We start from the raw sequence: 111828 nt of genomic DNA, 5'->3' as shown, positions 1-111828 counted from the left end.
TTATGTCCCGCCTATGACCTCTCAGGGCTGTGGTTCACTCTGTAAAAAAAAACACCCCCGCCTGTGCAAACTTTGGATTACTCTCACTAATTAGTCTTTCAAAGTTTGGAGCTGCCATGAAAACTGTGTCGGATCAGTGTTTATTATGTATGTATTTGCCAAGAAACTAACTAAAGATTCGAACACAAAGATTGCATCTCTCTGTCTGCCTATCCGTTTGAACTATCTACCTGTTTACAGTTGTCAAACTTATCCCCAGCTTCTGAATGATTATTACTCTGCGATTCATGTACCTCAGCACACACTGCTCTTTCAACTGTGTTCATTCATCAATTGTCTCTTCTTCAGTTTTGTTGAAACACAGATTCATCCATAGATATCAATGGAAGGAGTGGCAATGGTACACACACACCCACGTGCATACAAACACATACACATGTATGCACACACGCACATACACATGCACACAGACTCACATGCACTGCACACACCCACACGCATGCAAACACACACATGCATGCACACTCACACACATGTATGCACAGACACACATGCACGCACAACTCGCATGCACACGCTCACACTCACACAAATACTCACACACAAACACACGCAAGCATGCACGCTCATGCACAAAAACTCGCATGCACCGCACACACCCACACGCTTGCAAACACACACGCATGCATGCACACTCAAACACAGGCATGCGCACACACTTGCATGCACACGTTCACACAAATACTAACACACAGATACAAACACACGCAAGCATGCACATGCACACAGACTCGGATGCACTGCGCAGACCCACTTGCATGCAAACACACACCTGCATGCATGCACAAACACTCACACACGCACACACTCACACATGCAGGCATTCACACTTGAGCTGTTTCCACGCATTTTTTTTGAGAAATACAAAATGGAGAGATGGAGAAGACATTGCATGAACTTTGGACCCTACCCGGACGCAAACTGTTTAAACACAATTGGCGCAACAAAAACACACACCCACTGGCATAGATAAGCCAGTAGAGCCAGGATGCAAGGCCAGGCACCATAACTGCAGAGTCACTGGTACTATTACTGCTGTTATTGCGACAAGGACAAGGACTCCTATAGCAGATACTGTTACTTCAACTGCTAGGACCGCTAGAGTGCTTTCACCACAACTACTGCCAACTTCTACTACTGTTCAGAATAATAGTTATTATAATAGCAATATGAATACAATTGCAGTGTTGTGGAGAGGCCTGTGTGTGTGTGTGTGTGTAAGAGAGCTTTGGAGTCAGTATTGACTATGCTCACTCTGCTGGCCTGTCTGCCTGTCTGCCTGTCTGCTGGGACCCTGGTCACTGTCACCCCCTGGCTTCAATTGGGAACTCAATTATACTGCAGCCCCTGACACCCAGTCGTCATTCTGCAAGGTCACAGAGAAGGGTGGGGGGGAGGGGAGGGAGGGATGGTGAGGTAGACTAGGGAAAGGTAGGGCAGGTTAGGGGAGAGATAGAGTAAGGGACTGAGAGAGGGAAGGATGGTGAGAAAAAGTTATCAGGGGGAGAGATGGAGCAGGTGTGGTACAGTACAGTGCAGTACAGTGACAGTGTGGTACAGTGCAGTACAGTGACAGTGTGGTACAGCACAGTACAGTGACAATGTGGTACAGTGCAGTACAGTACAGTGACAGTGTGGTACAGTACAGTGACAGTGTGGTACAGCACAGTACAATACAGTGACAGTGTGGTACAGTGCAGTGCAGTACAGTGACAGTGTGGTACAGCACAGTACAGTACAGTGACAGTGTGGTACAGTATAGTACAGTAAAGTGACAGTGTGGTACAGCACAGTACAATACAGTGTGGTACAGTACAGTGCAGTGACAGTGTGGTACAGTACAGTGCAGTGACAGTGTGGTACAGTATAGTACAGTGCAGTGACAGTGTGATGCAGTGACAGTGTGGTACAGCACAGTACAGTACAGTGACAGTGTGGTACAGTATAGTACAGTAAAGTGACAGTGTGGTACAGTGCAGTACAGTGACAGTGTGCTACAGAACAGTACAGTACAGTGACAGTGTGGTACAGTACAGTACAGTGCAGTGACAGTGTGGTGCAGTGAGAGTGTGGTATAGTACAGTACAGTGACAGTGTGGTACAGTACAGTACAGTACAGTGACAGTGTGGTACAGTACAGTACAGTACAGTGACAGTGTGGTACAGTACAGTACAGTGCAGTGACAGTGTGGTGCAGTGAGAGTGTGGTATAGTACAGTACAGTGACAGTGTGGTACAGTACAGTACAGTACAGTGACAGTGTGGTACAGTACAGTACAGTACAGTACAGTGACAGTGTGGTACAGTACAGTACAGTACAGTGACAGTGTGGTACAGCACAGTACAATACAGTGACAGTGTGGTACAGTACAGTGACAGTGTGGTACAGTACAGTACAGTACAGTACAGTACAGTGACAGTGTGGTACAGCACAGTGCAGTACAGTGACAGTGTGGTACAGTATAGTACAGTACAGTGACAGTGTGCTACAGAACAGTACAGTACAGTGACAGTGTGGTACAGTATAGTACAGTACAGTGACAGTGTGCTACAGAACAGTACAGTACAGTGACAGTGTGGTACAGAACAGTACAGTACAGTGACAGTGTGGTACAGTACAGTACAGTACAGTGACAGTGTGGTACAGTACAGTACAGTGCAGTGACAGTGTGGTGCAGTGAGAGTGTGGTACAGTACAGTACAGTACAGTGACAGTGTGGTACAGTACAGTACAGTGCAGTGACAGTGTGGTGCAGTGAGAGTGTGGTATAGTACAGTACAGTGACAGTGTGGTACAGTACAGTACAGTACAGTGACAGTGTGGTACAGTACAGTACAGTACAGTACAGTGACAGTGTGGTACAGTACAGTACAGTACAGTGACAGTGTGGTACAGCACAGTACAATACAGTGACAGTGTGGTACAGTACAGTGACAGTGTGGTACAGTACAGTACAGTACAGTACAGTACAGTGACAGTGTGGTACAGCACAGTGCAGTACAGTGACAGTGTGGTACAGTATAGTACAGTACAGTGACAGTGTGCTACAGAACAGTACAGTACAGTGACAGTGTGGTACAGCACAGTGCAGTACAGTGACAGTGTGGTACAGTATAGTACAGTACAGTGACAGTGTGCTACAGAACAGTACAGTACAGTGACAGTGTGGTACAGCACAGTGCAGTACAGTGACAGTGTGGTACAGTACAGTGACAGTGTGGTACAGTACAGTACAGTACAGTACAGTACAGTGACAGTGTGGTACAGTACAGTACAGTACAGTACAGTGACAGTGTGGTACAGTACAGTGACAGTGTGGTAGAGCACAGTACAATACAGTGACAGTGTGGTACAGTACAGTACAGTACAGTACAGTGACAGTGTGGTAGAGCACAGTACAGTACAGTACAGTGACAGTGTGGTAGAGCACAGTACAGTACAGTACAGTGACAGTGTGGTACAGTGCAGTACAGTGACAGTGTGGTACAGTACAGTACAGTACAGTGACAGTGTGGTACAGCACAGTACAATACAGTGACAGTGTGGTACAGCACAGTACAATACAGTGACAGTGTGGTACAGCACAGTACAGTACAGTGACAGTGTGGTACAGTACAGTGACAGTGTGGTACAGTACAGTACAGTACAGTGACAGTGTGGTACAGTGCAGTACAGTGACAGTGTGGTACAGTACAGCACAGTACAATACAGTGACAGTGTGGTACAGTACAGTGACAGTGTGGTACAGTACAGTACAGTACAGTACAGTGACAGTGTGGTACAGTACAGTGACAGTGTGGTACAGCACAGTACAGTACAGTGACAGTATGGTACAGTACAGTGACAGTGTGGTACAGTACAGTGACAGTGTGGTACAGTACAGTACAGTACAGTGACAGTGTGGTACAGTACAGTACAGTACAGTACAGTGACAGTGTGGTACAGTACAGTGACAGTGTGGTACAGTACAGTACAGTACAGTGACAGTGTGGTACAGTACAGTACAGTACAGTACAGTGACAGTGTGGTACAGTACAGTGACAGTGTGGTACAGTGTTGTACAGTACAGTACAGTGAGGTACAGTACAGTGACAGTGTGGTACAGTGTGGTACAGTGTGGTACAGCACAGTACAGTACAGTGACAGTGTGGTACAGTGTTGTACAGTACAGTACAGTGAGGTACAGTACAGTGACAGTGTGGTACAGCACAGTACAGTACAGTGACAGTGTGGTACAGTGCAGTACAGTGACAGTGTGGTACAGCACAGTACAGTACAGTGACAGTGTGGTACAGTGCAGTACAGTGACAGTGTGGTACAGTACAGTACAGTACAGTGACAGTGTGGTACAGTACAGTGACAGTGTGGTACAGTACAGTACAGTACAGTGACAGTGTGGTAGAGCACAGTACAATACAGTGACAGTGTGGTACAGTACAGTGACAGTGTGGTACAGTACAGTACAGTACAGTGACAGTGTGGTACAGTGCAGTACAGTGACAGTGTGGTACAGTACAGTACAGTACAGTACAGTACAGTACAGTGACAGTGTGGTACAGCACAGTACAGCACAGTGACAGTGTGGTACAGTACAGTACAGTGACAGTGTGGTACAGCACAGTACAATACAGTGACAGTGTGGTACAGTGCAGTACAGTGACAGTGTGGTACAGTACAGTACAGTACAGTGACAGTGTGGTACAGTACAGTACAGTGACAGTGTGGTACAGTACAGTACAGTACAGTGACAGTGTGGTACAGTACAATACAGTGACAGTGTGGTACAGTACAGTACAATACAGTGACAGTGTGGTACAGTACAGTGACAGTGTGGTACAGTACAGTACAGTACAGTGACAGTGTGGTACAGGACAGTACAGTGACAGTGTGGTACAGCACAGTACAATACAGTGACAGTGTGGTACAGTACAGTGACAGTGTGGTACAGTACAGTACAGTACAGTGACAGTGTGGTACAGTGCAGTACAGTGACAGTGTGGTACAGTACAGTACAGTACAGTACAGTACAGTGACAGTGTGGTACAGTACAGTACAGTACAGTACAGTACAGTACAGTGACAGTGTGGTACAGTGCAGTACAGTGCAATACAATGACATTGTGGAACAGTGTGTTGAGTTATTGCTGTGTTTCTAACCTGCTTTGGAAATGTGTGCCATGGACCCATTTCAGTATAAATGTGAGCTGCAGTAAGCCCTTCTGAAAACAGACAATGAGAGAGGGGTGTCATCAAACAAACAAACAAACAAACAAACAAACAAATAAATAAATAAATAAATAAATAATAATAATAATAATAATAATAATAATAATAATAATAATAATAATAATAATAATGACGATGATGATTATTATTATGGACATTTTAGCTGTCTCTGTATGCCAATTGCTTGACTCATCTCTATGCAGTCTGTGTGCTGAAACGCAGTGTCAAACTGGCATCCGACCTCTATGAGACAGGCAGCACAGCACCTAGTCTAGGGATGCCCCCCGTGGCCACAATCAATAATTAAACTGTAGTCTGTCTGATCAGGATGTTGGTTTAATGACCTGTGTGAGTGTGTTTGTGGGCGCAGGGTTACATACCTCAGTATTGATCTGCCTCTGTGTACATGTGTGTGAGTTTGTGTACGCGCCGCACATGTCCTGTATCAGTGATAATCAGAGCTATTGATCTAGTGAGTGCGGAGGGGGGGATCAATATAGAGTTAATTAGTGGGAGAGTGGCCATGTGCTGTGGCTCTGGGTGCTGGGCTGGACTGGGCTGGACTGGCAGTATAAAAACACAGAGCTGTGGACCAGACTGTACACTCCACACACTGCACTACACTACACTGCACTGCAATACACAACACTGCACTATACTGCACTACACTACACATTGCACTGCACTACACTGCATTACACTACACTATACTGCACTATACTACACCACACTGTACTATACTGCACTAGACTAGACTCACTGCACTATACTGCACTACACTATACTACACACACTGAAATATACTGCACTACACTACACTGCAATGAGAGGAATATGGGGAGAGGTAGAGAGGAGGAGAGAAGAAGAGAAGGAGAGAGGCAGCACATGCAAAGAAAGTGGAAAGTTCAAACTTTGGTGAAGATGGAGAGACAACCAGCACCCAGTCTGCACAGTGAGTTACAAGGAGACTGAGAGAGAGAGAGTGTGTGTGATTGTGTAGTGAGTGTGTAGCGGTCTGTGTGTGAGTAAGGTGTTGGTGTGTTGAGTGTGTAGTGAGAGTAGCAGTGTGTTTATACTACTGTTTTGCTATGTTAACTCTCTCTCTGTTTTGCTACTCTTCCCTCCTCTCTCATCCTTCCCCTTCCCCTCTTTCTCTCTCTCCTATTCCCTCTCAACTCTCTCTTTTTCACCCCCTCTCCTCATTCTCTCTCTCTCTCTCTCTGTACAGGACCACTGCTCCGGCTCCACCTCCGTTGTTTGGCCGAGTGCTGTTTGATATGTTTGATATTCGGTTGTTTCACTGGAGAAAATTCAACTAAATATCAGACATATTCCTACAGACCTCTGGCACAGTCTGCAGGGAGACACAGCCACAGCCGCTGCCAGCAGGGGGAGCCTCCCGGTGGCAGCATACGTGAACTGCAGCCAGAACATGAAACCTTGGGAACTGTGATATGTCAGTGTATCAGTCAGTCAGTGTCTGTCAGTCAGTCAGTCAGTCAGTGTCTCAGTCAGTGTCTCAGTCAGTCAGTCAGAGTGTCAGTAAGTCAGTCAGTGTCAGTTAGTCAGTCAGAGTGTCAGTCAGTCAGTCAGTCAATCTATCAGTCAGTCAGTCAGTCAGTCAGTGTCTCAGTCAGTCAATCAGTCAGTCAGTCAGTCAATCAGTCAGTCTATCAGTCAGTGTGTCAGTCAGTCAGTCAGTCAGTCAGTGTTTTATCTCAAGGTATTTTACAGTTTGTGGCAGAAGCACAGACACGCATCTCAGCTCATGTCTTCCTCCAGACCAGGCCAGTGCCAGGGAGCAGGTGGGCAGACTGTGGCAGAAGGGAAAAGCCCCCCCCCACTAAGCTCCAGCACCTGCCAGAACACAAGCCCCCCCGGGCAATCTGAGCTCTCCGATCCTCGGCCAAGCACCACAAAATACACACCGCATAAATTAATAAAAATAAAACATCTGCGTATAAATATAAAGATGAAAATAAATATGAACAAATGTTACGGAGGCTGGCATGCCGCCCGGCCCCCTACTCTGGGGACACAGGGACAGGCGGGCGGGTGAGCAGACAGAAAGACGGCAGCCTGGGTACTGATGCCAGCTATGTAACTATCTCTGGATCTAAATGTGAACGTCCTAGCTGACATTGTCCTGGAATTGGGTCTGGGATATGTGAGGGATTTCTATAGGAATGCTAACTCTCTCTCTCTCTCTCTCTCTCTCTCTCTCTCTCTCTCTCTCTCTCCTCTCTCTCTCTCAAATTCAAATTCAAATTGCTTTATTGGCCAGTGTTGCCAAAGCATTAGTAATAAATGCCAAACACTTTCAGATGCACACTCAAACACACATAGAGAGGCATGCATATATGTGTGACCAACAATTACATATAATAAACAGGTAAACTGATATAAATATAGGCAAATTCATACATTGAACCAAAATAATAACAATTCCTGAGTAGATCAAGTAATAAATGATTCAAAGATATATAATAGCAATCATATTTACATTACAAGAACAAATTAAATATAACAACAGCACTAAGGATGAGAATAATTCGTCTTGTTACTGGACTAAATACTATGAACATTAGTATCATAGACATGGTCTCTCTGCGGGAGTCTCTCCCGTGTGAGTGACTCAGGGGCCACTGTGGCCCTCAGGCTGTGGCAGCCAGCTGGATACTGGGCTTTCTCAGAGTCTGGGAATTTCTCGCAGGGCTCTGTGATTTGGGGGATTTTTTTTTCTTAATTTGTTTTACATTTCAGAAGGCAGTGCAGCTCTGTCTCGGGCTCTCGTAGTGGACAGTGGCAGCTCAGGCGGTCCTGGTGACCAGGGCTGGAGACTAACCCCCCCACCCCACCACCACACACACACACACACACACACACACACACACACACACACACACACACACACACACACACACACCTGCTATGGGAGAGGGGGGTCTGGAGCAGCAGCCTGCGGGGGAATGTGAGCGCGGTGTTATCACTCGCTGTAATTACAGCCGCCGACCAGGGGGATTAGAGACAAGGGGGGGACAGACATGCTTCAGTGCTGACATCTCCCTCCTTCTTCCTTTCTCTCTCCCTTTCCCTATATCTCTGACTGGAGTCAGCACTGTGTGGACTATAGTATAGTATAGTATAGTATGGTATTAAAACAACTGTCAGTAGTAGAAAACAATAACATTTTTGAAAAATCATAGTACAGAAACTGCCCTTCTTATTGCTCTGTTGGTGGTGTTGCTTGATTAAAGTGCAGCATTTGATACACTAGATCATTCCATCCTAATTGATAGACTTACCCCCTATTCACACTGGGGTCATTTAAAAATAACTCAGGTGCTTTGAAACAATGTATAAGTGTGCTGGCAGTTCACACTTGTCCTGTGTACAAACGTGCTGAGTTTGTTTGGAAACAAACGCGGGTTCGTTATCATGGTTCACGTCTCAGGACTCGGATCGCTTGTGTTCACATTGCAATAATCAAGTGAGCTCAGTTCATTTTGTATTGATAAAACAATGGATATTTACATTTTACATGATTAGTGCATACAAGAAATGGCAGCATAAAGCCTACAATAACAAATATATATGAAGGTAATAGAGTAACTACATATAGTAGTCCACCAAACACATGACAAACCAAATAATAGGCCTACATGGGTGCGTGCTAACACACAATGTTGCCACAACATTGTAGCAACCTATTTACATTGCTACAAAGTTATAAAACGTAGCTGGGGTTACGTTGTGCAAAAGGCTGTCATTCTGCGCAGATCTGACCAGCAAAGCAATTCAGTTTCAAACTCTGACAACAGTCTGAATAGTGAACGCATCTAACTGTCTATTTAAACACACTGTATGCAGTTATTGAATACAACAATAGGCTACTTTACTTGTGAATATTATAAACAGTGTTGCAATGCTGCATGTTGATTGTTTTGCCTAAAAATATACAACAGTAGTGCAACGTCTCCTAAATATCCGTCTAGCAGTATTTTACTGCCACTGTCATACCTTTAAAAATATAGTGCTACTTTATGTAATACATTAAACATAATGGGGTGTATTCATCAAGTTCTGTTTACAGCAATTCATTATTTCTGTCACTGACAAACAAAAGTACAAATAAGCCACAAAATGAATGAAAAATGACTCGCTCCCACGTGGCATCTTTAGATCAAATTTTACGTTCTATCTATACATGTTAACTTTACTTGTAGGCCTATTTTATTCCATTTAGAAAAAAATGACAGAAATACCTTAGTGTAACACCCTTGATGAATAAAACCCAATATCCAATTGTGTTAAGATTACTGATGTTACCATTAACAATACGTAGATTAACAGATACATATAAATGTGCGTGTTATTTCCGGCTGGGTGAAATGTGGAGTTCATTTCCTGATTGCTGAAGAACCAAGACCTTCCAGTGTCACATTCTCACAACTCAGATCTTTTCCCAAACGGACCGATACCAGAACTTCCGGTGTCTCAGTTCATTTTGATTCGGTTAGTTTGCCAATCGAAATTTGTTGTTCACACTCTTCCCCAGACGAACCGATCCGCGCTGAATAGGAAACAAATCTTTAGTGTGGACGAGCCCTGAGACACTGGGTGGGGATCTGTCAAATAGAACATTTTCAGTTTCTATTGGCAATCATATATCGTGTGGGGTGGTGTGGTGTGGTGTGGTGTGGTGTGGTGTGGTGTGCCTCAAGGCTCGATACTGGGGCCCATGTTGTTTTCACTATACATGCTACCAATGGGCTGTATCATTCGTCAGCATAATATTAATTTTCATTCTTATGCAAACGATACTCAGCTTTACCTCTGAGTCAACCTAATGACTTTAGAAAAGTTGCTATTTTACATGACTGTATTACAGATGCAAAAAACTGGATGTCCGGTCATTTTCTTCCGCTGAACTCAGACAAAACAAAAGTTTTCATTATCGGCCCTGAGAAGATCTCCAGACAAGTGAATCTTGGGCCGCTATTCTTGGGCCCAGAATATTAAACCAGTTTTCTAGGAGTGATCTTTGACTCCAACTTATTCTTTGAAAATCATATAATAATACTGGTTCAGTCATGTACTAGCCTCTCTACATTGGTTGCCGGTACATTTTAGAGTTGAATTAAAACATTTACTAATAACATACAAAGCATTGCATGGTATGGCACCTTCCTACATTGCTGAGATGCTAAGTCTCTGTAAGACTAAAAGACCATTCAGATCCTCGGACCAGGGATTTTTAGGTGTTCCAAAGTCTAGGTTGAAATCTAAGTGCTTTTGCCATATAGGCCCCTAAACTTTGCTAGTCTGTTTTAAAATCACAAAACTAATTTTTATACACACGCATTTCCACATATATGAAACAGTTATTAACACATTTTTAAATATAGTTTTTATTGTTTTTTATATACTACATTTGTTCTCCTCGACTATTTTCATTAGCTTTATTGTTTTACATTACTGATGTACTTTCCTGATTGCATCTTGTTCTTTTATATCTTTTTATTTCCTTGTTTTAACTTGTTGTTTTTAATGATTGTGCAGCACTTTGTGCTTTGAGCTTGATAAGTGCTATATAAATAAAGTTTTTTTTTAATTATTATTAAAATGATTATTATTATGATTATAGTATAGTGGCCAGACTGGAGCCAGCGCTGTGAGACTATAATAGAGTATAGTATTGTATAGTGTAGGGGCCCAGTGTCAGTGTGTGTGTCAGTGTGTCACAGTGTGTGTATCAGTGTGTCACAGTGTGTCTCAGTGTGTGTCAGTGTGTGTGTCAGTGTGTCACAGTGTGTGTCAGTGTGTGTATCAGTGTGTCACAGTGTGTGTCAGTGTGTGTCAGTGTGTGTGTCAGTGTGTCACAGTGTGTGTCAGTGTGTCACAGTGTGTGTCAGTGTGTGTGTCAGTGTGTCACAGTGTGTGTCAGTGTGTGTCAGTGTGTGTGTCAGTGTGTCACAGTGTGTGTATCAGTGTGTCACAGTGTGTCTCAGTGTGTGTCAGTGTGTGTGTCAGTGTGTCACAGTGTGTGTCAGTGTGTGTGTCAGTGTGTCACAGTGTGTGTCAGTGTGTGTGTCAGTGTGTCACAGTGTGTGTCAGTGTGTGTCAGTGTGTCTCAGTGTGTGTCAGTATGTGTGTCAGTGTGTGTGTCACAGTGTGTGTCAGTGTGTGTGTCAGCGTGTGTGTCAGTGTGTCACAGTGTGTGTGTCAGCGTGTGTGTCAGTGTGCCACAATGTGTGTGTCAGTGTGTCACAGTGTGTGTCAGTGTGTGTCAGTGTGTGTGTCAGTGTGTCTCAGTGTGTGTGTCAGTGTGTGTCAGTGTGTCACAGTGTGTGTCAGTGTGTGTGTCAGTGTGTCTCAGTGTATGTCAGTGTGTGTCAGTGTGTCACAGTGTGTGTGTCAGTGTGTCTCAGTGTATGTCAGTGTGTGTCAGTGTGTCACAGTGTGTGTCAGTGTGTCACAGTGTGTGTCAGTGTGTGTGTCAGTGTGTGTCAGTGTGTCAGTGTGTCAGTGTGTGTCAGTGTGCCACAATGTGTGTGTCAGTGTGTCTCAGTGTATGTCAGTGTGTGTGTCAGTGTGTCTCAGTGTATGTCAGTGTGTGTGTCAGTGTGTGTGTCAGTGTGTGTCAGTGTGTCAGTGTGTGTCAGTGTGCCACAGTGTGTGTGTCAGTGTGTCTCAGTGTATGTCAGTGTGTGTGTCAGTGTGTGTCAGTGTGTGTCAGTGTGTCACAGTGTGTGTCAGTGTGTGTGTCAGTGTGTCACAGTGTGTGTCAGTGTGTGTCAGTGTGTGTGTCAGTGTGTCACAGTGTGTGTCAGTGTGTGTGTCAGTGTGTCACAGTGTGTGTCAGTGTGTGTCAGTGTGTGTGTCAGTGTGTCACAGTGTGTGTATCAGTGTGTCACAGTGTGTCTCAGTGTGTGTCAGTGTGTGTGTCAGTGTGTCACAGTGTGTGTCAGTGTGTGTGTCAGTGTGTCACAGTGTGTGTCAGTGTGTGTCAGTGTGTGTCAGTGTGTGTCAGTGTGTCACAGTGTGTGTCAGTGTGTGTCAGTGTGTGTGTCAGTGTGTCACAGTGTGTGTCAGTGTGTGTGTCAGTGTGTCACAGTGTGTGTCAGTGTGTGTCAGTGTGTCTCAGTGTGTGTCAGTATGTGTGTCAGTGTGTCACAGTGTGTGTCAGTGTGTGTGTCAGTGTGTGTGTCAGTGTGTCACAGTGTGTGTGTCAGCGTGTGTGTCAGTGTGCCACAATGTGTGTGTCAGTGTGTCACAGTGTGTGTCAGTGTGTGTCAGTGTGTGTGTCAGTGTGTCTCAGTGTATGTCAGTGTGTGTGTCAGTGTGTCACAGTGTGTGTCAGTGTGTGTGTCAGTGTGTCACAGTGTGTGTCAGTGTGTGTGTCAGTGTGTGTGTCAGTGTGTCACAGTGTGTGTGTCAGCGTGTGTGTCAGTGTGCCACAATGTGTGTGTCAGTGTGTCACAGTGTGTGTCAGTGTGTGTCAGTGTGTGTGTCAGTGTGTCTCAGTGTATGTCAGTGTGTGTGTCAGTGTGTCACAGTGTGTGTCAGTGTGTGTGTCAGTGTGTCTCAGTGTATGTCAGTGTTTGTCAGTGTGTCACAGTGTGTGTGTCAGTGTATGTCAGTGTGTGTCAGTGTGTCACAGTGTGTGTCAGTGTGTCACAGTGTGTGTCAGTGTGTGTGTCAGTGTGTGTCAGTGTGTCAGTGTGTGTCAGTGTGCCACAATGTGTGTGTCAGTGTGTCTCAGTGTATGTCAGTGTGTGTGTCAGTGTGTCTCAGTGTATGTCAGTGTGTGTGTCAGTGTGTCAGTGTGTGTGTCAGTGTGTGTCAGTGTGTCAGTGTGTGTCAGTGTGCCACAGTGTGTGTGTCAGTGTGTCTCAGTGTGTGTCAGTGTGTGTGTCAGTGTGTGTCAGTGTGTCACAGTGTGTGTCACAGTGTGTGTCAGTGTGTGTGTCAGTGTGTGTCAGTGTGTCTCAGTGTGTGTCAGTATGTGTGTCAGTGTGTCACAGTGTGTGTCAGTGTGTGTGTCAGTGTGTGTGTCAGTGTGTCACAGTGTGTGTGTCAGCGTGTGTGTCAGTGTGCCACAATGTGTGTGTCAGTGTGTCACAGTGTGTGTCAGTGTGTGTCAGTGTGTGTGTCAGTGTGTCTCAGTGTATGTCAGTGTGTGTCAGTGTGTCACAGTGTGTGTGTCAGTGTGTCTCAGTGTATGTCAGTGTGTGTCAGTGTGTCACAGTGTGTGTCAGTGTGTCACAGTGTGTGTCAGTGTGTGTGTCAGTGTGTGTCAGTGTGTCAGTGTGTGTCAGTGTGCCACAATGTGTGTGTCAGTGTGTCTCAGTGTATGTCAGTGTGTGTGTCAGTGTGTCTCAGTGTATGTCAGTGTGTGTGTCAGTGTGTCAGTGTGTGTGTCAGTGTGTGTCAGTGTGTCAGTGTGTGTCAGTGTGCCACAGTGTGTGTGTCAGTGTGTCTCAGTGTATGTCAGTGTGTGTGTCAGTGTGTGTCAGTGTATGTCAGTGTGTGTGTCAGTGTGTGTCAGTGTGTCACAGTGTGTGTCAGTGTGTGTGTCAGTGTGTGTCAGTGTGTCACAGTGTGTGTCAGTGTGTGTGTCAGTGTGTGTCAGTGTATGTCAGTGTGTGTGTCAGTGTGTGTCAGTGTGTCACAGTGTGTGTGTCAGCGTGTGTGTCAGTGTGTGTCAGTGTGTCACAGTGTGTGTCAGTGTGTGTCAGTGTGTCACAGTGTGTGTCAGTGTGTGTCAGTGTGTCAGTGTGTGTCAGTGTGCCACAATGTGTGTGTCAGTGTGTCTCAGTGTATGTCAGTGTGTGTGTCAGTGTGTCTCAGTGTATGTCAGTGTGTGTGTCAGTGTGTGAGTGTGTGTCAGTGTGCCACAATGTGTGTGTCAGTGTGTCTCAGTGTGTGTCAGTGTGTGTGTCAGTGTGTGTGTCAGTGTGTCTCAGTGTATGTCAGTGTGTGTCAGTGTGTCACAGTGTGTGTGTCAGTGTGTCTCAGTGTATGTCAGTGTGTGTGTCAGTGTGTCACAGTGTGTGTCAGTGTGCCACAATGTGTGTGTCAGTGTGTCTCAGTGTATGTCAGTGTGTGTGTCAGTGTGTCTCAGTGTATGTCAGTGTGTGTGTCAGTGTGTCGCAGTGTGTGTCAGTGTGTGTGTCAGTGTGTCTCAGTGTATGTCAGTGTGTGTCAGTGTGTCACAGTGTGTGTGTCAGTGTGTCTCAGTGTATGTCAGTGTGTGTGTCAGTGTGTCACAGTGTGTGTCAGTGTGCCACAATGTGTGTGTCAGTGTGTCTCAGTGTGTGTCAGTGTGTGTGTCAGTGTGTCTCAGTGTGTCACAGTGTGTGTCAGTGTGTGTGTCAGTGTGTCTCAGTGTATGTCAGTGTGTGTCAGTGTGTCACAGTGTGTGTGTCAGTGTGTCTCAGTGTGTCACAGTGTGTGTCAGTGTGCCACAATGTGTGTGTCAGTGTGTCTCAGTGTATGTCAGTGTGTGTGTCAGTGTGTCACAGTGTGTGTCAGTGTGTGTGTCAATGTGTCACAGTGTGTGTCAGCGTGTGTGTCAGTGTGTCACAGTGTGTGTCAGTGTGCCATTAGGATCCCCAATCATCACACAAAGGTCAGACTTTCACTGCAGTCTTTCAGCAGGCCATAAATACAGCCGCACGACCAGGAAGGAGGTGCGGGGGGGCAGAGTGAGAGTGCAGGGCTCTATTTTTGCAGCTGAACGGCCTTGAGCTCCAGTTGTCCACAGCGCAGACAGCTGGGGGGGGGGGAGTGTTCGGAAAGCCTTGGTGGACGGGGTTGGGGGGGATGATGGAGGTCACAACTGCCCTGTCCCTATAGATGACATTACAGGTGTCAATTATTATTGTGTGGCTTAAAGGTGGAGGTGTGTCAGAGTGTCTCCAGAGTGTGTTTAACTGAAGAGCTGTGAGAGAGAGGGGGGGGAGAGGGAGAGGGAGAGAGGGGGAGAAAGAAGGAGAGAGGGGGAGAGAGAGGCGGAGAAAGAGGGAGAGAGACAGGGAGAGAGAGGTGAGATATATGGGGAGAAGGAGAGAAAGGGAAAGAGAGGGAGGGGGAGAGGGGGGGAGAGAGGGGGAAAGATGGGAGAAATGGGGCAGGTGGTGGGGTGAGAGGGGGAAGATGGGAAGCAAAGAGGGGGAGAGACAAAGAGAATGAGGAGCAAAGGAACTGAAGGACAGAGAGAGAGGGAGGAAACATGAGAGTTGTAGGGAGGGAGGGAGAAAGGGTGGGAAACCGGGGACAGGGATACAGAATGGTATGGGGGGGCGGGACCAGGGAGGAGGTATAAAAAGCACATTAAAAAAAGAGAGAATAACCCAAGTGTTGGGGCTGACTCTCGCTCTCTCCCTCCGTCTCTCCTCTCTCTCCCGTCAACCTTCACTCTACGGGTCCTCAGCGTCAGGTGCCGTCTCCCTCTGTCTGTCTCTCTCTCTCTCTCTCTCTCTCTCTCTCTCCTGAGTGTCTGTGTTTCTGTTTCACCCCAAACGCCACCGTTCCTTCGCCAAGATGGAGGCCATAAAGAAGAAGATGCAGATGCTGAAGCTGGACAAGGAGAACGCCTTGGACCGGGCCGAGCAGGCCGAGGCGGACAAGAAAGCAGCCGAGGAGCGGAGCAAACAGGTCAGAGAGAGGGAAGGAGGGAGAGAGATGGAGTGAGGAGACGGGGGACAGAGTGGGTAGAAAGGGGAGAGACATTGTATGTCAAAATTACTGTAAATATATGTTAGAGTCTTAATTTACGTCACTTTGAATTGAATTGAATTGAGGGGGAGAGGGAGAGAGAGGTGTAGAGGAAGAGAGAGGGAGAGAGGGAAAGTGGTGGAGAGGGAGAGGGAGATAGAGAGAGAGGTGGAAAGGGAGAGGGAGAGAAAGGTGGAGAGGGGAAGGGGGATGGAAAAGACGAAGAGAGAGAGAAAGAAGGGGAAAGGGGGGATGGGAGAAGGGAAAGGAGATAGGGGGGACAGGGAGAGTGGTGGGGGGGCAGGGAGGGAGGTGTATTAGTGTGTGAGTTAATCGCCAAGAAAGGTGAAAACGAGATCGAAGGCTGGTAGCTGAGACTGGGCTGAAACCTGAGCGTCACATAGTTCTCACTCTCTTCTGTCTCTGTATCTTTCATCCCTCTGTCCCCCTCTCTTCCCCCATGTGTCTTTCTGTCTCTGTCCCTGTCTGTGTCCTCCTGTGTCTGCGTGTGCCTCTATCCCTTGTCTCCTGTCCCGTGTGTGTGTGTGTGTGCGCGCGTCTGTGCATCTGTCTCCTGCGTGTGTGTGTTTGTCTCCTGTGTGTGTATGTGTCTCTGTCCCGTCTCCTGTCCCCTGTGTGTGTGTGTATCTCTGTCCCTTGTGTGTGTGTATCTGTCCCCTGTGTATGTATATTTGTCTCCTTTGTGTGTGTCTCTGTCCCCTTTGTGTGTGTGTATGTGTGTGTAGTTGGAGGATGAGCTGCTGGCCATGCAGAAGAAGCTGAAGGGGACAGAGGACGAGTTGGACAAATACTCCGAGGCGCTGAAGGACGCGCAGGAGAAGCTGGAGCTGGCGGAGAAGAAAGCTGCCGATGTGAGTCCCAACGCACCCACTCACAACCCTGCTACACAACACACAACTCTCGCTACACTATATAACACCGGCCCCTCCAGCCCTCTACCCAAAACATCCCGGTGACTCCTCCAGTTCTCTGGGGGTGGGGGTTATATAAATAGCACTGAGATCCCCCCTCTGTTCCATTCTCAGGGGGGAAACTATGACAGCATCCCTCCAGTATTAACACACAGCTCTCAGCTGGCCACCTGGGCACTGCCGCCAGGCCTGTGAGAAATGCCTGGCTCTCCGTCCCCCCCGTCTCACGACGCTATCGCGGCCCTCTGCAGTTACCAGCAGCTGGGCTCACAGGCCAGACGTCCCATAGCTGTAGCAGCCCCCCCACTCTCCCAGCTTCCCCCTCCACTCAACTCTGGCTTTTTGGAACTGAAAATCCCAAAACTTCAAATTTATTTTCAAGGAGAAAAAGGCAGTGGCTCACTCAGTCAGTATGTCAGTCGTGTGTCAGTCAGTCAGTGTGTCAGTCAGTGTGTCATTCAGTCAGTCAGTGTGTCAGTCAGTCAATCAGTGTGTCAGTCAGTCAGTTAGTCAGTGTGTCAGTCAGTCAGTCACTGTGTCTATCAGTCAGTCAGTCAGTCAGTGTGTCAGTCAGTCAGTCAGCCTGTGAATCAGTCCGTCTGTCTGGTTTTCGTAATTAGGGCGTCACTGAAATGACTGATGAGCAAAGCTGAAGACACGGGATTAGAGTCATTAAGACAGAAATAATCATCAGCATGGATGTGAGGGATACGAGATGAAGCAGAACTTGGTGACAGAAGGAGCGGTAGAAACTCGGGTTCTGAGTTCGCGAATGCACAGCGCTGACGAGGAGCGCCCTCTGGCGGCAAACTCGGCAAGCGCACAAGGAACAACTTCTAAAGTTGTGCTGACATCTGGCGGCCAGCCTGCAGGAGTTATTTTCAAAGAGAGAACATGGGGCAGGAGATCAAATCAAAACAGCCTCAGTAGCAGACAAACTCTCTGCGCGTCACCTTTTGAATAACAGGTTAAGGGGATAACCATATCAGAATGAAAAACTGTAGAATAAAAAGTGTAGAAATAAAGACTGCCACCCCCTAGTCATTCTCTCCAGAGGGAAGATTTGAGAGCTTTCTGATCTTCTGATCTACACTGCCTTGAGGGGAGGCAACCATTAGGCCTGGGTCTAAAACTGCGGACCCCCGGGCATTTATTTTCTCCTATAAAAATCTGCCATCTTACAGGAGTTTTTATCTCCTCCGTGCTTATATTTTATTAATCGTTTGTGGTATACCTATTTGTTTATTCTTGTTGTCTGAGATTGATCAATCTGTGGCTACCCTGCGAAGGGGCAATACAAAGATCTGTCACGTCCCTCTGGTTTTAGAAACCCCACCTGTCCCAGATCGTGTTCCGCTTTGCTGTAGGCCAAGATGCCACACGGTTTACAAACTGGCCTGGCGGGAAGATGCCACGGGGGCAAATGAATGCAGTTTGATGCCAACTGTTGCCAGTCCAGAAAGGTGACCCGTGTCTTGGTAATGCTGTCACGACACTTTACTGCACTTTACTGCAACTTTACCCAGGTTAGGTTAGTGCTGCAGTAAAGCATGGCACTAATCTCCCAGCCTGGCACTGGGATGGTGCATATAAAAGAGGCAAAGCTAGATTCAAAGCCAGAACCCGCTGGATGGATGGCGTTTTCGCAGGGCTGAGCTCCAGCTGCCCGTCTCTGCAGGCGAGTGTGATTGACTGGAAACGCGCACCTGCATACCTGCCCGCGGTGACGTCAGCCGGGCGTGTGGTGGCGAGGCGGAGGGGCGGGGCGGAAGTACGTCACTTCCCGAGCGGGCCAGGGGCGGAGCAAGCCGGAAGTGGCGGCGAAGCAGGAAGTAGGGAGCGCCTGAGCGAGCAAGCGATTCGGGCTCAAGGGGGGGCGACACTCACACTGCAACCGCCTTCTGCGACCCACGGAGATCCGAGCAGCGAGCGAGCCGGCGACTGGATCAGACCCGGATCGGTAGCGAGGTTGTCGGGAGAGCCGGCGGGGGGGCCTTGTGTAGAGATCGGCGCGACCTGGACTTACTTTGGGCTGTTTTTGTTCGGGCGGGACCTATTGCACCACAGTAGTGATTTAAATACGGTTATTTCAGGGCTAGTTTTTCATATCTGTCTTCACCCCCCCCTACAAGAGCGGCTGATCCACGCGAGAGACACTTTAACCCCCCCTCCCATTACGCGGCTTCACCGAGAGACCCCCACACATCTCCCTCCCCACCCCACACACACACGCAGACATGGCCGGGGTGAACAGCATCGAGGCCGTGAAGCGCAAGATCAAAGTTTTGCAGCAGCAGGCGGACGAGGCGGAGGAGCGGGCCGAGGGGCTGCAGCGGCAGGTGGAGGAGGAGAAGCGAGCCCGGGAGCAGGTAACCAGCCTGGGTGTGTGGGGTGGGGGGGTCCTGGGACGAGCCGGTGGAAGAGGGGCCTCGGATGAGGGAGTGGGAGGGTTAATGCTTTCATTTTTTTTTTGGGGGGGGGGGGGAACCGGGTGCAGCGGCGACGTGCTGCATCCGCGGTGGGGCCGACTCACATGGGTGTGTTAAACTAGTCCCGGGTGAAGTTTTGAACTCCAAAGAAAAGGAGTGGTGGCGCTTTAAGACGCTGGAGGAGCCTTTTATTGGGGGGGGGCTTTTGAGATTTAATGTGTTGTAGTTGATGCACTAGTTTGTCCTTCTCCGGGGTTTTGCGAGTTAATGATTACACTGCAGTGCTGCTGCTGCTGCTTTCTGTGCGGTTTACTGCACAGGCCGGTTGGTGCCAGGAAGTAATGAGATCAGAGATGGGGGTGCTGGGGAGTGCCTGAGCCCCGGGCAGTTTGTGAGCAAAATGGGTCTGAGTAGATCCTAACTGATACTGCTGTGGGGTCTGTTTCAGTCATCACCCATCTGCAAACTGTAGCCCTAGATGTGTAGTTGCATGGCTAACTACTGGGTGTAAAGGTTAGTTTCACTGAACTGATAGTAGATCCTGTCTGATACTATACACCATGTGCTCTTTCACAAGAATAGCCCACTGCAAATTGTAGCCTTAGTAGATGTAGCTACTGGTGGTGTCAGTGGATGTATATGTATATGAGAGATGGCAACCACTATTCGACACTTCCACCACCCCCCACGCCCAAGAGAAATGATTTGTTAAGGAGTCCGCCCACGTTTTTCTCGTTCCGTTTGTGTAGCTGCTGCCTTTGGGTGCGCGTCACTTGGTTGGTCTGAACTGGCACCCTTACAAGGCGCTGGTACAGTTTCTAGAACACGCTCTAATGGGCATTGAGTTAAACCAGAGTTCACTTTTACAGGGACCCCCCCGTGGCACCTTCCCCCGCTCCCCTTGCCGTATTAGGCAGTTTTTGGGATGGTTTGGTGTGCCGTGGTGCGTACCAACGCCCGTACGGATTCCTCCTCAGTCCTGCACCAGCGAGTTACCCGAGAGAGAGAGACCAAGCCCAAGACAAACCCGCCAGTTTCGTTATGTGCTCATTTTAGAAAGCAGAATTCCCCTTGATGTCTGTCTTGGCAGCGGTACAGATTTGGAGACCTAGCAGCGTAGCAGGCACATCCAGGACCTGTAGCCTGGTGTGTGTGTATATAAAAGTTGGCTTTACATGTTTTAGTCTTTCGACACCTCTATCTGGCTGATTTTCGGGGAGCGTGCACAGACACACATGGAGTTATGCAGTGCGCAGTCTTCTACATGTGTCTGCTGTGTCAGAATCTGTCCTCGGCGTGTTTGGGGCTGCAGTGCGGGTCCCTGTGTTTTTTTTCCCCCATTATCCAGCCTCTCTACCAGGTTATTTATCAGTTTCTCTACTGCACATTTATATATTGTGCGAGTGTAGAAAGACTGATCAGTGTCTACCACACAGTCGCCCTGTTCATGGGGAGCTCCGACCAGCTGTGGCGGGCGCTGATTTGCATGTTGTGGTACATGCTTCTGTGAATTTCTCCATCTCTCATTGAATGAGGAACAGGTTGGTTGGTGGGGTGGGGTGGGGTGGGGTGGGGGTGTTTGTGTGTGAAGAATAATGGCCCACTTGTGTTTTGTACACCTAAGGTCTGTTCATAGCGGTTCTGTAGTAATAAACAACAAATGGTTGACGTTCTGAACTACCACCTCAATGGCTGAGAGAAGAATGCATGCTCTCCTTCTTGTTCATTCTGTGCGTTTTCTGTTTGCATCCCCTGTGCAAAATGTATTAGATATCATACCCTCCCTGCATGTCACCCAGCTGTGCAGAGACACAGACACAGACTCTTCCCCCCGCTGGTCCTTCTGCCCTGCGTCACTGGGTTTGAGCTGTGGCACTCCTCTCCCGGCTTGCCAGGACTGGGGCTGAGACCCTACTGGACTGGACTGTGTCTCTGCAGGAGCAGGGCAGAGACCCTGCTGGACTGGACTGGACTGTGTCTCTGCAGGACCAGGGCTAGAGACCCTACTGGACTGGACTGTGTCCCCAGTGAGGCAGTGCAGCCGATCAGTCCCTCCCAGATGCTGTGCTTCAGCGCTGGCGTGTGCAGCTGTGCCCTCGCAGGGTGCCGAGGTAGCAGGCCTTCCTGAAACGTCAGTAGCTTAAACTATCCAATTAAGCCCCTAACGGCCCTCATTAAGGGCTTTGGGGGCAGTGGGTGTAGACACGGTGGGGGGTGTGCTTGGCAGCGGTACCTCAGACCTATGAAAGCGGCTGGTTGACCACATGGCTCTCTAATGACCGTAGGCTTTAGCAACTGACCCGTTTGCTTAGGGGGAAAGAAAACACCATTCTGACCCAGTGCTTTTATATGTTTTGTTTCGTTGTAGTTAAATAATTGGTCTAATTATCTAATGAAGCATGAGGCCACAGCAAAAACCGGAACAGAGAGAGGAAGGGAAGGAGAGTTTTCCATTGTGTACAGTCCATGTAGTGATATCACTGGGATTCGGGCAAAATGACACGGCCGTGTGTGTGAGAGAGAGAGAGAGCGACTGCCAGCGTGTGATGCCTGTAGAATCCTGTCAAAAGCTGAATTAAATAAATTAGTTGGATAAATCCAGTGCAGTGTGGGGATCTCTGTCGCCTTATGACATCATGAACAAAAAGTGGGAGATCCCCTTTCTTCAGGTTACAGATGTCCATTTTAGTTAGCCACTAGAAAATTTGACATGTCAATTAAGCACTTTTCTGAGGGCTGCATCAAAACTACTGCACCCTGGTACTGATCTTAATTAACACGAGTTCAATTTGGAGTCCAAATCTGCAGAGCATCCACAAGTGTTAATTAAAAGAACTAGGGAAGAATAAAATATCTTGGGCATATTCTGGGATGTGATCCAGTGTACGGTGTGGTTTTTGTGGCCGCGATAGGAATGCTTTGGCGCTGTCTTAACTTTTGGACTGTATGTATTTTTGATCAGCGTGTAGCAGTGCGATTACCCTACTGAGGCAGGATGTGAGGGTATCAGTTGGGTGTGTGGTTTAACTTTTTTATTTATATTCTTTCTCTGAATGATTTGGCCTGTTGAGGAAATGACAGCGCTAAACGCTTGCCGTCCTTTCAAAATAAGGAACCAGAGATAGGGCAGATAAGAAGGTGGCACACACACACACACACGCTTTGCTCGCGCACGGTGAAAAAGAAAGTGTGCGCCCACGTGTCTTCGCTCGAGGAGTGTGAGAGAAGAGAGTGAGTGTGAAAGTGATTGTGATGGAGCGACAGAGTGTGGAGGAGAAGTGAGTGGAGGGGGGTGTAGGTGGGCAAAGATGAAACGGAGGAGGGTAGATAGTAGAATGTTTTAGAAGAGATGGGCGGTAGTGATGGAGAGGGGTGAGAAAAGTGCTTTTCAGGACAGAGGGGTGGTGACAGTGATAGGAAGGAGGTGGAGAGCAACAGACAGAGACAGACATAGGAGGAGGGTGGGGAATAGGGATGGAGAGAGACGGATGCATTGAGGGAGAGCCAGGCTGTGGCTGTGTGTGGCTGTGTGTGGCTGTGTGTGGCTGTGTGTGGCTGTGTGTGGCTGTGTGTGGCTGTGTGTGGCTGTGTGTGGCTGTGTGTGGCTGTGTGTGGTAGAGCCAGGCTGTGACTGTGTGTGCTGGTGCCAACTTCCCGTCTGTGCCTGCCACCCTTGCTCTCATGCCGTGGCATCTGCCGGCTCCAGCGTGTGCAAATGTAACCGTGTCCCCTTGTCTCTGTGCCCTAGGCGGAGGCCGAGGTGGCGTCTCTGAACCGCCGCATCCAGCTAGTAGAGGAGGAGCTGGACCGGGCCCAGGAGCGGCTGGCCACAGCGCTGCAGAAGCTGGAGGAGGCTGAGAAGGCAGCGGACGAGAGCGAGAGGTGAGCGCTGAGGCCCATGGGGGGGGTGGGGGTCCGTGTGGTTTGCTTTACACGCCGCTCTGCATAAAGCAAGGAGTGTTAACCCTTTGATCCCTCCTCCCTCAGAGGAATGAAGGTGATTGAGAACAGAGCCCTGAAGGACGAGGAGAAGATGGAGCTACAGGAAATCCAGCTGAAGGAGGCCAAACACATCGCCGAGGAGGCCGACCGCAAGTACGAGGAGGTGAGGCCTGGCACCCGTACTGTCGCGCTGTAGCCGCAGAGACATTGTGCGCTCTGACGCACTGCGCTGTGTCGCTCGTTGACCCCTGTCTGTGTGTCTGTGCAGGTGGCTCGTAAGCTGGTGATCATTGAGGGAGACCTCGAGCGCACAGAGGAGAGAGCTGAGCTTGCAGAATCGTGAGTCACACCATGATGCAGCGCACAAACTACACACTTCACACACCTACACTCACTACACACTTCATGCACACACAGCTACATATGTCACGCACCTACACTCACTACACTTTCTACACACACCTACACCCTCACTACACACTTCATACCCCTACACACTTCAAACTCACACTACACTATCTACACACCCCTACACCCACATACCCACTCACTACACACTTCACACACACACACACACACACACCCCCATAAACTCTCACTACACACTCCTACACCCTCACTACACACCCACATACAGCCTCACTACACACTTCTCACACACACACACACACACACACACACACACACACACTCCCTACACACCCATACACCCTCAGTATACTCATACTACACACCCACATAACCCCTCACTACACACTAGCACAGTATCCAGCCCAGTGACTCATTCCAGTCAGTGCAGCCCTATAGTCAGTCACTGGCCGCTCTCTGCATCTCACCTGTGATTAAAGCATCTGCTGAGTGAGTTCATTATTAATCACCATCACCATTATTAACATCCCTGTGTGTCCTGAAGGGGGCACCGCCTCCCATCCGAGCCCCCTCCTCCATTATAACGGTGTCCGCCTCTCTCTCCCCCACCCTGTCTGTGCCCGCTGCCTGTGCATGCCTTGGTGTGTGTCATCCATGATCCCCCCCCTCCCCCTCTCTGCACGCGCTCGGCCCGCTGTGACCGACTAACAGCAAGGCCAGGGCCCTGGAGGAGCAGCTGCGAGGCTTCGACCAATCTCTGAAGTCGCTGCAGGTGTCCGAAGAAAAGGTACCGCCCTCCCTGCCAGTTCTTCTCTGCTGTTTGACAGAGCCCCAAAGTTTTGTTTTTGTTTTCTTGTTTACTTTCTACTTTAATTTCCTCCACCCAGATATGACTGCAGGCTGTCGTACACTCTCGGTTTTTTTTTTTTTTTTTATCATCATTTTTAATTTTAATGTGTTATTTTGGTGTTCGGTTGGGTCCGGGGAAAGAGAAATGACCGGAATCCTCGGCGCCGGTGTTCTCCTTTCTAACCACCAAATTCCATTCCTCTTCCTCCCGTTTTCCTGCCTGCAGTTTCTTTTTTTCTATTCCTGCCCAGGGTGTCTTGTGCCCCTAAATGCACCGGTCCACAAAAAAATATATAGCGTCTTTTCACTCGTGTGTGTAAAGTTATATAGCGCCTTTTCTCAGTTCGTGCAGCTGCGGTCTCCACCCTCTCTGCTCCCTCTCTCCCATTCGTGTCCCTTGCATGAGTTAACTCCTCCCTCCTGTGGGCTGTCCAATTGAAATCCATCTTATTAATACTTCAATCTCTGGTTCAATCATCCCCCACAAATGTATCCAGGTTCTTTAGGACTGAAGTGACCATCGGTGTCGATCTTTGCCACAGACGTTCAGAATGAGACAGAGTAGAAAAATACACAATCTCAAGTTTCCCTACACAGGATGCAACCTCAATTCTGCCTACATTCCTTAATACATTTAAAAGCATTTGAATCCATCTTTACCTCACTGGCCTTCTGTTTACTCTGATTTTATTCCTAATCTCATTGGATATCTCTCATCTTCTCTTGAATGAGACTATTCTCTGATGCCTCTCCTCTCCTCCCTTCCCCTCCCCTCCCCTCCCCTCCCCTCCCTCTCTACACTGCTGTCTTCTCTTATCTGTTCCCTCGCAAAACCACCAAAACAAAACACACCAAAAAAAAAAACCAAAATGCAGCAAATGTGCGGAACTGGAGGAAGAACTGAAAAATGTCACTAATAACCTTAAGTCCCTGGAGGCGCAGGCAGAGAAGGTAGGAGAGACTTGTCCTGCTATCTGCATGCCTGTCTGCAGTGTGGGGGGGTGGGGGGGCGTTGAATTATGTTTATTTTAATGTGACACTTTTTGTCATGTGGGGTCTCCGCATCGAATCGCCCCCTTAATTAGGTCTAATTGGGACCCCGTCCCTGTTCTCAGGGTCCTCTGTGTTTGTCTGGCATGCCGCGTGTAGCAGGTACGGCACCCTCTCTACTCTCTGTGCCGCAGGACTAAACTGATACTGGGAATACTGGAAACTCCATGTGTCACGTGTAGCTTTTTACTCGTGTGGTGTGTTTGTATGACCAGCGTGTCTGTGTGTGTGTCATGATGTTGCATGTTTATTTTTATGCCCGTGAAAACTTTGCATCTAGCAAAAACTCGTCTCTCTCCGTGTCTCTCTCCGTGTCTCTCTCCGTGTCTCTCTCCGTGTCTCTCTCCGTGTCTCTCTCCGTGTCTCTCTCCGTGTCTCTCTCCTATTTTTAAGCTCTGTAAGTGATGTCATCAGAGGCTAACCTCCCAGCAAAATCGGTCCCACTCCAGCACTGAAACGGCTTAAGTTTGCAGTGAAAATTATTCCGACTGACTTACCCAAAAAACAGACCAATCTGGCCATAAGTGTGAAGCGGTTTGTCCCAGAAACTAGGAAGTTGGGTCCCTTTCTGGGTTTATCTCGTTACCATGGAGCTAACAAAACAAAGGACAAAGAGAAGGAAAAAAAAGCAGAAATGTGAAAGAGAATTTCCACCAAACCCGGGGATGGGGAAATGGAACTTCGGTGGGGGGGGGGGAGGAAGAGCCAGACCCCAAAAATAGATTCTGAATTTCTCTCCTCACTTCCAACAGAAGTGACACTTATACATTTATAAGAGAGAACATTCTCTCTCTCTCCCTCCCCCTCCCTGGCCTCTTTTCCTCCGTCTCTCTCCCTCATTCCCTTTCTGACAGTGATCTGAGTCGGGTTGGGACAGCACAGTCTCTGGCAGGGTGTTGCTCGCGTACTTTGCAGCTGTACAGGCTGGGTGGGGCTCTGAACCAGCAAAGCGTGGGCCAACTTTTTTTGTTTTGTTTTCCCTTTTTCTTTTTTAAAGGTTTCCCCATTTTAGTGCGCGTCTATTGTTTATCTGCGTGTCAAGCTGGTAAAGGTGTTGTCCGCTTCCCTCGCAACGACCCGATCTTCCTAATTCGTGTCTCTTGACTCCTTTTAAAAGCAGAAACTCAGCTGGAACTCAGTCTTGCCCGGGGCCAGAAACGGTTTACAATTGGGCTTTGAGTGCAGCTGTGTGTTCGGAGCCAGGCCTGAATCTTCACGTGTTTGTTTGTGTGTGTGTGTGTGTTGCATTGTGTGTAAAAGCAAGTGGGAGACTTTTTAAGTTTGTTTTTCCTCTCTGACTTTTTGAGTCTGCAGGCCTGGAGAGGGGAGAGGGGAGACAGGGGTCTAATTTGTCGGCGCTGAATTTCCTTACCTGCAAACCTGTTCTGACTGGTTTGGGATTGGGAAGGGGAAAACCTGTCTGTCTTTCTCCCCTCCTTCCTCTTAGCACACCCTCCACTTCTCTCTCTCCCCTTCCCAGTCCAGGGTTCGGGTGGGGTTTCTTCTGTCGACATTTGCAGACGACTGAATCTCTGATTTTCTCTCTCCTCTGCAGTATTCCCAGAAGGAAGACAAGTATGAGGAAGAGATCAAGATCCTGACCGACAAGCTCAAGGAGGTACGGGCTCACATTTTCACATTTTATTGTTTTTGTGCTGCATTGTTGTCCGTCCAGTCCAGTCAGGGACCCTGGTGGCTAATGGTGCTGTTGTCCTTTGTCCTGGCAGGCTGAGACCAGAGCCGAGTTTGCGGAGAGGTCAGTGGCCAAGCTGGAGAAGTCCATCGATGATTTGGAAGGTAGGCCTGTTCCCTCCTTCTCTCTCTCTTCCTTCCTCCCTCCCTCCATCTTTGTGTAGTCTGAATATCTTCCTCCCTCTTACTCTTTCTCTCTCTGCTCCCCAGATGAGCTCTATGCCCAGAAACTGAAGTACAAGGCCATTAGTGAGGAGTTGGATCATGCTCTGAATGACATGACCTCCATGTAAATATAGAGTCTGCATGTGTGTGCGTGTGCGTCAGTGTCTTGACTAACTAGACTGACCCGAGGAACAAACACACACACACACACACACGTTACTGCGTGTTACTTCTCTCTGTGCAATACTACTTCTTCAAAAAAACAACAACTGCAGGGCACTGGCAGGAGTTGCAGCCATGTTATGTTGTGCAGGAGGGACCAACTGTCACTGTAGCATCACACCGATGACGGAATACGCACACACAACACACACACACACACACACACACACACACAAACGCACAAAAGCGAGCAGAGGCACAAACGCACAGCTGCAACACACACATGAAAACTGTGTGCAAATGCATGCAAACGCACCCTCCCTCACTCTCTCAGGATGTCCTTGAAACGAGGAAAATCGTATCTCACCACAAACTTCCCCTAAGACGACAAAGCTCTTCTCCAAAATAACTGACAGTTTCGGCAACCACAGTGACACAGACTCGCCGACAGGAAGTTGAAGCATCACAGCGGAGTTATTTTGTTCTCCATGCTTTCTATAGCTTAGTTTCCCTGTTATATTTCCAGCTATCGAGTTTTTTGTGCTTTTTTGTTCCTGGCCATTTTGCAAATGGCATTTTTCTAGAATTGTAAATAACCGGGTGCAAAGGAATGGTTTCCCTCACTAACCCTGCCTGACTAAAGTGACCGGTCTGAGTGTGTGTTACATCTGAGCCGATTGTAAGCCACGTGTAACGCAGTAGTTTGTATGGTTATGCATGTCTCGTGTGGCGTTAACACCCTGGAGGCTGCCACGCTTCAAATAAGTCAATGACTACCTTCTTGTTTTCAAACAGATAAAGGGTCCGTCCCCAAAAGCCCTCCCCCGCGAAACAATCGTGCCACCTGGGCAGTTCCGCCCTTCGGTTCAGGGAAACACCAGTCATCTCTTTTCTGCCTCTGTCGACCATGTCTGTTTCTCCTCCTCTCCTCCCCCTCCTCCCTTCCTTGTTTCTTTTCTTGTGCATCAGCAATCGCTTCCTCTGGTGTGCTGTGCTGTACTGTACTCCACTTCCCGTCTCTGTACTCCACTTCCTGTCTCTGTACCCTCTCCTGCTGTCACTGTTTTAAGAGCTCTGTCCTGTGGCTGACAGTGTTTCTGAGTAAAAAAAAAAAAAAAAAAAAAAAAAACACACAGACGCATAATATTGAAGGCATACATCACCCTCCCCCCTCTTTCAAAAGAAAAAGAAAAAAAAAAAAAATCAGTGCATTGATGTTTCTGTCTGGTTTATTGGCGTGTGTGGTCATGTGACTAGTCTTGGGGCATGGATTTGGCGGCTGCATCATGGTTTCTCTGGTGGTTTTTTCATCACTGTAATGCATTGGAATGGTGTTGGTGTTATTTTCCCCCTCCCTATTGCGGAGTGGTGATTTGACGGGTTCTGGTCCGGTCGCGGTCCGAGTGACAGGAGGTGGGACGCTTGAAGTACTGTGATAGTCTGTGCTGAGCCGGGCTGCACCGTCTTTGCCATTTGGGGTCCTCTGCACCAGTAAGAGCACCAGATATGCCACTCTCATCCTTATTAGTGTAATTACAGCTACTGGCCACTGTGGGAAAGTCCCATGATGCACTTCTGTAGTCATAGAAAGATCATCGAAACCATCTGTTAAGTTACACATGCACAACTGCCACAGCGAAGGGGTTCAAGTCCTATGAGACCCACAGTTTCTCCACACTACAGCCTAACTGTGCCTTGGTGCCCCAGCGGGTGCATTGACCCCCTAAACCCAACCAGCCCAATAGGGGGCGCCACTGTGTGGTGGTGCACTTGCACAGAAGACAGGGAAAGCCACTGGTGAAGAAATAAACCCAAAACAAACTCCCACCTGGAGGAAACGAGTGTAGGTCCCCACCCTCCAAACAGAAAGTCCCATGAAGCTTCGCTCTTGGCCAGATTCAGCACTGGGTGTCTAAAAAAGAGCTTGTGACGATGGTAGGTCATAATCGGGGTGGAGATCCGTCCCAGTCATCCCAAAGCACCTCACCGCAATAAGAGCTGCACCTTTAAAACAAACCTTGTAGATGTTCCAGGAGGCGGGAGAGCAGGCGATGCACGAACGCCCTGGAATCGGACCGCGAGTGACGGCCGAAGAATAATGTGAATTTAATGGGGGCTCGGATGTAGGGGTTTTATGAAAATTGGTCAGTCTGTAATGAGGGGCGTCCTGATGTTTTTGAGTAACTGATATGGATAGCGGACGTGGTTTCTCAGTCTGAATCAGTCTGGGCAAACTGGATGAACTGTACACAAATGTAATCTAAACATACATACTTACATACATGTATACTTGCATACAGTGGGAGGGAGATATTGCAGTGACTGAAGGGAGAGCGCGGGTCTGTGAAGAAGAGAGGGGGAGGTGGAGAGGATTAAAGGAAGTCCTAGAGACGTAAGGTTGCGATCGCAGCATGGGCCAACTCAGAGTTGGGCAACGTCGGGAGTCGCTTACTGTTTTTACACGCATACACACGCATGCATTGGGGGAGGGGGGAGAGGAATGTCAGTTGTGCCCAAGTCTGGACTTGTTAGTTTTCACACCAGTCTGATCATGCATTTTTCAAACATCCAGTTAAGAGAGACACAATTGACACACATTGTTCATGCCATCAAACACCGTAAACCGTTAAAACGCACAGTTCATGGACTCGAAGCTGTTTATTACCTGGGTGACACACACACTATAGCACACGCTGCCCCAAGCCAAAATGACGTCGCCCTAAAGTTACATATTTAAGGACAATTATGTCATCGTAACGCACAGATCTCAGGATCTCTATATTCGGGTATAGCGAAGGGGATTGGAGCACCGTGGCGCAGCGGGCACCAGTCACAGGGCTCCACTGGGGTGGGGCATTGTGATGCAATGTGGGCGGGGCCTGGCAAGATCAGACAGGTTCAGGGTAAAGTATGCGAGAGAGAGAGAGAGAGGGAGGAAGGAAGGACGCACCCAGTCAGAAATGCTGTGAATGCTGATTACAGAGCAGTTGCCCCACCTTACAGCAAGAGTTCAGTGAGACATGACTGATTGCTGCGCCTGTAAAGACATGAGTGGGGGGGGGGCTCTTATCTCTGTGCTTGTGCTTTTACTTTTATTATTATTATTTCCTGGTCTGCATGACAGTCTAGCTTAGATGTTCTCCACCAGATCATCATAACATTCACTGAGCCCAAACCAGCTTCAGTCCAGCACTGGGATAACTCTGTGCGTTGAGTTAAAGGATTTGATAATTTAATTTAAATATTTTTACACCCTCATTACGGTACATTCAGTGCCAATAAGAGGTTGCAGCACGGCCTCCTGTCTCTCCGTCTCGTCCCCCCACAAATCTGTGCAAATTGTTCAAAAATTCTGCGATTTAAAAAGGTGTTTTCTTTGGAATTCTTTGACCGTAAGATCAGAAAAAATGTGTTTTGTTTAATGAAATTAACAATTAAAAGGCATCAACTGAGACAATGACGGCTGCTTAAGCTTTTCTACAATCCCCAGGTCTCGAATGAACATGTAACACTGTGAATGACAATACGAACATGTTCCTCATGACCAATCAATATGAAAATGAAATAGAATCAGATCTGATTTAAAATGCATACAATTACATGAACTATAAATGCATACACATTCCTTTTAGATGACATTACTGTACATGACAGCTTTAAACATTAAACTGAAACTTGAGTCCTTACACGTCGACATTGTGATGCTTGGAGTCTGAAATCGCATCAACTGTAACACGTCAGAATAATGATTTAGCTCAGTTAAAATAGGAAGCAGTCAGTTTGTATTTGTCAACATGTTAACGTTAGGGGTGTGTGTGTGTGTGCAGGTCACGTTATCTGCCTTTTCTCTTCAGAAACTGGTTGTATGTTCTTGTCAAGGTGCTCTGGTGTTTTAACACGAGTGCAGCAGGAGTTTCACTTTGTTTGCTGATTTGATCCGAGATGATCATCAGCTGTTGATGTCCTTGTGTGGTCGGTCTTTGCTTCACACGGTACAGTATAACTGGCCGCAATCCTCGTGAAGATCTGTGTCCTCTGTTTAGCTGAAACATTTCCCACTTTACGGTTTGATCCAACACTATTTGGTCTCAAAACCAAATTAGACCTGCCTCTATGGGTAACTTGTGTTGGCAACGTGAACCTATTTAGTCTTGTCCCTCCTGTGACAGTAAAAGGAGATGAAATAATACAAAATGAGATGGAAAACGTTGAGGAAAGGTGGTGACAGACGGCCGGATCTAACGGCGCTGTGCTTGTCTCCCTGCAGAGAGACTGGCCGTGGCCAAGGAGGAGAATGTCAAGATCCACGCCACGCTGGACCAGACCCTGCAGGACCTCAACAGCTTCTAGGTCTGCGCCGCTCCCCGTGGGGGGAACCGCCTGGCTGTGGCAACACCACTCCTTCCTCCTCCTCTCCTCCTCCTCCTCCTCCTCCTGGTCTCTCACCTTCCCTCCCCCTCCCTGTCCAACCTCCCTCTCCAGCCTGCATTAAACCCGCCCCCTCTTTCTCCTCTCTGTCTCTCGCCCTGTTTTCGTTCTTTACTCTTCCCCTTCTTCCTCCTCCTCTTCCCCCGATCCCCCATCTCTTGTCTCTGAGGGGAAGACTGGGGGGTGGTTCTCTCCATCTTCCCTGTACTCCTCTGTTGTGTGTCCATCTCAGACACTGCTACAGTGAGGGTGCCAAATTTTTTTCTGCTAGCTAGTGAGTGTTTTTTTTGTGTGCCACAATTTATATTTTTGGTGGAGAATGACTGATGGGTCTCTTCTCTGGACATTACAGGGGATCATGTTTCTTACAATTTTTGTAACTGGAATGGGTGGGGGTGGGGTTTGAGAGGAGGAAGGGGAGAAAAGTGACCTCCATGTTTCTTCAAATGTAAAAATCACTCCTAGCCAATCACGATCTCTGATCATTCTTGATAACTGCCAATCCTTGTGCAAGGATGACTCGGGGGGAGGAGCCAATTGAATTCTATCAAACTGCCAAAAGAGGTCAGAGGTCATCTTATTGCAAGAGATGAAGGGAAAGAGGGATTGGGGTGTTGGGGGCGGTGAAAAAAACCCCATTAAAGTCTTAACAATTTAGCCCGAGAAACGTATCCAAAATTAAATCAAATCTGAAAATAAACTGCAATAATGTTTTAAACTGCGAAACAGGCACACGTTGGAAGGTGTTCACTTTTTGTAACGGTCGTTTGCTTCTTTGTAATAATTATGATGGAAACCATGAATGATTTGAATAAAGAAACAATCTTATTGACATTCCAAACCCCCCCTGTCTCTGGCTGCTTTTTATCTGCTTTTATCATTTATCCACTCATCCATTGTCTGATGGTTTTAGTCCAGGGGCGTCAGACTCCAGTCCTGGGGGGCCGCAGTGTCTGATGGGTTTTGTTCCAGCCCAGCTCCTTGACTCCTTATTTGGTCTAATTAATCAATTAACTGGATTAATAGAACCCTTCTCCAGACTCTGGAATGTTCTGTGGGTTGAGTTTTGAGTCAAACAAATTGTCAGGTATCGGCTATAAAAAATAAAATATGAAAGTTCTAGATAAGCCCACCTGAGTAAATGATGACACTAATTTAGTAATTGGGAGCTTCTGTTGGAGCACTGCGGTCCCCCAAGGCTAGCCTGCCACCCCTGTAATCTAGTTTGTGGGCTCAACGAGTATGGAGACTCCGCTGGCTTTGCGTCCCGGTCTCAACACCAAGTATTTCATCATGACTTCAGCGTTGGTGACGAGAGGAGCTTGAGAAAGTCTTGCGTAACTGCAATTTTGAAACTTCCCCCGTGGCGGTGTAATCTGCACTCGATCGGCACAACGTTAACATCATACGTGTGGATATTGTTTTTTATGTGTAAGTGTAAATGTAGCTCGGTATGGAGTTTTCTACCTCCTGTCATCTGCCATGTCTTCCTTCCTGGCCAAATAAGTAGGCCTGGTTCCATTTTGGTTTGTTTTTGAGGGCGAAGATGGTACGAAAAGATAAGTTGGAGTGGTTTGGTAAAACAAGCAAGGACAAAGCAGTACAGCAAAAATAAAACCGACTGGCTTTGCTCTAGCGTTTTCTCTGTTGAGAGCAGGAAGGAGAAGGACCGTAGCAAAAACTTCATATTCAGAGTCATATTCGGGTTTGCAAGCCTTGTACGCTCTTTGGATTTATAAGTGGTTGAATGTGAGAGAGCGGCCCTGCAGGTGCATGCTGGGAGTTGTGTTCACAGGCTTGTGCATGTGTGAGTGGGTCTGTGTAATGCGGTCTGGCTGCATTTCTCATCTCTGTCAGCTTCGCCCCCGGGCACACGGGAGGGAAGTGCTGCTTTCACTGTGGCAGGGAGACGGCACCACCTGGTGGAATTACAGTGACGCACTCGTCCCCAACGAGGTCTCTGGTGGCGCCGTTCTGTCCTGCAGGTGGGTGTTCCAGCCCGACTCAATTGATCTTGTAATGTGCCTGATCATAGCTGCTTTTATTCTGTATTGTTCATTTAAACAGTTGAGAGATTTCCAGTCCAATGCGTAATCCGAACAATCAGAAAAGGTTCAATTAACAAACTGACAGGTGAGTAGCAGCGCCAGAAACCAGCAGGGCTATAGGGCCCCGGGACCAGGCTGGAGAAGCAATGCACTATGGGCCCCGGCTAGAGAAGCAATGCACTATGGGACCAGGCTGGAGAAGCAATGAATTATGGATGTTTTTGATTTGAAGCACTCTCATACTCATTTACGTGCAGCTGTATAGAGAGCAGTGTGGAGTAGTGGTCAGGGCTCTGGACGGCTGAGTGGAGGGTTGTGGGTTCAATCCCAAGTGGGGGACACTGTGCAAGGTAGTGTACCCAGAATGCAGTACTGTACAAACCCAGCCTGTATAAATGGGTCATGGTATGTAAAAATCATGGGATATGTTGCAATGATTGGAATTCAGGGCGTCTGCTAAGAAATGTATGTAATTTTACGTTGTACGTTTACCACTCTCTAAAGCGCTGTGGCTACCCTGGGAATGGCGCTATACAAATAAAATGGATTGATTGATGTTGTTTATTTAATTGAACTCGGCCAGTGCGTGACCGATACAGACCTCAGAGATGACAAACGATCACCCACCCACACAGGAACTGATATTCAAATGTCTTTATTCACACACTGTATAAACCAGGGTGGAGGCGAGAACTCAAGGTAGTTGGTAGCCAAGGGATGGTAGCCAATTAGACCCATCCCTCCCGGACCTGGGGGGACAGGTATGCCACATTTTCAGAAGTTGAGGGGGGGGGATCGAACCAGAGAGAAAGGCCCAGCAGTCTAGTGAGGGGAATAAAGTTCCCAGTTTCTCCCAGGCTGTGTTGCCTGTCCCCCCACTGCTTCATTCCCACCCCCTCCTCTCCTATGCCTGCGCTCTCTCCCTGGCCAATGAGAGGAGCCCCTTCAGCTGCTCCTCTAATCGCTGCTGGTCCCCATCGTTGTGGATCGTCCAATCGAAGGCCACGCCTTCGTCCAGCCCGCATTCTGACTCGGCGTCGTCCACACCTGAGAGAGAGAGAGAAAGGTGACACTGGGTACAACAATCCTGTGCACCAGGTCTGTAAATGTTCAACGCATCATTTTTGTATTAATTGATCCCATTGCCCTGTTCATGCCAATAAAGTTTAATTGAATTGAATTGAGAAGAGGTAATTGTGTGTGTGTGTGTGTACCTGCAGTGAACTCCCAGCCCCTCTCTCTGCGTTTGTCCTCTGAAGCCTCGACCCGCACAGTCCGGCTGCGCTCCCCAAACCGGTTCCAGAACCACTCCAGGTCCGACCGGCGCCGAGCGTCACTCACGATCTGCACGAGGAAATAGCGCGCGCACGCACACATACGTTTTCAAATCGATCATAAATCAATCATTCCTCCTCGGAACCGTACTAGGGATGAGACCAAATAGTCCAAAATGTTATCGTTCGTTAAAGATGACCACTAACAACAAGTGAATCTAACATTCGATAGTTAACAAAAAGTAGGCCTATATATTGATTTTATTTTAAAGCCTGTACTGTTGATTGACTCTCTATGCAGCTGTAATGAAGACTGATGGGAGGGTGGGATTTGTCATTTCTTGCTAAACTAGAATGTACCTTGACTAACAATGGTTGCATTCATGGAGCATGGATTTCCGCAGTTATGCACAGATCTGCGCAGCTCCACTGTTGGGATCGGTGGGATTCTGCAGATCTGCCCATATCTGCGGAAATCTGCACTACAAGAACGCGAGAAGAGAAGCGAAGTTCTGCATGGAAATACTGTGACAAAGTAAATGAAAACACTGTTAAGTGTATAATATGTGCAGTGCAATTAAACTACCTCAACTCTACAGCTGGTGTGTTAACCCGCCTAAAAGACAAACACACTTCTGCAAAACTAGCAATGACGGAAAAGGAAAGAGGAGCAACAAACATTAATATTATTAAAACACACAGACAGCTGTTGCTATTTATTCTGTATTCACTGCAACTCGAACACACAGGTGTGTTTCTGAACACAGAGCGGGAGTCTGTGTTGAGTGTGGTTTGGAAACGTGGGAAAGCCAATAGTTTAGTGAAGTAGATTGTATAAATTAGCTAGATAAATAGTCTAATGCATTTTATATTATTTCGCTGTTGTGACCGGAACACATTACCACAAATGTTAAGACATTTTTATTTCAGCTCACATTGTTAAACTATTATTGAATGAAAATTAAATTAATAAAAATGGACGAAGAAAAACATTTCGGTCGGTCGGTTACAGCTGTAATTGCAAAATATTCCTTTATCAACAAATAGTCACAACTTTTATAGACAAAAGAAGTTGTGACAATATTGGGAAACAATAATAATACGAGAGTCTGACACAGTTGATGGGTCTGCTTATTGCTGCTGTTATTATGACATTTCCGTACGTCTCCTAACAGGAAGGTATGGCAAGTGCAGCACCCACACCCCCTCTCCCCTGCCTCCTGCTCACCCACACGGGCTGCCTGGCGTCTCCAATGGCCAGCCTGCAGAACAGCCCGGGGTCCGCCTGCCTGCGCCGCTCCCCCCACTGGATCATGTCAGCCCTGTACTGCTCCTTGTAGCCACTGGAGTCCAGCAGCTTGTGGAAGTCCAGCCTCCTCTCCTGCAGACACACACACACACACGTGAGAATCTACGGCACTCAAACAAAAGAGCGAGCGCTCACTGCTCAAAACCCCACAGGACTCTGTGCTTGAACAGTGTGTTTGCTGTGTGCCGTGTGTATACTGTGCTGCGAATACTGTGTGTGTGTGTGTGTGTACAGTGTTTCTGCTGCTTACATATTGTGTGTGTATGCTCTGTACAGCATTTGTATATGTTGTGTATACTTTGTGTGTGTGTACAGTGTATGTGTGTTTGTGATGTATATACGGGTGTGTACAGTGTGTGTATTCTGTGTGTATACTGTCTGTACAGTGTGTGTGTATTCTGTGTGTATACTCTGTATATTGTGTGTATACTGTCTGTACAGTGTGTGTGTTGCTGTGTGTATACTGTCTTTACAGTGTGTGTGTGTATACTGTCTGTACAGTGTGTGTTGCTGTGTGTATACAGTGTGTGTATACAGTGTGTGTATTCTGTGTGTGTACCCTGTGTGTGCTGTGTGTATATATTCTGTGTGTATACTCTGTCTGTACAGTGTGTGTGTGTTGCTGTGTATAGTGTGTGTATTCTGTGTGTATACTGTCTGTACAGTGTGTGTATATACAGTGTGTGTATGTATAATCTGTCTGTACAGTGTGTGTTGCTGTGTGTATACAGTGTGTGTGTGTATTCTGTGTATATACTGTCTGTACAGTGTGTGTCTGTGTATACTGTCTGTACAGTGTGTGTTGCTGTGTGTATACAGTGTGTGTGTATTCTGTGTGTATACTCTGTCTGTACCGTGTGTGTGTGCTGTGTGTATATATTGTGTGTATACTCTGTCTGTACAGTGTGTGTGTGTTGCTGTGTATAGTGTGTGTATTCTGTGTGTATACTGTCTGTACAGTGTGTGTGTGTATATACAGTGTGATTGTATTCTGTGTGTATACTGTCTGTACAGTGTGTGTGTGTATATACAGTGTGATTGTATTCTGTGTGTATTACTGTCTGTACAGTGTGTGTGTGTGTGTGTGTATTGTGTGTATACTGTCTGTACAGTGTGTGTGAATTCTGGGTGTATACTCTGTCTGTACAGTGTGTGTATATACAGTGTGTGTATTCTGTCTGTACAGTGTGTGTGTGTGTGTATATAGTGTGTGTATTCTGTCTGTACAGTGTGTGTGTGTGTATATATAGTGTGTGTATTCTGTCTGTACAGTGTGTGTGTGTGTATATACAGTGTGTGTATTCTGTGTGTATACTCCATCTGTACAGTGTGTGTGTGTTGCTGTTTGTATACAGTGTGTATTTTGTGTGTATACTGTCTGTACAGTGTGTGTGTGTGTAGTGTGTGTATTCTGTGTGTATACTGTCTGTACAGTGTGTATATACAGTGTGTGTATACTGTCTGTACAGTGTGTGTATATACAGTGTGTGTGTATACTGTCTGTACAGTGTGTGTGTATTCTGTGTGTATACTGTCTGTACAGTGTGTGTGTATTCTGTGTGTATACTGTCTGTACAGTGTGTGTGTGTTGCTGTTTGTATACAGTGTATTTTGTGTGTATACTGTCTGTACAGTGTGTGTGTGTGTACAGTGTGTGTATACTCTGTACAGTGTGTGTGTGTGTGTATATACAGTGTGTATTCTGTGTGTATACTGTCTGTACAGTGTGTGTGTTGGTGTGTATACTGTCTGTACAGTGTGTGTGTGTTGCTGTTTGTATACAGTGTATTTTGTGTGTATACTGTCTGTACAGTGTGTGTGTGTGTGTACAGTGTGTGTATACTCTGTACAGTGTGTGTGTGTGTGTGTATATACAGTGTGTATTCTGTGTGTATACTGTCTGTACAGTGTGTGTGTTGGTGTGTATACTGTCTGTACAGTGTGTGTGTGTTGCTGTTTGTATACAGTGTATTTTGTGTGTATACTGTCTGTACAGTGTGTGTGTACAGTGTGTGTATACTGTCTGTACAGTGTGTGTGTGTGTATACTGTCTGTACAGTGTGTGTGTTGGTGTGTATACTGTCTGTACAGTGTGTGTGTGTTGCTGTTTGTATACAGTGTATTCTGTGTGTATACTGTCTGTACAGTGTGTGTGTGTGTGTACAGTGTGTGTATACTCTGTACAGTGTGTGTGTGTGTATATACAGTGTGTATTCTGTGTGTATACTGTCTGTACAGTGTGTGTGTTGGTGTGTATACTGTCTGTACAGTGTGTGTGTGTGTGTACAGTGTGTGTATACTCTGTACAGTGTGTGTGTGTGTATATACAGTGTGTATTCTGTGTGTATACTGTCTGTACAGTGTGTGTGTTGGTGTGTATACTGTCTGTACAGTGTGTGTGTGTGTGTACAGTGTGTGTATACTCTGTACAGTGTGTGTGTGTGTATATACAGTGTGTATTCTGTGTGTATACTGTCTGTACAGTGTGTGTGTTGGTGTGTATACTGTCTGTACAGTGTGTGTGTGTGTGTATACAGTGTGATTGTATTCTGTGTGTATACTGTCTGTACTGTGTGTGTGTATACAGTGTGCTTGTATTCTGTGTATATACTGTCTGTACAGTGTGTGTTGCTGTGTGTATAGTGTGTGTATTCTGTGTGTATACTCTGTTTGTACAGTGTGTGTGTGTATACTGTCTGTACAGTGTGTATGTGTATATATACAGTGTGTGTGTATACTCTGTACAGTGTGTGTGTATACTGTCTGTACAGTGTGTGTATATACAGTGTGTGTACAGTATTTGTGGGTGTGCTGTGTGTATATAGTGTGTGTACAGTATATGTGGGTGTGCTGTGTGTGTGTACAGTATTTGTGTGTGTGCTCTGTGTGTGTATATAGTGTGTGTACAGTATTTGTGGGTGTACTGTGTGTGTGTGTATATAGTGTGTGTACAGTATTTGTGGGTGTGCTGTGTGTGTGTGTATATAGTGTGTGTACAGTATTTGTGGGTGTATATAGTGTGTGTACAGTATTTGTGGGTGTGCTTTGTGTGTGTATATAGTGTGTGTACAGTATTTGTGGGTGTGCTGTGTGTGTGTGTATATAGTGTGTGTACAGTATTTGTGTGTGTATATAGTGTGTGTACAGTATTTGTGGGTGTGCTTTGTGTGTGTATATAGTGTGTGTACAGTATTTGTGTGTGTACAGTATTTGTGGGTGTGCTGTGTGTGTGTGTATATCGTGTGTGTATTGTGTCTATGCAGTGGTTTTGTGTGCAGTGTGTAAGTGCGGTGTGTACTGGTTGTCTGCTCACCTGTGCATACTGCTCCTTCAGAGGGGCGGACAGCCGCAGGACACAGCACGTCTCGCTGCCCAGTCTGAGAGAGGGGCCCCCAGGGGACACACAGCACAACACGGAGAGACACATTAACACACATCGCGGTCTACAGCCTCTAACACTACACTGTCGCGCCGCCCGGCCCTCCGCTCACCTCTCCCGCAGCAGCTCGGCGATGTGGTCCTTCCCCGACTTCCTCTTCCCGCTGAACAGCAGCACCAGCCGGGGCTCCGTCATGGTAGAGCCCGTCTGCCTGCCTCGTCCGGACCGAGGGGACTGACGCGCTGTCACCGGCCGGGACACGGACTCGACTCACAGGCGGACAGAGAGGCCCCATCCGGCCCCATCCTCACAACACGCTACGCCGCGCCACTTCCCTGCACAGCCAGCGCCATACCGTATAAAGCCCAATATGAGCGCACCACATTTGTATTTGCGAAAGTCACGATTCACAATCAGAATGAATCAAGCGGATGACTGTTTAATAGATATATTACGGTAAAGTCAGGCACCCATCATACCATTCAATGGCTGCCAACAGCGAGAGGTGAGCGGGGAGGCATGAATTCCTCAATTGGATCTAATTGAGAATAAAACATTCTACAAACATATTTTAAAGAATATATTAAAGGTTTATTATGTTATATTTAGGTATTATGTATAACTGCTAATACGTGTATTTTCAGTCTTGAAATCTTACGTGCAGTGTAAACCCCTCTAATGTGTTGCTTAATGGATTAACCCAAAAAAGGAGGCGGGAACTTCCTTGTGAGAGTCACATCACATGTCCATAATACCACCTATTGTATGACGTCTTATATTTAAATAGTAATCCTTAAACATGTGGACACGTTTCATATCTATAAACGTAACAACAGAAGATGTACTTTAAATATATGTATACTAGTAATAATCATCATCATCAATTATCATTATATAAACATGCAATTTAAAATATTCAGAGGTTAAAAGTAATCTTATATACTGAGCTATTAAAGAGACAACCCTGATATCTTTATTTTTTAAACATATTTATTGTATTTATTATAATATGCATTACATTGCACGTTAACACAGGTATCACTGTTAAAATTTTCACAAACAACACACGAACATTAACATATTTATATACTTATGTGTGTGTGTGTGTGTGTACATGTTGCATTTGGGGGAGGGAGACTCACTGAACAAATAAATAGCTGGTCTTTTTTGCGTTTACAGATTGTTTCTGCTACGAAATAAATAATTATAATAGTAATAATAATATGGTTTTGTACTGTACTATACTGCACAGTATTGTACTGTATTATACTGGAGTGTATTGTACTGAATTGAATTGTACTGTACTTTGCTGCACTGTACTACACTGTTTTGTACTGTACTGTATGGTATTAAATTATACTATACTTGACTACACTATACTGTACTCCATTGTACTGTACTATACTGTATTTTACTGTACAGTACTATATTATACTGAACTATATTGTAGTGAATTGCATTGCATTACTGTTTATTGTATTATAATGTACTTCAGTGGGTTGTATTGTAGTGTACTGGTCTTACTGTATAACACTAATGTATAGTACTGTATCGCAGTCTGTGTGAGTGTTTGTGTGTGTGTGTGTGTGAGCGTGTGTGTTCAGAACAGCGGGTCATTGCTGGTTTTCCAGGAGGGTCTCTGGTCCCCCCCTCGCAGCCGGCCGCTGCGGCCCACCCCTTCCAGGCAGGGGATCTTGTGATTGGCCCGCATCACTACAGCAACGCTGCAGGACTCTGGCTTGCTGATGACTTCACACCATTCCGGATAATCAACAGGCCTCTGACCACTGGGAAAAAAACGTGTGTGCTTTAAAAAAGTTATAAAAACTAGAATAACTAGAAGTATCTGAAGAACGTTATCTGCATGTGACAGTATTTTGTGCATGTTGTATTACTGACTATATCTTTACGGTAGTATGGAGATTAATACTATCAGTAAGAAATCATGGCAAAAACATAGTAAAATCTTGGTATAAATATTTGTACAAAAAAGTTTATATGTAGTGCAAGAACTGTACGAGATGTTGGTGTTTCAGTGTTGAAACACAAACACAGACACACACACATGCACACGCACATGCACACAGACACACACAAACACACACTCACATGCACACACACAAACACAGACAAACACACACTCACACGCACACACACACACACACAGACAAACACACACTCACTCACACGCACACGCACACACACACACACACACAGACAAACACACACTCACACGCACACGCACACACACACACACACACACACACACACACACACACACTCACTGGTCACAGCAGCCCACTCCAAAGGGGTCCAGGCAGACACACTGGTAGCAGTCAGAGGTCATCCAGGTGTCCCCCATAGAAAACACCTCCCCAGCGTGTTCACAGCTGGCTGCAGGGCAGAGAGAGAGGGAGAGCAAAGATATAGGCATGGAGAAAGGGAAGGAAGGAAGGGAGGAAGACAAGAATATATTTAGATTCTCAGCCCAGGTGCTTGGGAGTCCTGTTCATTTCTCTTCTATCTGACCTCTCAATTATGTCATGAAACATAAATAATTTAAACTAATCAGAGCTAATCAATCATTTTAAGTAGCTGGACATTTCAAGTTAAGGTTAAATGATAGAGAGCACCTGAATTCTTCCAATGTTTTGCAAGCAAAATCATTTAATAGAAAAATGAAGTGCATTATTACTATCACTGGTAATTATCACTGGTGTCAGTGACTGACAGGCGCTGGTATTCAGCAGAAAAACACAGGGTGAGAGAGATACAGAAACACCCAGAAAGACTGACATATACAGAGAAAGAAGATTGATTGACACACTGACAGACTGACTGACACACAGACTGTCAGACACACTGACTGACTTACTGACTGACTGACTGACTGACAGACACACATTGACTGACTGACTGACTGACTGACACACTGACTGACTGACTGACTGACTGACACATTGTAACCATTATCACAGTGATACTATAACTACGGATCACAAAATTGCACAATAAACCTAAACAGACTCGGATCAGTTCATCCACGTTTAACTGTACTAATTACTCATGCAGCTCATTAGTTAATTACCTTTAGCGTTGAAGTAGCATTCCCCAGTGGAGGAGGCAGCAACCCAGGGCAGGGCGGCCCACAGCAGCCCGATTCCCCACAGCCCCCCGGGCCTGTCACTGCGCTCTAGCCACATCACTCTCTCTCTCTCACTAGTGCTGGATGTGCAATACAGAAGCAACTATCTTTATTTTTGTCTATCTTCTTTCCCTCCTGTCTCTATTGCCGTAGCAAAAATCAAAACCAGCTTTTAAAAAATATATATTATTACACTTTGCTTCCCCTGCTCTGATCTCTCTAGGATTTAGGATCCTCTTTCTTGGTTCTCTCTTGCTCTCTCTGTTTTGCTGTACAGATCTTTTTTGTTTTATTTTTTAAAGTCCTTTCTTTCCCTCTCTCTCTCTCTCTCTCTCTCTCTCTCTCTCTCTCTCTCTCTCTCTCTCTCTCTCTCTCTCTCTCTCTGTCACAGTGAGAGCTGTGAGCGCTTGCTGTTCTTTCAGGACTTGGCTATTTATACCTCCTCCACCTTCACAGTAGTTTACTTTCACCTGCCCCCGGCCCGCTGGTGCTCTTTGTGTGACCCTGGGCCGCAGTCAGCGCACACAGAGTGGCCAGGACAGATAACATTGTCACAGCCAGGTCATTGTGTCCCGGGCGACTGCTCAGTTTGTGTCTCTCTGTCTCTATAACACACAACACGCACACACAAACACACATGCAGACACACACTCTTGCACACACACTTATGATCTTTAAATCATGAGAGTTGTTATTATTATTTAGTACTATTAATAGTACCAGCAGTAGCTATAGTAGGGGTAGCAGTAGTTTAATATTGAGCAGTGTGTGTGTGTGTGTGTGTGTTAGATGAGTATACATTCAGTGCCGCACGTGTGTGTTGTGCGTGTTTATGTGTGTGCGCAGCAGTTATCTCCGTGTACACAGTTCTGCGTGTGTGCGTGAATGTGTTTGTGTATGTGCCCTGTGTGTGGGCTGATAACGCACACAACACACAGCTCCCGAGCACACACAAATACGCAGCACTGACATGTTTGTACAGAGATACCCCCCTCTGCCCCCTTCCTAAGCAAACTGCAACATTGACAATAAATGAAATAAAATCCACAATTACAGTACACTGAATTACAAAATAGCACAGCATAGTAAAGCATATTGCAATACAGTACAGTGCAGAAGACTATACTGATGTAAAGTATAGTGTTGTACAGTAATGTAGTGTTGTACTGCACAACACAGTATAGTATAGCGCAGAATGGTACAGTATAGTGTAGTACACTACTATAGTGCAGTACAGTACAGTATAGTGTGTTACACTCCACTATAGCTCAATACAGTAAAGTATAGTGTAGTACATTCCACTATAGCACAGTACAGTATGGTGTAGTTCACTACTGTAGCACAGTACAGTATAGTGTAGTACACTCTACAATAGTAAAGTACAGTACAGTATAGCGCAGTAAACGAAAATAGAAAAAATAGTCATGTGGATAATATAAATCGGAGAAGGTAGATGGGACAATATGGGAAGCACCAGAATGAAACAGACAGACTGAAGGACAGACACACGGACATGGTTTGCTTGGGTATTCTACTTTATTTCTCTGTTGTGATATTATTACACACTTTATAAAAGCAAAGTGTTTAGCACTGCAGCACAAGAGTAGGTTTATATTACATTTATATAGTGTAACATCTGTTGAAAAGCCACTTTGAGGCACAGAGGTAGAGAGCGAGAAAGAGAGAGTGAGAGATTGAGAAGCTTGCACTGCGACTGAGCCCAATGTCTGAATAATTTCCTGAATGGTGCTGAAATTAAATGAGCTCAGAAACATGCAGAGTGCTTCAAAATAGGCAGTATCTTCTATATAAGGCATGCAAAGGACATTGTTCTGGACAGGGAGGGAGGGGTCTGAGATTATGTGTGATTATATATGACTGCATGTGAGTGAGTGTGTGTGTCTGTGTGTGTATCTCTGTGTGTGAGTGTGTGTACCTGTGAGTGTGTGTGTGTATCTGAGAGGGGGTCTCGGTGCGCAACGCTGTCAGAGCTAATGAGTAACACAGTGAGGTCAGGTGGCTCCGGGGCCCTGGGCACCAATGTGAACAGCAGCTGATGCACATGGAGGTGCTGGGGGAGGGGGGCACTGGACTGGAACACCCAGCGCTGGACTGGATCGCATCTGGACCAGGCTGTTCTGGACTATGCTGGGCAGCACTGGTAGACTGTACTGTACTGAGCCAGTGACAGCAGGCAGGGTGAGGGAGGTGTGGGGGGTCTGTAAGGCTGGAGGTGGGGCGGTTGGTAATAGTGGGAGGTCAGGTGCTCCTCCCTTAGTATACCAGGGCTAGTAGCAGCAGCAGCGGCTGGAGCAGCGCCATTATTCCCAGAGCTCCCAGTCTAGAAGATCCTACAAAGTAATACAAAAAGTATAATAATAATATTAAAAGACTAGACTTCACTGCACTGTATATCAAATTACTGCACTACACTATACTGCACTGTATATCGGTTTACTGCACTACCCTGTACTGCACTACACTATACTGCATTGTATATTAATTTACTGTACTACATTGTACTGCACAGCACTTTATATCAATTTATTGTGCTGCACTGCACTATACGGCACTGTATATCAATTTACTGCACTGTTTATCAATTTATTGCACTGCACTATACTACACTGCATATAAATATTCTGCACTACACTGTACTGACATTGAACGTAGCAAGTAAATATTTGTACCATTAGCTCCCTGTATAACTCAACTAACCCTTACAATACCCAAGTGCCCCCCCGCTCACCTGACTTCAGTGCCAGGGGGGTAGCGGTAGTGACAGGGCGGGTGGTGGTAGTGGTGGTGGGGAGAGTCGCGGCCCGGGTGAACTGCACCCCCACCGCCTCCGCCAGCGCCCTCTGCTGCTCCTCCCCCAGGGCTAGCATCTGAGCCTCTGTCACCATGCCAGCATTGGTAGGCCCCAGGGCACGCAGCTGGTTGGCCGAGAGTGCCTGAAGGGAAACAGCGGTCCTTCAGCCTCGACCACACTGTACTACACTGTTCTGGTGCTTTCATCTTAAACATCAAAAAATCTTACACCTTCAACGTCCCATTAACGAAAAAAAAAACAAGTGTCAAAGTTTCAGCAGTTTTTTAATTCAGTGAACTGCCATCGTTGCCATATTCCTCTCTGGCATTTGAAGCAGGCGGCTGCCCAAAACTTCCCACTGAATCTGGGAGTTTGCAAGTCTCACCTGCGTGCCCAAACTGTGGATACATTGACTAAACCACGTTGTATTACTGGTACACTAATTATGAATCACATACAAGACACCAGCCAATCACAGAGCAGCATTTCCAATGGACATCTTCAGCAGGCCCAGTAATACCTGGCCCAAACCACACTGACACATTAACACACTAATGACACAGGTGCCCCGGAGAGCGACTCACTGCCAGCCTGGCGGGGGGGATGAGTGGCACAGCCGTCCTGGACACAAAGGGCATGACAGAGGTGTCCAGATTCTGCAGCTCAGAGGCATTGAGACCGGCTGAATGAGAGAGAGGAGGTGGCAGGAGAGAGAGGGAGAGAGGGACAGAGAGAGATGGGGTGAGAGGGAGAAGGAGGGGAGGGTGGAGAGGGGAGGGAAAGGGAGAGAGATGGGGGGTTATTTGAACCGTTTACAGTTTAATTTTGTAATTTTATTTTATTTTATTTTGACAGAGGGACAGACAGAGACAGAGAGTCGGAGAGACAGACCGACAGACGGAGACAGAGAGAGGGACCGAGAGACAGAGAGACACAGAGAGAGGGATGGAGAGACGGGGAGACAGACAGACAGACCAATGACGTTTCCAATGGTGCTGACGGATGCTTCAGTCCAGGTTTTCACCCCCCCGAAAACCACCAGCGCCAACTTCTTCAGTGCTTCTGTGACCGGCAGGGGGCACTGCACCAAGCCCACTACCCGCGCTGCGTCCCTAGACCCCACACACGCACCACACCCCCGTTAGCACCAAGACATCCGCACCATCATCGGCATCAAAATAACTAACTAGTATCGGTATCCAAATCATAATTAGTATCGGTAACAAAATCATAACTAGTATCGGTATCCAAATCATAATTAGTATCGGTAACAAAATCATGATTAGTATCAAAATCTTAATTCGAATAATGATCAAAATCATAATTAGTATCAAAATCATAATAAGCATAATTATCAAAATCATTATTAGTTTAAAATTCATAATTAGTATCAAAATCATAAGTAGTGTCTATCTGTAGTATCTGTATCATAATTAGTATCAGTTTAATGATCAATAACAATATCAGATCAATATCAGTAGCATAATTGGTATCGGTATCCGAATCAATAATGGGCAGTATCACTCTCAGTATTATGATAACAGTATTAGATCAGTATCACTGCACCACTGGCATCTGATTGCATTACATTACACTGCAGTTCCAGCCTCTGACCTGTAGGAGGTGCTGCTGATCAGAGAGACCTGCTCGGGACTCATCCCACACACGAACTGGCCCAGTCCCACCAGCTCCACAGCTCCCAGCTTCCCCGCCTGTGTTCCACTGTGCTCCAGAAAGCCCTGCATCATCGCCTCTCTCTGTCAGGGGGGAGGCAGAAATATCACAAAAACCTGGTACAGTGTGTTGCAGTGTGTTGCAGTGTATTTTAGTGTGTTACACTGTGTGTGTCATGGAGTGTGTCCATCCTTGTGTCTGACCTGGGCCTGTGTCCAGTTGCAGGCGGCCAGGGGCTCCAGTGTGTCCAGCGAGAGGCTGAGTAGGCGCAGCTCGGGGGCGGTGAAGGCCGGGGTCACACAGCCCAGCTGCAGCACCTGCTCATCCGACAGAGAGGACAGGGGGCCCCAGACCTGTAGGGGGGGGAAGACAGTATTACTCACTGCATCACACACTGACTGACTGACTGACTGACTGACACACTGACACAATGACTGACACACTAACACAGTGACTGACACACTGACTGACACACTGACTGACTGACACAATGACTGACAGATTGACACACCGAGGGGTCAGTCATACCTGCACAGTCTTGTTCCTCAGGGCGGTCAGCTGGTCTGGACTGTAGTTGGTCACTGTGCCCAGTGTGGCCACAGTGGCGTTGAAGACCTGGGGCGTCAGGGCGCTCAGCTGGGCGGGGGACCACAACGCGTTACTCACTCCCAGATCCAGAATCTGCTGTACGGTGGGGGAGGTGGCCACTGTTGGGGTGGGGAAAGGAGGAGAAAGATGGATTATATTATAAGCAAACTGTTAAATGGACTCTCCTCCTCTCCCATATCTTCTCTCTCACCCCCTCGCCCTCCACTCCTTCCTTTTCCTCTTCTCTGGCCTTTCCTCTCCTCTCCTCCACCCCTCTCTCTCCTCTCGTGTGCTCTCCTCAGTCTCTATCTCTGCTCTCTCTCTCTCACCCCACACTTTCTTTTCTCAATCCCTACTCTGTCTCTCTCCTCTCTCTCTGTCCCCACTCTCTCTCTCTCTTCTTTCTATCCCTCTCTATCGCTTACCCTCGCGCTTCCGGCGGTTGCCCGTGGCGGACGCTGTGGTGAGGGAGTACAGTTTCCAGCGCAGGGCGGTGAGGTCTGGGCCCTGCTGGAACTCTGGGGGGTGGGGCACGGCTGAGGGGGCCGGCTGAGCGTCCAGGAGGTCTGTCAATGCTGTCTTCAACCAGGGCTGCAAGAGGGAATATAATTGTTATCATCTGAAGTATGATGATGTATGAGGAAAGGAGAGGAGGTGAGCGCCACAGAGGCAGGGAGGGGGTTAACCTGGCTGGGCAGTGAGCGGAGGGCGGTGTCATTCAGCAACAGGAACGGCCCTAGTGATGTCATCATGTCCAAAGACCAACCAGAGGGCTCCCTGTGGGATCAAAATGAAACCACTTTACTTTGCTCTTACACTAACACACTGACAATAACAAAAACAACACTGACACTGAAGAGAACACTAACACGCTGATACTAAAACTGACACACTGACATTAACTTGACACTAAAATACTACAACACTGACAAGAAAACTGTAACACACTGATACTAAAACACTAACACATTAAACACAGCTCACACTGCCCCCCCTTACCCAAATGATCTCAGTACCCGGCTGTACAGCGCCCCTGCCTGGCTGGGGCGGAGCTGACGGCACTGGGCCAGGCTGGGCAGGCTGGTGTTCAGGATGGTGGCGGGCAGGGCGGACATATCTTGGGGCCCCAGCTCACACAGCAGGGGCCCCAGAACAGAAACATCATCCGCAGTCAGAGTTGACGCGTTTTTACCCTGAGAGAGAGAGAGAGAGAGGGCGGGGGCAGGGGAGGGAGGAGAGAGAGACGAAGAGAGGGGCGGGGGGAGTGTGATCAGTATTTAGTATCGGGGTCCAGACTGGAGCCAGTGCTGTGTGGACTATAGTCTAATGCAGGGGTTTTCAAACCGGTCCTGGAGTACCCCCTGCCCTGCTGGTTTTTGTTCCAACCTAGGTCTTAATTACTTAATTGAATGGTATATTGCTTTGTTAGGTCAATTAAGGATTCAATTAAGCAATTAAGACCTCAGTTGAAACAAAAACCAGTAGGACAGGGGGTACTTAAGGACCGGTTTGAATACCCCTGGTGTAGTGTATACGGGTGAGCATGTGAGTGGGCGAGTGGGTGGAGCTACCAGGCAGGTCAGGGCGTAGCGCAGCAGGACAGGGCGCTGGGGGGAGCTGCGTGGGAGGACGGTCATGTTCCCCCACTCCGATACCTTCTCCAAGAAACTCACACACACTGACACCGGCAGACTGGATATCTGCTCTGGACTGGGAGAGGGGAGATGGACAGAGAGAAGTGAGGGAATAGGGAGAGAGACAGAGAGAGACTTCAGCTGTCTGTCACACACAGACAGACACAGACAGACACACACACACACAGACACAGACACACAGACACAGACACACACACACAAACACACAGACACACACACACAGACACAGACTCACGTGAGCAGGGGCAGCAGTGTGGGGGGGATGGCTCTGAGCTCGGCATCGGTGATGTTGGCGAAGTAGCCCTGCCTCTGGGCCGCCAGGCTGGTGAACAGTTTCCTTGCAGTGCAGCGCAGCTACCACAGAGAGAGAGAGAGAGAGAAAAGGAGAGAGGGATAGAGAGTGATAGGGACTTGTCAGGACAACACTAATAATAATAATGATTCACAATTGTGTTGTGGTGTGTTGTGGTGCGCTGTGGTGCGGTGTGGTACCTGTGTGTTGGACAGCCACTGGCTGTTCTTCAGCAGGGCAGAGGCCATCTCCAGAGCGCTGCCGTTATTCATGCTGTCAATCATCTCACAGGTCACGCCACTCACCGCTGAGCCCAGGGCACTGGAGTACAGAGAGAGAAGGAGGCACAGGGTCAGGGTCGGGGACAGGGTCAGGGACAGGCACAGGGACAGGGAGAGGGACAAGGCTGAGTCTGAGTCAGAGACAGGGACAGGGAGAGGGCTGGGACAGGGACAGGGTCAGGGACAGGGACAGGGACAGGGTCAGGGACAGGGCTGGGTCAAGGACAGGGTCAGGGACAGGGTCAGGGACAGGGTCACGGCTGGGCCAGGGCTGGGTCAGGGACAGGCTTAGGGATAGGGACAGGGCTGTGTCCAGATTGAACAGGAGAGTTAGGATTAGGGGGTCCTGCCTGATCTCCTGAGGACCTATCTTCCCTTTGAAGATGCTCTTCACCAGGTAGGCAGCCTGTGGAGAGATAGGACACTCATTCACTGCAGGCACTGTGCTGTATATCACTGCGCTGCACTGCACTACACTGTGCTGTGTTACACTGTGCTGTGCTGTACCTGTGCTATGGTCCAGTTCTTGCCCTGCAGGTCCTGGGCTGAGCTGAGGTTGGCCGACTGCAGGCAGTGCAGTGACACGCTGGCCAGCAGGGGGCCGGACACACTTTGCAGCAACAGCGCGGCACTGGCATTACTGAGCAGCTGTAGGGGGAGAGAGGGGGAGGGGGTGGGATACAATTATAATTAAAACAACCATAGATAGAAATAGTCACAAAGAGAGGGGTGATAGAAGGGAGAAAGCTAATAGGTAAAAGATGCACACATTATATTTTCAAAGCTGGAAGGCTGTATTGAGGAAACACAGGAAGTGCGTGATATTTTGTGGGGGTTAAAATTATTCCCAACTCACTCCTTCCAGCACCGCAGCCCTCTGCAGGGTGGACATGTCTTTGGCCAGGATGTCCAGGTCTCCGCTCCTCAGCAGGGCGCCCCCTAGTGCCTGGAGGACCTCTCTGTTCATCCCCCGGATCACCGAGCCCATAGCCCTCAACATTGTCACATTCACCTGGGGGAGTCGCAGACAGACAGACAGAGAGAGGGAGGGAATAAGACAGGGTCAGACAGAGACAGACAGACAGACAGTCGGAGGGAAAGAGCGAGAGAGTTTTAGAGGTGCAAAATTAATTATATATATAGAGAGAAGTACACAGAGACAGAGGAAGAGTGAGAGAGAGAGCTGGGGGTAGCAGCCTGACCTGTCCCCCGTTCGTGGTGAGTTTCTTGGCGAGGGTGCGAGCCTGCGCGGGGGTCCAGTGTGCCCCCGCCAGGGTTGACAGGGCGTCCTGCAGCTCATCGAGGGATAGAGAGGCCAGCTGGGAGATGGACAGGGAGGACGCCGCGGTCCCCAGGGAATGCAGGGTCCCGGCAGACATTACCGACCCTGAAGACATCATCTTCTCCACCAGCTGCCTCTTCAACTGAGAGAGAGAGAGAGAGAGAGAGAGATAGAGGGAGAAGGAACAATTGAGTGGGAGGGAGATGTGAGGAATAATAATAGTAATAATAATAATAATAATAATAATAATAATAATAATACTGACCTTTTCCACACCTGAGTTCTTGCAGCCATTGAGCTCCAGTAAAACTTGCTGATAGACTGATGCATTGACTGACTGCAGATCATCCATGAAACACACTAGACTGCCCAGCCTAGAGAGAGAGAGAGGGAGAGGGAGAGAGGGACATAGGGAGGAAAGAGGGACACAGGGAAAGAGGGAGAGGGATGGGGCAGAAGAAGAGGGAGGGGGAGAGGAAGAGGGATAGGGGTGAGGAAGAGGGAGAGGGAGAGGGATGAGGTAGAGGAAGAGCAAGAGGGATAGGAGAGAGGAAGAGGGAGAGGGATGGGATGGGGTATAGGAAGAGGGAGAGGGAGAGGGAGAGCAAGAGGTAGAGGGAGAGGGATGGGGGAGAGGAAGAGGGAAAGGGAAAAGGGATTCATAATTAATAATACATAGCTCCCTCCCCCTAGGTGCTGTTGGGACAGTGCATCCAGTGAACTGCCCCAGCAAGCTGCACCCCACCTCTTAACCTATCTGCCCCTGCCCTCCTCTCCTGCTCACCGCTCTGGGCTCTGAGTGCTGTTGGGGCAGTTCTGTTGGAGTTGCCCCAGGAGCCGGCGTGCCACGGTGTGCTCCAGGGCCTCCCCTGCCCCCGAGAACGTCATCTGGAACTGCGGCTTCTTGGCGAACTCACACATCTGAGAGGGAGAGGGGGAGAGGGGGTGGAGGAAAGGAATGAGAGGGAGAGAGAGGGGGAGGGAGATGGAGAGAGAAAGGAAGAGGGGTCGAAGAGAGGAGGGAAAGGGGTGGAAGAGAGGAGAGGGGGAGGGGGCGATACGGGGGGAAGGGAGGGATGAGGGAGGGAGAGGGGTAGAAGAGAAGGATGAGAGGGAGAGAGAAGGGAAAGGGGGAAAGAAAGAGAGGGCAAGTGGGAGGGAGGGAGAGAGAGAGAGAATTATATTATATGGTCAGATATTCACACAGACACACACACACACACATACACAGCCCCTCCCTCACTGCTCACCTGATTGGGCTGGATGTCTCGGAGGTCCTGGGTGGGCAGGAGCGGCAGGAACGGCCCCAGCATCTCCATCACTGCAGGACTCAGCCACTGCAGCCCAGAAAAGCAGCGTGCTGAGAGAGAGAGAGAGAGAGAGAGAGAGAGAGAGAGAAATCATCAAACAGGGCAGAGATTATTACTATATTACTATCTATCCCTGCTTCCTCCCCTTCTCTCTGACTCTCACTCTCTCTCTACATCCCCTCCTTTCTTCCCTCCTGCGTCTCTCTCTCTCTCTCTCAAATTCAAATTCAAATTCAAAACAAGCTTTATTGGCATGATATGTTTACACACAAGTATTGCCAAAGCAATTGGGTACATTGAAATTATATACAATAACATTGTAAAAGTTAAAAATCTTTACAAATATAACCTCTCTCTCTCTGTCCAGACACTCACCGGGTTTTTCTGGCTTCGTCTGCATCTGCTTCTGCGTACTTCCCGGGATGGTGGCGTTCAGGGGGGCCAGGCTGCAGTTGAAGAGGTTCTGGACGATGAGCGGTTTGACCCACTGCAGGACCTGGGAACGCCACGCCGGAGAGAGAGACCCGAACACAGCCGTGAACACCTGCATCCTGCCGGAGAGAGAGAGAGGAGAGAGAGAGAGAGGACTGAAACACAGGCTGATATCCACACAGAGAAACTGACTGCAGGACACACTGACTGACTGACACACTGATAGCTGGACTCCAGCATTAGCCCACATCTGGGGGAGGGACTCACTTGTGTCCCACATGTTCTTGGGCCAGCTGTGAGGGAAGGGGAGTTAGGGGGCCCTGACTGTCCTGCAGCAGGGGCTGTGACCCCCAGGCCAGCAGATTGAAGTGTGGCCGGGGGAGAGAGGGCCCCCCCTGGAACAGGGCGTCCCAGCACAACGGAGAAAGGAAGGCCTGGAGAACACACTGCAGGTCATTCTGCAGAGAGAGAGAGAGAGAGAGAGGGAGAGAGGGAGGGGGAAAGGATAGGGGAGATAATACTTGTGTAAACATGTCATGCCAATAAAGTTCGTTTTGAATTTGAATTTGAATTATAGGAACAATCATGCAATTCTCCACATGCTCTCACCGAGGAGTTCTTCACCGCTGTCAGCATGTGGATCAGGTCGGTGCAGTTTTGCATTTCCTGAGTAAAATTCTGCACAGGAAGGAGAGGAGGAGAATAATGGGTAAATAATGCTGCTGTGGTCTCTCTTTCTTCCACTCTCTTTCCCCATCTCTATCCCTCACTCTCTCCCCCCTCTCTCAGTCTTCCCCACCTCCATCTCTCTCTCTTTCTGTCTCTTTCTCCATCTCTTCCGCTCCTCTGTCTTCCCCTGTCTCTCCCTCCCTCACTTAAGTGGCTGGTCATGTGCTGGAGTTTACCCAGGCCTGGTCCTGCATGGTGGGGGTTGGGGTGTTATAGTTGTGGCTTTGGTATGGGGAGGGGAGTCCCTGTGTCTTGGTGGGGGGCAGAGAGGACAACACGCTGTAGAACAAGCCCATCAGACTGGAGTCATTCTGCAGCACTGACCTGAGAGAGAGAGAGAGGGAGCAGGAGAGGGGGGGGCAGAGAGAGAGAGGCAATGAAAGTGAGAGAAAGAGGCAGGGAGGAGAGGCAGAGCGGGGGTAGAGAGGGAGAGAGAAAGGAATATTATATGTATTATTATTATTATTATTATTATTATTATTATTGTACACCTTCACCTACACCACATTCAAGTCAATTTTAATCCCACTCCCCAAAATGATAGTGGACTCACGTGGGTACTGGCATCTGCATTTTCATGGAATTTTGGGATCCTTAAGAGAGAGAGATGTGACATGCTGAGAGAGGAGACAGCAAGAGACACAAAGAGGAGACATCGAGAAACACAGACAGAGAGGAAACAGTGAGAGACACAGAGAGGAGACAGCGAGAGACAGACAGAGAGGAGACAGCGAGAGACACAGAGAGGAGACAGCAAGAGACACAGACAGAGAGGAGACAGCGAGAGACACAGACAGAGGAGACAGTGAGAGACACACAGAGAGGAGACAGCGAGGACACAGACAGAGAGGAGACAGTGAGAGACACAGAGAGAGGAGACAGAGAGGAGACAGCGAGAGACAGACAGAGAGGAGACAGCAAGAAACACAGACAGAGAGGAGACAGCGAGAGACACAGACAGAGGAGACAGTGAAAGACACACAGAGAGGAGACAGCGAGAGACACAGACAGAGAGGAGACAGTGAGAGACACAGACAGAGAGGAGACAGTGAGAGACACACAGAGAGAGGAGACACCATAATCAGTATTACATCAGAATGTAGAGACTATGACACACTGACCTCTGGGACACATGGACATCTGTCAGGGCAGAGCAGGACAGCGATGCGTCAGTTGCGTACATTAATAAATCAAACAATCAGATAATTAGTAAATTGACATATTAATTAATTATGATATATATATATATATATATATATATATATATATATGATTATAGTTTATTTATCTGCATGTCATGTGTGTGCCGGTGTAGTGATATATCATTACAGCTATATAGTTACCTACGTGTATATCAGTGAGTGTCTACTGAGGCATCAGTGATTTATAGTGCCCTGTGTGCGTATGTGTGTGTATGTGTGTGTACAGTGCCCTGTGTGTATGTGTGTGTGTGTACAGTGCCCTGTGTGTATGTGTGTGTGTGTGTACAGTGCCCTGTGTGCGTATCTGTGTGTGTGTGTACAGTGCCCTGTGTGTATGTGTGTACAGTGCCCTGTGTGAGTATGTGTGTGTGTGTGTACAGTGCCCTGTGTGTATGTGTGTGTGTGTACAGTGCCCTGTGTGTATGTGTGTGTGTGTGTACAGTGCCCTGTGTGAGTATGTGTGTGTGTGTGTACAGTGCCCTGTGTGAGTATGTGTGTGTGTGTGTACAGTGCCCTGTGTGTATGTGTGTGTGTACAGTGCCCTGTGTGAGTATGTGTGTGTGTGTACAGTGCCCTGTGTGTATGTGTGTGTGTACAGTGCCCTGTGTGTATGTGTGTGTGTGTACAGTGCCCTGTGTGAGTATGTGTGTGTGTGTACAGTGCCCTGTGTATGTGTGTGTATGTGTGTGTGTGTACAGTGCCCTGTGTGTATGTGTGTGTGTACAGTGCCCTGTGTGTATGTGTGTGTGTACAGTGCCCTGTGTGAGTATGTGTGTGTGTGTACAGTGCCCTGTGTGTATGTGTGTGTGTACAGTGCCCTGTGTGTATGTGTGTGTGTGTACAGTGCCCTGTGTGAGTATGTGTGTGTGTGTGTACAGTGCCCTGTGTGTGAGTATGTGTGTGTGTGTACAGTGCCCTGTGTGAGTATGTGTGTGTGTGTGTACAGTGCCCTGTGTGTGAGTATGTGTGTGTGTGTACAGTGCCCTGTGTGAGTATGTGTGTGTGTGTATGTGTGTGTGTGTGTACAGTGCCCTGTGTGTGTGTGTGTATGTGTGTGTGTACAGTGCCCTGTGTGAGTATGTGTGTGTGTGTACAGTGCCCTGTGTGAGTATGTGTGTGTGTGTGTACAGTGCCCTGTGTGAGTATGTGTGTGTGTGTACAGTGCCCTGTGTGTGTATGTGTGTGTGTGTACAGTGCCCTGTGTGTATGTGTGTGTGTGTACAGTGCCCTGTGTGAGTGTGTGTATGTGTGTGTGTACAGTGCCCTGTGTGAGTATGTATGTGTGTGTGTACAGTGCCCTGTGTGTGTGTGTGTGTATGTGTGTGTGTACAGTGCCCTGTGTGTATGTGTGTGTGTGTACAGTGCCCTGTGTGAGTGTGTGTATGTGTGTGTGTACAGTGCCCTGTGTGAGTATGTATGTGTGTGTGTACAGTGCCCTGTGTGAGTATGTGTGTGTGTGTGTACAGTGCCCTGTGTGAGTATGTGTGTGTGTGTACAGTGCCCTGTGTATGTGTGTGTGTGTACAGTGCCCTGTGTATGTGTGTGTGAACAGTGCCATGTGTGTGAATGTGTGTGTGTGTGTACAGTGCCCTGTGTGAGTATGTGTGTGTGTGTACAGTGCCCTGTGTGAGTATGTGTGTGTGTACAGTGCCCTGTGTGAGTATGTGTGTGTGTGTGTACAGTGCCCTGTGTTAGTATGTGTGTGTGTGTGTACAGTGCCCTGTGTAAGTATGTGTGTGTGTGTACAGTGCCCTGTGTATGTGTGTGTGTACAGTGCCCTGTGTGAGTATGTGTGTGTGTGTGTGTACAGTGCCCTGTGTGAGTATGAGTGTGTGTGTACAGTGCCCTGTGTGAGTATGAGTGTGTGTGAACAGTGCCCTGTGTGAGTATGTGTGTGTGTGTGTACAGTGCCCTGTGTGTGTGTGTGTACAGTGCCCTGTGTGAGTATGTGTGTGTGTGTGTACAGTGCCCTGTGTGTATGTGTGTGTGTGTACAGTGCCCTGTGTGAGTATGTGTGTGTGTGTGTACAGTGCCCTGTGTGTGTGTGTGTATGTGTGTGTGTACAGTACCCTGTGTGAGTATGTGTGTGTGTGTGTACAGTGCCCTGTGTGTGTATGTGTGAGTGTGTACAGTGCCCTGTGTGAGTATGTGTGTGTGTGTGTACAGTGCCCTGTGTGAGTATGTGTGTGTGTGTACAGTGCCCTGTGTGAGTATGTGTGTGTGTGTACAGTGCCCTGTGTGAGTATGTGTGTGTGTACAGTGCCCTGTGTGTGTGTGTGTGTGTGTGTGTGTACAGTGCCCTGTGTGAGTATGTGTGTGTGTGTGTATGTGTGTGTGTACAGTGCCTTGTGTGAGTATGTGTGTGTGTGTGTGTACAGTGCCCTGTGTGTGTATGTGTGTGTGTGTACAGTGCCCTGTGTATGTGTGTGTGTACAGTGCCCTGTGTGAGTATGTGTGTGTGTGTGTACAGTGCCCTGTGTATGTGTGTGTGTGTGTACAGTGCCCTGTGTGAGTATGTGTGTGTGTGTACAGTGCCCTATGTGAGTATGTGTGTGTGTGTACAGTGCCCTGTGTGTGTATGTGTGTGTGTGTGTACAGTGCCCTGTGTGAGTATGTGTGTGTGTGTACAGTGCCCTGTGTGTGTGTGTGTGTGTGTGTGTGTACAGTGCCCTGTGTGTGTGTGTGTGTGTACAGTGCCCTGTGTGTATGTGTGTGTGTGTACAGTGCCCTGTGTGAGTATGTGTGTGTGTGTACAGTGCCCTGTGTATGTGTGTGTATGTGTGTGTGTGTACAGTGCCCTGTGTGAGTGTGTGTATGTGTGTGTGTACAGTGCCCTGTGTGAGTATGTATATGTGTGTGTACAGTGCCCTGTGTGTGTGTATGTGTGTGTGTGTGTACAGTGCCCTGTGTGTGTGTGTATGTGTGTGTGTGTGTACAGTGCCCTGTGTGAGTATGTATGTGTGTGTGTACAGTGCCCTGTGTGTGTATGTGTGTGTGTGTACAGTGCCCTGTGTGAGTATGTGTGTGTGTGTGTACAGTGCCCTGTGTGTGTGTGTGTGTGTGTGTGTGTACAGTGCCCTGTGTGTATGTGTGTGTGTGTACAGTGCCCTGTGTGTATGTGTGTGTGTGTACAGTGCCCTGTGTGTGTGTGTGTGTGTGTGTACAGTGCCCTGTGTGTGTGTATGTGTGTGTGTGTGTACAGTGCCCTGTGTGTATGTGTGTGTGTACAGTGCCCTGTGTGTATGTGTGTGTGTGTACAGTGCCCTGTGTGAGTATGTGTGTGTGTGTGTACAGTGCCCTGTGTGTATGTGTGTACAGTGCCCTGTGTGAGTATGTGTGTGTGTGTGTACAGTGCCCTGTGTGTATGTGTGTGTGTGTACAGTGCCCTGTGTGAGTATGTGTGTGTGTGTGTACAGTGCCCTGTGTGAGTATGTGTGTGTGTGTGTACAGTGCCCTGTGTGAGTATGTGTGTGTGTGTGTACAGTGCCCTGTGTGAGTATGTGTGTGTGTGTGTACAGTGCCCTGTGTGTGTGTATGTGTGTGTGTGTGTACAGTGCCTTGTGTGTGTGTGTGTGTGTGTGTACAGTGCCCTGTGTGAGTATGTGTGTGTGTGTGTATGTGTGTGTGTACAGTGCCCTGTGTGAGTATGTGTGTGTGTGTACAGTGCCCTGTGTGAGTATGTGTGTGTGTGTGTACAGTGCCCTGTGTGAGTATGTGTGTGTGTGTGTGTACAGTGCCCTGTGTGAGTATGTGTGTGTGTGTACAGTGCCCTGTGTGAGTATGTGTGTGTGTGTGTACAGTGCCCTGTGTGTGTATGTGTGTGTGTGTGGGTACAGTGCCCTGTGTGAGTATGTGTGTGTGTGTACAGTGCCCTGTGTGAGTATGTGTGTGTGTGTACAGTGCCCTGTGTGAGTATGTGTGTGTGTACAGTGCCCTGTGTGTGTGTGTGTGTGTACAGTGCCCTGTGTACGTGTGTGTGTGTGTGTGTGTGTACAGTGCCCTGTGTGAGTATGTGTGTGTGTGTACAGTGCCCTGTGTATGTGTGTGTGTGTACAGTGCCCTGTGTATGTGTGTGTGAACAGTGCCATGTGTGTGAATGTGTGTGTGTGTGTACAGTGCCCTGTGTGAGTATGTGTGTGTGTGTACAGTGCCCTGTGTGAGTATGTGTGTGTGTACAGTGCCCTGTGTGAGTATGTGTGTGTGTGTGTACAGTGCCCTGTGTTAGTATGTGTGTGTGTGTGTACAGTGCCCTGTGTGTGTGTGTGTACAGTGCCCTGTGTGAGTATGTGTGTGTGTGTGTACAGTGCCCTGTGTGTATGTGTGTGTGTGTACAGTGCCCTGTGTGAGTATGTGTGTGTGTGTGTACAGTGCCCTGTGTGTGTGTGTGTATGTGTGTGTGTACAGTACCCTGTGTGAGTATGTGTGTGTGTGTGTACAGTGCCCTGTGTGTGTATGTGTGTGTGTGTACAGTGCCCTGTGTGTGTATGTGTGTGTGTGTACAGTGCCCTGTGTATGTGTGTGTGTACAGTGCCCTGTGTGAGTATGTGTGTGTGTGTGTACAGTGTCCTGTGTGAGTATGTGTGTGTGTGTACAGTGCCCTGTGTGAGTATGTGTGTGTGTGTACAGTGCCCTGTGTGAGTATGTGTGTGTGTGTGTACAGTGCCCTGTGTGAGTATGTGTGTGTGTGTGTACAGTGCCCTGTGTGTGTGTATGTGTGTGTGTGTGTACAGTGCCTTGTGTGTGTGTGTGTGTGTGTGTACAGTGCCCTGTGTGAGTATGTGTGTGTGTGTGTATGTGTGTGTGTACAGTGCCCTGTGTGAGTATGTGTGTGTGTGTACAGTGCCCTGTGTGAGTATGTGTGTGTGTGTGTACAGTGCCCTGTGTGAGTATGTGTGTGTGTGTGTGTACAGTGCCCTGTGTGAGTATGTGTGTGTGTGTACAGTGCCCTGTGTGAGTATGTGTGTGTGTGTGTACAGTGCCCTGTGTGTGTATGTGTGTGTGTGTGTGTACAGTGCCCTGTGTGAGTATGTGTGTGTGTGTACAGTGCCCTGTGTGAGTATGTGTGTGTGTGTACAGTGCCCTGTGTGAGTATGTGTGTGTGTACAGTGCCCTGTGTGTGTGTGTGTGTGTACAGTGCCCTGTGTACGTGTGTGTGTGTGTGTGTGTGTACAGTGCCCTGTGTGAGTATGTGTGTGTGTGTACAGTGCCCTGTGTATGTGTGTGTGTGTACAGTGCCCTGTGTATGTGTGTGTGAACAGTGCCATGTGTGTGAATGTGTGTGTGTGTGTACAGTGCCCTGTGTGAGTATGTGTGTGTGTGTACAGTGCCCTGTGTGAGTATGTGTGTGTGTACAGTGCCCTGTGTGAGTATGTGTGTGTGTGTGTACAGTGCCCTGTGTTAGTATGTGTGTGTGTGTGTACAGTGCCCTGTGTGTGTGTGTGTACAGTGCCCTGTGTGAGTATGTGTGTGTGTGTGTACAGTGCCCTGTGTGTATGTGTGTGTGTGTACAGTGCCCTGTGTGAGTATGTGTGTGTGTGTGTACAGTGCCCTGTGTGTGTGTGTGTATGTGTGTGTGTACAGTACCCTGTGTGAGTATGTGTGTGTGTGTGTACAGTGCCCTGTGTGTGTATGTGTGTGTGTGTACAGTGCCCTGTGTGTGTATGTGTGTGTGTGTACAGTGCCCTGTGTATGTGTGTGTGTACAGTGCCCTGTGTGAGTATGTGTGTGTGTGTGTACAGTGTCCTGTGTGAGTATGTGTGTGTGTGTACAGTGCCCTGTGTGAGTATGTGTGTGTGTGTACAGTGCCCTGTGTGAGTATGTGTGTGTGTACAGTGCCCTGTGTGTGTGTGTGTGTGTGTGTGTGTACAGTGCCCTGTGTGTGTGTGTGTGTGTGTGTACAGTGCCCTGTGTGTGTGTATGTGTGTGTGTGTGTACAGTGCCCTGTGTGTATGTGTGTGTGTACAGTGCCCTGTGTGTATGTGTGTGTGTGTACAGTGCCCTGTGTGAGTATGTGTGTGTGTGTGTACAGTGCCCTGTGTGTATGTGTGTACAGTGCCCTGTGTGAGTATGTGTGTGTGTGTGTACAGTGCCCTGTGTGTATGTGTGTGTGTGTACAGTGCCCTGTGTGCGTATGTGTGTGTGTGTGTACAGTGCCCTGTGTGAGTATGTGTGTGTGTGTGTACAGTGCCCTGTGTGTATGTGTGTGTGTGTACAGTGCCCTGTGTGAGTATGTGTGTGTGTGTGTACAGTGCCCTGTGTGTGTGTATGTGTGTGTGTGTGTACAGTGCCTTGTGTGTGTGTGTGTGTGTGTGTACAGTGCCCTGTGTGAGTATGTGTGTGTGTGTGTATGTGTGTGTGTACAGTGCCCTGTGTGAGTATGTGTGTGTGTGTACAGTGCCCTGTGTGAGTATGTGTGTGTGTGTGTACAGTGCCCTGTGTGAGTATGTGTGTGTGTGTGTGTACAGTGCCCTGTGTGAGTATGTGTGTGTGTGTACAGTGCCCTGTGTGAGTATGTGTGTGTGTGTGTACAGTGCCCTGTGTGTGTATGTGTGTGTGTGTGTGTACAGTGCCCTGTGTGAGTATGTGTGTGTGTGTACAGTGCCCTGTGTGTGTGTGTGTGTGTGTGTGTACAGTGCCCTGTGTGAGTATGTGTGTGTGTGTACAGTGCCCTGTGTATGTGTGTGTGTGTACAGTGCCCTGTGTATGTGTGTGTGAACAGTGCCATGTGTGTGAATGTGTGTGTGTGTGTACAGTGCCCTGTGTGAGTATGTGTGTGTGTGTACAGTGCCCTGTGTGAGTATGTGTGTGTGTACAGTGCCCTGTGTGAGTATGTGTGTGTGTGTGTACAGTGCCCTGTGTTAGTATGTGTGTGTGTGTGTACAGTGCCCTGTGTAAGTATGTGTGTGTGTGTACAGTGCCCTGTGTATGTGTGTGTGTACAGTGCCCTGTGTGAGTATGTGTGTGTGTGTGTACAGTGCCCTGTGTGAGTATGAGTGTGTGTGTACAGTGCCCTGTGTGAGTATGAGTGTGTGTGTACAGTGCCCTGTGTGAGTATGTGTGTGTGTGTGTACAGTGCCCTGTGTGTGTGTGTGTACAGTGCCCTGTGTGAGTATGTGTGTGTGTGTGTACAGTGCCCTGTGTGTATGTGTGTGTGTGTACAGTGCCCTGTGTGAGTATGTGTGTGTGTGTGTACAGTGCCCTGTGTGTGTGTGTGTATGTGTGTGTGTACAGTACCCTGTGTGAGTATGTGTGTGTGTGTGTACAGTGCCCTGTGTGTGTATGTGTGTGTGTGTACAGTGCCCTGTGTGTGTATGTGTGTGTGTGTACAGTGCCCTGTGTATGTGTGTGTGTACAGTGCCCTGTGTGAGTATGTGTGTGTGTGTGTACAGTGCCCTGTGTGAGTATGTGTGTGTGTGTACAGTGCCCTGTGTGAGTATGTGTGTGTGTGTACAGTGCCCTGTGTGAGTATGTGTGTGTGTACAGTGCCCTGTGTGTGTGTGTGTGTGTGTGTGTGTACAGTGCCCTGTGTGAGTATGTGTGTTTGTGTGTATGTGTGTGTGTACAGTGCCTTGTGTGAGTATGTGTGTGTGTGTGTGTACAGTGCCCTGTGTGTGTATGTGTGTGTGTGTACAGTGCCCTGTGTATGTGTGTGTTTACAGTGCCCTGTGTGAGTATGTGTGTGTGTGTACAGTGCCCTGTGTGTGTGTGTGTGTGTGTGTGTGTACAGTGCCCTGTGTGTGTGTGTGTGTGTACAGTGCCCTGTGTGTATGTGTGTGTGTGTACAGTGCCCTGTGTGAGTATGTGTGTGTGTGTGTACAGTGCCCTGTGTGTGTGTGTGTATGTGTGTGTGTTCAGTGCCCTGTGTGAGTATGTGTGTGTGTGTGTGTACAGTGCCCTGTGTGTGTATGTGTGTGTGTGTGTGTACAGTGCCCTGTGTGTGTATGTGTGTGTGTGTACAGTGCCCTGAGTGAGTATGTGTGTGTGTGTGTACAGTGCCCTGTGTGTGTGTGTGTATGTGTGTGTGTACAGTGCCCTGTGTGAGTATGTGTGTGTGTGTGTACAGTGCCCTGTGTGTGTATGTGTGTGTGTGTACAGTGCCCTGTGTGAGTATGTGTGTGTGTGTACAGTGCCCTGTGTGAGTATGTGTGTGTGTACAGTGCCCTGTGTGTGTATGTGTGTGTGTGTGTACAGTGCCCTGTGTGAGTATGTGTGTGTGTGTACAGTGCCCTGTGTGAGTATGTGTGTGTGTGTGTACAGTGCCCTGTGTGAGTATGTGTGTGTGTGTACAGTGCCCTGTGTATGTGTGTGTGTACAGTGCCCTGTGTGAGTACGTGTGTTTGTGTACAGTGCCCTGTGTGTGTATGTGTGTGTGTGTGTACAGTGCCCTGTGTGTGTATGTGTGTGTGTTTGTGTACAGTGCCCAGTGTGAGTATGTGTGTGTGAGTACAGTGCCCTGTGTGTGTATGTGTGTGTGTGTGTACAGTGCCCTGTGTGTGTGTGTGTACAGTGCCCTGTGTGAGTATGTGTGTGTGTGTGTACAGTGCCCTGTGTGTGTGTGTGTGTGTGTGTGTGTGTGTACAGTGCCCTGTGTGAGTATGTGTGTACAGTGCCCTGTGTGAGTATGTGTGTGTGTGTGTACAGTGCCCTGTGTGTATGTGTGTGTGTGTGTGTACAGTGCCCTGTGTGTGTATGTGTGTACAGTGCCCTGTGTGAGAATGTGTGTGTGTGTGTGTGTGTGTGTGTGTGTGTACAGTGCCCTGTGTGAGTATGTGTGTGTGTGTACAGTGCCCTGTGTTTGTATGTGTGTACAGTGCCCTGTGTGAGTATGTGTGTGTGTATGTACAGTGTCCTGTGTGTGTGTGTGTATGTGTGTATGTGTACAGTGCCCTGTGTGTGTATGTGTGTGTGTGTGTACAGTGCCCTGTGTATGTGTGTGTGTGTACAGTGCCCTGTGTATGTGTGTGTGTACAGTGCCCTGTGTGTGTATGTGTGTGTGTGTGTACAGTGCCCTGAGTGAGTATGTGTGTGTGTGTACAGTGCCCTGTGTGTGTGTATGTGAGTGTGTGTGTACAGTGCCCTGTGTATGTGTGTGTGTACAGTGCCCTGTGTGTGAGTATGTGTGTGTGTGTACAGTGCCCTGTGTGAGTATGTGTGTGTGTGTACAGTGCCCTGTGTGAGTATGTGTGTGTGTACAGTGCCCTGTGTGTGTATGTGTGTGTGTGTGTACAGTGCCCTGTGTGAGTATGTGTGTGTGTGTACAGTGCCCTGTGTGAGTATGTGTGTGTGTGTGTACAGTGCCCTGTGTGAGTATGTGTGTGTGTGTACAGTGCCCTGTGTATGTGTGTGTGTACAGTGCCCTGTGTGAGTATGTGTGTTTGTGTACAGTGCCCTGTGTGTGTATGTGTGTGTGTGTGTACAGTGCCCTGTGTGTATGTGTGTACAGTGCCCTGTGTGAGTATGTGTGTGTGTGTGTACAGTGCCCTGTGTGTATGTGTGTGTGTGTACAGTGCCCTGTGTGTATGTGTGTGTGTGTGTACAGTGCCCTGTGTGAGTATGTGTGTGTGTGTGTACAGTGCCCTGTGTGAGTATGTGTGTGTGTGTGTACAGTGCCCTGTGTGTATGTGTGTGTGTACAGTGCCCTGTGTGAGTATGTGTGTGTGTGTACAGTGCCCTGTGTGTATGTGTGTGTGTACAGTGCCCTGTGTGTATGTGTGTGTGTGTACAGTGCCCTGTGTGAGTATGTGTGTGTGTGTGTACAGTGCCCTGTGTGTGTGTATGTGTGTACAGTGCCCTGTGTGAGTATGTGTGTGTGTGTGTACAGTGCCCTGTGTGTGTGTACAGTGCCCTGTGTGTGTGTGTGTGTGTGTGTGTGTACAGTGCCCTGTGTGAGTATGTGTGTGTGTGTGTATGTGTGTGTGTACAGTGCCCTGTGTGAGTATGTGTGTGTGTGTACAGTGCTCTGTGTGAGTATGTGTGTGTGTGTGTACAGTGCCCTGTGTGAGTATGTGTGTGTGTGTACAGTGCCCTGTGTGTGTATGTGTGTGTGTGTACAGTGCCCTGTGTGTATGTGTGTGTGTGTACAGTGCCCTGTGTGAGTGTGTGTATGTGTGTGTGTACAGTGCCCTGTGTGAGTATGTATGTGTGTGTGTACAGTGCCCTGTGTGTGTGTGTGTGTATGTGTGTGTGTACAGTGCCCTGTGTGTATGTGTGTGTGTGTACAGTGCCCTGTGTGAGTGTGTGTATGTGTGTGTGTACAGTGCCCTGTGTGAGTATGTATGTGTGTGTGTACAGTGCCCTGTGTGAGTATGTGTGTTTGTGTGTGTACAGTGCCCTGTGTGAGTATGTGTGTGTGTGTACAGTGCCCTGTGTATGTGTGTGTGTGTACAGTGCCCTGTGTATGTGTGTGTGAACAGTGCCATGTGTGTGAATGTGTGTGTGTGTGTACAGTGCCCTGTGTGAGTATGTGTGTGTGTGTACAGTGCCCTGTGTGAGTATGTGTGTGTGTACAGTGCCCTGTGTGAGTATGTGTGTGTGTGTGTACAGTGCCCTGTGTTAGTATGTGTGTGTGTGTGTACAGTGCCCTGTGTAAGTATGTGTGTGTGTGTACAGTGCCCTGTGTATGTGTGTGTGTACAGTGCCCTGTGTGAGTATGTGTGTGTGTGTGTACAGTGCCCTGTGTGAGTATGAGTGTGTGTGTACAGTGCCCTGTGTGAGTATGAGTGTGTGTGTACAGTGCCCTGTGTGAGTATGTGTGTGTGTGTGTACAGTGCCCTGTGTGTGTGTGTGTACAGTGCCCTGTGTGAGTATGTGTGTGTGTGTGTACAGTGCCCTGTGTGTATGTGTGTGTGTGTACAGTGCCCTGTGTGAGTATGTGTGTGTGTGTGTACAGTGCCCTGTGTGTGTGTGTGTATGTGTGTGTGTACAGTACCCTGTGTGAGTATGTGTGTGTGTGTGTACAGTGCCCTGTGTGTGTATGTGTGTGTGTGTACAGTGCCCTGTGTGTGTATGTGTGTGTGTGTACAGTGCCCTGTGTATGTGTGTGTGTACAGTGCCCTGTGTGAGTATGTGTGTGTGTGTGTACAGTGCCCTGTGTGAGTATGTGTGTGTGTGTACAGTGCCCTGTGTGAGTATGTGTGTGTGTGTACAGTGCCCTGTGTGAGTATGTGTGTGTGTACAGTGCCCTGTGTGTGTGTGTGTGTGTGTGTGTGTGTGTACAGTGCCCTGTGTGAGTATGTGTGTGTGTGTGTATGTGTGTGTGTACAGTGCCTTGTGTGAGTATGTGTGTGTGTGTGTGTACAGTGCCCTGTGTGTGTATGTGTGTGTGTGTACAGTGCCCTGTGTATGTGTGTGTGTACAGTGCCCTGTGTGAGTATGTGTGTGTGTGTGTACAGTGCCCTGTGTGAGTATGTGTGTGTGTGTGTACAGTGCCCTGTGTGAGTATGTGTGTGTGTGTACAGTGCCCTATGTGAGTATGTGTGTGTGTGTACAGTGCCCTGTGTGTGTATGTGTGTGTGTGTGTACAGTGCCCTGTGTGAGTATGTGTGTGTGTGTACAGTGCCCTGTGTGTGTGTGTGTGTGTGTGTACAGTGCCCTGTGTGTGTGTGTGTGTGTACAGTGCCCTGTGAGTATGTGTGTGTGTGTACAGTGCCCTGTGTATGTGTGTGTATGTGTGTGTGTGTTCAGTGCCCTGTGTGAGTGTGTGTATGTGTGTGTGTACAGTGCCCTGTGTGAGTATGTATATGTGTGTGTACAGTGCCCTGTGTGTGTGTATGTGTGTGTGTGTGTACAGTGCCCTGTGTGTGTGTGTATGTGTGAGTGTGTATACAGTGCCCTGTGTGAGTATGTATGTGTGTGTGTACAGTGCCCTGTGTGTGTATGTGTGTGTGTGTACAGTGCCCTGTGTGTGTGTATGTGTGTGTGTGTGTACAGTGCCCTGTGTGTATGTGTGTGTGTACAGTGCCCTGTGTGTATGTGTGTGTGTGTACAGTGCCCTGTGTGAGTATGTGTGTGTGTGTGTACAGTGCCCTGTGTGTATGTGTGTACAGTGCCCTGTGTGTGTGTATGTGTGTGTGTGTGTACAGTGCCCTGTGTGTATGTGTGTGTGTACAGTGCCCTGTGTGTATGTGTGTGTGTGTACAGTGCCCTGTGTGTGTATGTGTGTGTGTGTGTGTACAGTGCCCTGTGTGTGTGTGTGTGTGTGTGTGTGTACAGTGCCCTGTGTGTATGTGTGTGTGTGTACAGTGCCCTGTGTGTATGTGTGTGTGTGTACAGTGCCCTGTGTGTGTGTGTGTGTGTGTGTACAGTGCCCTGTGTGCGTATCTGTGTGTGTGTACAGTGCCCTGTGTGTATGTGTGTGTGTGTACAGTGCCCTGTGTGAGTATGTGTGTGTGTACAGTGCCCTGTGTGAGTATGTGTGTGTGTGTGTACAGTGCCCTGTGTGTATGTGTGTGTGTGTACAGTGCCCTGTGTGAGTATGTGTGTGTGTGTGTACAGTGCCCTGTGTGTGTGTATGTGTGTGTGTGTGTACAGTGCCTTGTGTGTGTGTGTGTGTGTGTGTACAGTGCCCTGTGTGAGTATGTGTGTGTGTGTGTATGTGTGTGTGTACAGTGCCCTGTGTGAGTATGTGTGTGTGTGTACAGTGCCCTGTGTGAGTATGTGTGTGTGTGTGTACAGTGCCCTGTGTGAGTATGTGTGTGTGTGTACAGTGCCCTGTGTGAGTATGTGTGTGTGTGTGTACAGTGCCCTGTGTGAGTATGTGTGTGTGTGTGTGTACAGTGCCCTGTGTGAGTATGTGTGTGTGTGTACAGTGCCCTGTGTGAGTATGTGTGTGTGTGTGTACAGTGCCCTGTGTGAGTATGTGTGTGTGTGTGTGTACAGTGCCCTGTGTGAGTATGTGTGTGTGTGTACAGTGCCCTGTGTGAGTATGTGTGTGTGTGTGTACAGTGCCCTGTGTGTGTATGTGTGTGTGTGTGTACAGTGCCCTGTGTGATTATGTGTGTGTGTGTACAGTGCCCTGTGTGTGTGTGTGTGTGTGTGTGTGTGTGTACAGTGCCCTGTGTGAGTATGTGTGTGTGTGTACAGTGCCCTGTGTGTGTGTGTGTGTGTACAGTGCCCTGTGTGTATGTGTGTGTGTGTACAGTGCCCTGTGTGAGTGTGTGTATGTGTGTGTGTACAGTGCCCTGTGTGAGTATGTATATGTGTGTGTACAGTGCCCTGTGTGTGTGTATGTGTGTGTGTGTGTACAGTGCCCTGTGTGTGTGTGAATGTGTGTGTGTGTACAGTGCCCTGTGTGAGTATGTATGTGTGTGTGTACAGTGCCCTGTGTGTGTATGTGTGTGTGTGTACAGTGCCCTGTGTGTGTGTATGTGTGTGTGTGTGTACAGTGCCCTGTGTGTATGTGTGTGTGTACAGTGCCCTGTGTGTATGTATGTGTGTGTACAGTGCCCTGTGTGAGTATGTGTGTGTGTGTGTACAGTGCCCTGCGTGTGTGTGTGTGTGTGTGTGTGTACAGTGCCCTGTGTGTATGTGTGTGTGTGTACAGTGCCCTGTGTGTGTGTGTGTGTGTGTGTGTACAGTGCCCTGTGTGTATGTGTGTGTGTGTACAGTGCCCTGTGTGAGTATGTGTGTGTGTGTGTACAGTGCCCTGTGTGAGTATGTGTGTGTGTGTGTACAGTGCCCTGTGTGTATGTGTGTGAGTACAGTGCCCTGTGTGAGTATGTGTGTGTGTGTGTGTACAGTGCCCTGTGTGTGTATGTGTGTGTGTGTACAGTGCCCTGTGTATGTGTGTGTGTATGTGTGTGTGTGTACAGTGCCCTGTGTGAGTATGTGTGTGTGTGTGTACAGTGCCCTGTGTGTGTGTATGTGTGTGTGTGTGTACAGTGCCTTGTGTGTGTGTGTGTGTGTGTGTACAGTGCCCTGTGTGAGTATGTGTGTGTGTGTGTGTATGTGTGTGTGTACAGTACCCTGTGTGAGTATGTGTGTGTGTGTACAGTGCCCTGTGTGAGTATGTGTGTGTGTGTGTACAGTGCCCTGTGTGAGTATGTGTGTGTGTGTACAGTGCCCTGTGTGTGTATGTGTGTGTGTGTGTGTACAGTGCCCTTTGTGAGTATGTGTGTGTGTGTGTACAGTGCCCTGTGTGTGTGTATGTGTGTGTGTGTGTACAGTGCCTTGTGTGTGTGTGTGTGTGTGTGTGTGTGTACAGTGCCCTGTGTGAGTATGTGTGTGTGTGTACAGTGCCCTGTGTGTGTGTATGTGTGTGTGTGTGTACAGTGCCCTGTGTGTATGTGTGTGTGTACAGTGCCCTGTGTGTATGTGTGTGTGTGTACAGTGCCCTGTGTGAGTATGTGTGTGTGTGTGTGTACAGTGCCCTGTGTGTATGTGTGTACAGTGCCCTGTGTGTGTGTATGTGTGTGTGTGTGTACAGTGCCCTGTGTGTATGTGTGTGTGTACAGTGCCCTGTGTGTATGTGTGTGTGTGTACAGTGCCCTGTGTGTGTATGTGTGTGTGTGTGTGTACAGTGCCCTGTGTGTGTGTGTGTGTGTGTGTGTGTACAGTGCCCTGTGTGTATGTGTGTGTGTGTACAGTGCCCTGTGTGTATGTGTGTGTGTGTACAGTGCCCTGTGTGTGTGTGTGTGTGTGTGTGTACAGTGCCCTGTGTGCGTATCTGTGTGTGTGTACAGTGCCCTGTGTGTATGTGTGTGTGTGTACAGTGCCCTGTGTGAGTATGTGTGTGTGTACAGTGCCCTGTGTGAGTATGTGTGTGTGTGTGTACAGTGCCCTGTGTGTATGTGTGTGTGTGTACAGTGCCCTGTGTGAGTATGTGTGTGTGTGTGTACAGTGCCCTGTGTGTGTGTATGTGTGTGTGTGTGTACAGTGCCTTGTGTGTGTGTGTGTGTGTGTGTACAGTGCCCTGTGTGAGTATGTGTGTGTGTGTGTATGTGTGTGTGTACAGTGCCCTGTGTGAGTATGTGTGTGTGTGTACAGTGCCCTGTGTGAGTATGTGTGTGTGTGTGTACAGTGCCCTGTGTGAGTATGTGTGTGTGTGTACAGTGCCCTGTGTGAGTATGTGTGTGTGTGTGTACAGTGCCCTGTGTGAGTATGTGTGTGTGTGTGTGTACAGTGCCCTGTGTGAGTATGTGTGTGTGTGTACAGTGCCCTGTGTGAGTATGTGTGTGTGTGTGTACAGTGCCCTGTGTGAGTATGTGTGTGTGTGTGTGTACAGTGCCCTGTGTGAGTATGTGTGTGTGTGTACAGTGCCCTGTGTGAGTATGTGTGTGTGTGTGTACAGTGCCCTGTGTGTGTATGTGTGTGTGTGTGTACAGTGCCCTGTGTGGTTATGTGTGTGTGTGTACAGTGCCCTGTGTGTGTGTGTGTGTGTGTGTGTGTGTACAGTGCCCTGTGTGAGTATGTGTGTGTGTGTACAGTGCCCTGTGTGTGTGTGTGTGTGTACAGTGCCCTGTGTGTATGTGTGTGTGTGTACAGTGCCCTGTGTGAGTGTGTGTATGTGTGTGTGTACAGTGCCCTGTGTGAGTATGTATATGTGTGTGTACAGTGCCCTGTGTGTGTGTATGTGTGTGTGTGTGTACAGTGCCCTGTGTGTGTGTGAATGTGTGTGTGTGTACAGTGCCCTGTGTGAGTATGTATGTGTGTGTGTACAGTGCCCTGTGTGTGTATGTGTGTGTGTGTACAGTGCCCTGTGTGTGTGTATGTGTGTGTGTGTGTACAGTGCCCTGTGTGTATGTGTGTGTGTACAGTGCCCTGTGTGTATGTATGTGTGTGTACAGTGCCCTGTGTGAGTATGTGTGTGTGTGTGTACAGTGCCCTGCGTGTGTGTGTGTGTGTGTGTGTGTACAGTGCCCTGTGTGTATGTGTGTGTGTGTACAGTGCCCTGTGTGTGTGTGTGTGTGTGTGTGTACAGTGCCCTGTGTGTATGTGTGTGTGTGTACAGTGCCCTGTGTGAGTATGTGTGTGTGTGTGTACAGTGCCCTGTGTGAGTATGTGTGTGTGTGTGTACAGTGCCCTGTGTGTATGTGTGTGAGTACAGTGCCCTGTGTGAGTATGTGTGTGTGTGTGTGTACAGTGCCCTGTGTGTGTATGTGTGTGTGTGTACAGTGCCCTGTGTATGTGTGTGTGTACAGTGCCCTGTGTGAGTATGTGTGTGTGTGTGTACAGTGCCCTGTGTGTGTGTATGTGTGTGTGTGTGTACAGTGCCTTGTGTGTGTGTGTGTGTGTGTGTACAGTGCCCTGTGTGAGTATGTGTGTGTGTGTGTGTATGTGTGTGTGTACAGTACCCTGTGTGAGTATGTGTGTGTGTGTACAGTGCCCTGTGTGAGTATGTGTGTGTGTGTGTACAGTGCCCTGTGTGAGTATGTGTGTGTGTGTACAGTGCCCTGTGTGTGTATGTGTGTGTGTGTGTGTACAGTGCCCTTTGTGAGTATGTGTGTGTGTGTGTACAGTGCCCTGTGTGTGTGTATGTGTGTGTGTGTGTACAGTGCCTTGTGTGTGTGTGTGTGTGTGTGTGTGTGTACAGTGCCCTGTGTGAGTATGTGTGTGTGTGTACAGTGCCCTGTGTGTGTGTGTGTGTGTACAGTGCCCTGTGTGTATGTGTGTGTGTGTACAGTGCCCTGTGTATGTGTGTGTGTACAGTGCCATGTGTGTGAATGTGTGTGTGTGTGTACAGTGCCCTGTGTGAGTATGTGTGTGTGTGTGTACAGTGCCCTGTGTGAGTATGTGTGTGTGTGTGTACAGTGCCCTGTGTGAGTATGTGTGTGTGTGTACAGTGCCCTGTGTATGTGTGTGTGTACAGTGCCCTGTGTGAGTATGTGTGTGTGTGTGTACAGTGCCCTGTGTGTGTGTGTGTGTGTGTACAGTGCCCTGTGTGAGTATGTGTGTGTGTGTACAGTGCCCTGTGTGTGTATGTGTGTACAGTGCCCTGTGTGAGTATGTGTGTGTGTGTGTACAGTGCCCTGTGTGTGTGTGTGTACAGTGCCCTGTGTGAGAATGTGTGTGTGTGTGTACAGTGCCCTGTGTGTATGTGTGTGTGTGTACAGTGCCCTGTGTGAGTATGTGTGTGTGTGTGTACAGTGCCCTGTGTGTGTGTGTGTATGTGTGTGTGTTCAGTGCCCTGTGTGAGTATGTGTGTGTGTGTGTACAGTGCCCTGTGTGTGTATGTGTGTGTGTGTACAGTGCCCTGTGTGTGTATGTGTGTGTGTGTACAGTGCCCTGAGTGAGTATGTGTGTGTGTGTGTACAGTGCCCTGTGTTTGTGTGTGTATGTGTGTGTGTACAGTGCCCTGTGTGAGTATGTGTGTGTGTGTGTACAGTGCCCTGTGTGTGTATGTGTGTGTGTACAGTGCCCTGTGTGAGTATGTGTGTGTGTACAGTGCCCTGTGTGTGTATGTGTGTGTGTGTGTGTGTGTACAGTGCCCTGTGTGAGTATGTGTGTGTGTGTACAGTGCCCTGTGTGAGTATGTGTGTGTGTGTGTACAGTGCCCTGTGTGAGTATGTGTGTGTGTGTACAGTGCCCTGTGTATGTGTGTGTGTACAGTGCCCTGTGTGAGTATGTGTGTTTGTGTACAGTGCCCTGTGTGTGTATGTGTGTGTGTGTGTACAGTGCCCTGTGTGTGTATGTGTGTGTGTGTGTGTACAGTGCCCAGTGTGAGTATGTGTGTGTGTGTACAGTGCCCTGTGTGTGTATGTGTGTGTGTGTGTACAGTGCCCTGTGTGTGTGTGTGTACAGTGCCCTGTGTGAGTATGTGTGTGTGTGTGTGTACAGTGCCCTGTGTGTGTGTGTGTGTGTGTGTGTGTGTGTACAGTGCCCTGTGTGAGTATGTGTGTGTGTGTACAGTGCCCTGTGTGTGTATGTGTGTACAGTGCCCTGTGTGAGTATGTGTGTGTGTGTGTACAGTGCCCTGTGTGTATGTGTGTGTGTGTGTGTACAGTGCCCTGTGTGTGTATGTGTGTACAGTGCCCTGTGTGAGAATGTGTGTGTGTGTGTGTGTGTGTTTGTATGTGTGTACAGTGCCCTGTGTGAGTATGTGTGTGTGTATGTACAGTGTCCTGTGTGTGTGTGTGTATGTGTGTATGTGTACAGTGCCCTGTGTGTGTATGTGTGTGTGTGTGTACAGTGCCCTGTGTGAGTATGTGTGTGTGTGTACAGTGCCCTGTGTATGTGTGTGTGTACAGTGCCCTGTGTGTGTATGTGTGTGTGTGTGTACAGTGCCCTGTGTGAGTATGTGTGTGTGTGTACAGTGCCCTGTGTGTGTGTATGTGTGTGTGTGTGTACAGTGCCCTGTGTGTGTATGTGTGTGTGTGTACAGTGCCCTGTGTATGTGTGTGTGTACAGTGCCCTGTGTGTGAGTATGTGTGTGTGTGTACAGTGCCCTGAGTGAGTATGTGTGTGTGTGTGTACAGTGCCCTGTGTTTGTGTGTGTATGTGTGTGTGTACAGTGCCCTGTGTGAGTATGTGTGTGTGTGTGTACAGTGCCCTGTGTGTGTATGTGTGTGTGTGTACAGTGCCCTGTGTGAGTATGTGTGTGTGTGTACAGTGCCCTGTGTGAGTATGTGTGTGTGTACAGTGCCCTGTGTGTGTATGTGTGTGTGTGTGTACAGTGCCCTGTGTGAGTATGTGTGTGTGTGTACAGTGCCCTGTGTGAGTATGTGTGTGTGTGTGTACAGTGCCCTGTGTGAGTATGTGTGTGTGTGTACAGTGCCCTGTGTATGTGTGTGTGTACAGTGCCCTGTGTAAGTATGTGTGTTTGTGTACAGTGCCCTGTGTGTGTATGTGTGTGTGTGTGTACAGTGCCCTGTGTGTGTATGTGTGTGTGTGTACAGTGCCCAGTGTGAGTATGTGTGTGTGTGTACAGTGCCCTGTGTGTGTATGTGTGTGTGTGTGTACAGTGCCCTGTGTGTGTGTGTGTACAGTGCCCTGTGTGAGTATGTGTGTGTGTGTGTACAGTGCCCTGTGTGTGTATGTGTGTGTGTGTACAGTGCCCTGTGTATGTGTGTGTGTACAGTGCCCTGTGTGTGAGTATGTGTGTGTGTGTACAGTGCCCTGTGTGAGTATGTGTGTGTGTGTACAGTGCCCTGTGTGAGTATGTGTGTGTGTACAGTGCCCTGTGTGTGTATGTGTGTGTGTGTGTACAGTGCCCTGTGTGAGTATGTGTGTGTGTGTACAGTGCCCTGTGTGAGTATGTGTGTGTGTGTGTACAGTGCCCTGTGTGAGTATGTGTGTGTGTGTACAGTGCCCTGTGTATGTGTGTGTGTACAGTGCCCTGTGTGAGTATGTGTGTTTGTGTACAGTGCCCTGTGTGTGTATGTGTGTGTGTGTGTACAGTGCCCTGTGTGTATGTGTGTACAGTGCCCTGTGTGAGTATGTGTGTGTGTGTGTACAGTGCCCTGTGTGTATGTGTGTGTGTGTACAGTGCCCTGTGTGTATGTGTGTGTGTGTGTACAGTGCCCTGTGTGAGTATGTGTGTGTGTGTGTACAGTGCCCTGTGTGAGTATGTGTGTGTGTGTGTACAGTGCCCTGTGTGTATGTGTGTGTGTACAGTGCCCTGTGTGAGTATGTGTGTGTGTGTACAGTGCCCTGTGTGTATGTGTGTGTGTACAGTGCCCTGTGTGCATGTGTGTGTGTGTACAGTGCCCTGTGTGAGTATGTGTGTGTGTGTGTACAGTGCCCTGTGTGTGTGTATGTGTGTACAGTGCCCTGTGTGAGTATGTGTGTGTGTGTGTACAGTGCCCTGTGTGTGTGTATGTGTGTGTGTGTGTACAGTGCCCTGTGTGTGTGTGTGTGTGTGTTTGTGTACAGTGCCCTGTGTGAGTATGTGTGTGTGTGTGTATGTGTGTGTGTACAGTGCCCTGTGTGAGTATGTGTGTGTGTGTACAGTGCCCTGTGTGAGTATGTGTGTGTGTGTGTACAGTGCCCTGTGTGAGTATGTGTGTGTGTGTACAGTGCCCTGTGTGTGTATGTGTGTGTGTGTGTACAGTGCCCTGTGTGTATGTGTGTGTGTGTACAGTGCCCTGTGTGAGTGTGTGTATGTGTGTGTGTACAGTGCCCTGTGTGAGTATGTATGTGTGTGTGTACAGTGCCCTGTGTGTGTGTGTGTGTATGTGTGTGTGTACAGTGCCCTGTGTGTATGTGTGTGTGTGTACAGTGCCCTGTGTGAGTGTGTGTATGTGTGTGTGTACAGTGCCCTGAGTGAGTATGTATGTGTGTGTGTACAGTGCCCTGTGTGAGTATGTGTGTGTGTGTGTACAGTGCCCTGTGTGAGTATGTGTGTGTGTGTACAGTGCCCTGTGTATGTGTGTGTGTGTACAGTGCCCTGTGTATGTGTGTGTGAACAGTGCCATGTGTGTGAATGTGTGTGTGTGTGTACAGTGCCCTGTGTGAGTATGTGTGTGTGTGTACAGTGCCCTGTGTGAGTATGTGTGTGTGTACAGTGCCCTGTGTGAGTATGTGTGTGTGTGTGTACAGTGCCCTGTGTTAGTATGTGTGTGTGTGTGTACAGTGCCCTGTGTAAGTATGTGTGTGTGTGTACAGTGCCCTGTGTATGTGTGTGTGTACAGTGCCCTGTGTGAGTATGTGTGTGTGTGTGTACAGTGCCCTGTGTGAGTATGAGTGTGTGTGTACAGTGCCCTGTGTGAGTATGAGTGTGTGTGTGTAAAGTGCCCTGTGTGTGTGTGTGTACAGTGCCCTGTGTGAGTATGTGTGTGTGTGTGTACAGTGCCCTGTGTGTATGTGTGTGTGTGTACAGTGCCCTGTGTGAGTATGTGTGTGTGTGTGTACAGCGCCCTGTGTGTGTGTGTGTATGTGTGTGTGTACAGTACCCTGTGTGAGTATGTGTGTGTGTGTGTACAGTGCCCTGTGTGTGTATGTGTGTGTGTGTACAGTGCCCTGTGTGTGTATGTGTGTGTGTGTACAGTGCCCTGTGTATGTGTGTGTGTACAGTGCCCTGTGTGAGTATGTGTGTGTGTGTGTACAGTGCCCTGTGTGAGTATGTGTGTGTGTGTACAGTGCCCTGTGTGAGTATGTGTGTGTGTGTACAGTGCCCTGTGTGAGTATGTGTGTGTGTACAGTGCCCTGTGTGTGTGTGTGTGTGTGTGTATGTGTACAGTGCCCTGTGTGAGTATGTGTGTGTGTGTGTATGTGTGTGTGTACAGTGCCTTGTGTGAGTATGTGTGTGTGTGTGTACAGTGCCCTGTGTGTGTATGTGTGTGTGTGTACAGTGCCCTGTGTATGTGTGTGTGTACAGTGCCCTGTGTGAGTATGTGTGTGTGTGTGTACAGTGCCCTGTGTGAGTATGTGTGTGTGTGTGTACAGTGCCCTGTGTGAGTATGTGTGTGTGTGTACAGTGCCCTATGTGAGTATGTGTGTGTGTGTACAGTGCCCTGTGTGTGTATGTGTGTGTGTGTGTGTACAGTGCCCTGTGTGAGTATGTGTGTGTGTGTACAGTGCCCTGTGTGTGTGTGTGTGTGTGTGTGTGTGTACAGTGCCCTGTGTGTGTGTGTGTGTGTACAGTGCCCTGTGTGTATGTGTGTGTGTGTACAGTGCCCTGTGTGAGTATGTGTGTGTGTGTACAGTGCCCTGTGTATGTGTGTGTATGTGTGTGTGTGTACAGTGCCCTGTGTGAGTGTGTGTATGTGTGTGTGTACAGTGCCCTGTGTGAGTATGTATATGTGTGTGTACAGTGCCCTGTGTGTGTGTATGTGTGTGTGTGTGTACAGTGCCCTGTGTGTGTGTGTATGTGTGTGTGTGTGTACAGTGCCCTGTGTGAGTATGTATGTGTGTGTGTACAGTGCCCTGTGTGTGTATGTGTGTGTGTGTGTACAGTGCCCTTTGTGTGTGTATGTGTGTGTGTGTGTACAGTGCCCTGTGTGTATGTGTGTGTGTGTACAGTGCCCTGTGTGAGTGTGTGTATGTGTGTGTGTACAGTGCCCTGTGTGAGTATGTATGTGTGTGTGTACAGTGCCCTGTGTGTGTGTGTGTGTGTATGTGTGTGTGTACAGTGCCCTGTGTGTATGTGTGTGTGTGTACAGTGCCCTGTGTGAGTGTGTGTATGTGTGTGTGTACAGTGCCCTGAGTGAGTATGTATGTGTGTGTGTACAGTGCCCTGTGTGAGTATGTGTGTGTGTGTGTACAGTGCCCTGTGTGAGTATGTGTGTGTGTGTACAGTGCCCTGTGTATGTGTGTGTGTGTACAGTGCCCTGTGTATGTGTGTGTGAACAGTGCCATGTGTGTGAATGTGTGTGTGTGTGTACAGTGCCCTGTGTTAGTATGTGTGTGTGTGTGTACAGTGCCCTGTGTAAGTATGTGTGTGTGTACAGTGCCCTGTGTATGTGTGTGTGTACAGTGCCCTGTGTGAGTATGTGTGTGTGTGTGTACAGTGCCCTGTGTGAGTATGAGTGTGTGTGTACAGTGCCCTGTGTGAGTATGTGTGTGTGTGTGTAAAGTGCCCTGTGTGTGTGTGTGTACAGTGCCCTGTGTGAGTATGTGTGTGTGTGTGTACAGTGCCCTGTGTGTATGTGTGTGTGTGTACAGTGCCCTGTGTGAGTATGTGTGTGTGTGTGTACAGTGCCCTGTGTGTGTGTGTGTATGTGTGTGTGTACAGTACCCTGTGTGAGTATGTGTGTGTGTGTGTACAGTGCCCTGTGTGTGTATGTGTGTGTGTGTACAGTGCCCTGTGTGTGTATGTGTGTGTGTGTACAGTGCCCTGTGTATGTGTGTGTGTACAGTGCCCTGTGTGAGTATGTGTGTGTGTGTGTACAGTGCCCTGTGTGAGTATGTGTGTGTGTGTACAGTGCCCTGTGTGAGTATGTGTGTGTGTGTACAGTGCCCTGTGTGAGTATGTGTGTGTGTACAGTGCCCTGTGTGTGTGTGTGTGTGTGTGTGTGTGTACAGTGCCCTGTGTGTATGTGTGTGTGTGTACAGTGCCCTGTGTGTGTGTGTGTGTGTGTGTGTGTGTACAGTGCCCTGTGTGAGTATGTGTGTGTGTGTGTATGTGTGTGTGTACAGTGCCTTGTGTGAGTATGTGTGTGTGTGTGTGTACAGTGCCCTGTGTGTGTATGTGTGTGTGTGTACAGTGCCCTGTGTATGTGTGTGTGTACAGTGCCCTGTGTGAGTATGTGTGTGTGTGTGTACAGTGCCCTGTGTGAGTATGTGTGTGTGTGTGTACAGTGCCCTGTGTGAGTATGTGTGTGTGTGTACAGTGCCCTGTGTGTGTGTGTGTGTGTGTGTGTACAGTGCCCTGTGTGTGTGTGTGTGTGTACAGTGCCCTGTGTGTATGTGTGTGTGTGTACAGTGCCCTGTGTGAGTATGTGTGTGTGTGTACAGTGCCCTGTGTATGTGTGTGTATGTGTGTGTGTGTACAGTGCCCTGTGTGAGTGTGTGTATGTGTGTGTGTACAGTGCCCTGTGTGAGTATGTATATGTGTGTGTACAGTGCCCTGTGTGTGTGTATGTGTGTGTGTGTGTACAGTGCCCTGTGTGTGTGTGTATGTGTGTGTGTGTGTACAGTGCCCTGTGTGAGTATGTATGTGTGTGTGTACAGTGCCCTGTGTGTGTATGTGTGTGTGTGTACAGTGCCCTTTGTGTGTGTATGTGTGTGTGTGTGTACAGTGCCCTGTGTGTATGTGTGTGTGTACAGTGCCCTGTGTGTATGTGTGTGTGTGTACAGTGCCCTGTGTGAGTATGTGTGTGTGTGTGTACAGTGCCCTGTGTGTGTGTGTGTGTGTGTGTGTGTGTACAGTGCCCTGTGTGTATGTGTGTGTGTGTACAGTGCCCTGTGTGTATGTGTGTGTGTGTACAGTGCCCTGTGTGTGTGTGTGTGTGTGTACAGTGCCCTGTGTGCGTATCTGTGTGTGTGTGTACAGTGCCCTGTGTGTATGTGTGTACAGTGCCCTGTGTGAGTATGTGTGTGTGTGTGTACAGTGCCCTGTGTGTATGTGTGTGTGTGTACAGTGCCCTGTGTGAGTATGTGTGTGTGTGTGTACAGTGCCTTGTGTGAGTATGTGTGTGTGTGTGTACAGTGCCCTGTGTGTATGTGTGTGTGTGTACAGTGCCCTGTGTGAGTATGTGTGTGTGTGTGTACAGTGCCCTGTGTGTGTGTATGTGTGTGTGTGTGTACAGTGCCTTGTGTGTGTGTGTGTGTGTGTGTGTGTACAGTGCCCTGTGTGAGTTTGTGTGTGTGTGTGTATGTGTGTGTGTACAGTGCCCTGTGTGAGTATGTGTGTGTGTGTACAGTGCCCTGTGTGAGTATGTGTGTGTGTGTGTACAGTGCCCTGTGTGAGTATGTGTGTGTGTGTGTGTACAGTGCCCTGTGTGAGTATGTGTGTGTGTGTACAGTGCCCTGTGTGAGTATGTGTGTGTGTGTGTACAGTGCCCTGTGTGAGTATGTGTGTGTGTGTGTGTACAGTGCCCTGTGTGAGTATGTGTGTGTGTGTACAGTGCCCTGTGTGTGTGTGTGTGTGTGTGTGTACAGTGCCCTGTGTGAGTATGTGTGTGTGTGTACAGTGCCCTGTGTGTGTGTGTGTGTGTACAGTGCCCTGTGTGTATGTGTGTGTGTGTACAGTGCCCTGTGTGAGTGTGTGTATGTGTGTGTGTACAGTGCCCTGTGTGAGTATGTATATGTGTGTGTACAGTGCCCTGTGTGTGTGTATGTGTGTGTGTGTGTACAGTGCCCTGTGTGTGTGTGAATGTGTGTGTGTGTACAGTGCCCTGTGTGAGTATGTATGTGTGTGTGTACAGTGCCCTGTGTGTGTATGTGTGTGTGTGTACAGTGCCCTGTGTGTGTGTATGTGTGTGTGCGTGTACATTGCCCTGTGTGTATGTGTGTGTGTACAGTGCCCTGTGTGTATGTATGTGTGTGTACAGTGCCCTGTGTGAGTATGTGTGTGTGTGTGTACAGTGCCCTGTGTGTGTGTGTGTGTGTGTGTGTGTGTACAGTGCCCTGTGTGTATGTGTGTGTGTGTACAGTGCCCTGTGTGTATGTGTGTGTGTGTACAGTGCCCTGTGTGTATGTGTGTGTGTGTACAGTGCCCTGTGTGTGTGTGTGTGTGTGTGTGTACAGTGCCCTGTGTGTATGTGTGTGTGTGTACAGTGCCCTGTGTGTATGTGTGTGTGTGTACAGTGCCCTGTGTGTATGTGTGTGTGTGTACAGTGCCCTGTGTGCGTATCTGTGTGTGTGTGTACAGTGCCCTGTGTGTATGTGTGTACAATGCCCTGTGTGAGTATGTGTGTGTGTGTGTACAGTGCCCTGTGTGTATGTGTGTGAGTACAGTACCCTGTGTGAGTATGTGTGTGTGTGTGTACAGTGCCCTGTGTGAGTATGTGTGTGTGTGTGTACAGTGCCCTGTGTGTATGTGTGTGAGTACAGTGCCCTGTGTGAGTATGTGTGTGTGTGTACAGTGCCCTGTGTGAGTATGTGTGTGTTTGTACAGTGCCCTGTGTGTATGTGTGTGTGTACAGTGCCCTGTGTGTATGTGTGTGTGTGTACAGTGCCCTGTGTGAGTATGTGTGTGTGTGTGTACAGTGCCCTGTGTGTGTGTATGTGTGTGTGTGTGTACAGTGCCTTGTGTGTGTGTGTGTGTGTGTGTACAGTGCCCTGTGTGAGTATGTGTGTGTGTGTGTGTATGTGTGTGTGTACAGTACCCTGTGTGAGTATGTGTGTGTGTGTACAGTGCCCTGTGTGAGTATGTGTGTGTGTGTGTACAGTGCCCTGTGTGAGTATGTGTGTGTGTGTACAGTGCCCTGTGTGTGTATGTGTGTGTGTGTGTGTACAGTGCCCTGTGTGAGTATGTGTGTGTGTGTGTACAGTGCCCTGTGTGTGTGTATGTGTGTGTGTGTGTACAGTGCCTTGTGTGTGTGTGTGTGTGTGTGTGTGTGTGTGTACAGTGCCCTGTGTGAGTATGTGTGTGTGTGTGTACAGTGCCCTGTGTGAGTATGTGTGTGTGTGTGTATGTGTGTGTGTACAGTGCCTTGTGTGAGTATGTGTGTGTGTGTGTACAGTGCCCTGTGTGTGTATGTGTGTGTGTGTACAGTGCCCTGTGTATGTGTGTGTGTACAGTGCCCTGTGTGAGTATGTGTGTGTGTGTGTACAGTGCCCTGTGTGAGTATGTGTGTGTGTGTGTACAGTGCCCTGTGTGAGTATGTGTGTGTGTGTACAGTGCCCTATGTGAGTATGTGTGTGTGTGTACAGTGCCCTGTGTGTGTATGTGTGTGTGTGTGTGTACAGTGCCCTGTGTGAGTATGTGTGTGTGTGTACAGTGCCCTGTGTGTGTGTGTGTGTGTGTGTGTGTGTACAGTGCCCTGTGTGTGTGTGTGTGTGTACAGTGCCCTGTGTGTATGTGTGTGTGTGTACAGTGCCCTGTGTGAGTATGTGTGTGTGTGTACAGTGCCCTGTGTATGTGTGTGTATGTGTGTGTGTGTACAGTGCCCTGTGTGAGTGTGTGTATGTGTGTGTGTACAGTGCCCTGTGTGAGTATGTATATGTGTGTGTACAGTGCCCTGTGTGTGTGTATGTGTGTGTGTGTGTACAGTGCCCTGTGTGTGTGTGTATGTGTGTGTGTGTGTACAGTGCCCTGTGTGAGTATGTATGTGTGTGTGTACAGTGCCCTGTGTGTGTATGTGTGTGTGTGTGTACAGTGCCCTTTGTGTGTGTATGTGTGTGTGTGTGTACAGTGCCCTGTGTGTATGTGTGTGTGTGTACAGTGCCCTGTGTGAGTGTGTGTATGTGTGTGTGTACAGTGCCCTGTGTGAGTATGTATGTGTGTGTGTACAGTGCCCTGTGTGTGTGTGTGTGTATGTGTGTGTGTACAGTGCCCTGTGTGTATGTGTGTGTGTGTACAGTGCCCTGTGTGAGTGTGTGTATGTGTGTGTGTACAGTGCCCTGAGTGAGTATGTATGTGTGTGTGTACAGTGCCCTGTGTGAGTATGTGTGTGTGTGTGTACAGTGCCCTGTGTGAGTATGTGTGTGTGTGTACAGTGCCCTGTGTATGTGTGTGTGTGTACAGTGCCCTGTGCATGTGTGTGTGAACAGTGCCATGTGTGTGAATGTGTGTGTGTGTGTACAGTGCCCTGTGTTAGTATGTGTGTGTGTGTGTACAGTGCCCTGTGTAAGTATGTGTGTGTGTACAGTGCCCTGTGTATGTGTGTGTGTACAGTGCCCTGTGTGAGTATGTGTGTGTGTGTGTACAGTGCCCTGTGTGAGTATGAGTGTGTGTGTACAGTGCCCTGTGTGAGTATGTGTGTGTGTGTGTAAAGTGCCCTGTGTGTGTGTGTGTACAGTGCCCTGTGTGAGTATGTGTGTGTGTGTGTACAGTGCCCTGTGTGTATGTGTGTGTGTGTACAGTGCCCTGTGTGAGTATGTGTGTGTGTGTGTACAGTGCCCTGTGTGTGTGTGTGTATGTGTGTGTGTACAGTACCCTGTGTGAGTATGTGTGTGTGTGTGTACAGTGCCCTGTGTGTGTATGTGTGTGTGTGTACAGTGCCCTGTGTGTGTATGTGTGTGTGTGTACAGTGCCCTGTGTATGTGTGTGTGTACAGTGCCCTGTGTGAGTATGTGTGTGTGTGTACAGTGCCCTGTGTGAGTATGTGTGTGTGTGTACAGTGCCCTGTGTGAGTATGTGTGTGTGTACAGTGCCCTGTGTGTGTGTGTGTGTGTGTGTGTGTGTGTACAGTGCCCTGTGTGTATGTGTGTGTGTGTACAGTGCCCTGTGTGTATGTGTGTGTGTGTACAGTGCCCTGTGTGTATGTGTGTGTGTGTACAGTGCCCTGTGTGTGTGTGTGTGTGTGTGTGTACAGTGCCCTGTGTGTATGTGTGTGTGTGTACAGTGCCCTGTGTGTATGTGTGTGTGTGTACAGTGCCCTGTGTGTATGTGTGTGTGTGTACAGTGCCCTGTGTGCGTATCTGTGTGTGTGTGTACAGTGCCCTGTGTGTATGTGTGTACAATGCCCTGTGTGAGTATGTGTGTGTGTGTGTACAGTGCCCTGTGTGTATGTGTGTGAGTACAGTACCCTGTGTGAGTATGTGTGTGTGTGTGTACAGTGCCCTGTGTGAGTATGTGTGTGTGTGTGTACAGTGCCCTGTGTGTATGTGTGTGAGTACAGTGCCCTGTGTGAGTATGTGTGTGTGTGTACAGTGCCCTGTGTGAGTATGTGTGTGTTTGTACAGTGCCCTGTGTGTATGTGTGTGTGTACAGTGCCCTGTGTGTATGTGTGTGTGTGTACAGTGCCCTGTGTGAGTATGTGTGTGTGTGTGTACAGTGCCCTGTGTGTGTGTATGTGTGTGTGTGTGTACAGTGCCTTGTGTGTGTGTGTGTGTGTGTGTACAGTGCCCTGTGTGAGTATGTGTGTGTGTGTGTGTATGTGTGTGTGTACAGTACCCTGTGTGAGTATGTGTGTGTGTGTACAGTGCCCTGTGTGAGTATGTGTGTGTGTGTGTACAGTGCCCTGTGTGAGTATGTGTGTGTGTGTACAGTGCCCTGTGTGTGTATGTGTGTGTGTGTGTGTACAGTGCCCTGTGTGAGTATGTGTGTGTGTGTGTACAGTGCCCTGTGTGTGTGTATGTGTGTGTGTGTGTACAGTGCCTTGTGTGTGTGTGTGTGTGTGTGTGTGTGTGTGTACAGTGCCCTGTGTGAGTATGTGTGTGTGTGTGTACAGTGCCCTGTGTGAGTATGTGTGTGTGTGTGTATGTGTGTGTGTACAGTGCCTTGTGTGAGTATGTGTGTGTGTGTGTACAGTGCCCTGTGTGTGTATGTGTGTGTGTGTACAGTGCCCTGTGTATGTGTGTGTGTACAGTGCCCTGTGTGAGTATGTGTGTGTGTGTGTACAGTGCCCTGTGTGAGTATGTGTGTGTGTGTGTACAGTGCCCTGTGTGAGTATGTGTGTGTGTGTACAGTGCCCTATGTGAGTATGTGTGTGTGTGTACAGTGCCCTGTGTGTGTATGTGTGTGTGTGTGTGTACAGTGCCCTGTGTGAGTATGTGTGTGTGTGTACAGTGCCCTGTGTGTGTGTGTGTGTGTGTGTGTGTGTACAGTGCCCTGTGTGTGTGTGTGTGTGTACAGTGCCCTGTGTGTATGTGTGTGTGTGTACAGTGCCCTGTGTGAGTATGTGTGTGTGTGTACAGTGCCCTGTGTATGTGTGTGTATGTGTGTGTGTGTACAGTGCCCTGTGTGAGTGTGTGTATGTGTGTGTGTACAGTGCCCTGTGTGAGTATGTATATGTGTGTGTACAGTGCCCTGTGTGTGTGTATGTGTGTGTGTGTGTACAGTGCCCTGTGTGTGTGTGTATGTGTGTGTGTGTGTACAGTGCCCTGTGTGAGTATGTATGTGTGTGTGTACAGTGCCCTGTGTGTGTATGTGTGTGTGTGTGTACAGTGCCCTTTGTGTGTGTATGTGTGTGTGTGTGTACAGTGCCCTGTGTGTATGTGTGTGTGTGTACAGTGCCCTGTGTGAGTGTGTGTATGTGTGTGTGTACAGTGCCCTGTGTGAGTATGTATGTGTGTGTGTACAGTGCCCTGTGTGTGTGTGTGTGTATGTGTGTGTGTACAGTGCCCTGTGTGTATGTGTGTGTGTGTACAGTGCCCTGTGTGAGTGTGTGTATGTGTGTGTGTACAGTGCCCTGAGTGAGTATGTATGTGTGTGTGTACAGTGCCCTGTGTGAGTATGTGTGTGTGTGTGTACAGTGCCCTGTGTGAGTATGTGTGTGTGTGTACAGTGCCCTGTGTATGTGTGTGTGTGTACAGTGCCCTGTGCATGTGTGTGTGAACAGTGCCATGTGTGTGAATGTGTGTGTGTGTGTACAGTGCCCTGTGTTAGTATGTGTGTGTGTGTGTACAGTGCCCTGTGTAAGTATGTGTGTGTGTACAGTGCCCTGTGTATGTGTGTGTGTACAGTGCCCTGTGTGAGTATGTGTGTGTGTGTGTACAGTGCCCTGTGTGAGTATGAGTGTGTGTGTACAGTGCCCTGTGTGAGTATGTGTGTGTGTGTGTAAAGTGCCCTGTGTGTGTGTGTGTACAGTGCCCTGTGTGAGTATGTGTGTGTGTGTGTACAGTGCCCTGTGTGTATGTGTGTGTGTGTACAGTGCCCTGTGTGAGTATGTGTGTGTGTGTGTACAGTGCCCTGTGTGTGTGTGTGTATGTGTGTGTGTACAGTACCCTGTGTGAGTATGTGTGTGTGTGTGTACAGTGCCCTGTGTGTGTATGTGTGTGTGTGTACAGTGCCCTGTGTGTGTATGTGTGTGTGTGTACAGTGCCCTGTGTATGTGTGTGTGTACAGTGCCCTGTGTGAGTATGTGTGTGTGTGTACAGTGCCCTGTGTGAGTATGTGTGTGTGTGTACAGTGCCCTGTGTGAGTATGTGTGTGTGTACAGTGCCCTGTGTGTGTGTGTGTGTGTGTGTGTGTGTACAGTGCCCTGTGTGTATGTGTGTGTGTGTACAGTGCCCTGTGTGTGTGTGTGTGTGTGTGTGTACAGTGCCCTGTGTGAGTATGTGTGTGTGTGTGTATGTGTGTGTGTACAGTGCCTTGTGTGAGTATGTGTGTGTGTGTGTGTACAGTGCCCTGTGTGTGTATGTGTGTGTGTGTACAGTGCCCTGTGTATGTGTGTGTGTACAGTGCCCTGTGTGAGTATGTGTGTGTGTGTGTACAGTGCCCTGTGTGAGTATGTGTGTGTGTGTGTACAGTGCCCTGTGTGAGTATGTGTGTGTGTGTACAGTGCCCTGTGTGTGTGTGTGTGTGTGTGTGTACAGTGCCCTGTGTGTGTGTGTGTGTGTACAGTGCCCTGTGTGTATGTGTGTGTGTGTACAGTGCCCTGTGTGAGTATGTGTGCGTGTGTACAGTGCCCTGTGTATGTGTGTGTATGTGTGTGTGTGTACAGTGCCCTGTGTGAGTGTGTGTATGTGTGTGTGTACAGTGCCCTGTGTGAGTATGTATATGTGTGTGTACAGTGCCCTGTGTGTGTGTATGTGTGTGTGTGTGTACAGTGCCCTGTGTGTGTGTGTATGTGTGTGTGTGTGTACAGTGCCCTGTGTGAGTATGTATGTGTGTGTGTACAGTGCCCTGTGTGTGTATGTGTGTGTGTGTACAGTGCCCTTTGTGTGTGTATGTGTGTGTGTGTGTACAGTGCCCTGTGTGTATGTGTGTGTGTACAGTGCCCTGTGTGTATGTGTGTGTGTGTACAGTGCCCTGTGTGAGTATGTGTGTGTGTGTGTACAGTGCCCTGTGTGTGTGTGTGTGTGTGTGTGTGTGTACAGTGCCCTGTGTGTATGTGTGTGTGTGTACAGTGCCCTGTGTGTATGTGTGTGTGTGTACAGTGCCCTGTGTGTGTGTGTGTGTGTGTACAGTGCCCTGTGTGCGTATCTGTGTGTGTGTGTACAGTGCCCTGTGTGTATGTGTGTACAGTGCCCTGTGTGAGTATGTGTGTGTGTGTGTACAGTGCCCTGTGTGTATGTGTGTGTGTGTACAGTGCCCTGTGTGAGTATGTGTGTGTGTGTGTACAGTGCCTTGTGTGAGTATGTGTGTGTGTGTGTACAGTGCCCTGTGTGTATGTGTGTGTGTGTACAGTGCCCTGTGTGAGTATGTGTGTGTGTGTGTACAGTGCCCTGTGTGTGTGTATGTGTGTGTGTGTGTACAGTGCCTTGTGTGTGTGTGTGTGTGTGTGTACAGTGCCCTGTGTGAGTTTGTGTGTGTGTGTGTATGTGTGTGTGTACAGTGCCCTGTGTGAGTATGTGTGTGTGTGTACAGTGCCCTGTGTGAGTATGTGTGTGTGTGTGTACAGTGCCCTGTGTGAGTATGTGTGTGTGTGTGTGTACAGTGCCCTGTGTGAGTATGTGTGTGTGTGTACAGTGCCCTGTGTGAGTATGTGTGTGTGTGTGTACAGTGCCCTGTGTGTGTATGTGTGTGTGTGTGTGTACAGTGCCCTGTGTGAGTATGTGTGTGTGTGTACAGTGCCCTGTGTGTGTGTGTGTGTGTGTGTGTGTGTACAGTGCCCTGTGTGAGTATGTGTGTGTGTGTACAGTGCCCTGTGTGTGTGTGTGTGTGTACAGTGCCCTGTGTGTATGTGTGTGTGTGTACAGTGCCCTGTGTGAGTGTGTGTATGTGTGTGTGTACAGTGCCCTGTGTGAGTATGTATATGTGTGTGTACAGTGCCCTGTGTGTGTGTATGTGTGTGTGTGTGTACAGTGCCCTGTGTGTGTGTGAATGTGTGTGTGTGTACAGTGCCCTGTGTGAGTATGTATGTGTGTGTGTACAGTGCCCTGTGTGTGTATGTGTGTGTGTGTACAGTGCCCTGTGTGTGTGTATGTGTGTGTGTGTGTACATTGCCCTGTGTGTATGTGTGTGTGTACAGTGCCCTGTGTGTATGTATGTGTGTGTACAGTGCCCTGTGTGAGTATGTGTGTGTGTGTGTACAGTGCCCTGTGTGTGTGTGTGTGTGTGTGTGTACAGTGCCCTGTGTGTATGTGTGTGTGTGTACAGTGCCCTGTGTGTATGTGTGTGTGTGTACAGTGCCCTGTGTGTGTGTGTGTGTGTGTGTGTACAGTGCCCTGTGTGCGTATCTGTGTGTGTGTGTACAGTGCCCTGTGTGTATGTGTGTACAATGCCCTGTGTGAGTATGTGTGTGTGTGTGTACAGTGCCCTGTGTGTATGTGTGTGTGTACAGTACCCTGTGTGAGTATGTGTGTGTGTGTGTACAGTGCCCTGTGTGAGTATGTGTGTGTGTGTGTACAGTGCCCTGTGTGTATGTGTGTGAGTACAGTGCCCTGTGTGAGTATGTGTGTGTGTGTACAGTGCCCTGTGTGAGTATGTGTGTGTGTGTACAGTGCCCTGTGTGTATGTGTGTGTGTACAGTGCCCTGTGTGTATGTGTGTGTGTGTACAGTGCCCTGTGTGAGTATGTGTGTGTGTGTGTACAGTGCCCTGTGTGTGTGTATGTGTGTGTGTGTGTACAGTGCCTTGTGTGTGTGTGTGTGTGTGTGTACAGTGCCCTGTGTGAGTATGTGTGTGTGTGTGTGTATGTGTGTGTGTACAGTACCCTGTGTGAGTATGTGTGTGTGTGTACAGTGCCCTGTGTGAGTATGTGTGTGTGTGTGTACAGTGCCCTGTGTGAGTATGTGTGTGTGTGTACAGTGCCCTGTGTGTGTATGTGTGTGTGTGTGTGTACAGTGCCCTGTGTGAGTATGTGTGTGTGTGTGTACAGTGCCCTGTGTGTGTGTATGTGTGTGTGTGTGTACAGTGCCTTGTGTGTGTGTGTGTGTGTGTGTGTGTGTGTGTACAGTGCCCTGTGTGAGTATGTGTGTGTGTGTACAGTGCCCTGTGTGTGTGTGTGTGTGTACAGTGCCCTGTGTGTATGTGTGTGTGTGTACAGTGCCCTGTGTATGTGTGTGTGTACAGTGCCATGTGTGTGAATGTGTGTGTGTGTGTACAGTGCCCTGTGTGAGTATGTGTGTGTGTGTGTACAGTGCCCTGTGTGAGTATGTGTGTGTGTGTGTACAGTGCCCTGTGTGAGTATGTGTGTGTGTGTACAGTGCCCTGTGTATGTGTGTGTGTACAGTGCCCTGTGTGTGTGTGTGTGTGTGTACAGTGCCCTGTGTGAGTATGTGTGTGTGTGTACAGTGCCCTGTGTGTGTGTGTGTATGTGTGTGTGTTCAGTGCCATGTGTGAGTATGTGTGTGTGTGTGTACAGTGCCCTGTGTGTGTATGTGTGCGTGTGTACAGTGCCCTGTGTGTGTATGTGTGTGTGTGTACAGTGCCCTGAGTGAGTATGTGTGTGTGTGTGTACAGTGCCCTGTGTGTGTGTGTGTATGTGTGTGTGTACAGTGCCCTGTGTGAGTATGTGTGTGTGTGTGTACAGTGCCCTGTGTGTGTATGTGTGTGTGTGTACAGTGCCCTGTGTGAGTATGTGTGTGTGTGTACAGTGCCCTGTGTGAGTATGTGTGTGTGTACAGTGCCCTGTGTGTGTATGTGTGTGTGTGTGTACAGTGCCCTGTGTGAGTATGTGTGTGTGTGTACAGTGCCCTGTGTGAGTATGTGTGTGTGTGTGTACAGTGCCCTGTGTGAGTATGTGTGTGTGTGTACAGTGCCCTGTGTATGTGTGTGTGTACAGTGCCCTGTGTGAGTATGTGTGTTTGTGTACAGTGCCCTGTGTGTGTATGTGTGTGTGTGTGTACAGTGCCCTGTGTGTGTATGTGTGTGTGTGTACAGTGCCCAGTGTGAGTATGTGTGTGTGTGTACAGTGCCCTGTGTGTGTATGTGTGTGTGTGTGTACAGTGCCCTGTGTGTGTGTGTGTACAGTGCCCTGTGTGAGTATGTGTGTGTGTGTGTACAGTGCCCTGTGTGTGTGTGTGTGTGTGTGTGTGTGTACAGTGCCCTGTGTGAGTATGTGTGTGTGTGTACAGTGCCCTGTGTGTGTATGTGTGTACAGTGCCCTGTGTGAGTATGTGTGTGTGTGTGTACAGTGCCCTGTGTGTATGTGTGTGTGTGTGTGTACAGTGCCCTGTGTGTGTATGTGTGTACAGTGCCCTGTGTGAGAATGTGTGTGTGTGTGTGTGTGTGTGTGTGTGTGTACAGTGCCCTGTGTGAGTATGTGTGTGTGTGTACAGTGCCCTGTGTTTGTATGTGTGTACAGTGCCCTGTGTGAGTATGTGTGTGTGTATGTACAGTGTCCTGTGTGTGTGTGTGTATGTGTGTATGTGTACAGTGCCCTGTGTGTGTATGTGTGTGTGTGTGTACAGTGCCCTGTGTGAGTATGTGTGTGTGTGTACAGTGCCCTGTGTATGTGTGTGTGTACAGTGCCCTGTGTGTGTATGTGTGTGTGTGTGTACAGTGCCCTGTGTGAGTATGTGTGTGTGTGTACAGTGCCCTGTGTGTGTGTATGTGTGTGTGTGTGTACAGTGCCCTGTGTGTGTATGTGTGTGTGTGTACAGTGCCCTGTGTATGTGTGTGTGTACAGTGCCCTGTGTGTGAGTATGTGTGTGTGTGTACAGTGCCCTGTGTGAGTATGTGTGTGTGTGTACAGTGCCCTGTGTGAGTATGTGTGTGTGTACAGTGCCCTGTGTGTGTATGTGTGTGTGTGTGTACAGTGCCCTGTGTGAGTATGTGTGTGTGTGTACAGTGCCCTGTGTGAGTATGTGTGTGTGTGAGTACAGTGCCCTGTGTGAGTATGTGTGTGTGTGTACAGTGCCCTGTGTGAGTATGTGTGTGTGTACAGTGCCCTGTGTGTGTATGTGTGTGTGTGTGTACAGTGCCCAGTGTGAGTATGTGTGTGTGTGTACAGTGCCCTGTGTGTGTATGTGTGTGTGTGTGTACAGTGCCCTGTGTGTGTGTGTGTACAGTGCCCTGTGTGTGTGTGTGTGTGTGTGTGTGTGTGTGTACAGTGCCCTGTGTGTGTGTGTGTGTGTGTGTACAGTGCCCTGTGTGTGTATGTGTGTACAGTGCCCTGTGTGTATGTGTGTGTGTGTGTGTACAGTGCCCTGTGTGTGTATGTGTGTACAGTGCCCTGTGTGAGAATGTGTGTGTGTGTGTGTGTGTGTGTGTGTGTGTGTGTACAGTGCCCTGTGTGAGTATGTGTGTGTGTGTACAGTGCCCAGTGTGTGTATGTGTGTACAGTGCCCTGTGTGAGTATGTGTGTGTGTATGTACAGTGTCCTGTGTGTGTGTGTGTATGTGTGTGTGTACAGTGCCCTGTGTGTATGTGTGTGTGTGTACAGTGCCCTGTGTGTATGTGTGTGTGTGTACAGTGCCCTGTGTGAGTATGTGTGTGTGTGTGTACAGTGCCCTGTGTGTGTAGGTGTGTGTGTGTGTGTACAGTGCCCTGTGTGTATGTGTGTGTGTACAGTGCCCTGTGTGTATGTGTGTGTGTGTACAGTGCCCTGTGTGAGTATGTGTGTGTGTGTGTACAGTGCCCTGTGTGAGTATGTGTGTGTGTATGTACAGTGCCCTGTGTGTGTGTGTGTATGTGTGTGTGTACAGTGCCCTGTGTGTATGTGTGTGTGTGTACAGTGCCCTGTGTGTATGTGTGTGTGTGTACAGTGCCCTGTGTGAGTATGTGTGTGTGTGTGTACAGTGCCCTGTGTGCGTATCTGTGTGTGTGTGTACAGTGCCCTGTGTGTATGTGTGTGTGTACAGTGCCCTGTGTGAGTATGTGTGTGTGTGTGTACAGTGCCCTATGTGTATGTGTGTGTGTGTACAGTGCCCTGTGTGAGTATATGTGTGTGTGTGTGTACAGTGCCCTGTGTGTATGTGTGTGTGTACAGTGCCCTGTGTGAGTATGTGTGTGTGTGTACAGTGCCCTGTGTGAGTATGTGTGTGTGTGTACAGTGCCCTGTGTGTGTATGTGTGTACAGTGCCCTGTGTGAGTATGTGTGTGTGTGTACAGTGCCCTGTGTGTGTGTGTGTACAGTGCCCTGTGTGAGTATGTGTGTGTGTGTGTACAGTGCCCTGTGTGAGTATGTGTGTGTGTGTACAGTGCCCTGTGTGTATGTGTGTGTGTGTACAGTGCCCTGTTTGAGTATGTGTGTGTGTGTGTACAGTGCCCTGTGTGTGTGTGTGTATGTGTGTGTGTACAGTGCCCTGTGTGTGTATGTGTGTGTGTGTGTACAGTGCCCTGTGTGAGTATGTATGTGTGTGTGTACAGTGCCCTGTGTGTGTGTATGTGTGTGTGTGTGTACAGTGCCCTGTATTTGTGTGTGTATGTGTGTGTACAGTGCCCTGTGTGAGTATGTATGTGTGTGTGTACAGTGCCCTGTGTGTGAGTATGTATGTGTGTGTGTACAGTGCCCTGTGTGTGTGTATGTGTGTGTGTGTACAGTGCCCTGTATGTGTGTGTGTATGTGTGTGTGTACAGTGCCCTGTGTGAGTATGTATGTGTGTGTGTACAGTGCCCTGTGTGTGTATGTGTGTGTGTGTGTACAGTGCCCTGTGTGAGTATGTATGTGTGTGTGTACAGTGCCCTGTGTGAGTATGTGTGTGTGTGTGTACAGTGCCCTGTGTGTGTGTGTGTATGTGTGTGTGTACAGTGCCCTGTGTGTGTATGTGTGTGTGTGTACAGTGCCCTGTGTGAGTATGTATGTGTGTGTGTACAGTGCCCTGTGTGTGTGTATGTGTGTGTGTGTGTACAGTGCCCTGTATGTGTGTGTGTATGTGTGTGTGTACAGTGCCCTGTGTGAGTATGTATGTGTGTGTGTACAGTGCCCTGTGTGTGTATGTGTGTGTGTGTGTACAGTGCCCTGTGTGAGTATGTATGTGTGTGTGTACAGTGCCCTGTGTGTGTATGTGTGTGTGTGTGTACAGTGCCCTGTGTGTGTGTATGTGTGTGTGTGTGTACAGTGCCCTGTGTGAGTATGTGTGTGTGTGTACAGTGCCCTGTGTATGTGTGTGTGTACAGTGCCCTGTGTGTGTATGTGTGTGTGTGTGTACAGTGCCCTGTGTGAGTATGTGTGTGTGTGTACAGTGCCCTGTGTGAGTATGTGTGTGTGTGTGTACAGTGCCCTGTGTGAGTATGTGTGTGTGTGTACAGTGCCCTGTGTGTGTGTGTGTGTACAGTGCCCTGTGTGAGTATGTGTGTGTGTACAGTGCCCTGTGTGAGTATGTGTGTGTGTGTGTGTACAGTGCCCTGTGTGTGTATGTGTGTATGTGTGTACAGTGCCCTGTGTGAGTATGTGTGTGTGTGTACAGTGCCCTGTGTGTGTGTGTGTGTGTGTGTGTACAGTGCCCTGTGTGAGTATGTGTGTGTGTGTACAGTGCCCTGTGTGTGTATGTGTGTGTGTGTACAGTGCCCTGTGTGAGTATGTGTGTGTGTACAGTGCCCTGTGTGAGTATGTGTGTGTGTGTGTACAGTGCCCTGTGTGTGTGTGTGTGTGTGTGTACAGTGCCCTGTGTGTATGTGTGTGTGTGTACAGTGCCCTGTGTGAGTGTGTATGTGTGTGTGTACAGTGCCCTGTGTGAGTATGTGTGTGTGTGTGTACAGTGCCCTGTGTGTGTGTATGTGTGTGTGTGTGTACAGTGCCCTGTGTGTGTGTGTGTACAGTGCCCTGTATGTGTGTGTGTATGTGTGTGTGTACAGTGCCCTGTGTGAGTATGTATGTGTGTGTGTACAGTGCCCTGTGTGTGTATGTGTGTGTGTGTGTACAGTGCCCTGTGTGAGTATGTATGTGTGTGTGTACAGTGCCCTGTGTGTGTATGTGTGTGTGTGTGTACAGTGCCCTGTGTGTGTGTATGTGTGTGTGTGTGTACAGTGCCCTGTGTGAGTATGTGTGTGTGTGTACAGTGCCCTGTGTATGTGTGTGTGTACAGTGCCCTGTGTGTGTATGTGTGTGTGTGTGTACAGTGCCCTGTGTGAGTATGTGTGTGTGTGTACAGTGCCCTGTGTGAGTATGTGTGTGTGTGTGTACAGTGCCCTGTGTGAGTATGTGTGTGTGTGTACAGTGCCCTGTGTGTGTGTGTGTGTACAGTGCCCTGTGTGAGTATGTGTGTGTGTACAGTGCCCTGTGTGAGTATGTGTGTGTGTGTGTGTACAGTGCCCTGTGTGTGTGTGTGTGTGTGTGTGTACAGTGCCCTGTGTGAGTATGTGTGTGTGTGTACAGTGCCCTGTGTGTGTATGTGTGTGTGTGTACAGTGCCCTGTGTGAGTATGTGTGTGTGTACAGTGCCCTGTGTGAGTATGTGTGTGTGTGTGTACAGTGCCCTGTGTGTGTGTGTGTGTGTGTGTACAGTGCCCTGTGTGTATGTGTGTGTGTGTACAGTGCCCTGTGTGAGTGTGTATGTGTGTGTGTACAGTGCCCTGTGTGAGTATGTGTGTGTGTGTGTACAGTGCCCTGTGTGTGTGTATGTGTGTGTGTGTGTACAGTGCCCTGTGTGTGTGTGTGTACAGTGCCCTGTGTGAGTATGTGTGTGTGTGTGTACAGTGCCCTGTGTGTATGTGTGTGTGTACAGTGCCCTGTGTGTATGTGTGTGTGTGTACAGTGCCCTGTGTGAGTATGTGTGTGTGTGTGTACAGTGCCCTGTGTGTGTGTGTGTATGTGTGTGTGTACAGTGCCCTGTGTGTGTATGTGTGTACAGTGCCCTGTGTGAGTATGTGTGTGTGTGTGTACAGTGCCCTGTGTGTGTGTGTGTACAGTGCCCTGTGTGTGTATGTGTGTGTGTGTACAGTGCCCTGTGTGTGTATGTGTGTGTGTGTACAGTGCCCTGTGTATGTGTGTGTGTACAGTGCCCTGTGTGAGTATGTGTGTGTGTGTGTACAGTGCCCTGTGTGAGTATGTGTGTGTGTGTACAGTGCCCTGTGTATGTGTGTGTGTACAGTGCCCTGTGTGAGTATGTGTGTTTGTGTACAGTGCCCTGTGTGTGTATGTGTGTGTGTGTGTACAGTGCCCTGTGTGTGTATGTGTGTGTGTGTGTGTACAGTGCCCAGTGTGAGTATGTGTGTGTGTGTACAGTGCCCTGTGTGTGTATGTGTGTGTGTGTGTACAGTGCCCTGTGTGTGTGTGTGTACAGTGCCCTGTGTGTGTGTGTGTGTGTGTGTACAGTGCCCTGTGTGTGTATGTGTGTACAGTGCCCTGTGTGTATGTGTGTGTGTGTGTGTACAGTGCCCTGTGTGTGTATGTGTGTACAGTGCCCTGTGTGAGAATGTGTGTGTGTGTGTGTGTGTGTGTGTGTGTACAGTGCCCTGTGTGAGTATGTGTGTGTGTGTACAGTGCCCAGTGTGTGTATGTGTGTACAGTGCCCTGTGTGAGTATGTGTGTGTGTATGTACAGTGTCCTGTGTGTGTGTGTGTATGTGTGTGTGTACAGTGCCCTGTGTGTATGTGTGTGTGTGTACAGTGCCCTGTGTGTATGTGTGTGTGTGTACAGTGCCCTGTGTGAGTATGTGTGTGTGTGTGTACAGTGCCCTGTGTGTGTATGTGTGTGTGTGTGTGTACAGTGCCCTGTGTGTATGTGTGTGTGTACAGTGCCCTGTGTGTATGTGTGTGTGTGTACAGTGCCCTGTGTGAGTATGTGTGTGTGTGTGTACAGTGCCCTGTGTGAGTATGTGTGTGTGTATGTACAGTGCCCTGTGTGTGTGTGTGTATGTGTGTGTGTACAGTGCCCTGTGTGTATGTGTGTGTGTGTACAGTGCCCTGTGTGTATGTGTGTGTGTGTACAGTGCCCTGTGTGAGTATGTGTGTGTGTGTGTACAGTGCCCTGTGTGCGTATCTGTGTGTGTGTGTACAGTGCCCTGTGTGTATGTGTGTGTGTACAGTGCCCTGTGTGAGTATGTGTGTGTGTGTGTACAGTGCCCTATGTGTATGTGTGTGTGTGTACAGTGCCCTGTGTGAGTATATGTGTGTGTGTGTGTACAGTGCCCTGTGTGTATGTGTGTGTGTACAGTGCCCTGTGTGAGTATGTGTGTGTGTGTACAGTGCCCTGTGTGAGTATGTGTGTGTGTGTACAGTGCCCTGTGTGTGTATGTGTGTACAGTGCCCTGTGTGAGTATGTGTGTGTGTGTACAGTGCCCTGTGTGTGTGTGTGTACAGTGCCCTGTGTGAGTATGTGTGTGTGTGTGTACAGTGCCCTGTGTGAGTATGTGTGTGTGTGTACAGTGCCCTGTGTGTATGTGTGTGTGTGTACAGTGCCCTGTGTGAGTATGTGTGTGTGTGTGTACAGTGCCCTGTGTGTGTGTGTGTATGTGTGTGTGTACAGTGCCCTGTGTGTGTATGTGTGTGTGTGTGTACAGTGCCCTGTGTGAGTATGTATGTGTGTGTGTACAGTGCCCTGTGTGTGTGTATGTGTGTGTGTGTGTACAGTGCCCTGTATTTGTGTGTGTATGTGTGTGTACAGTGCCCTGTGTGAGTATGTATGTGTGTGTGTACAGTGCCCTGTGTGTGAGTATGTATGTGTGTGTGTACAGTGCCCTGTGTGTGTGTATGTGTGTGTGTGTGTACAGTGCCCTGTATGTGTGTGTGTATGTGTGTGTGTACAGTGCCCTGTGTGAGTATGTATGTGTGTGTGTACAGTGCCCTGTGTGTGTATGTGTGTGTGTGTGTACAGTGCCCTGTGTGAGTATGTATGTGTGTGTGTACAGTGCCCTGTGTGAGTATGTGTGTGTGTGTGTACAGTGCCCTGTGTGTGTGTGTGTGTATGTGTGTGTGTACAGTGCCCTGTGTGTGTATGTGTGTGTGTGTACAGTGCCCTGTGTGAGTATGTATGTGTGTGTGTACAGTGCCCTGTGTGTGTGTATGTGTGTGTGTGTGTACAGTGCCCTGTATGTGTGTGTGTATGTGTGTGTGTACAGTGCCCTGTGTGAGTATGTATGTGTGTGTGTACAGTGCCCTGTGTGTGTATGTGTGTGTGTGTGTACAGTGCCCTGTGTGAGTATGTATGTGTGTGTGTACAGTGCCCTGTGTGTGTATGTGTGTGTGTGTGTACAGTGCCCTGTGTGTGTGTATGTGTGTGTGTGTGTACAGTGCCCTGTGTGAGTATGTGTGTGTGTGTACAGTGCCCTGTGTATGTGTGTGTGTACAGTGCCCTGTGTGTGTATGTGTGTGTGTGTGTACAGTGCCCTGTGTGAGTATGTGTGTGTGTGTACAGTGCCTTGTGTGAGTATGTGTGTGTGTGTGTACAGTGCCCTGTGTGAGTATGTGTGTGTGTGTACAGTGCCCTGTGTGTGTGTGTGTGTACAGTGCCCTGTGTGAGTATGTGTGTGTGTACAGTGCCCTGTGTGAGTATGTGTGTGTGTGTGTGTACAGTGCCCTGTGTGTGTATGTGTGTGTGTGTGTACAGTGCCCTGTGTGAGTATGTGTGTGTGTGTACAGTGCCCTGTGTGTGTGTGTGTGTGTGTGTGTACAGTGCCCTGTGTGAGTATGTGTGTGTGTGTACAGTGCCCTGTGTGTGTATGTGTGTGTGTGTACAGTGCCCTGTGTGAGTATGTGTGTGTGTACAGTGCCCTGTGTGAGTATGTGTGTGTGTGTGTACAGTGCCCTGTGTGTGTGTGTGTGTGTGTGTGTACAGTGCCCTGTGTGTATGTGTGTGTGTGTACAGTGCCCTGTGTGAGTGTGTATGTGTGTGTGTACAGTGCCGTGTGTGAGTATGTGTGTGTGTGTGTACAGTGCCCTGTGTGTGTGTATGTGTGTGTGTGTGTACAGTGCCCTGTGTGTGTGTGTGTACAGTGCCCTGTGTGAGTATGTGTGTGTGTGTGTACAGTGCCCTGTGTGTATGTGTGTGTGTACAGTGCCCTGTGTGTATGTGTGTGTGTGTACAGTGCCCTGTGTGAGTATGTGTGTGTGTGTGTACAGTGCCCTGTGTGTGTGTGTGTACAGTGCCCTGTGTGTGTATGTGTGTGTGTGTACAGTGCCCTGTGTGTGTATGTGTGTGTGTGTACAGTGCCCTGTGTATGTGTGTGTGTACAGTGCCCTGTGTGAGTATGTGTGTGTGTGTGTACAGTGCCCTGTGTGAGTATGTGTGTGTGTGTACAGTGCCCTGTGTGTGTATGTGTGTGTGTGAGTACAGTGCCCTGTGTGAGTATGTGTGTGTGTGTACAGTGCCCTGTGTGAGTATGTGTGTGTGTACAGTGCCCTGTGTGTGTATGTGTGTGTGTGTGTACAGTGCCCTGTGTGGGTATGTGTGTGTGTACAGTGCCCTGTGTGTGTATGTGTGTGTGTGTGTACAGTGCCCTGTGTGTGTATGTGTGTGTGTGTGTACAGTGCCCTGTGTGAGTATGTGTGTATGTGTACAGTGCCCTGTGTGTGTATGTGTGTGTGTGTGTACAGTGCCCTGTGTGAGTATGTGTGTGTGTGTACAGTGCCCTGTGTATGTGTGTGTGTACAGTGCCCTGTGTGTGTATGTGTGTGTGTGTGTACAGTGCCCTGTGTGTGTGTGTGTACAGTGCCCTGTGTGAGTATGTGTGTGTGGGTGTACAGTGCCCTGTGTGAGTATGTGTGTGTGTCTACAGTGCCCTGTGTGTGTATGTGTGTGTGTGTGTACAGTGCCCTGTGTGAGTATGTGTGTGTGTGTACAGTGCCCTGTGTGTGTATGTGTGTGTGTGTGTACAGTGCCCTGTGTGTGTGTGTGTACAGTGCCCTGTGTGTGTGTGTGTGTGTGTGTACAGTGCCCTGTGTGTGTATGTGTGTACAGTGCCCTGTGTGTATGTGTGTGTGTGTGTGTACAGTGCCCTGTGTGTGTATGTGTGTACAGTGCCCTGTGTGAGAATGTGTGTGTGTGTGTGTGTGTGTGTGTGTGTACAGTGCCCTGTGTGAGTATGTGTGTGTGTGTACAGTGCCCAGTGTGTGTATGTGTGTACAGTGCCCTGTGTGAGTATGTGTGTGTGTATGTACAGTGTCCTGTGTGTGTGTGTGTATGTGTGTGTGTACAGTGCCCTGTGTGTATGTGTGTGTGTGTACAGTGCCCTGTGTGTATGTGTGTGTGTGTACAGTGCCCTGTGTGAGTATGTGTGTGTGTGTGTACAGTGCCCTGTGTGTGTATGTGTGTGTGTGTGTGTACAGTGCCCTGTGTGTATGTGTGTGTGTACAGTGCCCTGTGTGTATGTGTGTGTGTGTACAGTGCCCTGTGTGAGTATGTGTGTGTGTGTGTACAGTGCCCTGTGTGAGTATGTGTGTGTGTATGTACAGTGCCCTGTGTGTGTGTGTGTATGTGTGTGTGTACAGTGCCCTGTGTGTATGTGTGTGTGTGTACAGTGCCCTGTGTGTATGTGTGTGTGTGTACAGTGCCCTGTGTGAGTATGTGTGTGTGTGTGTACAGTGCCCTGTGTGCGTATCTGTGTGTGTGTGTACAGTGCCCTGTGTGTATGTGTGTGTGTACAGTGCCCTGTGTGAGTATGTGTGTGTGTGTGTACAGTGCCCTATGTGTATGTGTGTGTGTGTACAGTGCCCTGTGTGAGTATATGTGTGTGTGTGTGTACAGTGCCCTGTGTGTATGTGTGTGTGTACAGTGCCCTGTGTGAGTATGTGTGTGTGTGTACAGTGCCCTGTGTGAGTATGTGTGTGTGTGTACAGTGCCCTGTGTGTGTATGTGTGTACAGTGCCCTGTGTGAGTATGTGTGTGTGTGTACAGTGCCCTGTGTGTGTGTGTGTACAGTGCCCTGTGTGAGTATGTGTGTGTGTGTGTACAGTGCCCTGTGTGAGTATGTGTGTGTGTGTACAGTGCCCTGTGTGTATGTGTGTGTGTGTACAGTGCCCTGTGTGAGTATGTGTGTGTGTGTGTACAGTGCCCTGTGTGTGTGTGTGTATGTGTGTGTGTACAGTGCCCTGTGTGTGTATGTGTGTGTGTGTGTACAGTGCCCTGTGTGAGTATGTATGTGTGTGTGTACAGTGCCCTGTGTGTGTGTATGTGTGTGTGTGTGTACAGTGCCCTGTATTTGTGTGTGTATGTGTGTGTACAGTGCCCTGTGTGAGTATGTATGTGTGTGTGTACAGTGCCCTGTGTGTGAGTATGTATGTGTGTGTGTACAGTGCCCTGTGTGTGTGTATGTGTGTGTGTGTGTACAGTGCCCTGTATGTGTGTGTGTATGTGTGTGTGTACAGTGCCCTGTGTGAGTATGTATGTGTGTGTGTACAGTGCCCTGTGTGTGTATGTGTGTGTGTGTGTACAGTGCCCTGTGTGAGTATGTATGTGTGTGTGTACAGTGCCCTGTGTGAGTATGTGTGTGTGTGTGTACAGTGCCCTGTGTGTGTGTGTGTGTATGTGTGTGTGTACAGTGCCCTGTGTGTGTATGTGTGTGTGTGTACAGTGCCCTGTGTGAGTATGTATGTGTGTGTGTACAGTGCCCTGTGTGTGTGTATGTGTGTGTGTGTGTACAGTGCCCTGTATGTGTGTGTGTATGTGTGTGTGTACAGTGCCCTGTGTGAGTATGTATGTGTGTGTGTACAGTGCCCTGTGTGTGTATGTGTGTGTGTGTGTACAGTGCCCTGTGTGAGTATGTATGTGTGTGTGTACAGTGCCCTGTGTGTGTATGTGTGTGTGTGTGTACAGTGCCCTGTGTGTGTGTATGTGTGTGTGTGTGTACAGTGCCCTGTGTGAGTATGTGTGTGTGTGTACAGTGCCCTGTGTATGTGTGTGTGTACAGTGCCCTGTGTGTGTATGTGTGTGTGTGTGTACAGTGCCCTGTGTGAGTATGTGTGTGTGTGTACAGTGCCTTGTGTGAGTATGTGTGTGTGTGTGTACAGTGCCCTGTGTGAGTATGTGTGTGTGTGTACAGTGCCCTGTGTGTGTGTGTGTGTACAGTGCCCTGTGTGAGTATGTGTGTGTGTACAGTGCCCTGTGTGAGTATGTGTGTGTGTGTGTGTACAGTGCCCTGTGTGTGTATGTGTGTGTGTGTGTACAGTGCCCTGTGTGAGTATGTGTGTGTGTGTACAGTGCCCTGTGTGTGTGTGTGTGTGTGTGTGTACAGTGCCCTGTGTGAGTATGTGTGTGTGTGTACAGTGCCCTGTGTGTGTATGTGTGTGTGTGTACAGTGCCCTGTGTGAGTATGTGTGTGTGTACAGTGCCCTGTGTGAGTATGTGTGTGTGTGTGTACAGTGCCCTGTGTGTGTGTGTGTGTGTGTGTGTACAGTGCCCTGTGTGTATGTGTGTGTGTGTACAGTGCCCTGTGTGAGTGTGTATGTGTGTGTGTACAGTGCCGTGTGTGAGTATGTGTGTGTGTGTGTACAGTGCCCTGTGTGTGTGTATGTGTGTGTGTGTGTACAGTGCCCTGTGTGTGTGTGTGTACAGTGCCCTGTGTGAGTATGTGTGTGTGTGTGTACAGTGCCCTGTGTGTATGTGTGTGTGTACAGTGCCCTGTGTGTATGTGTGTGTGTGTACAGTGCCCTGTGTGAGTATGTGTGTGTGTGTGTACAGTGCCCTGTGTGTGTGTGTGTACAGTGCCCTGTGTGTGTATGTGTGTGTGTGTACAGTGCCCTGTGTGTGTATGTGTGTGTGTGTACAGTGCCCTGTGTATGTGTGTGTGTACAGTGCCCTGTGTGAGTATGTGTGTGTGTGTGTACAGTGCCCTGTGTGAGTATGTGTGTGTGTGTACAGTGCCCTGTGTGTGTATGTGTGTGTGTGAGTACAGTGCCCTGTGTGAGTATGTGTGTGTGTGTACAGTGCCCTGTGTGAGTATGTGTGTGTGTACAGTGCCCTGTGTGTGTATGTGTGTGTGTGTGTACAGTGCCCTGTGTGGGTATGTGTGTGTGTACAGTGCCCTGTGTGTGTATGTGTGTGTGTGTGTACAGTGCCCTGTGTGTGTATGTGTGTGTGTGTGTACAGTGCCCTGTGTGAGTATGTGTGTATGTGTACAGTGCCCTGTGTGTGTATGTGTGTGTGTGTGTACAGTGCCCTGTGTGAGTATGTGTGTGTGTGTACAGTGCCCTGTGTATGTGTGTGTGTACAGTGCCCTGTGTGTGTATGTGTGTGTGTGTGTACAGTGCCCTGTGTGTGTGTGTGTACAGTGCCCTGTGTGAGTATGTGTGTGTGGGTGTACAGTGCCCTGTGTGAGTATGTGTGTGTGTCTACAGTGCCCTGTGTGTGTATGTGTGTGTGTGTGTACAGTGCCCTGTGTGAGTATGTGTGTGTGTGTACAGTGCCCTGTGTGTGTATGTGTGTGTGTGTGTACAGTGCCCTGTGTGTGTGTGTGTACAGTGTCCTGTGTGAGTATGTGTGTGTGTGTGTACAGTGCCCTGTGTGTGTGTGTGTGTGTGTACAGTGCCCTGTGTGAGTATGTGTGTGTGTGTACAGTGCCCTGTGTGTGTATGTGTGTACAGTGCCCTGTGTGAGTGTGTGTGTGTGTGTGTGTGTGTGTGTGTGTGTGTGTACAGTGCCCTGTGTGAGTATGTGTGTGTGTGTACAGTGCCCTGTGTGTGTATGTGTGTACAGTGCCCTGTGTGAGTATGTGTGTGTGTATGTACAGTGCCCTGTGTGTGTGTGTGTATGTGTGTGTGTACAGTGCCCTGTGTGTGTGTATGTGTGTACAGTGCCCTGTGTGAGTATGTGTGTGTGTGTGTACAGTGCCCTGTGTGTATGTGTGTGTGTGTACAGTGCCCTGTGTGAGTATGTGTGTGTGTGTGTACAGTGCCCTGTGTGAGTATGTGTGTGTGTGTACAGTGCCCTGTGTGAGTATGTGTGTGTGTGTGTACAGTGCCCTGTGTGTGTGTGTGTACAGTGTCCTGTGTGAGTATGTGTGTGTGTGTGTACAGTGCCCTGTGTGTGTGTGTGTGTGTGTACAGTGCCCTGTGTGAGTATGTGTGTGTGTGTGTACAGTGCCCTGTGTGAGTATGTGTGTGTGTGTACAGTGCCCTGTGTGAGTATGTGTGTGTGTGTGTACAGTGCCCTGTGTGTGTGTGTGTATGTGTGTGTGTGTGTGTACAGTGCCCTGTGTGTGTGTGTGTACAGTGCCCTGTATGTGTGTGTGTATGTGTGTGTGTACAGTGCCCTGTGTGAGTATGTATGTGTGTGTGTACAGTGCCCTGTGTGTGTATGTGTGTGTGTGTGTACAGTGCCCTGTGTGAGTATGTATGTGTGTGTGTACAGTGCCCTGTGTGTGTATGTGTGTGTGTGTGTACAGTGCCCTGTGTGTGTGTATGTGTGTGTGTGTGTACAGTGCCCTGTGTGAGTATGTGTGTGTGTGTACAGTGCCCTGTGTATGTGTGTGTGTACAGTGCCCTGTGTGTGTATGTGTGTGTGTGTGTACAGTGCCCTGTGTGAGTATGTGTGTGTGTGTACAGTGCCCTGTGTGAGTATGTGTGTGTGTGTGTACAGTGCCCTGTGTGAGTATGTGTGTGTGTGTACAGTGCCCTGTGTGTGTATGTGTGTGTGTGTACAGTGCCCTGTGTGAGTATGTGTGTGTGTACAGTGCCCTGTGTGAGTATGTGTGTGTGTGTGTACAGTGCCCTGTGTGTGTGTGTGTGTGTGTGTACAGTGCCCTGTGTGTATGTGTGTGTGTGTACAGTGCCCTGTGTGAGTGTGTATGTGTGTGTGTACAGTGCCCTGTGTGAGTATGTGTGTGTGTGTGTACAGTGCCCTGTGTGTGTGTATGTGTGTGTGTGTGTACAGTGCCCTGTGTGTGTGTGTGTACAGTGCCCTGTGTGAGTATGTGTGTGTGTGTGTACAGTGCCCTGTGTGTATGTGTGTGTGTACAGTGCCCTGTGTGTATGTGTGTGTGTGTACAGTGCCCTGTGTGAGTATGTGTGTGTGTGTGTACAGTGCCCTGTGTGTGTGTGTGTATGTGTGTGTGTACAGTGCCCTGTGTGTGTATGTGTGTACAGTGCCCTGTGTGAGTATGTGTGTGTGTGTGTACAGTGCCCTGTGTGTGTGTGTGTACAGTGCCCTGTGTGTGTATGTGTGTGTGTGTACAGTGCCCTGTGTGTGTATGTGTGTGTGTGTACAGTGCCCTGTGTATGTGTGTGTGTACAGTGCCCTGTGTGAGTATGTGTGTGTGTGTGTACAGTGCCCTGTGTGAGTATGTGTGTGTGTGTACAGTGCCCTGTGTATGTGTGTGTGTACAGTGCCCTGTGTGAGTATGTGTGTTTGTGTACAGTGCCCTGTGTGTGTATGTGTGTGTGTGTGTACAGTGCCCTGTGTGTGTATGTGTGTGTGTGTGTGTACAGTGCCCAGTGTGAGTATGTGTGTGTGTGTACAGTGCCCTGTGTGTGTATGTGTGTGTGTGTGTACAGTGCCCTGTGTGTGTGTGTGTACAGTGCCCTGTGTGTGTGTGTGTGTGTGTGTACAGTGCCCTGTGTGTGTATGTGTGTACAGTGCCCTGTGTGTATGTGTGTGTGTGTGTGTACAGTGCCCTGTGTGTGTATGTGTGTACAGTGCCCTGTGTGAGAATGTGTGTGTGTGTGTGTGTGTGTGTGTGTGTACAGTGCCCTGTGTGAGTATGTGTGTGTGTGTACAGTGCCCAGTGTGTGTATGTGTGTACAGTGCCCTGTGTGAGTATGTGTGTGTGTATGTACAGTGTCCTGTGTGTGTGTGTGTATGTGTGTGTGTACAGTGCCCTGTGTGTATGTGTGTGTGTGTACAGTGCCCTGTGTGTATGTGTGTGTGTGTACAGTGCCCTGTGTGAGTATGTGTGTGTGTGTGTACAGTGCCCTGTGTGTGTATGTGTGTGTGTGTGTGTACAGTGCCCTGTGTGTATGTGTGTGTGTACAGTGCCCTGTGTGTATGTGTGTGTGTGTACAGTGCCCTGTGTGAGTATGTGTGTGTGTGTGTACAGTGCCCTGTGTGAGTATGTGTGTGTGTATGTACAGTGCCCTGTGTGTGTGTGTGTATGTGTGTGTGTACAGTGCCCTGTGTGTATGTGTGTGTGTGTACAGTGCCCTGTGTGTATGTGTGTGTGTGTACAGTGCCCTGTGTGAGTATGTGTGTGTGTGTGTACAGTGCCCTGTGTGCGTATCTGTGTGTGTGTGTACAGTGCCCTGTGTGTATGTGTGTGTGTACAGTGCCCTGTGTGAGTATGTGTGTGTGTGTGTACAGTGCCCTATGTGTATGTGTGTGTGTGTACAGTGCCCTGTGTGAGTATATGTGTGTGTGTGTGTACAGTGCCCTGTGTGTATGTGTGTGTGTACAGTGCCCTGTGTGAGTATGTGTGTGTGTGTACAGTGCCCTGTGTGAGTATGTGTGTGTGTGTACAGTGCCCTGTGTGTGTATGTGTGTACAGTGCCCTGTGTGAGTATGTGTGTGTGTGTACAGTGCCCTGTGTGTGTGTGTGTACAGTGCCCTGTGTGAGTATGTGTGTGTGTGTGTACAGTGCCCTGTGTGAGTATGTGTGTGTGTGTACAGTGCCCTGTGTGTATGTGTGTGTGTGTACAGTGCCCTGTGTGAGAATGTGTGTGTGTGTGTACAGTGCCCTGTGTGTGTGTGTGTATGTGTGTGTGTACAGTGCCCTGTGTGTGTATGTGTGTGTGTGTGTACAGTGCCCTGTGTGAGTATGTATGTGTGTGTGTACAGTGCCCTGTGTGTGTGTATGTGTGTGTGTGTGTACAGTGCCCTGTATTTGTGTGTGTATGTGTGTGTACAGTGCCCTGTGTGAGTATGTATGTGTGTGTGTACAGTGCCCTGTGTGTGAGTATGTATGTGTGTGTGTACAGTGCCCTGTGTGTGTGTATGTGTGTGTGTGTGTACAGTGCCCTGTATGTGTGTGTGTATGTGTGTGTGTACAGTGCCCTGTGTGAGTATGTATGTGTGTGTGTACAGTGCCCTGTGTGTGTATGTGTGTGTGTGTGTACAGTGCCCTGTGTGAGTATGTATGTGTGTGTGTACAGTGCCCTGTGTGAGTATGTGTGTGTGTGTGTACAGTGCCCTGTGTGTGTGTGTGTGTATGTGTGTGTGTACAGTGCCCTGTGTGTGTATGTGTGTGTGTGTACAGTGCCCTGTGTGAGTATGTATGTGTGTGTGTACAGTGCCCTGTGTGTGTGTATGTGTGTGTGTGTGTACAGTGCCCTGTATGTGTGTGTGTATGTGTGTGTGTACAGTGCCCTGTGTGAGTATGTATGTGTGTGTGTACAGTGCCCTGTGTGTGTATGTGTGTGTGTGTGTACAGTGCCCTGTGTGAGTATGTATGTGTGTGTGTACAGTGCCCTGTGTGTGTATGTGTGTGTGTGTGTACAGTGCCCTGTGTGTGTGTATGTGTGTGTGTGTGTACAGTGCCCTGTGTGAGTATGTGTGTGTGTGTACAGTGCCCTGTGTATGTGTGTGTGTACAGTGCCCTGTGTGTGTATGTGTGTGTGTGTGTACAGTGCCCTGTGTGAGTATGTGTGTGTGTGTACAGTGCCTTGTGTGAGTATGTGTGTGTGTGTGTACAGTGCCCTGTGTGAGTATGTGTGTGTGTGTACAGTGCCCTGTGTGTGTGTGTGTGTACAGTGCCCTGTGTGAGTATGTGTGTGTGTACAGTGCCCTGTGTGAGTATGTGTGTGTGTGTGTGTACAGTGCCCTGTGTGTGTATGTGTGTGTGTGTGTACAGTGCCCTGTGTGAGTATGTGTGTGTGTGTACAGTGCCCTGTGTGTGTGTGTGTGTGTGTGTGTACAGTGCCCTGTGTGAGTATGTGTGTGTGTGTACAGTGCCCTGTGTGTGTATGTGTGTGTGTGTACAGTGCCCTGTGTGAGTATGTGTGTGTGTACAGTGCCCTGTGTGAGTATGTGTGTGTGTGTGTACAGTGCCCTGTGTGTGTGTGTGTGTGTGTGTGTACAGTGCCCTGTGTGTATGTGTGTGTGTGTACAGTGCCCTGTGTGAGTGTGTATGTGTGTGTGTACAGTGCCGTGTGTGAGTATGTGTGTGTGTGTGTACAGTGCCCTGTGTGTGTGTATGTGTGTGTGTGTGTACAGTGCCCTGTGTGTGTGTGTGTACAGTGCCCTGTGTGAGTATGTGTGTGTGTGTGTACAGTGCCCTGTGTGTATGTGTGTGTGTACAGTGCCCTGTGTGTATGTGTGTGTGTGTACAGTGCCCTGTGTGAGTATGTGTGTGTGTGTGTACAGTGCCCTGTGTGTGTGTGTGTACAGTGCCCTGTGTGTGTATGTGTGTGTGTGTACAGTGCCCTGTGTGTGTATGTGTGTGTGTGTACAGTGCCCTGTGTATGTGTGTGTGTACAGTGCCCTGTGTGAGTATGTGTGTGTGTGTGTACAGTGCCCTGTGTGAGTATGTGTGTGTGTGTACAGTGCCCTGTGTGTGTATGTGTGTGTGTGAGTACAGTGCCCTGTGTGAGTATGTGTGTGTGTGTACAGTGCCCTGTGTGAGTATGTGTGTGTGTACAGTGCCCTGTGTGTGTATGTGTGTGTGTGTGTACAGTGCCCTGTGTGGGTATGTGTGTGTGTACAGTGCCCTGTGTGTGTATGTGTGTGTGTGTGTACAGTGCCCTGTGTGTGTATGTGTGTGTGTGTGTACAGTGCCCTGTGTGAGTATGTGTGTATGTGTACAGTGCCCTGTGTGTGTATGTGTGTGTGTGTGTACAGTGCCCTGTGTGAGTATGTGTGTGTGTGTACAGTGCCCTGTGTATGTGTGTGTGTACAGTGCCCTGTGTGTGTATGTGTGTGTGTGTGTACAGTGCCCTGTGTGTGTGTGTGTACAGTGCCCTGTGTGAGTATGTGTGTGTGGGTGTACAGTGCCCTGTGTGAGTATGTGTGTGTGTCTACAGTGCCCTGTGTGTGTATGTGTGTGTGTGTGTACAGTGCCCTGTGTGAGTATGTGTGTGTGTGTACAGTGCCCTGTGTGTGTATGTGTGTGTGTGTGTACAGTGCCCTGTGTGTGTGTGTGTACAGTGTCCTGTGTGAGTATGTGTGTGTGTGTGTACAGTGCCCTGTGTGTGTGTGTGTGTGTGTACAGTGCCCTGTGTGAGTATGTGTGTGTGTGTACAGTGCCCTGTGTGTGTATGTGTGTACAGTGCCCTGTGTGAGTGTGTGTGTGTGTGTGTGTGTGTGTGTGTGTGTGTGTACAGTGCCCTGTGTGAGTATGTGTGTGTGTGTACAGTGCCCTGTGTGTGTATGTGTGTACAGTGCCCTGTGTGAGTATGTGTGTGTGTATGTACAGTGCCCTGTGTGTGTGTGTGTATGTGTGTGTGTACAGTGCCCTGTGTGTGTGTATGTGTGTACAGTGCCCTGTGTGAGTATGTGTGTGTGTGTGTACAGTGCCCTGTGTGTATGTGTGTGTGTGTACAGTGCCCTGTGTGAGTATGTGTGTGTGTGTGTACAGTGCCCTGTGTGAGTATGTGTGTGTGTGTACAGTGCCCTGTGTGAGTATGTGTGTGTGTGTGTACAGTGCCCTGTGTGTGTGTGTGTATGTGTGTGTGTGTGTGTACAGTGCCCTGTGTGTGTGTGTGTGTGTGTGTGTGTGTGTGTGTACAGTGCCCTGTGTGAGTCTGTGTAAGTTAATTACCAGTCTGTGTGCAGTTCCCTTGAAGCCCTGGGGCACTGGGGGTATCCCGGTCATGTTCCCAATTAGATCCATGCTCATCTGCCCCAGCATTCCCCTGCTCTCCAGCATTCTCAAGATCTGCTCCGGCAACACTGCCTGGGACATTCCCGCGATGGCCTCCTGGATCCTTCCTTCTGACATTACTGCCCATATATCCGGCAAAATCTGCGCGATTTCCCAGATTACCTTCAGGATGGTTTGGGGAATCACGTCCCCTGCAGACAGAGTCTGGTTGACTGCCTGTGTAATTCCCTGGATCAGCTCCTGGATTGTCTCCACTGTCATCGGCCCTGACGTTCTCATCTTGTCCAGAGTTTCCAAGACTGCTTTTGGCACTGTTCCCATGGGAAGAGCCTCAAGAAATCCCTGGATCATTCCGAAGGTCATATTCTGTATTGCATCTGCTGACATTCTCTGTGACCAGTCCTTTGGCAAACTCTGGGCCAGTCTCTGGAGTATCTTCAGCACGGTCTGGTGCATCATTCCGGCCATTTCTCCCTTCGGCATACTCTGATTGACAGCCTGCACAATTCCCTGCATCAGCATCTGAATTTTCTCCTCTGTCATCGGCTCCGACACTCCCATCTTGTCCACAGTTTCCAGTATTGTCATCGGGACCACCCCCTTGGGAAGCTCCTCAAGAATTCCCTGCATCAATCTGAAGACGGCCTCCTGGATACTCCCATTTGACATTCCCGCCCACACTTCCATCAAGTTCTGGGCGTTTTTTGAGATTATCTTCAGGATGGTTTGGGGAATCAAGTCCCCTGCAGACAGAGTCTGATTGACTGCCTCCGTGATTCCCTGGATCAGTTCCTGGATTATCTCCACTGTTATCGGCTCCGACATTACCATCTTGTCTATAAATTCCAATATTGTCATCGGGACCACTCCCTCAGGAAGCTCTTCCAGAATTCCCTGGATCAATCTGAAGATGGCCTCCTGGAAACTCCCATTCGTCATTCCCGCACACACTTCCGGCAAATTCTGGGCGATTTTTGACATTATCTTCAGGATGGTTTGGGGAATCACGTCATTGGCGGACAGAGTCTGGTTGACTTCCTGCATAATTTCCTGGATCAGCTCCTGCATTTTCACCACATTCATTAGCTCCGATGTTCCCATCTTGTCCAGAGTTTCGAAGAGTGTTTTTGGCACTGTTCCCTCAGGAAGCTGCTTAAGAATTCCCTGGACCATTTTGATGATGGTCTCAGAGGTTTGCCATTGCATCGTTCCCCCATCCATTTGCGGCGGGAGATTGTAGGAGACGTTGGCCATAATTTCCAGGACCATTTCTTGGTTCAGTTGAGTCCCCGCCGGCATTCCCAGTACTGCGGCTTTGACCGCCTCCAGGATCTTCTCCTTGGGCACGGCATCCTGTATTCCCTGTGGCAGCTTTCCCAGAATTCCCTGGACCATCTTCATTATCATCTCCTCCTGCAACGCCTCCAGGGCATGCCCCGGGGTTGGTCCAAGCATCATTCCTGTAGAGAACAGGAGCGGAAGAGAGGACGATGATGCAGGGACATGGGCAGGGAGACAGGCAGGGAGAGACAGAGAGACAGGCAGACATACGGAAGGGCAGGCAGTGAGACAGACACAGAGACACTGAGACAGGGAGACAGGAATAAAGGCAGAGCGACAGACAGTCAGTCAGACACACATGAGGACACAGACACACATGAAGCAATGTAGGCATCTCTGAGTGTCAGTGTTTAAACATGCCTGCAGACTGTTGTATGACCAGGAGGGCCAGAATCACCCTGAGGCCCCACACTGACATGACTGCGGCTACAATACTCCCTCTCTCTCTCCCTCTCTCTCTTTCTGTAGAAGGATGAACCTGTAAAACATAAGACAATAGGATATTATTTTAAATGCTTATTTCTTAATTTATTAGTATATTTCACTGTAATATTGCACTTTGTTTTGCTCTTATATTTTGTAAGTCGCCCTGGACGAGTCCCGTGAATAACCTGAAATGGTACAAAGGTAAGTGGTAAACTGCCAGAGGTTAAAAGAAAGTTGAGGTTACCAAAAACTGAAAAATAATGTACATTTCAGAGTTATATACTGTGTTACTACACCCTCTTAAGCATTATTTGTCAATGTTACGCGCAGCTCCTGTGCATAGAAGTCACACTGTATTCCTACAATGCACACATCGTTTGAAAGCTTATTCTCTTGGCTGCCAGCGCATTTCATTCTCAAACATCCGATTTACAGTTTCCGTGTCGCCCGCTGTCATTCAGAGCCCGGGGGGTAAATGCACAGTCTGCTCCGGGGGGGTCTCATTCAGACGGTCACAGATCACTCACTTTTGACCGGATATGTTTGCAAATAGGCTTGCTTTGTTCAGAACAACCTAGCGATTAATCCAGTATATATTATTTAATGTTCTATAAAACACAGAGGAGTTCAGATCCAATGATGTAAAATCATTGTGTATTAGTTCACTCTGAACAGAGTTTTCCATCTGGACATTCTGAGCTCTCTACGGGAGTGTGTTGCTTCTACCAAAACGTGGATGCTCTTGTTTTGATCAGTAGACTGTCTGGTTCCAGAATATGTCATAATTGTCGATATTGTCTGAGATTTTGTATTCCTACTCAGAACAAGTATCCCCTCACCCCCCCATTTCAGAATGCAGAGGGGGGGCATAAATGTGGGGGGGTGTATAAAAAACAAATTCTTCACATCAGACTGCTTGATGCATGTCTCAGCTTTCATGGGATCCAAACACTTGTCAAACAACACAACAGTGAATAGTGCACATGGGATTAAAGAGAAGCACACGGATTTGGTGCCTTTTTAAGGTACCAGAGGGGTTTGTCAGCTTAAGGGGTTACACTTTATTAATCAAAATTATTCCACAATTTATTTTTTATCTGCAATTGCTTATTTGTTCTATGCTTTCATTTCAGAGTACATTGAGACATAAAACTGCATAGATTTCAATAATAACTGGAAAAACTGAGGTGTTCTAAAACTTCTGACCGGTAGTGTATATTAATAAATTGCAATATAAATGTCACAATTTATAATAATAATAATAATAATTTAAATCTCAGCTGCTGAATGTTCAGCTGCATCAGGTCTTGCGTTTTCATCAACCACATAATGCAGTGTTTGTGCATTCTCCATTTTATGCTTTTATGCTTTATGCCCTACAGCACAATAACCCAACAATGAGCTGATTGGTTATTCTTCTCCGTTCTTTTTATGAAATCCCTGAACTGACGCATCCCGCTGTCACCGTGGCGCTTGTCGCTCCGGGTGACTGGTCCCAGAGATGCCCCTCCTCTCTGATCCAGGGTTACCAGTTGCCTAGGATACCCCCCGACTTTACGTACACCCACAGGGCTGAGGATGCCCTGTAGACTGCCTTTGAGGTACAGAGAGAGAAAAACACATTGCCACACTCACACACACACACACACACACACACACACGTACTTGCATACACATACTGCCACACATACACACACTGGCATACCCACAAATTCACACACACACACACACACACTAACTCCCACACATTGGC

The 111828-nt window shown here is 48.6% G+C and overlaps 4 protein-coding genes across 11 annotated transcripts; 1 reads left to right on the top strand and 3 right to left on the bottom strand.

Moving 5' to 3' along the window:
• The first annotated feature begins 15680 nt into the window (after positions 1 to 15680).
• LOC136767445 (tropomyosin alpha-3 chain) lies at positions 15681 to 32870 on the top strand. 8 transcript variants are annotated; one of them, XM_066721225.1, is made up of 10 exons: positions 15688 to 15948; positions 16755 to 16880; positions 23118 to 23251; positions 23357 to 23474; positions 23580 to 23650; positions 24392 to 24467; positions 27135 to 27197; positions 27307 to 27376; positions 27482 to 27560; positions 28394 to 28727. In XM_066721225.1, exons 1-10 carry the CDS (start codon positions 15835 to 15837, stop codon positions 28395 to 28397), a joined length of 855 nt encoding a protein of 284 aa, XP_066577322.1. In that variant the 5' UTR covers positions 15688 to 15834; the 3' UTR covers positions 28398 to 28727. The 8 variants fall into 8 exon arrangements, with proteins under 8 accessions (XP_066577325.1, XP_066577324.1, XP_066577322.1 ...); XM_066721228.1 differs by lacking the exons at positions 24392 to 24467; positions 28394 to 28727 and adding an exon at positions 25405 to 25480 and having other exon boundaries at positions 15681 to 15948; positions 27482 to 27564; XM_066721227.1 differs by lacking the exons at positions 24392 to 24467; positions 27482 to 27560; positions 28394 to 28727 and adding exons at positions 25405 to 25480; positions 31866 to 32870 and having other exon boundaries at positions 15687 to 15948.
• A 1843-nt stretch (positions 32871 to 34713) lies between these two features.
• On the bottom strand, positions 34714 to 40368 carry pmvk (phosphomevalonate kinase). The gene is made up of 5 exons (XM_066721233.1): positions 40149 to 40368; positions 39971 to 40034; positions 36577 to 36729; positions 35289 to 35418; positions 34714 to 35121 (listed from the first exon to the last, which is right to left on the bottom strand). The coding sequence occupies exons 1-5, from the start codon at positions 40229 to 40231 to the stop codon at positions 34979 to 34981; spliced, it is 573 nt and encodes a 190-aa protein (XP_066577330.1). The 5' UTR covers positions 40232 to 40368; the 3' UTR covers positions 34714 to 34978.
• A 656-nt stretch (positions 40369 to 41024) lies between these two features.
• On the bottom strand, positions 41025 to 43575 carry LOC136768124 (prostate-associated microseminoprotein). Its single transcript, XM_066722176.1, has 3 exons — positions 43125 to 43575; positions 42322 to 42430; positions 41025 to 41823 (listed from the first exon to the last, which is right to left on the bottom strand). The coding sequence occupies exons 1-3, from the start codon at positions 43237 to 43239 to the stop codon at positions 41637 to 41639; spliced, it is 411 nt and encodes a 136-aa protein (XP_066578273.1). The 5' UTR covers positions 43240 to 43575; the 3' UTR covers positions 41025 to 41636.
• Positions 43576 to 44708: 1133 nt separating this feature from the next.
• LOC136767354 (stereocilin-like) lies at positions 44709 to 109763 on the bottom strand. The gene is made up of 26 exons (XM_066721123.1): positions 108246 to 109763; positions 54790 to 54803; positions 54413 to 54560; positions 54117 to 54185; positions 53775 to 53965; positions 53451 to 53626; positions 53016 to 53134; positions 52550 to 52686; positions 52031 to 52139; positions 51686 to 51907; positions 51340 to 51495; positions 50991 to 51131; positions 50651 to 50889; positions 50403 to 50523; positions 50146 to 50264; positions 49827 to 49965; positions 49255 to 49448; positions 48942 to 49032; positions 48681 to 48846; positions 48196 to 48374; positions 47871 to 48020; positions 47608 to 47750; positions 46969 to 47105; positions 46578 to 46675; positions 45931 to 46135; positions 44709 to 45532 (listed from the first exon to the last, which is right to left on the bottom strand). The coding sequence occupies exons 1-26, from the start codon at positions 109761 to 109763 to the stop codon at positions 45456 to 45458; spliced, it is 5058 nt and encodes a 1685-aa protein (XP_066577220.1). The 3' UTR covers positions 44709 to 45455.
• Between the last annotated feature and the right edge of the window lie 2065 nt (positions 109764 to 111828).

Source organism: Amia ocellicauda, chromosome 14 (genome assembly GCF_036373705.1).
Source record: "Amia ocellicauda isolate fAmiCal2 chromosome 14, fAmiCal2.hap1, whole genome shotgun sequence".
In the NCBI taxonomy this organism is placed as follows: Eukaryota; Metazoa; Chordata; class Actinopteri; order Amiiformes; family Amiidae; genus Amia; species Amia ocellicauda.
This window is presented reverse-complemented; position numbering and strand designations above follow the sequence as displayed.

Excerpts from the sequence above, each read along its gene's own strand:
- LOC136767445 (XM_066721227.1), top strand. The coding sequence starts at position 15,835 with ATGGAGGCCATAAAGAAGAAGATGCAGATGCTGAAGCTGGACAAGGAG. Across the intron at positions 23,252-23,356 it reads GCAGCGGACGAGAGCGAGAG|AGGAATGAAGGTGATTGAGA; the intron begins GTGAGCGCTGAG and ends CTCCTCCCTCAG. Across the intron at positions 23,475-23,579 it reads CCGACCGCAAGTACGAGGAG|GTGGCTCGTAAGCTGGTGAT; the intron begins GTGAGGCCTGGC and ends GTGTCTGTGCAG.
- pmvk (XM_066721233.1), bottom strand. The coding sequence starts at position 40,231 with ATGACGGAGCCCCGGCTGGTGCTGCTGTTCAGCGGGAAGAGGAAGTCG. Across the intron at positions 36,730-39,970 it reads TGAAGGAGCAGTATGCACAG|GAGAGGAGGCTGGACTTCCA; the intron begins GTGAGCAGACAA and ends GTGTGTCTGCAG. Across the intron at positions 35,122-35,288 it reads GGGCTGGGAGTTCACTGCAG|GTGTGGACGACGCCGAGTCA; the intron begins GTACACACACAC and ends TCTCTCTCTCAG.
- LOC136768124 (XM_066722176.1), bottom strand. The coding sequence starts at position 43,239 with ATGTGGCTAGAGCGCAGTGACAGGCCCGGGGGGCTGTGGGGAATCGGG. Across the intron at positions 42,431-43,124 it reads ATGCTACTTCAACGCTAAAG|CCAGCTGTGAACACGCTGGG; the intron begins GTAATTAACTAA and ends TCTGCCCTGCAG. Across the intron at positions 41,824-42,321 it reads GGAGTGGGCTGCTGTGACCA|TGGTCAGAGGCCTGTTGATT; the intron begins GTGAGTGTGTGT and ends TTTTTTTCCCAG.
- LOC136767354 (XM_066721123.1), bottom strand. The coding sequence starts at position 109,763 with ATGCTTGGACCAACCCCGGGGCATGCCCTGGAGGCGTTGCAGGAGGAG. Across the intron at positions 51,908-52,030 it reads AGAACTCAGGTGTGGAAAAG|TTGAAGAGGCAGCTGGTGGA; the intron begins GTCAGTATTATT and ends TCTCTCTCTCAG. Across the intron at positions 48,847-48,941 it reads TCCGCTCACTGCCCAGCCAG|CCCTGGTTGAAGACAGCATT; the intron begins GTTAACCCCCTC and ends TCCCTCTTGCAG.